The 121,556-nt window shown below is 48.9% G+C and overlaps 28 protein-coding genes across 29 annotated transcripts; 13 read left to right on the top strand and 15 right to left on the bottom strand.

Annotated features, from left to right (window-relative positions):
• Nucleotides 1-5,951: 5,951 nt before the first annotated feature.
• Nucleotides 5,952-7,396, bottom strand: L3040_003616 (uncharacterized protein; the record flags this gene model as incomplete). The annotated part of the gene is made up of 3 exons (XM_007297233.1): nt 5,952-6,607; nt 6,655-7,273; nt 7,355-7,396. 3 exons carry the CDS (start codon nt 7,394-7,396, stop codon nt 5,952-5,954), a joined length of 1,317 nt encoding a protein of 438 aa, XP_007297295.1.
• Nucleotides 7,397-16,473: 9,077 nt separating this feature from the next.
• L3040_003615 (uncharacterized protein) lies at nt 16,474-16,800 on the bottom strand (the record flags this gene model as incomplete). Its single annotated transcript, XM_066156484.1, has 1 exon — nt 16,474-16,800. One exon carries the CDS (start codon nt 16,798-16,800, stop codon nt 16,474-16,476), a length of 327 nt encoding a protein of 108 aa, XP_066012068.1.
• Nucleotides 16,801-24,979: 8,179 nt separating this feature from the next.
• Nucleotides 24,980-27,158, bottom strand: L3040_003614 (uncharacterized protein; the record flags this gene model as incomplete). The annotated part of the gene is made up of 2 exons (XM_066156483.1): nt 24,980-26,524; nt 26,574-27,158. 2 exons carry the CDS (start codon nt 27,156-27,158, stop codon nt 24,980-24,982), a joined length of 2,130 nt encoding a protein of 709 aa, XP_066012067.1.
• A 1,323-nt stretch (nt 27,159-28,481) lies between these two features.
• L3040_003613 (uncharacterized protein) lies at nt 28,482-30,578 on the bottom strand (the record flags this gene model as incomplete). Its single annotated transcript, XM_066156482.1, has 6 exons — nt 28,482-29,264; nt 29,377-29,465; nt 29,519-29,589; nt 29,710-29,850; nt 29,902-29,941; nt 30,020-30,578. 6 exons carry the CDS (start codon nt 30,576-30,578, stop codon nt 28,482-28,484), a joined length of 1,683 nt encoding a protein of 560 aa, XP_066012066.1.
• A 1,099-nt stretch (nt 30,579-31,677) lies between these two features.
• On the top strand, nt 31,678-33,593 carry L3040_003612 (uncharacterized protein; the record flags this gene model as incomplete). The annotated part of the gene is made up of 2 exons (XM_007297229.1): nt 31,678-31,736; nt 31,784-33,593. 2 exons carry the CDS (start codon nt 31,678-31,680, stop codon nt 33,591-33,593), a joined length of 1,869 nt encoding a protein of 622 aa, XP_007297291.1.
• Nucleotides 33,594-35,365: 1,772 nt separating this feature from the next.
• L3040_003611 (uncharacterized protein) lies at nt 35,366-37,266 on the bottom strand (the record flags this gene model as incomplete). 2 transcript variants are annotated; one of them, XM_007297228.2, is made up of 5 exons in its annotated part: nt 35,366-35,541; nt 35,594-35,691; nt 35,803-36,335; nt 36,412-37,115; nt 37,173-37,266. In XM_007297228.2, the coding sequence occupies 5 exons, from the start codon at nt 37,264-37,266 to the stop codon at nt 35,366-35,368; spliced, it is 1,605 nt and encodes a 534-aa protein (XP_007297290.2). The 2 variants fall into 2 exon arrangements, with proteins under 2 accessions (XP_007297290.2, XP_066012065.1); XM_066156481.1 differs by having other exon boundaries at nt 35,475-35,548.
• Nucleotides 37,267-38,754: 1,488 nt separating this feature from the next.
• Nucleotides 38,755-39,571, top strand: L3040_003610 (uncharacterized protein; the record flags this gene model as incomplete). Its single annotated transcript, XM_007297227.1, has 3 exons — nt 38,755-38,947; nt 39,023-39,186; nt 39,356-39,571. 3 exons carry the CDS (start codon nt 38,755-38,757, stop codon nt 39,569-39,571), a joined length of 573 nt encoding a protein of 190 aa, XP_007297289.1.
• Nucleotides 39,572-41,142: 1,571 nt separating this feature from the next.
• On the bottom strand, nt 41,143-44,652 carry L3040_003609 (uncharacterized protein; the record flags this gene model as incomplete). The annotated part of the gene is made up of 2 exons (XM_066156480.1): nt 41,143-41,460; nt 41,908-44,652. The coding sequence occupies 2 exons, from the start codon at nt 44,650-44,652 to the stop codon at nt 41,143-41,145; spliced, it is 3,063 nt and encodes a 1,020-aa protein (XP_066012064.1).
• A 1,416-nt stretch (nt 44,653-46,068) lies between these two features.
• L3040_003608 (uncharacterized protein) lies at nt 46,069-49,629 on the bottom strand (the record flags this gene model as incomplete). Its single annotated transcript, XM_007297225.1, has 6 exons — nt 46,069-46,276; nt 46,329-48,400; nt 48,449-48,880; nt 48,940-49,115; nt 49,170-49,389; nt 49,447-49,629. The coding sequence occupies 6 exons, from the start codon at nt 49,627-49,629 to the stop codon at nt 46,069-46,071; spliced, it is 3,291 nt and encodes a 1,096-aa protein (XP_007297287.1).
• A 1,172-nt stretch (nt 49,630-50,801) lies between these two features.
• On the top strand, nt 50,802-52,388 carry L3040_003607 (uncharacterized protein; the record flags this gene model as incomplete). Its single annotated transcript, XM_066156479.1, has 4 exons — nt 50,802-51,098; nt 51,162-51,631; nt 51,680-51,906; nt 51,958-52,388. The coding sequence occupies 4 exons, from the start codon at nt 50,802-50,804 to the stop codon at nt 52,386-52,388; spliced, it is 1,425 nt and encodes a 474-aa protein (XP_066012063.1).
• Nucleotides 52,389-59,414: 7,026 nt separating this feature from the next.
• L3040_003606 (uncharacterized protein) lies at nt 59,415-60,272 on the top strand (the record flags this gene model as incomplete). The annotated part of the gene is made up of 1 exon (XM_007297222.1): nt 59,415-60,272. The coding sequence occupies one exon, from the start codon at nt 59,415-59,417 to the stop codon at nt 60,270-60,272; it is 858 nt and encodes a 285-aa protein (XP_007297284.1).
• A 1,060-nt stretch (nt 60,273-61,332) lies between these two features.
• Nucleotides 61,333-62,253, bottom strand: L3040_003605 (uncharacterized protein; the record flags this gene model as incomplete). Its single annotated transcript, XM_007297221.1, has 1 exon — nt 61,333-62,253. One exon carries the CDS (start codon nt 62,251-62,253, stop codon nt 61,333-61,335), a length of 921 nt encoding a protein of 306 aa, XP_007297283.1.
• Nucleotides 62,254-63,541: 1,288 nt separating this feature from the next.
• On the top strand, nt 63,542-63,918 carry L3040_003604 (uncharacterized protein; the record flags this gene model as incomplete). Its single annotated transcript, XM_066156478.1, has 3 exons — nt 63,542-63,623; nt 63,685-63,829; nt 63,897-63,918. The coding sequence occupies 3 exons, from the start codon at nt 63,542-63,544 to the stop codon at nt 63,916-63,918; spliced, it is 249 nt and encodes an 82-aa protein (XP_066012062.1).
• A 2,212-nt stretch (nt 63,919-66,130) lies between these two features.
• Nucleotides 66,131-67,892, bottom strand: L3040_003603 (uncharacterized protein; the record flags this gene model as incomplete). Its single annotated transcript, XM_007297219.2, has 4 exons — nt 66,131-67,252; nt 67,299-67,343; nt 67,402-67,689; nt 67,791-67,892. 4 exons carry the CDS (start codon nt 67,890-67,892, stop codon nt 66,131-66,133), a joined length of 1,557 nt encoding a protein of 518 aa, XP_007297281.2.
• Nucleotides 67,893-68,243: 351 nt separating this feature from the next.
• Nucleotides 68,244-70,760, top strand: L3040_003602 (uncharacterized protein; the record flags this gene model as incomplete). The annotated part of the gene is made up of 1 exon (XM_007297218.1): nt 68,244-70,760. One exon carries the CDS (start codon nt 68,244-68,246, stop codon nt 70,758-70,760), a length of 2,517 nt encoding a protein of 838 aa, XP_007297280.1.
• A 1,580-nt stretch (nt 70,761-72,340) lies between these two features.
• On the bottom strand, nt 72,341-75,826 carry L3040_003601 (uncharacterized protein; the record flags this gene model as incomplete). Its single annotated transcript, XM_007297217.2, has 12 exons — nt 72,341-72,606; nt 72,655-72,958; nt 73,008-73,336; nt 73,386-73,526; nt 73,589-74,015; nt 74,068-74,208; nt 74,257-74,540; nt 74,599-74,869; nt 74,924-75,072; nt 75,121-75,326; nt 75,380-75,504; nt 75,632-75,826. 12 exons carry the CDS (start codon nt 75,824-75,826, stop codon nt 72,341-72,343), a joined length of 2,838 nt encoding a protein of 945 aa, XP_007297279.2.
• Nucleotides 75,827-76,255: 429 nt separating this feature from the next.
• L3040_003600 (uncharacterized protein) lies at nt 76,256-76,897 on the bottom strand (the record flags this gene model as incomplete). Its single annotated transcript, XM_066156477.1, has 1 exon — nt 76,256-76,897. One exon carries the CDS (start codon nt 76,895-76,897, stop codon nt 76,256-76,258), a length of 642 nt encoding a protein of 213 aa, XP_066012061.1.
• Nucleotides 76,898-78,416: 1,519 nt separating this feature from the next.
• L3040_003599 (uncharacterized protein) lies at nt 78,417-82,484 on the bottom strand (the record flags this gene model as incomplete). The annotated part of the gene is made up of 8 exons (XM_007297216.2): nt 78,417-78,433; nt 78,833-79,564; nt 79,613-80,639; nt 80,692-81,123; nt 81,172-81,921; nt 82,051-82,058; nt 82,110-82,208; nt 82,463-82,484. 8 exons carry the CDS (start codon nt 82,482-82,484, stop codon nt 78,417-78,419), a joined length of 3,087 nt encoding a protein of 1,028 aa, XP_007297278.2.
• Nucleotides 82,485-82,598: 114 nt separating this feature from the next.
• L3040_003598 (uncharacterized protein) lies at nt 82,599-83,607 on the top strand (the record flags this gene model as incomplete). Its single annotated transcript, XM_007297215.1, has 4 exons — nt 82,599-82,707; nt 82,771-82,810; nt 82,862-83,170; nt 83,223-83,607. 4 exons carry the CDS (start codon nt 82,599-82,601, stop codon nt 83,605-83,607), a joined length of 843 nt encoding a protein of 280 aa, XP_007297277.1.
• A 3,887-nt stretch (nt 83,608-87,494) lies between these two features.
• On the bottom strand, nt 87,495-88,662 carry L3040_003597 (uncharacterized protein; the record flags this gene model as incomplete). Its single annotated transcript, XM_007297214.2, has 5 exons — nt 87,495-87,549; nt 87,605-87,625; nt 87,810-87,925; nt 87,973-88,541; nt 88,593-88,662. The coding sequence occupies 5 exons, from the start codon at nt 88,660-88,662 to the stop codon at nt 87,495-87,497; spliced, it is 831 nt and encodes a 276-aa protein (XP_007297276.2).
• Nucleotides 88,663-89,574: 912 nt separating this feature from the next.
• On the top strand, nt 89,575-90,225 carry L3040_003596 (uncharacterized protein; the record flags this gene model as incomplete). The annotated part of the gene is made up of 1 exon (XM_007297213.1): nt 89,575-90,225. The coding sequence occupies one exon, from the start codon at nt 89,575-89,577 to the stop codon at nt 90,223-90,225; it is 651 nt and encodes a 216-aa protein (XP_007297275.1).
• Nucleotides 90,226-90,529: 304 nt separating this feature from the next.
• Nucleotides 90,530-93,633, top strand: L3040_003595 (uncharacterized protein; the record flags this gene model as incomplete). Its single annotated transcript, XM_007297212.1, has 3 exons — nt 90,530-90,648; nt 90,717-92,845; nt 92,897-93,633. The coding sequence occupies 3 exons, from the start codon at nt 90,530-90,532 to the stop codon at nt 93,631-93,633; spliced, it is 2,985 nt and encodes a 994-aa protein (XP_007297274.1).
• A 1,364-nt stretch (nt 93,634-94,997) lies between these two features.
• L3040_003594 (uncharacterized protein) lies at nt 94,998-97,457 on the bottom strand (the record flags this gene model as incomplete). The annotated part of the gene is made up of 7 exons (XM_007297211.1): nt 94,998-95,190; nt 95,276-96,456; nt 96,504-96,599; nt 96,694-96,716; nt 96,767-97,121; nt 97,205-97,275; nt 97,358-97,457. The coding sequence occupies 7 exons, from the start codon at nt 97,455-97,457 to the stop codon at nt 94,998-95,000; spliced, it is 2,019 nt and encodes a 672-aa protein (XP_007297273.1).
• A 5,172-nt stretch (nt 97,458-102,629) lies between these two features.
• L3040_003593 (uncharacterized protein) lies at nt 102,630-103,491 on the top strand (the record flags this gene model as incomplete). Its single annotated transcript, XM_066156476.1, has 3 exons — nt 102,630-102,697; nt 102,754-102,764; nt 102,821-103,491. 3 exons carry the CDS (start codon nt 102,630-102,632, stop codon nt 103,489-103,491), a joined length of 750 nt encoding a protein of 249 aa, XP_066012060.1.
• A 2,460-nt stretch (nt 103,492-105,951) lies between these two features.
• L3040_003592 (uncharacterized protein) lies at nt 105,952-107,997 on the top strand (the record flags this gene model as incomplete). The annotated part of the gene is made up of 6 exons (XM_066156475.1): nt 105,952-106,130; nt 106,202-106,735; nt 106,784-107,018; nt 107,145-107,436; nt 107,523-107,676; nt 107,787-107,997. 6 exons carry the CDS (start codon nt 105,952-105,954, stop codon nt 107,995-107,997), a joined length of 1,605 nt encoding a protein of 534 aa, XP_066012059.1.
• Nucleotides 107,998-108,923: 926 nt separating this feature from the next.
• On the bottom strand, nt 108,924-110,752 carry L3040_003591 (uncharacterized protein; the record flags this gene model as incomplete). The annotated part of the gene is made up of 2 exons (XM_007293641.2): nt 108,924-110,378; nt 110,546-110,752. The coding sequence occupies 2 exons, from the start codon at nt 110,750-110,752 to the stop codon at nt 108,924-108,926; spliced, it is 1,662 nt and encodes a 553-aa protein (XP_007293703.2).
• A 2,135-nt stretch (nt 110,753-112,887) lies between these two features.
• Nucleotides 112,888-115,389, top strand: L3040_003590 (uncharacterized protein; the record flags this gene model as incomplete). Its single annotated transcript, XM_007293640.2, has 1 exon — nt 112,888-115,389. The coding sequence occupies one exon, from the start codon at nt 112,888-112,890 to the stop codon at nt 115,387-115,389; it is 2,502 nt and encodes an 833-aa protein (XP_007293702.2).
• A 4,755-nt stretch (nt 115,390-120,144) lies between these two features.
• L3040_003589 (uncharacterized protein) lies at nt 120,145-121,521 on the top strand (the record flags this gene model as incomplete). Its single annotated transcript, XM_007293638.1, has 5 exons — nt 120,145-120,275; nt 120,330-120,381; nt 120,482-121,208; nt 121,310-121,361; nt 121,413-121,521. 5 exons carry the CDS (start codon nt 120,145-120,147, stop codon nt 121,519-121,521), a joined length of 1,071 nt encoding a protein of 356 aa, XP_007293700.1.
• Nucleotides 121,522-121,556: the final 35 nt, after the last annotated feature.

Genomic DNA, 121,556 nt, shown 5'->3' with positions numbered 1-121,556 from the left:
AGAATATCGATTTCGGGATTGAGTTAGATGCGTTAGATGCGTGCGCGAAGAGTTGATAAAGAGGTGCTTTTAAAGCTCTCGGCCTTTTTTTTTTCTAGAAGCATATAGACTCGAAGACTATAATTAGATCGAGAATTTTGAATTAGTGATTATCAATTATCGATATCAAAAAGCTCTGGTTTCGGCGCTTATTTTAAAGGAACAAAACGAAAAGAACGTGCAGGGATAAGGACTGCATGCTACTGTACTAGGTACTACTAGTTGGAAGTTGACGGCATTCAACCTCGTCGCCTTCTTCGTTCGCGCCCCTTGCATTTCCCTTGCATGCAGCAGTACGTCAAAATTCCAAGCCAAACGGTTTGACAGCACCGTTGCTGATAATCGGAGATTAATAATCAAGTTCAACTGACTGCACCTGCTCCGTAGAAAATCGCTGATAAGATTATACTTTATACTTGATACTTAAAACAAAACGAAAACCTTAATCCTTAGCGAGGTGTCGCTACTGTACTGTACCGATACTAGCGCGAAAGCATAATCACCTTCCTTTTCTCCCCGGTCGATTGTTTCCAAATGCCTCGAACATACAGTACTGACCTACTCCGTAGTGGAACGTGTCACGCATGCTCTCCACGCCTTAACTTTGACTGCCGCCTCAACGTAAACAATCTTTCCATGATGCTTAGGTAGGTATCTAGCACATTTGAAAATGGGGAGGAGGCTCTGGAATACCGACTAGGTAATTCTGGCCGCCACTTAGTTTCACTAATTTTTCACAAAATGACGGGGGTTTAATTTTTTTAATTTTTTTTTTAATTTTTTTTTTTTTAATTTTTTTTTTTTAATTTTTTTTTTTTTTTTTTGGAAAACTGATGCTCGGCTAAATTGGACGCCCAAGCTGGTTGCAATTCCCAAACAATGGGTTTAGTTTACAGATGGACAAAGGGCGCCTTTCCTGCTTGCTCTTGCTCGATTGAGAGCAACTGAAACTGGCTCGAAAAGATTGAAAAGAAAAAGACAGGAAGAGATAAAAGCTACCTAACTAGTAGTGTGTTAAAAAAGCTAGCGAATACCTTGGCCAGCCAGATTAGCTAGGGACAATAAGAAGGAACAAGAAACAACTGTCCTGATGAGAGGAGGGCAAACTTGATTGATAGTAGGTATCAGATAAACTCTATTCTCGACTCGTTTGCCAACCCATACCTCACATCTACTACTACGTGTATGTCTGACTCAGCTAACAAATTAGCTGCGTGAATACCTAGCCTCACCTCTTCCCTTCGTACTCTACGGAGTATCCTCCGTACCTTCAAAACTGCCTCGGAGACACGGAGACAGGGGGCTTGCATACTGCAGAGCGGCAAGCAAGTTTAAGTGCTCAAGGCATGCGGGACGATGCAGTTCCACCTTTGCGGCAGTGGGAACCATCGGCCTTTTCTTTTTTTTCTTTCCCTCACTACCGGTATTCCGCCTAATCGCTTGGGCCGACCTTTGCCCAACAAACCCTTCATAAGGGCTTGTATCTTAAACTCTATTCTAAAGGTATCCGTTTTTTTTAAGGTTGTCCGACGCCACACGCACGTTTAGCCGAAGGCTGAATAAGTTCTCGCTTATCTACTACTAGTTTCAATACTACGGAAAGACTATCAAAAAAGATACCTAGCGCCATCCTCTTGCTCCGTAGTGAAGAACACAATATCCGAATATCCAAACATTATATTGGATTCATAATTTAAAAGTGACATAATTATCAGATTCGGATAGAATCGAAAAATCAGCGTCCAAAATCCAGCGCCTAGAGCTATTAGGCTCTTCTGGATCGATCACATAGCCCCTTGGCAAGAGGACTGGCTGGCTTGCGCAGGAAGATAGTAGTAGTTATTCGTCGGACAAGAAATCCTCGATGGAATCGATCACCTGGGAGGTAATCACCTAACAGGCACGCTATCAATCGTAAAGTTGAGATTTAAAATGTAGTTCCGACGTACGTAGTACTACTTGCTACCATATCAGCATCGAGAAACGTTAAAAGAACGCCCTGAATCAGCTTCGCCCCCCCCGCCTTCCGAGGCATCAGCGATATTGTGTATCCGTATTGTCGGACAACATAAAAGAAAAAAAATTAAAATTCAAGTCCCCGTGAAATGTTCAAAGGAAAAAGGGCGGCGCCCTAAGCGAAGCGATTACTTGGCACCATTCTGCCCATGCAGAAAAGAAAAAAAAAAGGGTTTCAAGCTACCGGTACCCAAGCACTACGTACTACTGTACGTACGTAGTACTACTGTACGTCCCTATCCTTTTTGAAATCCCAAACAACATATAAAAGTAAAAGTAAGAACACACTCCACACCCGCATATCAATTAATTCGAAACATTCGGAGACCAAGCCAGATGGCTAAGCGAGCGGTAGAGATTTAACCTAACCTAAAGAAAGCCGAAAGATACCTACATGATTGCTACTGTACGGCTGGAATACCGAGGTGCAGTGGTGAAATGTTGTAGGTAGCCCTTGCTACTCCACAGCCACTATTTTGTCCTTGTTGAGCAATAGCCTGACCTTAAGCACGGAACCTTATACAGTACAAGATCAGGTTATTGCTCAATTAGGTTAGGGTAGTGGCTGTGGAGTAGCAAGGGTTACAACACTTCACCCTTGTACTGTAAGTAGCTGTACCTCTGTAGAATAGTATCTAACCGTACGCTTGGTATCGAGAAAGTAAGACGAGGAGAGGAAGTACTAGAATCCGAGAGTATATGCATTCCGGGAGCGGGATATCATGTGACTTCGGCTGACTAGCTAACCTCAACCTTAACTCCTTACTGTAGAACGTTCCTTGCTCGGACCGTAACAATAATGCGATGTGATGATACCATGATACTGGATGTGGAACGATGCAACTATCCAAATCCGATCCATCCATTCCTTTCCCTCAAATTCATGAGATCTCCTCCCCTCCCTGCTACCCACCTCCCCCTCCATATCTCCCCCCTCATCCCACTCCCATCCCCATAACCCTCCCTCAAAAAAACCCAAGCCCCCCCAAAAATCTTAACTCCCAATCCTCAACTCTGAACTCTGAACCCTTAAACCTCAACCCTCAACTCTTGACTCTCTCCTCTCTCCCTCCCAAACTCTTCTCCCCTTTTCTTTACTTTCCGTACGGCTCCGTACGGCCTCACGGAGTACGGCCTCCCGAACTCTTGACTCTCTCCCCTTCTCCTCTTCCACTTCTTACCCTTCTTCTTCTTCTTCTCCTTCTTCTTCTTCTCAACGGAGCTTACGGAGCCTCTGAACTCTGAACTCTGAAACCCTGAAATCCTGAAACCCTCAAATCCTGACATCCCGAAACCCTCGATTTCCTGAATTCCTGCATTTCCGAGCGAGGCGAGCGGTGCGAAGCGAGAAGTACCCACGGTACAGGCGTAAGTACCGGTACGTAGTACGTAGTAAGTACTAGTATTGCACCGCGAGGGTGCCTCCTCGAAAGTCTAGTTCCCACTCACTCACTACTGTACGCATAAACCCCCTAGTTACCCTCCCCTCAAGGGGTAGTACCGTACTTACTCACGCCTGGGACGTACTACTGTACATAGGGAGAGGTGCATACTGTAGGGAGAAGTACATAGGGAGAAGTGGGGAAGACCATCCATCATAGGAAGAGAGAAAAGAAAACAAGATGCGAGTCAGAGACGAAAAAAAAAAAAAAAAAAAAAAGAAGCAGCGGGACGGATAGACGTCTGCCCGGAGATCCGGAAGGAAAGTTTACCCCAGGGCCTCGCTGCTCGCATAGGAAGTCAGATAGATAGATGTCCTACGTAGGTAGTGCAGTAGATGTGGATGTAGATGTAGATGTACTCCAACTTTTGAAAGCACAGAGGTGTGCGCACATGCACGGGCTACCCTAAAAAAAATATATATATATATATATATTGAAAAGTCGACTCGTAACCTGTGCCCAGCCGAACCTTCTCTTCCCGCGCGTACTGTACTGTACTGTACTGTACCTACGTAGCAAACCCCTCGCTCTTTTCCTTACCGTACGATAGAATAGATACCGGTATACTACTACTATCACCACTACACAGTAGTCATATTACACAGGAGCAGACGCAACCAAGAGAATCCCGCTACGAAAAGATCTCTCATACGTACCTACCTACCTACTATTTACCCCCCCCCCCCCCCCCCCCCCCCCACTTTTTTAAGAAAAATTAAAAATTAAAAAAATTAAAAAAAAATTTCGAACACGCGGAGCTCTCGCGCGAGTTCTTCCCAGAGTTTTTTTTTTTTTTTTTTTTTTTTGCAGACGAATAAGGATAACTAACTGCTTCAGATTACTGTACTGTGCTGTACCTACCTACCTACCCCGTCGACACAGTAGGTATACATATATCTATCTCGCTCTTTCTTTCTTTCTTTCTTTCTTCTCGCGGAAAGCATGCCTCTTTAAAAAAAGAAGAAGAAGAAGAAGCAGCAGAAGAAGAACCAGAGCGACGCCTCCTCGAGGTACCCGCAGCCGTCTCGAGTGGTGGCTCCGACGTACCGGTAGCTTTCTCGATCCGAATAACATCTGAGAGCTTGCGACGTCAGTAATAAGTAATAGTGTTCCTGGTGAGGGGGTTGCAAGGCAAGGCAAGGCAAGGCTGAAGCTGAAGCTGAAGTGTGGTAAGCGGGGTGGTGGGAAGAGTTGGTTTTCGTGCTGGTTGGCATTGCACTGCATTGCATTGCACTGCATGGCGCTGCTGTCGTTGGCGAGACGCGGATGGTGAGAGGAGAGAGGAAAGATGGCAGTTGCCGTGGTCGATGCCTCTCTTGCGCTTTCGCTTTCGCTTCGTTTCGCTTCGTTTCGTTTCGTTTCGTTGTGTGTGTGTGTGTGTGAGAGAGAGAGAGAGAGAGAGAGAGAAGCGCTATACGGTAAGCGCTGTAATGATGATAATAATAGTAATATACGCAGTACGTACGTCGTAGCTACGTAGCAGCGTTACGTAATAGAAAGGTGTCATGGCAAAGGATACATGTACCGGTAGAGTTGTGGTGGAGAAACGGTTGAGGAATAAAAGAGTCCGTGACCTCGAGACTTCTGTAGAAGTACCGTACCGAGACCTCTTCGTACTATGGTACTTTGGGTTCTGGTGCTCGTCACGTCAAGATGTTCGAGTTCGATAGGTAACAGATCGACTGACAAACGTCACAGGCGGAAGTGTTACGCCCTGAGGGTAGGGTGGCCAGGAGGTAGATAGTGGAGATTTTAGGATTTTGAGGCATCCTCAGGCTGTAACACTCAGGCCTGGACCGTGGTAAATCACAACTTTTCAAAAGTTTGCCAAAAGGGGTCGAACTCATTGCTTGATTTTCAAAAGTTGGCTTCGAGGATGTTATTTTTGGGTGGTATACTTTTGGTCGCACTTCCTATCCAAACAGGGCCTTACCTACTTACCTTTCTTTACCTTACTTTACCGCTTTTGTACAGACAGACAGACAAGAATCGTTCACATACGTGTAAACTTGGAACCAAATGTACAAACGGAATTATTATTCTTGGGGTATTATATAACAGAACATATGCAGCAGGCAAATAAACTTTGTACAGCTTTATACAGCTCCCCCGCTCCTCCAGGCAGGTTCCATCCCTCAATCGATCCATAGACACAGACAGAAACCCGTCTGGTTCCTCATATTATTACTCCCTGCCCTTCAAAGAGCGGATCCGCGAGACGCCCACACGCCCTGCGGGACCAGAGGGCCTTACCCTGTTCTTTTCACCGCCATCCCTCAATAGATATCTCGTCTATCAGGGGCCTTTGGTAAAAACATGCCTGGTCGTAGATGCCCACCTCTCACGTAGATATGGATCCACCGCCCTCCTGTCCGCTTGACTCCGCTTACACAACCTTCCCCCTCTTCCCCTGGCATGTTTTCGTCTGCCACGAAATCGGGGTTCACTCTCCGTTCACTGCGGCAGCACCCTCTTCTCGGAATCCGGGGCCGGCTGATCCTCAAAGACATAGTGCACCAGACCCTCCGTCATCTTCGCGAACAGGGGATCCACGTGTTTGGTCCAGAGGTGGGCCACCCAGTACATCAGGACGAACCAGATGGGCATCCAGAAGTACCAGCGCGCCCGTCCGCATATCTTCAAGTTGGGCCCGGGAACCATCTTCCCGTCTGCGCCCTTGACGTCCGGGGGGGTCTTGATGCCAAAGTACATCCACACCATGACGCTTCGCAGCAGGGACCCGTGGAGCAGGTAGACGGCGAACGAGTTCTTCCCGCACCAGAGCAGGTACTTGTTGGAGAGAACGTTCTTGACCGCGTTCGAAAAATGGATTCCGAGGACGATGAAGATGAGACCGATCCCCGAGTAGAATCGGGGCGTTTCGTTGTCCTTGGGGAAGATGTAGACGGAGGTTTGGCCCATAATTTTGGACCATTTCATCCACTGCGCCTTGTCTTCGGGGTAGGAGGCGAGGAGGAGGCCAATGAAGATGAGAACCGGCGAGAGCACGCGACCGGGCCAGGTGCGGGCTGCGACCCAGGCTTGGTGAGGGGGGTGTTGGGATAGATCTGCGAGGAAGACGCCAAAGAAAAACTGCATGCCGAATGCGGCTGTATGGGGTTAGCTTTGTCCGGTGGGGGGTTCCGTGTGGACTCACAATCGTTGCTGATGTAGTAGTACACGAACATGGCCAATTCCAAGATCATGCGGTATCTTGGTCTGCAGTATGCCGTGGCCACCAGGAACATATACACCAGCATGCTCCCCTTCAATAACGGCAGCAGCGTCCACTGGTTGTTGTCGTAGATATTCCACGATTTCGTCCACGTCGTGATCAAATTGAGGATCAAGCTCTTGACCGCATTTCCGAAATACGGCGTTATGCTCGGTGAGGTGTAGTTCAACCACCAGCCCGCGGCCCGGTTGCCGACCTCGAAGACGCCGAACTGGCAGAAGAACCATATCAACGTCGTGGCGAACGACGTGGGGAGGATGAGGCGGGGGACACGGCGGAAGGCACTCCTCGAGATGCCCTTGAAGGCGGCATCTTGCTGGCCGGCGCGTAACTGCCGCAGGGGCTTCAAGGCACACACGTATCCGGTAACGAGGGAGAAGATGGTGACTCCGATGCGGCCCTGGAAGAGGATCCGGATGATGGGATATTGGAGAATGCGAGGGGCTTGCCCTTCGGCACTCGTGGGCTTGAATAGCGGTTCGTCAAAGGCGCGGGCAATATGTGTGGAGACGACGAGGAGAGACGCCAATCCACGCATGCCCTGTTCACAGCGTCAGTCAGTTCTTGTATCATGGTGGCGGGGCCTGAAGGCTTGGAGAGAGGAGAGCGGATTCCCACGTACATCCACCCACTTGACATTCTCCGGCTTGGTCGTGAGGCTCATCTCGCTCTGGGAAGACTAGCCAGTACCACCAATTCCAGTGGTCGATGGTCGATGGTCGGTGGTCGGTGGTCAGGAGCAAGGCAGGACGAAAGAGAGGAAGACAACAAGAAAAAGTCGAAGATCGAGGCGTCGTCAAGCGGATTGATATGGGGGATAGAGGGAGAGGGAGAGTCGGGGGCAATATAAGCAAACGACAGTGCAGGTGGGATAGGGCTGAAGGGGATGGGCGGATCGGCACAGATGGGGGGGGGAGGGGGGGTGCAGCAGGTAAAAAGAATGAAGAGGAAGAAGAAGATGAGGAGGATGTGGATGTGGATGCGGATGCGGATGTGGATGTAATTGTGGTTGTGGTTGTGGCCGTGGAGGTGAAAGAAATAGAGAAGTGGAGGGTGGAAGGTGAATATGTGTGCAGTTGCAGTTCCAGATACAGTTAGTTTGCATTTACTCGTCGGACCCATCGGGGGTCAGATCCCCCCTTTTTTTTCTTTTTTCTTTTTTTTTTTCTTCTCAAGTATGGAAGAGGCTTCGCCTTCGGAGTAAAAGCCGCCAAGCCCAAGGTCAAGGTTCGAGTTCGATGGTCAAGGTCCAGACAGTCAGGCCTCAGACAGCGGGAACCAATGAGCAGCGGCATTCGGCGTCACAGGTAGAGTAGAGCTCGGGGTATTACTGGCAATGGCATAGCCTGGCTGGGGGGGGGGGGCAGATGGGTCACGGGCGGGTCACGAGGGGTCACGGGAGGGTCAATGGTCTACGGGGATCACGGGCCCGACACGGGATCCGGCGCAGGACTACCGTTTGAGAGTTTCCTTCTTTTGGGATTCTGCCAAGGGAAAGGGAAGGATGGAGAGCCCGGGCGGGGAAAGGGAAAGGGAAAGGGAAGGGAAAGGGGAAGGGGGGAAAAGAGAGAGAGAGAGAGAGAAAAGAAGAAAAAAAGGGATGATGTACGGTAGCAGGGGCATGGCACCGGGGGCGGCTACTAGTACAGTAGTACAGTAATAGTAGTAGTACCGGTAGTAGATGGAAAACGTAATCACCATCTGACTCAAACTCATCCGATGCGACTGCGAACGCCCAACACCGGACGAGTCAGTCAGTCAGTCAGTCTCACTCAGCCTTGGACTCCTTCCGTATACCGGTACTCCGTATGCCAGCCATGGCATGCTCTATTCTCTACTCTCTACTCTCTACTCTGTACTCTCTACGGTAAAGTATATTCTTATGCATTCATGCCAGCGTGTATAGGTGGATAACTTCAAATGGCAAGAGAAAGAGCAGGAGCAGGAGCAAGAATTGCGCCGACCAGCCATCCATCCGTCCATCCATCCGTCCATCCATCCATCCCTCCCGCCATCCGTCCGTCCATCCCTCCATCCATCCATGACGAAGCGAAGCGATCCGTCTTGCGTCTTTCCCTACCTCTGCATAACAATTCCGTCTACTTAAAACGACGACGATCACGACGACGACGACGATCACGACTACGACGACGACGATCACGACTACGACGACCACGACGACGACTACGACGATCACGACGACGACCACGACGACGACAACAATACCAACAAAGCAAACGCGCGCCTCTAGGAGAGGAGGGGCCGAGAGCTGGTTTCACCTTCTCCGTGCGTACTTGACGTTACAGATCGAGGTGCGATGACGCACGCCGCACCATGGCCGCGTGTAGTACGGAAATACTATAGTACAGCGGTTAAGTGTCGTAACCCTCGTCGACCCACAGCCACTTTTTCTAACTTAATCGGGCTCTGTTCAAACGAGGTTCTGGAAAATTTCGTGCCTAGCGATCACGTTATTGCCCAAGTGGGTTAGATATAGTAGCCATGGGTCGACGAGGGTTACGACACTTGGCCACTGTACTACGTACCTCCGTTGACAGGGTACGGTAGTGCGACGAACAGAATACCCGTGCATCGCATCCTAGTCCAGGTCTTTCTGTACCGGTACTACGTATGTTGAAGAAGACATCCATCTACTACTATCTGTTCATCTGAATTACATCTCATCTCGCCCGTTCCGTCCTAGTTTCAGCCTTAGTCTCAGTCTTGATTTAAATCACAATACTCTAAAAGATCTGCAACCCCTTCCTTGTAAATACTACTATATCTATATATCCATACGTGGAATTCTACTACTGCTATAAAAAGATCACAGAATAACAGTTCAGTCCGGCCCCAAGAAGCAATATGATGCTTATTTCAACAACCGTTACTTGGGAGTACCCTACCTTACGACTAATTACAGAGATACCCAAAAATATAACAATTCAAATCACAGCATATACGACGAGTTCCTAAAATAAATAAATACACGATTTTCGCCCCCCGAGATTACGCTGTACATATCCAAATCAAATGACAGAATATAGCTTATATATAGATTCACTCTACGGTTTCAGCAGTTTCGACGCTCATTTGATTTCGTATTCTATTTATAACGATATGTCATCTCATCATGCAGACTTGTCATTTTGGATGTACCTTTACGTACCAGTCTGGTCACATTATGATCATAATCATAATTACAATCTTCATCACAATCATCATCATCATCGTCGTCGTCGTCGTCATCATCCTCACAGTACTTGGTAACAGCTAACGCATTCAGCACCACCTTTTCTCGCACCAAAACTACGGGTCAACACTCCCCCCCCTCTCCAAAAAAAAAAAAAAAAAAAAAAAAAAAAAGGGCCGATATCTATCGATTCCATCTTCGAGGAAGTACACTTACAAAAAGATATACAGCCAAAATCCGGCCGCCCTTCTTCTCTTCTCCTTTCCTTCTCCTCCAAAAGACTTCCCTTCTCTTCTCCCTCCTCCTCTTAATCTCAAGCAGCGAACCCCCCCAACAAACAAACCAACTTCCTTCCTTCCTTCCTTGCTTCCTTCCTTTTTTTTTCTTTCTCTCTCTCTCTCTCTCTCTCTCTCTCTCTCTCTCTCTCTCTCTCTCTCTCCCCCCACCTCCTCCCCCAGGTCCCAGGTATTTCTCCTCCTCACCAACCCCATCCAAGAACAGCAACAACAACAACAACCAACAATAATACAAAACAAGACCCCCCCACGCATCATTACCCCACACGCCATTCCTCGTTACCGCATCGAAACCTCAATTTTTCTTCCTCTTTTTTTCTTCAAATTTTCTCTTTTCTTCTTAATTTTTCCCATCAAAAATTTCTTTCCTTCACCTCTTCACCTCTTCCAAAGCTCACCTACCTACCTACCTACCCCACCTCCTTATGATCAAGGTCAATATGATCACGAGAAAGTTGTAAAGCTTAGTCAAAAAGTATTGGTAGGGAGAGATCTGCTAAGGAAGAAAAAAAAAAAAAAAAAAAAAAAAAAAAAAAAAAAAAAGGTAGATGTTTATTGATTGATGCGTGAGCAGGTCGGAGAGAGAGAGGTGAGGTGAGGTGAGGTGAGGTGACTGACTGATTGACTGTACGTAACGAGAGAGAGAAAGAGAGAGAGATGAAAACAACACATCCTATTTCATACATACATATATACATAGTACTCGCAGCAGCAACGAAACTTAGGAAGAGGATGATTTTGCTCTTCCTCCTCTCTCTCCCCCTTCCCCCCCCCCTTTCTCCCCCTTCAGCGAAAACCAACAATAAAAACAATAATAATAAATAACCAAAAGCCCTCTCTCTCTCTACAACGAACCAAACCAAAACACCCAACTAATCCATCTAATCCAATCCAATCTAACCAAGCATATAAAACCCTAAACCACTCCTTATACAAATTAAGCTAAAAGATAAACAATTCGCGCTTTAAAATCCCTTTAACGCTTTGAAAGGAAGTCACGAAAGAAGTAGTTTAAGATATATTAAGCGAGAATAAGCGCGATTTAAAGAGAAGAAGAATATACATATTACTTTGAATATGTATAATAGTTGCAGCAGCAATAGAGATAAAGAAAAGATGATTTTGCTTTTCTTCTTCCTCCTTTTTCTCTCCTTCTTTAGCAAAAACTAACAATAACAATAACAATAAATAAACAAGAGCTTTTTTTTATAACGAACTAAATCAAAACACTTAACTAAACTAATCTATTTAATCCAATCAAATTTAACTAAGCATACAGAATCTTAAACTAGTCTTTATATAAATTAAGCTAAAACCAAACAATTCGCGCTCTAAAATCCCTCCAACGCTTTGAAAGGAAGTTACGAAAGAAGTAGTTTAAGATATATTAAGCGAAAATAAGCGCGACTCAAAAGGAAGAAGAAAATATATATATTATTTTGAATATATATAATAGTTGGAGCAGCAATTAAGATAAGGAGAAGATTACTTTGCTTTTCTTCCTTTCTCTTCCTTTCTCTTCCCCTTACTCTTCCTTCTTTCCTTCTTTAATAAAAACTAATAAAAAAATAAAAAAATAAAATCTTTTTTTTTATAACGAACTAAAACAAATTACTTAATTAAATTAAATTATTTAATCTAATCCAATCTAACTAAGCATGCAATATCTTAAACCACTCTTTATACAAATTAAGCTAAAAGCCAAACAATTCGCGCTTTAAAATCCCTTTAACGCTTTAAAAGGAAGTTACGAAAGAAGTACTTATAAATACATCAAGCGAGAATAAGCGCGATTCAATGGGACGAAGAAAATATATATTATTTTTAATATATATAATACTTAAAGCAGCAATAAAGATAAGGAGAAGATTATTTTGCTTTTCCTCTTCCCTTTCTCTCTCCCTTTTAGCAAAAACTAATAACAATAATAATAATAAATAAACAAAATCCCTTTTCTATAACGAACTAAAACAAATTACTTAATTAAACTAAATTATTTAATCTAATCCAATTTAACTAAGCATGCAAAATCCTAAACCACTCCTTATACAAATTGAGCTAAAAGCCAAACAATTCGCGCTTTTAAATCCCTTTAACCCTTTGAAAGGAAGTTACGAAAGAAGTAGTTTAAGATATATTAAGCGAAAATAAGCGCGATTTAAAGGAAAAAGAAAATATATATATTATTTTAAATATATATAATAGTTGGAGCAGCAATTAAATTAAAGGAGAAGATGATTTTGCTTTTCTTCTTCTTTTTCTCTTTCCTTTTTAGCAAAAACTAATAACAATAATAATAATAAATAAACAAAATCCCTTTTTTTATAACGAACTAAAACAAATTACTTAACTAAACTAAATTATCTAATCCAATCCAATCTAATTAAGCATGCAATATCCTAAACCACTCTTTATATAAATTAAGCTAAAAGCCAAACAATTCGCGCTCTAAAATCCCTTTAACGCTTTAAAGAGGAAGTCGCGAAAGAAGTAGTTTAAGATATATTAAGCGAAAATAAGCGCGATTCAAAAGGAAAAAGAAAATATATATATTATTTTGAATATATATAATAGTTGGAGCAGCAATAGAGATAAAGGAGAAGATGATTTTGCTTTTCTTCTTTTTCTTTTTCTTTTTCTTTAGCAAAAACTAATAAAAACAATAATAACCAGGGCAAAGGACCAAGTTCTCTGTAGTGTCACCAACGGGCTAATTACTCATTAGTATATTATTAAATTAGATTTTTGTACAATTAATAATTAGCCCGTTGATAATATTATATCGGACTTTATCTTTTGCTAAATATCAAACTTATTCAATAGATCGTAAAATAAAAGTAAATATATATAAAAGTATTATTATATTAAAAACTATCGAGTTTATAATTTATTATAAGGGGGAGACCCCCTTAAACCCCCTTTTATTACTCATCTTTTCATTTTTATACCGGGGAGACCCCGGACCCCCTTTATTACTCATAATTATATATTTACTTATATTACGAAAATATTAGAAGTTACAGAAGTTACAAAGGTTACAGAAGTTATAGAAGTTACAGAAGTTACAAAAATTACAAAAGTTATTATCGAGTTTATATTTTATTATAAGGGGGAGACCCTCTTAAACCCCCCTTTATTACTCATCTTTTCATTTTTATACCGGGGAGACCCCGGACCCCCTTTATTACTTATATTTATATATTTACTTATATTACGAAAATATTAGAAGTTACAAAAGTTACAGAAGTTACAGAAGTTACAGAAGTTACAGAAGTTACAGAAGTTACAAAAGTTACAAAAGTTACAAAAGTTACAAAAGTTACAAAGGTTACAAAGGTTACAGAGGTTACAAAAGTTACAGAAGTTACAAAGGCTATAAGATCATACAAGTCACAAAAGTTATAAGAGTTATTAAGTCCAAGAATATGCATTAAAGAAGGTCTAAACCCGAATCTCTAACCCAGCTGTAGAAGGTGCACCTGGAAAAGGGGGGGGGGGGGGGGGGGGGGGGTCTCGAGCAAGAGAAGGAGGTCCAGGTCCACGTTTCTTACGTAAGCTCTTCTTAAACGCAGTACACTTCCGAAGAGACCACCGACAGCGAGCACACGCATCCCTCGAATTAGATATTTGTGCCCTACCGGCCGAAGAATATACCCAGCACTCTTGGCGAGCAGCAGCGCACGCATCGCAAAGCGAGTCTACTAGCTCACCTTTATATATTTGTATTAGCCCAAGGTTGCTAGAAGATAAAAGAAGGTAATTCTTACAATTCGATCTCCATGATACGGCCGACGTGGCCGATGACAGCACGGCGAAAAGGGGAGAGCTTTAACAAGTCCGATTGCTTATACGACTACCATATGCTTATAACGGAAGGCGTGTATGGGTCCTTGTTCTTCTTTTAAGTAGTCCAGGCCCAAAGGAGCCGCGCAAACCCGGCAGTCGATTAAGCTTGTTTAAGCTAGGCCTTAGTAAAGAGGGTCCTCCCACCAACGGCCGGCGGGGACGCAAACATCTATTGATTTGATCAATAAGCATTAATAAAAGATATGAAAATATACTTACGCTTGTGCCTTATTGTAAAGGTAAGATCGGTCCAAAGCTTATAAAGCGAGGGGTAGCAGGTGGCGTAGCAAAAGGGGGCACGGCGGCGGCGAAGAATATAAGAACCGAGGCGAGGCTAAGAGCCGGGACGCTGATAAGAATCGATAGCGCGGAAAGGACGAAAAGAGAAAGGAAAGGAGAGCGAGAGATCATTAGCTCATTTATATCGTCGTCTTCGAATCTATATATATATATGTAATTAGCGTAAGTAACTCGAATGTATCACTTGATCTCAAGATGACTTATATTAAGGGCCCAAAATCTTTTATCACCTCATCCTCTTCTACCTCCTTCTCGACCTCTCTTACTGCTAAATCTATAGCAAGGAGAAGAAGAGAGAGAGGAAGAGGCAAGGCAGCAGCGGGGACGGCGGGGACGGCGGGGACGGCGGGGACGGCGGGGACGGTATGAAGAAGAGAGGAGGAAGGAGAGCGAAAGATTATTAGCTCATTTTCATCATCATCGTCGTCCTGATTAAATCTATATATAATAATATTAGCGTAAGTAGCTAGAGTGTATTACTTATCACTTATACCGCGGGCTCAACCAAGGCAACAAGCAAGGCAAGAGGCAAGGCTTGTTAAGGGGAAGAGAAAGGGTGTAAAAGCAGCCACTGCTGCCTGCGAAGTAGTTGTACCTGCCGCCTTTGGGCCGGATCCGGCCGACCCACCCGCCCTGTATAAGGTCCGTCTCGAAAGTTGCGCTAACGGAGTGAGATCATATTGCGAATGTAGTTGTAGTTGTAGTTGTAATTAAAGTTGAGGTTGAAAGTGAGGTTGGAGTTAAGGTTGATATTAATGTTAAGGTTGAGGTTGAGAAGAATATTTAAGTTATAGTAAATATTGAAAAGTGACAGACGAATTCACCTTTCAAAAAGGTCCGTGCTCAGCCAAATTCTCACACTTGTCGTATTCGTCGGTATAGCAGTATATCTATACAATATTTTATATAATAGCTTGTAGCTCTTGTAACTCTTATAACTCTTGTAACTCTTGTAACTCTTGTAACTTTTGTAACTTCTATAACTTTTGTAACACAAGTAAATTTTCGCTCTTGTTAAATCCATCGGCTTGGCATGCATAATCATACAAAATTATTAACGTTATAAAAGTTACAAAAGTTACAAAGGTTACAGTTGATTCGGCGCAATTAACCGTACAATCTAAATACATTATTTACCCTTGATTAATTGCCAATAGCTATACAACCACCTTTAACAATAAACCATTAGTGTACATCCTACAATTCGTTAAGCTTATACTCTTCTATGGCCATCAATCGGTGAGCCTTAAGCTCGATCTATGCGTGAGCTTTTAAGCTTTGAATAGCCCTTTTTATACGCCCATCTGAAACACATAAGCGCTAAAAGGTCCGCTTGTTACGGCAATGGTAACAAGTATATAAGCTATCTAGCTCTCTCTACGAGAATAGACTCAAACAGCCCCAGCAAGGTTCGTCCGCCAATTTCGCCGTATATTCCGACATCATCATATCTGCCAAATTGCCAACCAAAGCCTTCCGAGCTGTATCCCGAATAGAGTACTCTTTAGCCAGCTCGTAGCGTCGTTGATGACAGCAATCCAGGCAAGTAGTAAATCGCAAACTAGTGTTCAAGATAAGGAAGTATAGCAATAAGCGGAAGGTATAACACTTAGCGCACTCGATTTTGATAAGTCTTTTAAGTAGCTAAGCAAGTGCGAGAGGCGCAGGACGCGGTAGAGATTGATATATCGTATTTATACCTGGCCTAGAAGTTAGAAAGAATAGAAGAAAGGGCAAATCCAGCGCTAAATCCAATGCTTCTGCTTCGGCCTTGATCTTTTTAGATTAGTCGATCTATCCGAAAGCGCGGTATACATCGAGATCGTCGTATATTTTCTTATCTTTATACGTCGTGTATATGAATCTAAAAAAGTCCGTAAGTGTAAGACCTTAGCCTCTTTTGCTTACTTCGCTTTTTCGTTTGCCTTCCGCATCATCTTGTGTTTTATCTTTACTTTAGGCATTATCTTGTGTGTCATCCTTGCCTTAAGCATCAACTTTGATTTGTTAGCTGCTTAAAGCATCGATGAGCCCTTTAAGGTTGATCTCACTTATAATGCGGGTCATCTCGTCGTTACTACCGAAGAGATCGGGTGATTCATATCGCTAGCGTAGCAAGCTGGGTAATGATGCGATAAATGCGCGTTGTAAGGTTGCGTAATAAAGGTCATTTAGCAAAAGAGTTTTCGATAGTAGTGTAGTAATCTCCTTTTCCTTCTCTTCCTCAATCTCGGCCTCTTTAATCTCGCCCTCTTCCTCAATCTCGCTCTCCTCCTTAATCTCGCTCTCTTCTTCAATCTCGCTCTCTTCTTCAATCTCGCCTTCCTCCTTAATCTCGTTCTCCTCTTGAATCTCGCCTTCCTCCAGCTCCCCTTCTTCCTCAATATCCTTAATATAATTAGTGACACTTTCTTTCTCCTGCTTCGTATTCATGATCGCGATAAAAAAGGTGATTTGTTGCTATGTATTGTTTGATTTCGGTATATCGTAAATGCAAAGTATTTAAATATAAAGAAAATACTTTACTAAAGCTAAGTGCACGTGGAAATAGGCCTTTATTTGAATTAAGCGAGTAATAGTAGATTCTTATTAGATCTTGTAACTTTTATAACTTCTGTAACTTTTGTAACTTCTATAACTTCTGTAACTTCTGTAACTTCTGTAACTTTTGTAATTAGCGGTAACATCTATACCATTTGTATCTATTTATAAGTTTTACAATCGTTGTGCAAGCTGCTCTCTATACACATAATCTGTATCCCGATCAATACTAGTACTAATAGACTTCTTTTTAAAGCGGCAAAAATCAAACACATTCTTAAACATAACCCCCGCCAAAGTCTTTACCTTAGAAGCTGATACATAATATAGCCCATAGGCAAATTCAGCCCTAGCCTAGCTAATCACTGCTTTAATCAAGGAAATTCCTTGACTTTTGTATACCGTGATTGCGTAAGCCACGCGAAGAAAGAGCTGCCGACGATTGCAAAGCTTATTGTCGTAAAAAAAGTCTCGATCGACGGTAAATACTAAGAACTATCTAGTTTCTTCGAAAGTAGGACCAGTATAATCCTCGATCTTTATTATAATGCCTTATAGCAGTTCTTCGCGTAGTTTGACGCTTGCCTCCTAGAAGATATCCTTAATTATTTTTATAGACCTATTGATTACCTTTATTTTTGTCCAGAGATTTTGATTCAACATTACTTTAGCTCTAATACATATATCAATGCTTTGCTTTAAGCCTTCAGCTTTTTTCCAATCAGCGTTGTAAGCTTTCGCGCTGCTCGTATTCTTTAACTTGAGTCTTAAGATAAGCGCGTCCAGCTTTTTTAACTGCTCGTAATTGTATTTTTTCATTTCCGCGTTCGTAAAGTAAATACGAAAGGCATCTTTAAAAGATTTTCTATTAGCCGGCCGGATATTCATTTTGGCTCGAGAAATAAAGAGTTCTTAATTATCCACCGAAAGGTTATCTTTTCGGAGTTTTAAAAAGGCTTTGCGGAAATTGATAGCTTTTAAAGACTCGCCCTCTTAACGCATAATGACCTCAAATCGAATAGTTTTGTTGAATAATCGATAAAAAGACTGACCGATCTTTTGTTCCGGCGAAAAGTTGTAGGTTACAAATAAGGACTTCCTTTCAATTAGCGGTAACTAGTAAAAATCACTATAAAGGTAAATACTCAAACCTTTAAATAGCTCTTAAGATTCAAGGAAAATCTAAGCACAGCGCCGTTGAATTCGAGCGAAATCCTTTAGATCAATCATTGACTTTTCATTAATAATTAAATACTTGCAGTCCTTGAATTTCGCTTAGAAGGTCTAGAAGGTAGCAAGAGAATTGTCTATAGCATGGTATTTGATTAGTAGCGCTAATAAAGAATGTAATGTAGCTCTTGCGATGCCAAAAGCAGCAATACTTGTAAGCGCTGCTCGGATGACTAGATTTAGTTTGCCAGCTTTATCCGCCATATCTTGAAGCCGAACGCAAGTAGCTAAAATAAAGTAAGTTTTGCCCGTGCCAGCCTTGCCGTCGAGATGAATTAGCAGCTGTAGAAAAGGTTGATTTAGTAATACTATAGTATAATGGTCTATTATAGAATAGTAAAACCTTTTCTGCTCATCGGAAAGCTTTTTAAAGTCACAACTTCGAGTAGCGCTAACTCGCATGTCAGATACTCTTGCAGCAGCTCTTCAATTTCGAATATAAGTAGATAAGATGTTGTATTTGCCAACATGTGAATCTTAATTATAAGCAAGATCTTCGAAGCGATTCGATATATCGTCTTCGTCTACAAAGACAATATTAAGATTTCGAGGATTCCGTAAGTTTTATTCTTCTTTTGCGTTAATATCATTACGGTCTTGAAGCTCAAGGCTTTCCATGTCGTATTCATCGTCTAAACTAGCCTCATCTTCTTCGTCAGCTATAGAAAGAGGATCGTAGTAATCGGGCATATGCAAAGAATCGCTATAAGGATCTCGATAAAGGCGCTTGCAAGCGCTATAAGCTAAAGCGAATATCGGATGCTCCTCCTCGGTAACATCAGTAAGTAAGTCGTCCTTTTTTCGGTAAAGATAGTGCAGCATTAAATAAGTACGTGCGTTATGCTTATAATTATCATAGACCTTAATGTTTAAGTACTAAAAGAAGTAATTGATGATCCAAAGCTTGCCTTTTCGTAAGAAATTCTTCTTTTTGCAAGTGTATATATCGTAGACCTTAAGGAAGTCTAAAAGAGTAATATCCTCAACTCGCTCGAGGCGTTGTCGGTACCGTTAAAAGTTAAAGAGTTTGGGTTCCAATCCATACTCATTTAATTCCACTTAGTACTTCTTGTCTTTATCTGATCGGCAATCCAAATTGATAAAGTTCCGAATGGATTTAGTCAAATTGATCCTAAGGAGCAAGTGACATACTTCTTGAGCGCTATAATCCTTTTCCCTTAGCAATTTGTTAAGCATTTTAGATACCAAAGATAGCGCCGGAGCCTTAGTATTAATATGTTCTAGGATTATATTAATAATGTCTTTATAAGAGTCCGATTCTTTTTCATGCTTAAAGCAATACTTAGAAGCGTACTTTAAAAGACCCTTAAGGCTGGACACAAGCTGTATATCCGTATTAGCTAACTAGCCTAATACAAAAACAAGTGAAAAAAGGTTTTGCAAAAGATGATTGCGCTGAGCGGCGAATTGATACTTGCGAAGATTGATCTTTCGATTATAATCAGCTGTAAGCTGCATAAAGCGCTTATAGTAAAATCTGCAAGAAAGGACTCCTGTATCTTTGTTTTTGCGTAAACAGTATTTGGTTAAGCAAACGCGATGGATTTGCATTCGATTAATTAACGCAATAAGTTGATCGACGGTATTCTTGATCATACTGAAGGGTAGAGAGGTCGGGTTTTGCAGATCTGGTAAACGAGTAGCATCAGGGTTATATGCGGTGATATAATCCTTTCAAAAGCTAACGAAGTCTAAGATACGAAAGTAATCGTCTTTCTTGAAGTTTATACCAGGTTCAAGCTCGCCCGCATCGTTCGGTCTGCTTTCTAACTAAAATATACCGTGAATATAGCCCGAGCCACGGTCTTGCCACTCTTATCGTACTCAAAAATCAGTATACGGCAAATAATGACCTAAGATGTCCTGTAAAAAAGCTTGCTAACGGATGTAGATGTAATAAGCAATGATAGCCGGGTTCTCTTAGATATTGACTTATACTATTTTAGCTCGCTCAGCTTAATTAGCGGCCTTGTATTCATTATACCGAGGAAAATAGCGCTAAAGGTCTTCTTATTGCATGTCCGCAACACTTTATATAAGAAAAGCTGCTGTAGCGTTTGGCTAGGACTTAGCTAATGCTTCTAGCTGATAGCCTTGCTTTTTCTAAAAAGGACGAGTGCTATCGATAGCTTGCTCACAGCGCACGATCTGATTGAAGAGGGCTGGCTGCTCTTTCAATTGATCTCGCAAACTATTAATACTTAAGTCTTTGATATCTTTTCGAGACTTGACAAAGTAAAAAGATACTTTTGCGACTTTAAAGCGCATTAGAATATTAAAAAGGTAGAACCGGAAACGAAAGTGGGTCGCAAAACGCTTATCGCGGTACCTTATTAAGTGTTCAGCATAATCCTTTATACTAACCTTTCGGAATCGTTAAGTATGGAAATCGCTTGCGCCGGTAAGGAAAAGTGTAAGAAAGGCTAAACTAAAGAGCTTTTAATTAGGTTTTAGCTCAGAGATTAAGGTGGACCGCTAGCTTGGAGCAAAGGCAAAAACATGCTGCTTCGATGCGAGTTTATTGACTTGGGCAAAGAGCTGATTGGATTCCGTAGTATCTGGATTTAAATCGAGAACAGTGGTCTTTAAAAGAGGACGCTTTTAATCATCAAGTAAGTCATCGTCAAGATCCAAGTGATCCTTTACATCAAGTAAAGCATTCTTATCGTCTGCAAGAGCTTCATCTTCGCTCGAATTTTCTTTAAGATTACCGCGAGCTTCTCGGCGCAAGCGGCGGCGTTTTTATGCCGATGACTCTATAGCTAGAGCCGCTGTCCTTAGTAAAGGCTGTTCAAGTGTTTCGTCTTCAATAATTGTGACCCGCCCTTTTATATCTTTATCCACGAGCAAGGAATCCACTAAGTCCTAGTCTATATTAATATTAATATACTTAGGATTATTTGCCTTCAAGAAAGTAAGCCAGATATAAATCGCAAAGCGCCGAACTCGGCATTCCTTCTTGAACTGCTTGCTGATCCGGGGGTCTTCATTAAAACCCTTAGGCTTGAGAATAATCACGTTAACCTCTTTAAAGAGCAAAGGAAGGTTTTCAAAGAACTTAGCGTTATTAGAAGCAAAGGTTACTACGTGGCCCGAGTACTTATATTAGTGGCCGCGGTAGCGCCAAAGCGATATGTTAACATGTAACGGTGAGATCAACGCTTCTTTTAATGCCGAAAGCTTCGGCAAGTAATCCGGCACTTTACTTGGGTCTATGTTATTGCTAGCTGTCATGAGATAAAGCTGTCTAAGGAGATCCGGCTCTTTGATAGATTTATTACGGCGGTCACACTCGTGACAAATGATATCGCCGCGGACTTTTTTAAGTCGTATTTCGAACCATCTTTCATTGCAGCGAAAGCAAAGGTCCATTTAGATAGCTCTTATAGTCGAGTGAAAATCTTGAATCATTTTCCATTCTTTTTTACTAACCGCCGGCTTGTACTCGGCTGGAGTAGCATATAGTTGTGACATATCCGAGAGAAAGATAGACCTTTAGAACTAGAAGTTTCGGCGGCGTTCTTGCTCGGCCTAAGCAGCCTCTTTAGCAGCCTTTCGTTCATCCTTCCGCTATAAGCGGTTCTCTCGTTCGATATTAGCTTGGATCTTTCGAGCCTTACGTGTCTCACGACCTTGCTTTAAGTCGTTTAAGCGAAAGCCGGTAACCTTTAGTTCGGATCCGGAATCAAAAAAGAACATTTGGCGGTTAAAAGAAGAGTTCCGTAAGACGCTAGACGATTATAGAAGAGATGAGCTAGAAATTTGTTTTCTAAGACGGCTACGACGCAATTGCGACTCTAATAAGATACGAAAAGCAAGCTTTCTTAAGCGACCTCTTCGCCCTTTTATTAAAAGGGATGAAGACGAGAGTAAGAGTTCATTATCCTTAGAATCCTCTTCTTAGTTATTGTCTCGCTATGGTTGATAAGACGGTAGCAAAGTACTAGGAACCTCTTCAAAAGAAGACGTGTTATCCGTATTAAGTATATTAAGTGGTGGCAAAGTGTATAAGATCAAAACGGTAAGCTTGGATCGCAGATTAGAAGAACCTAAGTAATATTAATAACTCTAGTAACTCTAATAACTCTAGTAACTCTAGTAACTCTAGTAACTTAAGTAACATACTTAAACCGCTTAAGCTTCTTTGGAAAGCTTCAGACTCTGCTGCAAATCTAATACGCCGATTCGGAAGAAGTGAGCTTTAGCAAATTAATAACTTTGGTAACTTGGTTAAAAGGACTTACTTATGCTACTTTGCGGCGGCTTACGTATAGAACCATATGAACCTTTAACAAAACCTGAATCTTGCACGCGCTAGGCCGTAAAATCGAAACCTCGATAACTTTAATAACTCTAGTAACTCTAATAACTTGGCTAGAAGTACTTACCTATGCTACCACTTGTGCCACTTTAAGCAAGCTTACGTATAGAACCGTATGTATCTTCGCCGAAACTTGAATCTTAAACGCGCTAAGCCGTAGAATCGAAACCTTAATAACATTAGTAACTTTGGTAACTTTAATAACTTTAATAACTTAGCTAGAAGGACCTACTCATGCCACTTAGCGCTAGCCTACGCATAGAACTACCGTGTGTATCCCCGCCAAATCCAGCCATGTTACTACTTCGAGCAGGCCCACGTATAAAACCATCATATGTACCTCTATATAAACCTTTAACAAAACCTGAAACCTAGGTGCGCTAGGCCGTAGAATCGAAACCTTAATAACATTAGTAACTTTAGTAACTCTAGTAACTTGGCTGAAATGACTTACTTATGCTACTACTTGTGCCACTTTAAGCAATCCCGCGTATAGAACCGTATGTATCTTCGCCGAAACCTGAATCTTGAACGCGCTAAGCCGTAGAATCGAAACTTTAGTAACATTAATAACTCTAGTAACTTTAGTAACTTTAGTAACTTAGCTAAAAAGACTTACTCATGCCACCTAGCGCTGGCCTACGCATAAAACTACTATGTGTATCTCCGCCAAAACCACTTATGCCACTACTTCGGGCAGGCCTACGCGTATGTCGTAATAGAGAAGGCGAAGGCGGGCTAAGCCGAACTGCAAGATCGCGTAAGAAAGGTGGTTTGTTTAAGGTACGCCGCAATAAAAGGGATGATCCATAAGAGTATTTGCGAAGGGTACGCTGCGTAAGGTAAGGGTGACCAAGCTTTAGTAGTGAATATCGTAAGGAGCGTGGTTTTCGTAGAGAGGCTCGTAAGAAAGAGGCTGCAATTGGAGCGCGCCGAGGTCGGCCGCGAGGCTTTTTTGCTAATAGATCGTGATCGTCACTAGACGGAGGTAAAGAATGTTTTGCCCTGTATGCAGATTTAGAAGCTCTGTTTTTAGCTCTACAATCATTGCAAAAGGCGAATATTTTACCTTAACTATAGTCTTGAAATGATGTAATAAGCTAAAAGGTGTTCTTAAGTACATATCGCGTGTGAGTATAGATACGAAGGTCCATATTATGAATTAGTAGAGGTTGCAACAATACTTAAGCAGATGATAAAGGACGAAAAAGTTGGGTACGTACTTAATACGTGCAGATGCTATAAGGTACTGCGCGTGCTGCTAAGCCACTTATCTCGATTAGGTTTAGCTGTTGTACATGAATTAAACAGGCCGACCCGTTCCGAAAAAAGTTCAATAGATTAACATAGAATAAAAGTCTTAGCACGCTCACAAATCTTGCTAGATCCGTATAGAATAGTCTCACGTAACTGGATAACTAACCACCACCACAACTACTAGATGACTAACCACCACCACAACTACTGGATGACTAATCACCACCACAACTACTAGATGACCAACCACTACCACAACTACTGGATGACTCATCACCACCACAACTACTAGAATTTATCTTAAGTCACCGTTGGTGACAATAAATAAACAAGAGCTTTTTTTTATAACGAATTACATCAAAACACTTAACTAATCTATCTAATCTAATCTAATTAAATTTAACTAAGCATACAGAATCTTAAACTATTCTTTATACAAATTAATCTAAAAGCCAAACAATTCGCGCTCTAAAATCCCTTTAACGCCTTAAAAGGAAGTCACGAAAGAAGTACTTCAGGATATATTAAGCGAAAATAAGCGCGATTTAAAAGGAAAAAGAAAATATATATATTATTTTGAATATATATAGTACTTGTAGCAGCAATGGAGATAGGGGAGAGGATGATTTTGCGCTTCTTGCTTTCTTGCTTTCTTTTTTTCTTTCTCTCTCTCTCTCTCTCCCTCTTCAGCGGAAGCTAATAATAAATAAGGGCGTTCGCTCTATATCGAATTGAATCAAAACACTTAACTGTCCAATCTAATCGAGCTTGCAAAATCTCAAATCACTCGTTATGCAAGTTGAGTTGGATAGTTCGAGCTTCAAATCCTTTTAATGCCTTAAAAGGAAGTCACGAAAGAAGTACTTCAAGATATATTAAGCGAAAATAAGCGCGACTAAAAGGGAAGAAAAAAAAAAGGTATCGACAGACAATGATGTCGTTAATATCTTCGCTTACTTTCATGGAGCTTATACATCCATCCAGACCAGCTTCACTCCAGTCTGGGTTGGTACGCCAGAATAGAAGCAGAGCCGTCCATCAGGCAACTCGTCTTGATCCACCGGCATTTTCATACCCGCTCAAATTCCATGAGTGCATACGCATACCCATTCATTCATCCATCAACCCACCCACCCATCAATCCATCCAATGGAATCCAAAGAAAACAAGGAAGCCTCGCTTCACTACTTCGAGACCAGCGCAATTCACTATCGCCTCTCATGGCCCTCGGTATCGCACAAATCACTCGTTTCCGAGAGCATCCAGCTCCGCTTGCACGGCGGACTTGGTGCCGATCTTCTTCATTTGCGTGTCCTCTAACTTTTCACCACCAGCATGGCGCATCTCAAGATCCTCAATGGCGCGAATCTTCTTCTGCAGAGCTCTCAGTTTCTTGGCATTGGGGCTGCCTCCGCTAGGCGACGTGATGGAGAGCTCTGGTGCATCCTGAATACGGGACGCGGCGAGATTCAAGCTCAAGTTGTTGACATTGGTGTTGGGGATCGCACCGCCGCCGAAGCCGCTACCATTTTGGACTCTGACGTCGCCCGACTGCCGTCTACCTTGGTTGGATTGGTAGTTGGTAGTGCGGAGTCGCTGCTGAGATGGGGTTCGGGAGTGGTTCCTGGAGTGGCTGCGCTCATGTCCGTCTCGGCGTTCTGTGCTCCTGCCGTCGCCGCTCGCTGGTGTTACCTCCTGGCTAGGAACAAGCCCAGCTGCCTTGGCCTCCGCGTCCTTGGCTTTCTTCGCCTCTCTCTTCTTCTTATTCTTCAATGCCGCCTTGGACAAATTCTCATCGCCCTCAGCAGCTCCAGGTGCGGCTCCGTTGGCAGGAGCGGCTCCGGGAGGCAGGGTCGGCTCCATGGGCTCGGCACCTGGGACCTGCCGTCTCTGCTTTCCGAATCCGTTGGATCCTACCAATGAAGTGCCATTGCTGACCACGTGAGCAGCTCCTCCCTCATCCTCACGTTTGAAGTGCAAGGGGGTCGAGGTTCCACGTGCTCCAGGTGGTCGGTACGCACCGGCTGGCTTCGAGGGTGTCTTGACGGTGCCAAGATACGCCAAGGCCGAGCTATGAGGGGTGGGCATCGGGTGCAGGGGGTCTCCAGACGGGAGACTCTCGAACTTTTGTGGTCTCATCGCAACGCTGTAAAGCTCCACCATATCCTGGTTGTACATCATCGCACCTCCAACGTGCCACAGACGAATGCCGTTATCGACACGCAGTCTGGGACTCGTGGTAGCAGTCAGAATGTACTTGCTGTCCGGGCTCCACTCGCAGACACTGGGGGATCCACCATCGATAGTGACGATCTTCTTGTAGTCTTTTTCAAGATCATAGATGTCCATCTGCCCAGCCAGATTTCCAAAACCGGCAATCAAAACAAACCGACCGGTTGGCGAAAACAGGATGGTATTTCGCGGGCCAAGTGGGAATGTATGCGTGGCCACAGCTCGTGAATTGAAGATTGTGGTCTTGGCTGGCATATATCCGTAGATCACACCAAATTCTTTCGAGTTTGGTGACCACGACACATCGTGGATTGGGCCCTCCTTGTCCAGAGTGATTCTTGAATCGAATCCACCGTTTGCGCTCAGCACATACAGTGTAGTCTCTCCATAGTAACTCTTGCCCGTCTTATCAACCTCGGTCTGGGCTAGAACAATCAAAGTAGTACCAAGCTGATTCCACTTCAGTTGCACCTTATCCCCCTTGAAGAACGTCTTTTGTGAAACCGGGTTGGTGAATTGAGGTACGTTGAAGACTTTGACGGCGGATGGTTGGCCCTGAGGAGTCTGTTAGATGCAATCTTCGGAAAATTGAATTGATGCTTACCTTGCGCTCTGGAACGAAGACAGCGACCGAATAGTTGTTGCCAGGAGAGACAGCAAAGTCGGCAACGCCCTCAGCACGCAGCTTGTTCCAGACGGTACCCAGGTCGCCACTCTCGTAGAACTGGACCTCGTTGGTGACAACGCGGGCACAGTAACGCTCATCGAAAGTGTACTGCAAGTTCCAGCCCGACTGATTCTTCTGCACAAATCTCCCCACGACCTGCTTCTCCCCACCCTCGGGTACGCTCTCGACCGTGTGCCAAATCTTGAGGTTCTTCACCGCATCGCCGTTCTCGTCCTTGGAGGGGCGTTCCCAGGTGATGATGTAGGACCCTCGAGGAGAGAAACCCAACTCGAAGACGTTGGGCGTAGGTAGGGTGGTAATGATGCTTCCGACCGAAGCATCAATGACCGTCACGCCTGTAGGGGAGGCCCAGGCAAAGTAGCGGCCACAGGGCGAGTAGACAGCGCAGCGGGAGGAGCCTTCGGGCTTCTGGAAACCAGGCAAAGGCTCGTAGACCGGGTCAGCATCGTAGACGCCAATCTCCTTCAGTGTTCGGTAGGCAAATTGCGTAGGAACCGCCATGACTACTGAAAGTCACAGATGAATCTAGTGATATTTGCTGTAGGGTGTCTTCTTCTCGTGTTAACAGGTGCGAATCGTGTCTGCGACGTCGTCGAGGGGCCTTATTGTTTCGGACGATGGAGGCGGTCGACTTCGAGATGGCTCTTGCGTTGTTTTGTTTTGCGGTGTCTCTGGGAAGAGGGGGGAAATGCTTGATGGTTACTTATAGTGATGCTGTCGATGTGGCTGCGCGGTGAGGCGGGAGCAGAGTAGAGCAGAGCAGAGCAGAGCAGATCCGGATTGGAGGATCCCAGAATGAACACAATGAAGAAGATATTTGGGAGGATTGACTACACCGGTAGGAATTGATTGACGAGTACCGTACCGTGGGATTAGGTGGAGGTGCGTGAGTGAGTGAGAAAGACGAGATGGCGTTTCGAACTTTTCTATGCTGAGCCTGGGGCCGATCCGGGGCTCAGACTCGCTTAGGTAAGTGAATGCTAAGTACAGTCGCGCCGGCAGACCAAACTGGTGGGGTCGATATCACGATTGACGATGTCAACAAGAAAGCAAAGGGTAAATGAAGTGAGGAAAGTGACGAGGTGGGTAGGTGTTACCAGCTCTACGTATTTGTCAGATTCAATAGAAAAATCAAGTTGAATTGCAATAAGGTGAGGTTATCATTGAGGAGAAAAATCAAGCCAACACCCGTAGCCTATCTATCCATTCGTTCGAATCTCCTTTATGTCCCAGCCAAACAAAGAACAGTTGGATCGTCGGCTATTATTACGCTGTATTTATTGATTGCATCAGCGTTGGCCGCCAGATATCAGTCGCCCAAGACTGAGAAGGATTGGCTGATATGGTCATCTCCCCTGCCAGATCAGCACTCAGGAGCATTTACTTCCTGTAAAGTACGTACTCTAGTTACACATCTACGCTTGCTATAAATTGCCTGTGATACACCGACAAACAATTGCAGTTGTCAGACCCCGAGATGCGAGCAATTACTCAATCTAGCATGCAAACCATGCGGCTCTTCCACTCCAATGAACCCTCTCGCGTTGCGGAACTTTATTAGAGTTCCGACACCTCAAGGCTCAATGCTTGAAGAGAAGCAAGCAAGCGAGCAATCTGCGCCGCAATTGATTAATTGCCTTGCCTTGTCATGTGATGTCTTGTATTGTCATGTGATCTCACTCGTGACACGAGACGACTGCACGTTCGGGTTACCGACGAGGTGCCGGTAGATCATCCGGGCCGACAATATATTCATATTATTCTTCTGAGATATCCATCCTCCAGGTTATCCCACACGTATTTTCAACCAATTCCAACCAGAATTCAGTTCTTTTCTGCGCCTATCACCCCAGCGCAACTAACACCACCCCCCTCTTCCTCATCATTAACCTGCCTCTCCTCTTCAACCACCCAGACCTGTCCCGTCGTGGGAGCAACATTCTTCTTCCTACCCTTTGTCGCAGCCACCTCAACCTTTCTCGCAATCCTCTCCTGGTCCTCCCGCATCTGCTTGATCAGCGGACTCCGGGCACGGATCCGATCTCCCCACTTGTAAAATACAAACGGGATAGGTATCATCACCACTTGCACAAGTCCCAAGAGGGTACCGGCCCACTGCGGCGTCAGCGCCGCAAACATTTTCGGGCCCGCAAGAGGCAGCGTCGCACCGACCATCGCCCTAGTAATGCTATTGCCAGAGAGGGCCGACGCAGCATATATCCCGTACGAGCCAATGATGTAGTTCGAGGCATAGATGAAGACCAGAGTGTTGCCGGCTCCGAATGGGATTCCTGCCAGGATAGGCCAGATCCAATGGATGGTGATAGGGACGGAAGTCCAGGAGAACCACAGTTGGCCGATCGGGCAGAGGATGGAGGCGAAGCAGACGATGCTGATTGAAGCTTCTGGGTAGACGCGCCCGGTTTCGGGGTCCTTCGGGTGGGAGTTCACGATCCGGCGGGCCAGAGGCTCGGTGCAAATTGCGAACATGGTCCCGATTCCGATGCCCACGAATCCCAAGCCGGTCATGCCTAGTGACCAGCCACGGAGGTCGGTGTAGACTATTGGGTACGCTACAAAGCACATGTATAACACACCGTAAATGAACTGGTGATTTTTTCAGCGAGGGTTCCAGATTGGGAAGGGGGCCTTTGCAGTTCCTAATTGGTCGCGAGCAGGTTTGGGAATTCTACAAACACAAGACACCGACTTTACTTACGCCAATATAGGCGTTCCAAAACCATAATATAGGCTCGGTAACTGCCAGCACAAAGGGCCTCGAGAGGTTGGTCTTCAAAACTTCGAAGACTAGTCAAACATTCAGCTGTGTTCCAAAATTCACGGCTCTCTTTGCAACTTACCACTCAATTTTTGGTCATAGCGAGACCACCATCTTTCATCTCCAGTCTCTTTCCTCATCTTCGCTGCTTTCCTTTGCAATATTAAGGGAGCGTACGTTTCTCGCATCAATGAGCACCAAATCCATCCTGCCCCAGCCAAAATTAACACAAGCCAATTCGTCCATCGCCAACCTAGGTATTGCGCTACAAACCCACCGATGAGGGGTCCCGTGACGGGTCCATTCATCGGGGCAATACTCCATATACTGAAAGCAAGAGCACGATGGTCCTCGGTCACAACATCGTTCACTGTTCCAGGCGAATTTGCTGTCATAGCAGAGCCAGCAAAGGCGCTATACGCAAGTCAGCTTACAAATAACTCTTTGTGACGAACACAATCCTACCTCATAAAGCGAACAACCGTAATTACAGAGAGCGAGCGCGCTAGAGCGCATGGTAACACAAGCAAAGAGAAAAAAGCCAGACTGAGATTATACACGATCCTTCTCCCGTACATCTCACTCATCGGTGCCAAAACCAATCCTCCCACACCCATTCCGAGAAGGTAGGTTGTGAAGCCCATTGTCGCTACTAACCTGCTTTCCACCTCAAATTCCTCCATCATGCCAGGTATACTGGATGTGTAACTCGTGCTGAACAGAACCACAGTCCATGTCCCGTAACTGACGGCCGTGATCACCATACTGCGGTACCACAAGGGCCAGGTCAATGGGTTATCGGGATCATTCTCAGCGAAATCGACCTCGAAAGCTGGGATTTGGGATCCAGTGGTGGCGAGCGAAGCTCCGGTCCGGGTGTAAGTTAGAGGTTGGCAGATTTCTTGCTCGGGTTCAGTAGCGAGATCTGTAGCTGTCAAGGCGCGTTCGAGGGGTGATGGCGGATCCGTGTCTATCGACTCGTGAGATGAGTTTGAATGTGAGGTGTGTGCTGGGAAGGATGCTAATGTGTGAACATTTTTCTCTAGATCCTCCATCAGATCGTTTGAGCGCTGCTGGGTGAGATGCGATCCCGAAGACGGTTCGGGAACTTGGTCTTTCTCTGGACCTCCGAAGTCTGCCATCCCCGTGATGCCGATAGGATGTTCGTATAGTACCCATACGCTGACTGCGGAACCTCGAAATTTGTAGGTAGATGCAGAGACACCGAAAATATTCACCGAAAGAGTGGTGTATGTACCCCACCCCAGCTTTTGGTGTATGCGGGAAGTAACCCCACACAAGAATGTACAGTAGGGTTGAAGTGCGTAACCCCACACAAGAATGTAGGGGTGAGGGATTCCCGAGCGCAAGAGTGCAAGAGTCAAGAGTCAAGAGTCAAGAGTCAAGAGGCAGAGATGCTTAGAGCTGGGGCATGGCAAGGGACAGTGAGGATTAAGAACCAAAGAGAAAAGTCATAACAAATTCTGCCAACCCGCATCACGAGAAAGAGTTCCTGGGCAAAGTTGGCTGGCTATACCGGTACATAAGCTTTTGATAAAGCGGTCTGTACTGTATTACTAATGCTGCTCTTGTCAGTGTTGAAGCTGACTTCGAGACATTCGACCAGGGCCAAGAGTGAGATTAAAGTGTTCGAGATACTGGGCTGTCAGAAGAATACTACGTATGTCTGGCAATGGGCGTCTGGCGAAGATTTAAAAATCTCCTAGGGCGAAAGCGGTGGCTGAATGAAGAGGCGCAGACAACAGTGGTGCCGCTATATCCGCACTAGACTCGCTTGACTGCTTGTCTTGACCCCGGAATTATAGGTCAGTACCGATATCAATGAGTACGCTCTCACGTGAGTATTGCTTTCTTTGCTTTCTTTTCTTTCTTAGGAAGAGACCACAAGAGGGAGAGAGGGAGAGGGACAGCTTTATAGGTCCCCTTTCTTACGGGCCGACTAGTAGGAGTTCAACGTGAAGAATACCTCTGCAACTAGGCACTCGCTTGTACTGTTTTGTTTCCATTTTCCAACGGCGGATGACAAGGAGACGAGCAATGTTGCCGGCGAGTCGCCGAACAGGGGTCGGAACGGCGGAACTTAAGTCCGATTTTGGCAAATCGCGCCTTCAAAGTCACAACGCGCTCACCACACCCCGGCATACAACAAATCTGCTTCCACGACCCAAACTACGATAGCTGGGTGACCTGCACAGCATTCGCCGTCCATTTGAAAATACTATGGCAGGAGTTTATTCCCAGCCTAGAATGGCGAATACTCCTCAAGGGGTTCATTTGACGTGAGATCATCCCCCAGGACAAATAGCAAACGGACTAACAATAATAGCTACGAATTACCTCATCGAGTTCACACCGCAAAAGCGTATCCTCTCCTTTCTGCGAACGGGTCTACAGTAATTCTGTATGGGCACGAAAATGGCGTGAAGATAATTTGGAGAGGTGGCAGAAAATTCAAACCGCAGCAGACCGCGTTGCCCGATCATCAGAAGACCAACGGTGCTAGTAATTCTGGTGTCATATCTCTTGATTCCGATGATGACGAGACCCCCGAAAAGAAAGCTTTCGATGATAAGCCAGAATTCGAAGACCACGAGGAGGAACTGGACCCATCGAGGCCATACCCCGGCGTGCTGCAAGAGCTCGACTTATGGTTCGGGACCGATGTCTTCCACCTCGCGATATTGCCTCCTACAGTTTTGAAAGCAGATGGGCCATCATGGCAAGGCTTAGAGCCTTTGAAGCAGAAGATAGTGTTCGCTGCATCTTGCGCCGATAATTATGTTCGTCTGGTCAACCTACCTCTTACTCCACCCTCGCCGGCTAGCAAAGCCCGATCTGAACTATGGAGCGACTTCACACTTGCATACGCTGGGAGCGGCACATGGGGAGAGACTGTGACACTGCTCAGTGGCCATCGCAAACCCTCAGATGGCGTCTCAATGACGGCAGACTTTGGTCCGGCTACTGTAGAATCTAGACGCTTCGATCCACAAATAGTCGTTGCTTCTCACTCGAGAGAGCTGACCGGACTTTTGCTTCTGTGGCGGGTTCCCGTCAAGGCTTTCCCCAAAAGCGTAGAGCCGTTCCAGTCGGTCAGCTTGTCTTCTCCAGCCAAATCCATTACATTCAACTCATCTATCTCCAAACAATATGCGAGCCACCTGCTAGTCGCAGAATCTGTTGGGATCTGTCGTATCTATGATTTCAAGCTCCTCGTCAGACCCAACGAAGATCCCTCGGAGGTTGGAGTGGCGGAGCAGGGAACCTGGCTCCTATCTCTCTACGCCGGTTTCCAAAATATCAAAAATGACCCGGAAGCACTTCAACACAATGGATTGCACGCGGGTTTTGGAAGAAAGACTATAGTTGATGCAAAGTGGGTATCGAGTGGAAGAGCCATCATCGTACTACTCAATGATGGAGAATGGGCTATCTGGGATATCGAAGGAGTCGGTCCAGGTGCACCACAAGGTCTGATTGGTCGTCAGGGTATTAAGGGAGGATCAAAGTCGCAATATAGCCTCACAGGATATATCGACGGAGCAGTTACGCCTCGGGCCTCTGGACAACCACAAATTCCTAGTTCGAAATTTGTTCCTATGACACCAGGCACGCGAAAGTCGGCGGACCCATTCAGTGGGCGATCCAACGGGGCAGTTCGAGGGGAAATATCGGTTTCCGAAGTACGGTCATCTTCACCTAGTTCTGTGGCCGATGAATCAGTCCTTTTCTGGCTTGGAGAAACTTACACCATTATTCCCAACCTCGCCAAATACTGGGCTGCCAATGCGCAAAAGACTGGTGGAGGGGGAAGCCTGTTCAATGGCCCTGCAGGCGCTCGCATGACCAAGATCGAGAACATCAGTCTCCTAGGCGAACGCTGTTCAGGGATCGAGCAAATTGCCAAGACTCCCAACTCTACCGGCTTCTCGACCGACATCCTCGTGTTGGGCGAGCATCGATATATGCTGCTGTTATCAGGAAAGCCTGCGCGCGAGTCATCCTTTGAGAAGTCAATTGGTCGACTTGCTTTGGCTGAGACGCGCACCAATGGAGGTGAGTTGGACGTCATGGGCATCGAGCAGGCACTGGCAAACATGGAGAATAGAGAAAGTGCGCGGAAGATGATTTTCTAGGCGACAGGCCTTGATCATGGGATTTCAGATGAGATGTTTTCTAGTGTATGAATGATACCCGGGGCGAAGACGATAAGTACCACCTACACATGCCAATTTGCTGCGGCACGGTAAGCTGATTCTTCCCCTCTTCTTTCTTGCCCTCTATCCTCCTCTTCCCTGTCTTTCTTCACTTTTCTTTTTCGTTTCGTTATTGGAATATCCGAGCAACACAATATTCGCGAGGCCAGGTGGAGTACAAGGCGAGAACATTCCTTGAAACTCTGTATTCCATGCGAGACATCAAACTCCTCAGCGAGACGACACGCTGTACCTGCGTATCTTGCCAAAGGCTGGAACGTGTGGAGGCTGTCTGGGGCAGACTTCTATTACCGCTTCTCTTCAGAATGCGGATTTTCTCGAGAGATCTCCGTATTTTTGGGATTCGCGGCTGTGAAGATCTGCTACATCCGAATCCGACAGCGAATTCGATCTTATTTTTATCTTTTATTTGAAATGTTTTTCAAAGGATTTGGTATTCTATGCCCCTTCTCTTGACTCAGCAAGTCTTTCTTGTAGCGGGCGCGCTGAGTAATGAGCAATATGCGACGTGCAACAAAAAAAGGTGCAGGGTGCTTTAGATTAGCTCATCGCCGGCATGGACCTTTCGTAGCCAAGTGGAGTTCGCGTTACACACTCATCTCGTCATAAGATTTGTTTCCGTTGTGGAAGGAAGTTGAAAATAGAATCTGTATATCTCTCTGCCCTCGCTCTGACGTGAAATGTTATTTAGATGGTTGATTTTTTTCTTAGCAGAAGATAGCGAGGCTGATCTGCTACAGCTCTTTTTTCAATCGATCCATTTCCAGGCTGTAAAAGCTCAAGAGGTCGCTTTTATTCTTAACTGAGGGAATGTACGCAGTAGCTGGTTAGCTTCTGCTACCAGAACTGCATTTCTGGAAACTGCCGCTATTGCCAGGGTTTGTTGACATTTCCAAAGCTATTTTTCAGTTATTCGCGGACACAACATCATGCATGGCAGGTATTATCACTGCATCCCCCCCCCCTCCAGTTCTTCAGCGTTGAAGCGCGCTACATATGTGTGAAGCTAGACTAGCCTGAACACCCTGTTTTTCCAACCAAGCCCTCTCTCTTGTCTTTGCACCCGCTCCTGCCTGTTGACATCGAACATTCTTTGCGAGCTGGAGCACTACCAGACTCGTTTTCAGTACGAATCAGTTTCTCTATTTATTGCAGCGGACTCAGGATGGACGCCTTATGCGGCAATCTTCGACAAGCGATGGGCACGTGAGAGAGCTTCGCAATTCGCATACACGCTACCTGTCTTGACAGACAGTACACGTCTTTCTGCAGGTTGAAGGGTCTTCTCTTCCCTGGCAGATCAGGATGACTCCACAACTGCCAACGACGATACGCAACACTTTCGTTCCAACGTTGCTGATCCGGGACGGGGGTAGTTCTGCGGTATATTGATCTTTGCTGTGATTACTTAGTACTAACGATGTGAAAGGTAAGTGCCAAGCCCCCATCGCCCTCTCGCTAAACATCGTAAACAAACTGATGTGAAGGATCTTTATGCCCGGATCGCTCCGTCGCAATAGATCGACTAACAGGTCGAGAGTCTGTATGAGTCTGAATTGCTTATCTTAATTACATATATGAGCCTTCGCACCTCGTATGTATGACTCTTGATGGTCGCCAGTTAGGTGATGTTGCCCTCGCTTATGCAGGCATCTGCCGCTCTCGCTCACAGTGGCCAATAAACTGCGGTGCTAGATATCAGCCTCACGATTCGAGCCTTTGAGAGTAAGCTTGCGCCACGGTAAGCCACGATAATCTATTCTAGAGACTATCTCGAGACTTGCACAGCGACACTCCAAATCATATGTAGGCAGGGCTTTCCTCCTGAACAGACGTATCGACGCACTGCGGTGGCCGCAGTTCCGGGCTTTCAACTCTTTCTTGTCAGCATTTATTGGGTTTGTGGTGAACGGCCTCACCTGTGGTTGGCTCATTACGTTTATTGCGGGATGGATCACATAGCTCGCCTTCTTCCGCGTGGTCATCGGTGGAGCATATATGTTGTACCGCGGCGTCACTGGTTCTTGGCCACCCGACGGCAATGAACAGTATTAAATGCTAAATCCCACCCCCCTCGCCCCCCCTCGCGTCTTACCCCAGAACCAAACAACCCACTCCCCCGACTAACCCCGCGAGAACAGCCGCCGTCAAGATAGCCGCCCCGGCCTTATCGGCCGTCGTCGCCGGCGTGATGACAACAATTTCCGAAGCATCATCTCCAGTGCCGGCATTCACATCTCCCTGACTCGTGCCGCCCGTCGTGTTGGTGAGCAGCTGCGGCGCCTCGTCGATCAGCATCGCCTGGATAACACTCAGCGCGCTCATCTGCTGTCCCAAGCCATAGTTCCCGTCGTAATCGAGGTACCAGTGCCCGCCACACGTGACGCCGTCGGTGCCGCCGCTGCACTGGGCCGCGGCGGCCGCGGCGGAGGTCTTGAGAAGGGGCATGATGGTATCGTGGTAGGCTGGGATGAGCTTGGCCGTTGCGGCCAGCCAGCGCGAAAAGTAGGCTTTGAAGGACAGCTGGTCCGTGTTGCAGGCTCCGGCGTTGTTGTTGACGGTCTCGCATGCTGCCTCGAACATCACACCGTTTTTGAAGAAGATGTCTATGTTTTTGATAAGGCTTTCGAGGCGACCCTGCCAGACAGACGATTGGTTCTTCTGTGTTTGCGTCAGCTTCTCAATCTCCCTTCTTTTCGGCGACCGAAACTCAAACGGCGAAGACCGGGCAACGTACGAATTCATACATCACCGCAGCACCAAAGAGGAAGATGCCGTGGTTGTACGAAAACTGCAAGTGGTCGATCGACGTGCAGTTTTCGGTATCGCTGGACCCATCGTAGACTTTCCCATCATCGCTGATTAAGCCCATCGTCTCCATCCAGTCCCACGTCTTCTCCGCCCAGTCCGCATACGTCTGGTTTCCCGTATACCTTGCCAACCTCGCCGCGATATTGAACAAACATCCATTCGCAATGGAGTTCTTGTACGTATATCCAGAGTTGAAAGTAAAGATCTGCCACCTCATTCCTCCCCCGCACGTACTGGTATCCCATCTCGCGACCATCTCGTTGAACACAGCCTGTGCGAGTGCCAGCCATTGCGGTTCCGTGTCAGGCGGGTTCGGATAATTCATTTCTGCTGCAGACATAGCGGTCATGCCCCAAAAACCTTGATCGTCGTTTCCTTCCGATTTGGTCTGATTCTTGGGCATGAAATCCTTGTCATCGCCGACTTGGGAGAGGATCGCAGCGGTTACGGTTGGGTTGTAGGAGGTGTCGTTGGTATAGTACCAGTACTCGACCATCGTTCCAAAAGTAGCGCCAGCTTCCCACCAGTAGTAAGGCGCAGGGAGGTTACCTGGGTTATCGCCAGTATTGTTTCCAGTGTAGTATTTCATCATGCCGTAGGCTATTGTCGAAGCTGCCGACTTTATCGAGTCTGCAGTTTTTTGCTGTTAGACGGATGTCGAGGTGGCGTCTTCAAATGGGAGCGAACCTGTTGATGTGATGTCTAACGTCACCCCAGCTGCCACGAGTTGCGTCCACGAAGCAGAGGCCACTCCAGCAGCCAAGATCCGAGTCCCCTTCATCTTCAATCCTCGCCAGGACACTCGAGCCTTACACCAAGGGAAGAATCTATTGGATCCGATAATCAATCAAAGCAGGGCCGAAAAGCAATTTGTACATAGTATATGAATTGGCATCCGAGAACAAGCAAGCAAGCGAGCGAGCGATAAGCCCTATAAAGGGGTCAATAGAATTTGACGATGGTCAAGAACAGCAAATGCAATCGGCCAAGCCAAAGAAGCTTTTCTCCAAGAAAAACAAGAGAAACAAGAGATGAAAGCAGCAACGTGGTCTCACCGTCTCACGCAAGACTAGTCTTTCCTTTCTTTTCCTTTTCTTTAGGGATCAATTCGTGCCCTGCGCTCCGTAAACTCGGGGCACCCACCCCGACGCCCCATCTTTAATCTCCAGTGATCCGAACAGCAAGCCTATCTCTCTCTTCTGAATGGCTAGAGAAGGGAAAAGATCCAGAAATATGAGCCATGGCGGGTCTGCGTGGCGAGCCTGCCGTCGCTGGCTTACGCAGCCAGCTGCTGTGTGAGAGCTTGCACTTGCGACCTCATCTCAGGATCTGAGATCTCATCTCAAGATCTCACTCAGATAATCGCCTCAATCTGGAGATAAGAAGGCTGTAGATACAGTAGTTGCCAACGTAAAGATGTTCCATGGCGGCTTGGAAAATGCTTAGATGCAGGTGGACCCTTCAATCTGGAAATACGGAGAACAAAAACTGTCACTGGGTACCGGCGGGTGCAGCTAGCCGAGACGGCGCCGATTTACAAGATCACGTGGATAGAATATGGGTAGCTGTGAAGCGAGCTTCAAAAGGAGATGAAAGTCAAGTTCTGTTATGGTTTTCCAGAGTTTTTGAGGCCTGATAAGGTATATTTTTTTTCATTGTAAGATATTAGAATCGCGCAGCACACGAGAGCGATGAACGCCAGCAGTAAAGTCGCCCACTAGTATCCGAGACGATCCTATATCTCCTTAGTGAACAGGACGACGGCAGTACCCCAGAAGGAACGGATGAATATTTCTGCTGCCGGACTGGATTATGAAATCTTTCAAGCTTACTTAGCAAAATCAGCTATGTTTGGTAGTAAAATAGATCTTGACCACATCTAGCGACGTCACACTGCACTACGCGCTGCTTGCTCCAATATCAACTGGACGTTTGTATGCAGAATATAAACGTCCAGAGAGAACCTGCGCACCTGACTTCTTACCTCGGAGATCGGAGAGAGTGCCTTCTACCTGTGTTAAGAATGGCCTGGCAGAATACGAAGGGATGCGCACCGAATCGGTTGTGCAGCTTATAGATCATAACAACAATCATAACAAGATCGACTAGCGAGGTGCGACATGACAATGTCTATTGTGTATTCAAGTCTCACCCTACGAGAAAGATAAAGACCTACAGCCCTCTGCATACACCCATCCCCGTGTCATCATCGTCCAGAAACACAATCCCAAATTCGTCCCATATCAAAACTTTCAATATCAACGACATCATGGTTTCCCTCCGCCCCTTCGTTCTCGCTTACGCAGCTGCAGCTGGTCTCGCCTCCGCAGCTCCATCGATATCCAGTCTTGCTAAGAGGCCCGCATCATTCGTTTCCGGCACCGTGAACAACACACGCGAGTTCTACGTCACGATGGTAGTAACCGAAGGCACTCTCCTCACAAAGTATGACGGCCAGCAAAGTACATATACTCCCCCACTCCGCCCCCCCTTTTGCCTCCCCAAACCACATCAATTCTAAATCCATCATCATTCAGTTGAAGCCTACCACACCGGAGCTGGAATCGCAGACCCTGTCTTCAAAGTTGCCGGGACGCCTGCCTATCTGAACAATACCCAGCTGCAATTCGACGCCAACGCATACCCATTCTCGCTGGTCGCGAGTGCGGGCGATAGCAACTACGCAAGATGGGAACCGACTGTATGTGAAAACTAAAGACTGATACTGTTCCCGCTACCGCTCTGCCCTTGCCCCTTCCCTTTCCTAAACAAAAACATCTCCAAAGTCTGGAGCCATACATAACCTTGATACCCGCCCTCTCCGCCAAAAAACCCTCCAAGGAGCCCGCTAAGAAGCTAACATGCCAAAGTCCATCGGCATCAGCTACGGTAGCACAGGCTTTGCAAACCCAGGCTCGAAGGGCATCATCATTAACAGCACCGAGTTCGGCGGCTGGCTCGCGTGCGAGTGGTTCCACGGCGCGAATCTGCCGCAGCTGTTCCAGCTCATCAAGGGCTTCAACGCACCTGATGATGTCTACCCGGCGAGTTGCGCGAGGGTGAAGCTGGTTCCGAAATGGATCTGAGTCCGAGTCCGAAGATCAGGTGATGAAATAGGCCTTTGGGGGAAGAGGAAGGGAAGGATATAAATGAGCTTGAGCGGTTTGGGGATTGATGTAACACAAAGATCGAAAATCTACCTTAAAGAAGGATGAGACTGGTGGCTGTGGCTTGTGCATTATCAAGTGAGCCTCGCACACGCTGGACTGCTCTGCTCTTCTTTGCTTTGCCATGAGCCCAGGGGCTCGCTTAGCTCTTTAAACCTGCCGAGCCTCGCTTCCCCTTTTCAATCCCAATCCCAATCCCAACGTTCGTCCGTCCGCCGCCTGCATCAACTCTTCTCCTGCCCATAAATCTTCCCTACACAGCACCAAACACTCAAAACAGATAATCGGAACCCACCACCATGAAAGTAACCAGGTCCGGGCACCCCCGATCCTGGAAAACCAGCCAACCTTAATACACACCGCAAGCCGCAATACCTAGCCACGACACCATCACCACCCCGACGAAATAAAATACCGAACACCCGTCCCGAGCCGCGAACCTCCTTCCTTCTCCGCGCCAGCTCAGACAAATTCGCATCCTTCTCTTCTCCTCTCTTTCCCTCTCCACCATCCATCTCATCCTTATAGAGAGATACACGGATACAGAAGATGATACCAGCAACCTTCCTTCATCCTGCATAACTCAATTTAACTATTCCAAAGCGATGACATGATACAAGTCTCCACCGAAAAGCCAGAAGGCAAAAAAAAGAGAGAGAGAGAGAGAGAATGAGAAAAGCCAGGGAAGAGATCCACCGCTACCACCACGACCGCTGCTATAGTAACACCGCCCGCACCCTTGAATTCATTTTCGGTTCAGAACCGTCAGTGTTTATTTTCATCCGATATAGATCATGCAAGACGGGGTGCCATCCATCCCTACCAGTCCGTCGGCCAATTCCAGAATCAAAAAATAGCGCAACAGATTTTCACGAAATAGTCTGTATCGTGAATAAGTAGTAGGGAGGTCTATAGATAAGCAAGCAGGTATCCATCCATCTTTATAGACGACGGGGGGGAACTTCAGTAGATAAAATATTGAAATAGGTAGCCTTCCCTTCATCCCTTCCCCCTCTCCAGCTCACCTTATCCCCATCTCCCATCCTCAGTAGCGCCCGCTGGACTTATCCCCGTGCATGCCGGAACCCGAATCCGGCCGAGCTATAATAGACTAGATACAGCTCGAAAATTCATACGCCAGCTGGCTAAATAGCTACACAAGCAAAAAGTTTCTTCACTGGATACTATGCATGTATACATGTATGTACCTACCTATCCATTCCTACTTCGCCCCCGTCCGACACTAGCTCGGTCCAGAACCCCTTTGTCCCAAATTCCAAAACCCAGCCTCAACTCGAGCTCCCGCAATCTCACTAATCTTCTCTTTCTGTTCATATCCCACTCGACTCCATCCCTCTGTTCTTGCCATCTCTTCTTCTCTCTCTGAAATCCCACGAGCGTAGCTGCCAAAAGCCTACACCTCAAGATAATTGGCCTCGTAGATCCAGATCCTGTTAGGATGGAATACCACAAAACGCCCTACTTTCGCCTCACGTAACCCCCTCATCTCTCTCGTCAATATTGGTAATCATCCTCTGCCCGCCCTCCCGGAACCCCTGGCTCGTGGCGTGGATCGGCATACTGTTCATAGTGCTCCGACCACCCAGCGCCTCCGGCACCGCTGCCCCGCTGCCCTTCACATCACCCACCGTCGACTGGTCGACGTTGAGGTTCGGCTTCGAGGGACCAGACTGCGGGACCTCCTTCTGTAGCGGCGAGGAGTGGATCGGCGACGACGAGTTCTGCGAGTGCTTAGAGCCGTCACCGCCGCCTCGGGCTGCCGAGTTGCGCGGGGAAACTCGCCCGGTCTGTGAGGGGTGGAGGTGTTAGCGAAGTGCACAGGGGTAATATGAGATCTGCTTTGGTGGTATGAAATTTTGACCGGGATACAAAGGTGTCGCAGCTAACATTTAAGCGGTGGGGTAACAGATAGGGCAGAGAAAAGCGGCGGTGATTGTTGGCAGGGCGCTTGTTGACACCAATACAGACGCGGCGAAGCAGATGATGGCCAATAACCCTTTGAAAGCAATACGGCATCTCGCCTCGTATTTTCAAACCTTACAAGCCCTGTCGGCTGTCGAAAAATCTGAAGTGCGAAGTTCGAAGGTTGAGCATCCAAAAGCAAGCGAAAGACAATAAGGGCAAGGGCGTGTGTATCGTCAAATACATCAACTTTGCGACGTGGATGAGTCTGACTGGGAACAGCTCATTCCACGTCGGATAGGGTCACTAGCTTCAGAATTACTGCGACTCACCTGCTTGGCCCATCTCAATCCACAACTGTTGCATAGATCCCTCTGACCGCTAGGTCCACGCCGCCATTCAGGGGTGACACGGGTATGGCAATTAACGCAGTCGCGTTGAGGGTGACTCCCCTTCCGCCTCTTGCGTTTCTTCTTGCTTGATAGAAGAGATGCCAGCTCTTCGGCCAAGAGTCTGTTGCTCTTCTCCATTTGGCGAAGTTCGAACTGCCAACTCGTACAGCGAGTCGTCTTCAGCTCGTCAAAGATGTTTTCTTTCGATGCCAAGGCAAGATCCTGTGAGCCGATCGGTAGTCCCGGTCCTCCAGCCTGTGAGATGAGGCCTGGCACGGGAGGCCCCAGCCTGGACGAGGGTGCGGTGGACGACGATTCACCAAGCGTCGCTGACGCGGAGCGGACGACGAGGGTGCTCGCATCATCAGACTGATGATCCATCCTTTGTATCGGACTGATCGCCTTCGAGCTATGAGAGCCAAGCGCGGGAGCCACAGCGCGTGTCGACGATTTCAATAATCGCGTTTGAGCAACGAGAAATGTTGGTTTCTGGCCCTCGGCCGCATCACCTGGGTACAGTGTCGTCTGCGCCTGCAAAACGATGCCTCTCTTGTTGAAAATCTCATGCTTGTGCGTCGTGCGCTTGCCAGTTCTTGCCCTCTCAAGCGAACGGCCAAATTCTACGCGTGACTCGGCACGCATCAGCGCTTGGATACTGGTGCCCACAAGATCATCGGGAGAACGGTCTAGCAGAGTCCGCACGTTTGACGCGACGAACAAGAACATGCCCGAAGTAGACAGTTTGGTCCAAATCTCATTCTCGCCGATGCCTCCGGCTGCTTCAATATCAATTCGATGGAGAGCGTACACGGGCCGCTCTCTTCCAACAAGAATTATACACTTTCGACCCTTGCCTTGTTCTACGCATAGTGATCCGTGGCTCTCGAACCACGTGTAGCCGCTCTTCTTGCGCCGAATGCGGAAAACAACGTTGACTGGCATTCCTGCCGATGTGTCCTTCAGCTCTCGAGTAACAGGCACAATGTCACTAGGATGGCACACAGACGACAAGGCAGTCCCAACAAGCTCCGATGCATCGTACTCCAAAACATTGCGGCATGATGGCGACAAGTAAAGGAAGAGACCCTTGAGAGAGAGAACGTGGACAACATCATCTGTGTTCTCCAGCAAGACCTTGTCCCACATGCGCTTCGTCAAGTCCGACTCCGTGCTGCTATTGACCGAACCCAAAACAGTACTAACATCATCCCGACTAATCGTCTGCCCACCATCCAGGTATCGACCTTGTCGATTGTTTTCAGGTGGAATCCATATGAATTTCTCCAGTAGGCCTTGGGAGTAGTCGACAGTATACATGCCTTTCGCGTTCTTTGCCTCTATGGAAGCAGGCTTGTCGACCAGGTCAACCTGAAATCCCACAATATATCTAATTTCCTTGTCATCCTCGCCAGTGATGGGTATCATGGTTAGAAGATTCGTGAAAGGCTGCCCTCCTTTGCGATAGTTGATCAAGCTACGCTGTGCTTCCTTTTTCTCGGCTATCCTGTTCTTTAGATAATAGACAGAACTGTTGTCCACGAATCCTCTTCGTGCTCCAGCCACCACCTTGCCCTCTGGTGATTGCAGAAAGCGGCAATTTTGACCCATGACTTCGTGCTTGGAGTAGCCAGTCAACCGCTCAAAAATGTCGGAGACGTATATAATAGGGCAATCGTATGTCATGATATCACAGACCACGAATGCACATGACATGTCAACCTTGCCAATATCAATTTCCGGATTCTTCCTGGTCGCAACTTTCATCAGAGCTCCCAACATGTCAAAACCACTCGAGGAGTATATGCCTGGATATTGAATAGGTGTTTCGGGTGGCTCCGGCTTGACGTCGATCTTGGGCGAAGCACCCGGCGCTGATGCAGGGGTGGGAGGTGCCGGTACACTAAAAGATGAAGTTTGATTTGATCTCTCCAGATCTGGAGGGATGTTTTTTACGGGCGAACCATACTGCTCCAGATTTTGGTCCACGCTCAAGTTCCTCGTCGGGCTCAAGGTCGCGTTTTCAGTCACGACGACTTCTTGTCCAGACGGGGTCATGTTCTCCGGGCCATCGAGAGCATTCCCACTGGGACCGCGAGCTGATAAACCGTCAGGCATATTCGGGGAGGCCATAAAATTCCCCTGAATGGTATCCATGTTCCCTGTTCCGAAAGGCTGCCCGTAGTTCTGCGGAGAGAACATGTTCATCGCGTTCGAGTCTTCATCAGAGAATCCATTCATGCCCATAGGTGAGTATGCTATCAGATTCTGCATCATTTCCCCATTCATGCCGGCAAATGAATTATTGTTCATCGTCAGAGAGTCTTGCATGTGCATAGAAGATGTGAACCCCATTTCTTGACCTGGCATGTTCATCCCAGAGTTCATGTTGACGTACCCGCCTCCCATGCCCATTTCGTTCCCAGGTGTGTCCCGCAAGTTGCCTCGCGAATCTTCTTGGAATGTGGCTTGGGGTTCGAATTGGAATCCATTCAAGGGGCCATCCCCAGCACCGAATTCCATCATTGACGCTCTACGATCCATGTCCTGATTCTGGTACCCCTGTGGCATGCTCTGCCCCTGTTGAAACTCGTTGCTATTTTGCATCATCATGTCGGGCAGCGAGTCGTTCGGCATCATTCCTGCCATCTCCTCATTACCGTTTGGTGAGCCTACTTGTGGCACCATAGTTGTGCTTGTCGTTCGTGAGGGGCCATTCCGTCTCCGCTGGGTAAGCCGGTGTTGCAAATCTTCTTGGGAATACTGCGAGCTGAAGAAGTTGTCCATCGTCCCAGCCAGCATCTGTACTGTCAATCTGCCTGAGCCGTGGATGGTTTATAATGACAGAGTGGAATCATGAGGGTGGTGGCAGTGGCAGAGCAAGGCTGGCGGAATTATCATGGATAGATGGAATGGACCAAAATGCCCTGTCGTTCGTATTTGCGCCTCTTATTTTCTTTCGCCTTGCGACTCCGTGCCGGTAATTCGATTTAGATGTGTCCGTGACCGTCGAGGCTCTGCTTAGTCTCCGTCCCCGTCCCCGTCCCCGTTCCGGTTCCCGTCCTTAGCAATGAGGCTATCGGGAAGTTTAGGCCGAAGCGGGTATCGCAGATCGTCGTAGCTGCACCAAGTCGCGCTGTTCGATCCAGCGGTTTGATCCGCAGACGGGAGGCCAGGCCAAGCCGGACCTGGGGATGGGTCGGGTCGGGTCGACACGATGCTCTTTTAGCGGAGATACAGAGGGAGGAGATCAGCGTCGGAGGGAGGTTTTCATGTGTTGAAGATGTGCGACGGCGGCGATATTTGTCGTGGGCCAGCTTCTGCGGGCATGGGCGTCGAGGGAGAGGGAGCTTTGCTCTGTCTGCTCTGGGCCTTGGGCGGGTTGGGGCTGGGGTCGTGACTATTTACTGGTCATAAAATGAAGTTGAGAAGTGATGTGATGATGCTCCGTAAATGTTGAATGTGGGGTGATCTGATGAGATCGACACAGGATAGGTAGGTTGAGGCTCTCTGGTCTCAAGACTCGTCTCGAGGTTGGCCTGCCAGATGGCATTGCTGTTTATTCGCCGGACGGGGCAAACCTTATCTCGTTCTCCTTACTGCGTACACCGTCCGGCCACCAACCCCGCCATTGCATTCAAGACACACCGGGCCAGGCTGGACAGCAAGTAAATAAAAAAACATCGTATCCACAGATTACCATACCGATCCTCTCCACAAGATGAACTACGTATAGCGATAGAGACAAACGCTGTGGCATTGAGCTTCTACAAGCCACTCGGGTAATACAGCAAGCACGCACTGGCCTTTCTGCACTCCACCCGCTCAGGCCTAGCTGCCCAAATATTCGAAGACCCCAAAGAACAGAAAGTCCCCCGACGAACCATACAATGAACACAAACTTCTCCCTCAAAGTCTCGCTATGCTAAATGGTGACACGGCCGACCGGCCATCCCCCAAGGACAAAAAGAAAGACTAGTAGCCCGTGCGAGTGTGGTATCAAATCGTTCTATCGTCGTCGCTTTTTCAATATCCTCCCTCCCTTGTCTATCCTTGCCTATCCATGAGGTGTGCTGCAACTCCGTCCCGACCCAGAAAATGCAATCAACCAAAGTGTGCGCGAACCGTTTGCTGGGCCTCGGGTGAGAGCTGTAGCAGGATCTGATTTGGTTCCAGACCCGCGTTCTGCAGGAGCATTTTGCCAGCTGTGACTGCCATACGTGCATTTTGTCCCTGGAGAGTCTCGGCCTCCAGAGCTAGAGCGATGTAGATGAAGACCTTTCCGGCTTGAGTAACAACGGCAGGGTTTTGTCTACAAAGGTATGGTTAGAAAGAAAACAAATTCGGTTGAGAGAGTGTCTTACTGTTCGATCAACTCGCCGAGGTAGCGGTACGCAAACGGCGCGGCCTCCTCGTCATTTACGATTGGCAATGTCTCGATCCACTGCACAATTACCTGCTGCAGGTTCGGCAAACTCCTGGGGTGGAAGTGCAAAACCTTAGCTATGGCTGCACATGCATTCTCCGTCGCATATACGTCGTCGTCGCCACGAGCGTTTGGGAACTGGGTCACTTGAAAGAGAAGCTCAACCGCGCCCACAAGGAACTGGGACCACTGAGGGCCTCCCTTGTGCGCAGCGACACCGATACCATACGCAGCTGCTTGGCGGTTCGCTGGGGCGAGGTCTTTACACCCGGCGATGAGTGGGTTGATGATAGCCTGAGAGTAATTCCAGCTCTGCTCGCCACAAAACTCGAGAACATCGTCCATAATACATAGACCCCATTGTCTTTGGGTAGGATCTTCGCTGCGCAGAAACTGATCGTAGGTAGGGTTAAGCCGCTGCCAAGCGTTGAGGAATGCAACTCCGTGGTTCTTGAAGATGCAGTGGTAAGCCTTGTTCATATCAGAAAGGAGAGTTTGGTCATCCTCGATGGCAAACATCATATCCTCGGATTCTTCTTCGCCTTCTTCCTGTTGACCCTCCTCTCTCTCTTCAGCTCTGGCGGCAACACGATCCTTGTAATCCTCCAGAGCGGAATGTGCGGAGTCAATAAATGTTTGCATGTGGCTTTCGGTCAGACAGCCCTTACCCATTACTTCGACAGACTCGTAAAAGCATTGGTACATCTCTGCGAGGGTATCGACAGCCGGCTCGGCGCTAAGGACCTCCAAAAGCTTCGTAATTGTGCCTTCCCAAAGACCCGTCAACTCATTCGATGGGCTTCCGAAATGCTTCTTGAACGAATTCAGGAGCTGTGGGACACACTTGGCGGAGTTTACACGGACAGGGTCGTGGAAGAAGAAAGCCAGCCCAGGCAATGCAATCTTCTCCATAACCTCAGGGACATAAGGAGCAAATGCACCGTCAAGAACTTGAGCATATACAACCAACAGTTCGATGGCCATATTCTTATCGTCGAGAGTGCTTGTCTTAATGCCGATAACCTTGCCTTTAAGCGGGACGAGCTCCCAACCGTCCTCGTTTTGGATATTCTCTACCTGCTCTTCATCATCCAGAAGCTGAATGTCAGCTTTCGCGCTAGCCAGCTCCAGAAGTGGTGGCATAACACTTGGCAAAAATGGCAAGAATTCCGCACCCAGAACTCTACACATACGTCCCCAGCAGTGCATAAGATACTGCGCTTGAGGATCATCAGTGTCTGTGATTCCTTGCTGGATCGCTGCCAAGGTTTGTACAAGATTCATAGCATCATTCCCAAGTCTTTCCTTGCCAACAGCGAGGGCGATAAGGGTGGCGCACTCCATTGCCTTCGCTCTAAGAAGACGGAGTTCCTTAGTATTCTCCTGTTGCAAGACCTGGAATAGAAGTGGCATGAGGGTGTCGTAGTATTTAGAGAATGTTGCTTCAGCCGAGTCGGCAATTGTGGCAATAGTTGAGAGTGCCTGCTCCTGGAGGTAGCGTGTCGGGCTTTGGAGTAGCGCGAAAAGATGGGTGAGCAGGTCATCGAGATATGGCTCCAGGATGCTCTTCTCAGCCTCTTCGCAGAAATTGACCAATGCAGCAGCGGCATGGGATTGGACGCGGGGCTCCGGAGAATCCATGGCAAGAGCAATGGCTGGTAATACAATTTGATGATATTTCTCCTGCATGGTGCTAGCGAAATCGGTACTCATCTGGCCCAGAGCATTGCAGCCAGCCCATCGTACTCGTGGATGTGGGTCTCTCAAGGCAGGAACCACAAGCTCCAAAACTTGGTTGAGTTCACCAATCATCAAGTCTCTGCAGCCCTCAGAGATAGCTGAAATGGCCATGAGTGCTGCATGTCGGTCTCTCCAGGCATCAGAGTTCGTCATTCTCGGGAGCCAGCTGAAGGTGGGTGCGAGGATAGTCTGGCCGCCAAGCTTGTTCGCCAACCTATCCAAGCATTGTTCTCCAGCGACATGGTTGAGGTCACTTTCCTCAGGGTCCATCTATGCCAAGTTAGTAAACCGACCGTTGAAATATGCGTCACGACTTACATCGTCAGAAGCGCACCACTCCGCTGCATCATCATCATCCGCACCAATATCTGTCATCAAGCTCAAACATTGGGTGATCATATCGTTGACGTAAGTCTCATCTTTCTTGACCATTCCTGGAGCATAATCCGCGAATGTGGCCATCAGCTCGAGCGCATTCTGACGTGCCTGGTCTGTGAGCTCCTTGTCCTGGATCACTGAGATGCTGAAAGCGACCACGTTGCGGAATTGGAGTCGGAACATCTTGGGTGCAACTTCCGCAAGTTCAATAAGTGAAACCAGGGCTCTGGTCAAATCCTCCGACTCTTGCTTTTCCTTTAGAGGGGGGAGGATGTTCAAGACGTCGGGGATAAGGGCGTAGTACTTTTGCTGAGATTTTTTGTTGATACTTCTGAAGAACGAGGAGAAAGCCTCCATTGCTGGCAGACGGACCTGCTCGTTATCAGATATGAAACTTGTGCTAAAAGAAAAATAAGCCAGAAATGACCCACCTGGATATCTTCGTCCTTGAAGCCCTTCGTAAAAGCAGAGAGTACCGTATCCTCGTGCTGTTTCTCGATAATGCCAGGGGTTGCTGAGAAGATTCTGTACGCGATCTCCCTCTGTCCAACTTGGCTTGACATGCTTAGAGTAAAGAGCACGCCTAAGATTTCCGGCCATTGTTGCCCTGCGCCTCGTTAGCTTTCATCTTACAGGTAGTAGAATGGCTTTGACGGCATACTAGCATCAGAATATTCTCGAGCTACCTCCGCAACCGCGTCTCCAATCTTATTTCTCACGGGGTTTGTGGTTTCCGTGCCCAGTGCCTCGAGGAGTTTCTGTCGAATCACATAGCCCTGCGATTGATCTAAGGAAAGGAAGGTTTCCACGGTGGAGCCATCATCCTGCTTGCGGGCTTTTGAGGCTATCCTCCGGAAAATCACAGCTGCGAAGGAACGCGTCTACGGAAGCATTAAACGTTAGCAATACTGATACTGAGGGAGAGGGAAGTTCCGCACCGTTGGGTCGTTGGAGCCTTGAATTTGCTCAACTAAGCCCATCAACAGAATTTCGGGCTTCGTGGCGGTCCAGTTGTTGGCCAAGTGCTCTTCCGCTTGAGATCGAACGCTGTTGTCGGACGACTGCAGCGCGTCAAGCAGCTGAGCTAGCTCGTTATGCACGTCGGCGGGGAGGACGGACATCTTTACGGGTAGTGCGTATCTCTGTAGGTCGGTAGGTATGTACGTTCAAGGAAATGAAGTCGTAGAGTTAGGGCGCGACGCGTAAGAATTGATCTCGTGCGATATTGAGCGATAAGGCCGGTGTGGAATGAGGATGTCCCGCAGCGCCGCAGTGAGCAGGTGGTGGCAGCTCAGCTCGTTCCTAGATAGTAGTTCATCAGCGGCAGCACAAATGCAAAATTTTCATCTCCGTCTGCCAGGGAAGGGGCTGAATCATAGCTAGCATGATCAATCATACATGTCAACGCACCGTTCACCAGTCAGTCGGCGCGCTGTAGCGTAGCAGTTGTATGCTCTGCTTTATTGTAGCCGGTTACAGCCTATTCGTTGGTATGGACTGGACAACGGTTACTGGCCTCTTTGATTTTCAGCAACGGTCGTCAGATGTGAAAGTCAAAGTCGATATTAATGTCGACGTTGACGTTGAGGTTGTTATTAATTATGAAGATGCATCGAGGGGTCGGTCAAGTCGAGTGCGGGACTGAAGCGGAGTCTTGGCTTTGGGCCGAATCTACAAAAAAAAATGCCCCGCCGCACTAGGCTCGCTGGCCAATCACAGCGTCGCAACATCGTCATCTGCTACCTTAGATAAGGTAGCTGGTTAGCAATGAGCAGCACAGGGTACCTTCATACCTTCATTTTATATATTCTTTCTGTGCTACCAGGTATTGATAATGATTTATAATAAATATCCAAAGATAATTATTTGCTCTACTAACTAACTGATGCGCCAACAATATTTCAGCCTCAATGCATAAAAGGGTGTGATTGCACTGTTTTCTTCCGCTTTGAGTGCATACGGTATCTATCACTATCTTGATAACATGGGTGGGTACCAAGACTTTCTTTTAGTAATTCGTTGATCAACCTCAATCGAGATTGAATTCCAGCCGCTTCAAATCCCACCACTGCTTTGATAGTCACGTGGTAGCTACCCCGCCAATAGCTCGTCGACGCGCCTCTCGTGCTCTACCAAATTCCAGTTTCCAGATTCCCATGCTTACTACCTACTCATTACAAGCCAGCACCCAATCTTCTCTTCTCTTAGACAAACCTCACATCTGGTCTACGTCTACGCAACTCATAAAGTACACGACCACAACGAAAACGACAGCGCCGACCAACTTCCAAGAATGGTAGACCCCGTGCAGCCGCTCGTTGAACGCGGAGCAAGCCCCTCGCACAGCAGCCAAACCATCAGTCAGCGATCAAGCTTCGCAGACAATCTTCGTCACTCCCCCCGGTCACAGAGACGCCCGTCATTCCCCCAGTCCGCAGTGCAAGAACTTCTCAACCACCCGCCGCTGGCGAGGGCCGCGGACCCGAGATTTGCGGGCAGGGAATGGCGACAGATTCGTGTCGGAGAGCTCGTGGACAAGGAAGAAGTTAGATGGGCTCGGCTGGATACTGGGGTCGAGCAAGCTACAAAGGTAGAGAGGGCCCCATTTCCGTACTCCGTATGACGTTTGATGCATTGCCTAACACTAGAATAGCTTTTGATCGAGCAGGGACCTCCAAACGTTATCCTGCTGCGCGAATCACCGAGCAGCGTAAACGCATGCGGCACCTTCGATTATAGCGACCTCAATGCCTATCTACTAGTTGTAGTAGGCCTAGCCAACCCTGAAGGTGAACAAGTAGCTGTGTTCGATGCTCTGGCCAAGAAAGCTCGGGAGGGTGTCGAAATACCATTGCAGGAGATACAAGGTCTGGCCAAGAAAGGCCCGTTGGTGACTTTGTCTGAATCGGAAGACCTTTCCAAGGCCATCGAGCATTTCGCCTGTGGAACACACCGTATACTTATTACCAAAGATGACTCTACGGAGGTGGTAGGGATTCTGAGCCAGTTGAAGCTGGTGAAATTTCTCTGGGATAATGGCACCAGCTTCCCTGCCATCAACGCTCTCTACCCGAAGATTCTGAGAGACTTGGAGGTCGGAACACCTCAGACTATTGCTATCAAGTAGGTCCCTTACGATGTCGTTTTTTTGCAGTACTAAATCTTTTGCAGTGGCGACCGAGTTCTGACGGATGCACTTCAGTTGATGAATGAAGAAGGTCTTACAAGTATCGCAGTAGTGGACAGTGCATTCAATGTTGTTGGAAACATCTCCGCAGTAGATGTCAAGCTTCTGACCAACAGCTCAAGCTTGCCCCTATTGAAGTCTAGTTGTATCCACTTCATTTCGGTCATTCTCAGCGAAAGAGGAATTGGTGACGGAAAAGATTCATTCCCAGGTAAGCAGGCATATCCAATATGCCACAATACACACTGATTTACATCTACAGTCTTCCACGTCACCCCTTTTTCAACCCTGGCACACACAGTCGCCAAGCTCGTCGCAACTCGTTCGCACCGAATGTGGATCGTCGAGGCAGCCTCCCCGTCTCCTGGCGCTACACCTCTGCCAAACCCTTCAAATTCAACCTCCCCTATGTCCAGCGCAATTCTCTCATCCCCTGCGGTGTCCGGCCCGGCATCCCCAAATCTTTCAACCTCATTCCCGGCAGTCTCAGCCGCTGCTTTACCTAGCGCCCGTATATCAGGTCGTCTCACTGGCGTCATCTCTCTAACCGATATCCTAAACCTGTTCGCTCGTCAATCTGGTCTGAATCCACTAAGTCCCAACGAGCAGAGAGCACACAGAAGACGAAGCTCAAGCAGCGTTCGGCCAAGTATGGACTCGGCACGCAATTCCAGCATTGATCTCCGCAGATGATAAAGGACGACGGGAGTCATGTTTTCAATGGATATTTTGCTTCGACGGCTATTTCGGCAGGCTGGATGGAATTATGGGGAATGATCGGAGTTGCGGATGAAGAGAGCAGGGCTAAGATGACTAGCAGACTTACAACGGTTACTATAACGGCATGACAGGACGAAGCACAAGCGATAGGAGATTTGCAATACTTAGGTAGGTAGGGATACAGTGGATGAATGATATGATAAAGCATGAAGTACGAAATGCGCTATCAGATCTAGGAGGGCGGGTTAATGAGCGCTAAATAAGCTCGGCTTCCCTTTCTAGCTAGACACAATCAACATCTACCCGTCATCAATTTCTGTCCGACCTCTTCTCTTCTGTAGGAAGTATTTATAAATTGCTGATGCAACACTCATAGGTGGGGGCCAGGACAGGGAAGAAAGGGTTTAGCTACCGGCTTTGCTACACGTAAAAATATAAACGTCGTGAATCACATATCGCGTACTCAATAACGTCTACCGCTTCACCTACATTAGCGAAAAATTACTCTAGATATTGAGATTACATTCTCCCAGGTTGCAGAGAGAACAAAAGCAATACGTTGGAAGCCAGGCAAGCTTGCTAATATGAGATTCGTGACTTTCAATCTTCTGTCATATGGCTGTATCTTTGGCGGCAGTCATTTAGCTGCGTTGGATAATTTGTCTATATCAATCGGCGACGTACGCGATGGAAAGTACACTGTGAGTATAGTACTTGAGGAGGCATAAGTATAATGAGATGAGTTAAAGAATGCTCGTTCTTACACACTTTCAAAAAGGTATAGAGGGAGAAGAGGCTTCTTTCAGTGTGTGAATAAGTGAGTGGGACAGGCTAGTGGAACCTGAGTCAAGTAAGTTGGTAAGTAAGTAGTACTTCGAGCGAACGAACGAGATATGACATCGCTCTTTCCTATTGTGGAATACCATTCAAGTACCAGTCACTTCAAGTCTAACTTTGATCTTAACTGTAGGCAATGCTGTCTCGCCCGAATTCCGGGCTTCTGAGCTATGTAATTCACTTATAGATATTTAGATAGATGAATGGCGCAATCTAGAGCTTCACAAAGCTCTCGGTACAAAACAAAAAACCACTCAAACATTCTCGCAGGTAACTTCCACTCGACCTCTCTCTTGGAACATCACCTCGCAATAGTCCAAGAATATTCGATACCGCGATCAAAATACTGGCTTGGGGGGGGTGGGGGGGGGGGAGGAGGGGGAGGGGAAGGTTGGGTAAACAACGGTTCCGTCTCTGTAAGATGCTACCAGGCGTGGATCGACCTACCTCCCTGCTCCCGCGTGGTTAACTGCGGAAAGTTTTGTTAATTTTTTAGGGCGAAGACTTTCATCCGCTATTTTGTTGGCTGTTTATTGTTATTTGCATGTCTAGCGCCTAATTGCCGTTGTTGGTGGCGGTGATGGGTGATAAGCATATCTTGTCATCATCCGACTGATTTCCATTCAGGAGAATGAAAATAAAAAATTATAAAAAATCATTCAACAAATTAAAAAAAAAAAGGATCAAAATCAAAAAAAGGATCAAAAAGTTCGGCCCGGTGTCGAATGCCTACATCTTTTGTCGTATCATATTCCGCCGTGATTTGTCGTGTGTGGTTCGGTGCGTCTATACCACTCGGCCCCAAATCGTTACAAGTTGTTGATCCTCCTGCCAGATTGACCTGACAAGTACACCATTGTACCTGCGCCACTGGTTGAAATATCTTAATGATATTTTGGATCATAAAGGTGCCTCAATTTTTCTACCGGCGTCAATTCGGGTAAAGGAAAGCTGAACTACTGCGAAGCGATACTACGCCCGAGGACCGACGTATTCTAGTGCTGAAGTCGGCGTCGCTTATAAGCTGAGCGAGAGTGGTTGATGGAACGGGCTGTGACTTCTTTAGGGGGGTTATGGAGGATACGTAGGAATCTCATGGCTAAGCTGGCTAGTACTTTCGCTGCTGCTACTTCCTTCTTCATTCTTGGATTCAGTTTTAGTATCTACGACGAATGAGCAATTACACAACAAGTACCCGCTGTGGGGTCTGCTTCGATGCTGATAGACATCGTCTTTCAGATATGCCTGCTGCTTGAGGACAAGAGGAGATGGGTAAAGCTGTAGTATTTATCTAACTGAATTTATCATAGCTCGTTTATATACTGACCCGTACGCTGCAAGCCGCAGATCGTCAGACATGAAAATGCGCCTTCTCCGGGAGTAGTCAAGCGCACAACTCTTGCCGCTACGCCAACCGCCTAAGGGAACCCATAACTTCAGTACCCATCGAAATATCATCTCAGAGTATTGATTTATTATAAGATACCTTTTTAATCATATCGTCCCAATAGCGTAATGTGTGTCCCTTTCTCAACCACTCAACCAATCTCTACACCAGCCCCTCCACCTCTAACGATTTGAAGAGTCTACCAAGCTTCCTTCTCACCGTAACCGAAGCGAATCAGAGTGCCCCATTACCAAAAGTCATACAGATCAACTCTGTCAACTCTTACATACTACGGCGCAACCTCTATCTCGAGAACCAGTATACTCTCCAAGCCTCTACCATCCCTCTTCCTCGCAGCCGTATCCAGCTCCAGCGCTCCCCTTTCCAACAACCTCACAATGCCCCGCCACCTCTCTGTTCCTCCATAAAAATCCATCCCCTTCTCTACGGACTCAAGCCCAAACGGTTCCACAACCGCTGACAGGCTAAGCACGAAAACCTCGAAGTGGATTTGCTCGTTGATGCTGGCTGTGACGTAAACCGGGAGTAGAGAACGCCGGGGTATGAGACTGAGGTCTGTGGAAAGCAGTGCTTCGGACACGTCAGAAAGGAGAAGAAGGAGGGAAGCTGATAATGGCTGGCAAGTTCCTGAGGACATGAAGAAGTTAATGTGCAGAGGTGGGGTGAGCATTGGGGCGAAAGAGGGTGCGTGGATGGTGCCGAAGTAGGCGAGGTGCTCATCGAACGACGACAACTGTTTGTTCTCAAAGAGAGGATTTTGAGAGGGCGGAGACGGTATAGGAACGGAGTTTGGCGTTTTTGTTATGGTAGTGCTGTATTTTTGTTGTTGTTGTATTTATTTACGTCGGGCGGGTAGCAGGCGAAGCCTGCCGCCCTGGGACCTCCCATGGGGTACCGCGACGTGCTAAGCTAAGGAGTTACATACAAGAAGGCCCCAGAAAGCAATTCAAAGTGCTGTAGCGAGGGCTACTGTCGCATGCGCCCTTCCCCTACAGATAGGATGGAATGGTAGTGCTGTAGCGAGGTGGAAAGGCGCCAGTGGCAGTAGCACTGACAGGACCAGGCGTAAATAAGACTTAAGCATGTTGAGGTTTGGGCGGTATACGATAAGATCCTATTCGCAACAAGCGGTACAAAACAAAAGACTAAGCAACAGATTATCGATTTAAGAGGTAGCAGAGTTGATTATGGCCAAAACAAAATGATTAGTTCAAGTTCAACGGCACTTGGCTGCTATTTGAGTTATCAACTTGACAAACCTCATTTTTGTTATTTTTTGAAAAAAAGCAGATACTCAGGCATGTAGCTCGGGGCTCATTCTACAATCTCAAACCAACAATGCAGTGTGAGATGGATAGAGATGCGGCCCAGGTAAGCAAAACAGGGCGGTGGATCAGGTGCGGGCGCCCAAGTGGGGGAAACGCGGAGAGAAAGTCTGCGAGCTGGCCAGCGCTTAAGCAATGTTCGGGATTATGTTAGAATTCGACCCTCGATCACCTTGATAGTATATAAATTAGATAGATATCAAGTTTGAAAGAGATGGGAGGATCGTCTGCTGGGGAACTGCGTATTTCTAGAATGTTCGTTGTTGGGTTTTAGCTTTGTTGGCTTCGCTTAGCGTGTATGCCAGCCATGCACACTCTTTCACTTGACACTTCGGCCTTGTAGGGCGACGAGCAGATCTTTGCCCGGCGGATACGAATTAAAATTATCAAGACTTCCGTACTATTGGGGAAAGCTGTTTAGGCGACAATGACGATGGGCAGGGTCAGTGTAGTGAGGTTGAAAGGGAACATTTGGTTCCGTAGGTAACGTAACCTTTGGATCTCTGGAAATTATGCCGAATGCATACGCGAGAGATAAGATGGAGCACAGAAACATGGTGAGACTCAAATGATAGTCACTTCTCGCACATGTCTCTCCTATAAGAAAGGGGCCCAATCCATGATCAGCCTCGGCTTTCGAGTATCCTCCCCGTTCCGTGCGACATGGCTGCAATGATCAGTAATGAAAACAACTTCGTTTCTTCCTCAACTTCAATTTCAGGCAAAATTTCAGCACTAAATCAGTTAGGTGCAAGCCTGGCTCAAATTTCCGAGCGTGAAGGTGGATAAATTGACATGGTTGCAAGACACCACAGTCGGTCATACCTAGATCTACGCTCCCCAATGCGAACTCACTCTTTGCCTTGCTGAGTTCGGCGCCAATTACCTCTTCACAAATTATTAGCTTAAATCCGAGAACCCCAAAATGACAGTCGCCACCGCTGAATTCTTGAGAGGAAATTTCCTGAACCGTACCCGCTCTCTTGTTTACTTTATAGCCTCGTAGCAAGCATTCTCACCTAACACCCAGAAATTCCGCGTGTGAATAATAGGTAGCCCAAAACAGATCCTGGGCGCTCTCGAAATCTGATACGGCTCTCTACCTACACAGTACGTTGCCATTCCCGGATGGCCAAGAACCATCTCCGCGCGCTACAGTACGTCTCGATACTTGCTTTGACGCGGGCGACTTTTGAAGTACTACCAGAAGAGCTGCTTTCCTAGATGCCTGCACCAGAGTCCGCACATGGCAGATTGATCATATCTAGGGAAGATGCCATCTCCCTTGTAATGCCAGATATTGAGTTCAGATTCTTGTATTCAGGAAATCGACCAATCTTGTTAAAGACCAGGACAAAGTTCGGGCTGGAATTGTACCGATCATCGGCAGAAAGGTCTCCCTGACGAGAGTACAGGGCTGTGGGACGGGGGATTGCAACGATTCTCCAGTCTCTGTCGTGGCTGCTTTTAAGCATGGGATTATACTACTTTCTGCTTGCGGTTTGCGTTGCCGTCCTCTTTCGCTTTTTCGCAGCTCGCTTATTTCATGAAATATTGCGATGCGGATAGTGAACAGGTAGAATAGTACCTATGCTTGTTAATTTAAACGGTTTGAGTTGCTTAACGCGTGTATGTAAGACAGCTTCTGCACTGCAGCAAGTGGACATTTTATAATATATAGTTATAAGTCAAGCGAACTTGCGTTCCTTATGTAGCTGAAGAGGGATTATTGTTACTCGCATGAACAGCCACCTGCAGTCCCCAATCGATACAATTAGTTTCTTTAAATAGCAAAATTCTAACACCCTCAAGTACGTTGCAAGCTCTATATTCTGCAGAATAGTAAGCTGATCTATCGTCAGAGCTTAAAGCGACCCTGGCCGCCTATGTGCGATAGACCCAACTGCAATTGTACGCATGCTGTGATACAAACGAGCATTTTGAACCTGGAAAATTTTCGGAGGACTAACGCCCAAATGCAAGATGAAAGTTCCAGAGGATATGAGAGCCGGTTTCATCTATACCTGCCTATGATTTCCAGGATTTAGTACCGAGGCAAGCGAGTCCTGACCGAGGCAGGAGGCCCAAGAGAGCGGTGAGATTGAGGATATACTTTCTAAGCATACATCAAAAATAGTAACTTGGGTTAAGAGTTTCTCTTGACGTCGAATCGAATCTTGACTCACCTTAAAAAATTAGCTTTTGAGACCGCCGCTTGTCAAAAAAAAATTGTGAGAATAATAGGGAATCAGATTATCGATGTCCAGACCAGACCATACAGTCTCGACCAGCACGCCGCGATACGAGTCGTGTTCCTCTTCCGCTGATACATGATGGAGGCTCCCAGAGTGAAGCTATTCCCAACGAAGCCGGATCCGCAGCGGAGAGAAAAGGTTTTAGTAACCAGATTGAAGGCGACCAATGAGGGCCGGGGGTGCGCGTTGACGGCCTCAAAAGCAAGCAACCCATGTCTTCGTAATCGAATATATCCTGTCGTTTCACGATGCCTTTTTATAGACTCAAATCGCACGCACAAACATATAGCCGGTCCTTCCTCTCTGATATATCCTATCCTCTCATCTCTTTTTTATTTTTTCTATCCCGTTGTTGTTGTAAATATAAACATATATATTTATATATATGTTTTTCGCTCGCCCTATATATACCTTTATATCTATACCCGGGTCTTGTCTCTCAAAGCATAAACAGCAATCAGAACTACATCCAAACTTTATATTCCACTCAATCCCCCCTTTTCTCCCCCTTCTCCTCCTTCTCATCTCTTGTCCCTGCCTTCTTTCCATGAGACTTCTTGGAATACCCACAGGACCAGATTGACGTTCCAACAAGCATCGCTAGATCGACGCCGACATCCCCAAGGACCATCGGCCTCGCACTTTCCTCGAAAGAGAGCCAACCTCCGAGCCCCCCGGAGTTCCTTCCAGTTTAAGCATCCTGGTCGCGGTATATCAACACCGACACCGACATCGTCTTTCATCAGAACAAACACGACAACGACAATTTGAGCCACGAATTAACGCAAAAACAACAAGTACCCTTCGGTCCGGCGTTTTCCCGCGCCTAATTGAATTGTGCCGGAGATAGGAGGCGGATTCTGCTCCGTAATCAGGCATGCGATAGGGGCACGGATCGCAAGGCCTCACAGAAATTAAAAAACACAGGTGCCAGGAGTGTCAAATAGGATAGGAGAGCAGTGAATCGGGTCGGCGACGAAGGCGAAGGGTCGAGAAACGCTCAGAAGGCCATACAGGTCTCCCAGCAGTCGAGAAGATTAGGAGACAAAGCTCAAGAGTGACCACAGTTCGATAAACCACTTCGGCACCTTCCCCCTTTTTTCCAAAAATTATCTGCTTACAACACTACACCGGGAGCCGTTCAAAAACCTTTCTACGAGACACATTCCTCGCCATGTCGACCTCCGCCGACTTACCTCACCGCATCACAATCACCATCTGCGGCGACGGCGGCTGCGGCAAGTCCTCCATAACGCTGCGGCTCGTCCGCTCGCAATGGACACACGAGTACGACCCCACAATCGAGGACTCCTACAGCATAACGCGCAAGGTTGACGGGCAGACGTACCACCTGGCACTCACCGATACGGCCGGCCAGGAGGAGTACCGCGGGATGTGGGCGTCGGCGAACCTGCGCTCCGACGCCTTCCTGATGGTCTACGACATCACGAACCTGAGCAGCCTGGCCGCGCTGCAGGAGTTCAACGACCTGATCGACATCGAGGCGGAGACGCGCATGGATGCCTGGGAGCGGGATCACCATTCCTCCGGGACGCTGGGCAGGAAGAAGAGGAAGCCGGGTTTGGGTACAGGTGTCAATGCAGCGGGGCCAGTGAGGCCGATCAAGATCGTGGCGGGCAACAAATGCGACTTGCAGGAGTCGCGACAGGTGTCCGCGCAGATGGGGCTGGAGTGGGCACGGAAACACAAATGCGGCTTTATGGAGACGAGCGCGCGGAATACGGTTAATATCGAAGAGACCTTTGCGCTGATCGTACGGAGGGTGGTAGAGGCGAGAAGGCAGGCACTTATCGGGCAATATGGGGATCTGAGTGTAGATGGCGGTTCCGAGGCGGGAAGCAGGCAGGAGAGGGCGAGCGGGGAGAGCGCGTTTGGGACTCGGCGGGCAGTCACGGCGCCGTTGAGTCCGCTTCCTGTGGCGGAGAAGGTGATGAGTTTGGAGGTGCCGAAAGAGGGCTTGGGGCGCAGGTGGAAGGCTCTTCTGAGGAATTTGGCGTGTTGGAAGCAATAACATGACATCCTCACCCATACCCATACACACAGACACACACATACGCGCGCACACACACACACACACACACACATACACACACACGTACACACACACACGCACATCCACGACTGGAACAGCCTTGTTTCTCCACCCTCAGATTTTCGAAGCGAGACGAAAACGCAGACGGGGCAGATCTCAAGGACCTATCTGACGGGGAAGAAAATAAGAGGGAAAACACTGCACTGTACCCTTACAGATGGGAAGGAAAGGATGTTTTTCTTCTTCTTGTTGTCACAATGTTTCTAATCACGGCCGTTCGCTTTGCACTTTTTTCTTTTGTTCTGGTTAACCTCGGTGGCTCGCGAGCCACTTTGGAATGAAGGGAGTACGGGGTTTGGGACATCTTTGGGAAAGGGAATGGGGGAGGAGGCTCGGGTTAGGGCAAAACACGATATCCAAATGATGCGAACAGGGAATCCGGGTGGGGAAGAAGAAGAGGAAGATGATGGAGGAGAGGAAAGGCGAGGAAGTATCTCTGTGGGTGTAGGTGTGAGGCACAGAAGGGGGAGAAGAAGAGAAGGTATCTGTTTATAAAGATATTGGGTGGCATGGATTTTATTGCTGGGTGAATGAGGAGTCGCTGAGGAGCTTTTGAAAGGAAAGGGGGCTAGGGGAGGAGGGCGATGTTGGAGAAACGGAGCACTCGCTTAAGCTGGATGGATGGATGAATGAGAGGGAGACGAGGGCGGTGGGGGAGAGAGAGAGAAAGAGAGAGAAAGAGAGAGAAAGAGAGAGAAAGAGAGAGAAAGAGAGAGAAAGAGAGAGAAAGAGATATTCTGTGCTGAACACATATGGTAGTCTGCTCTGTCGTGCTACTTCCACGAGCCCTGCGCGGTCTAAATGTCTGCCACATTCGACTCAACCATGCCCCGAATCTAAAAGCAAATCAAGTCAGCGCATACACCCCATACCCGGTCCCAGGCCTGATCCGAATTCTCCCATAGCCCAGCCCCAAGAACGCCTCATCAGCAGCCTATCACGCCTCCCAGGATCCTAGTCTTTGATACTCCCCTCTCGTCTACTGCTTCGCCTCCCCCTCCCCCTTCCTCACCCACTCCCTCCACCGCCTGAACTCCGCGAACCCCAAACTCTCCGCCTTCCCCTGAAACCGCACCGTGTTGAAGTCACTGACATCCTTCCACTTCTCCGCTCGCCCATTCCACCCAGCCTTCCGCATCAGACTCACAACCGTCTCCTCCTTATCCCAGCCCTGCTCGACCGGCACGTCGGGCAGATAGCAGCCCCCAAACCTCTTATTCCTCGCGTAGAAGGAGATTCTCAGCCCATGCACGCCGAGCTCCCAGTCCAGGGCATCGGTGGCTTGCTCAAAATCCGTCAGCAGGGTCACGCAGACCTCGAGTTTCGGGAGCTCGGCCAGCGTGATGGGGCGGAAGCGGTGGTCCTGAAGCGAGGAGATGAGGGCGTAGGAGCTGAGGCCGCTCGACAGCGGCTGCGACTCGAAGGTACCGATGCAGCCGCGCAGCGAGCGGGACGAGGACGAGTCGATCGTGTTCCAAGTCACGAAAAGCGGGGAGGAGGATATGGTGTTGGAGCGCTGGGAGGTGCGTCGCGGGTGGAGTCCCACCGGCGAGAATGCCCTGGTGGAGCTCTCGGGTGTGGTGGCTGCTGTGTCTGCTGCTAGGGAGGATGACGAGGTTGAGGTTGAGGGCGTGTAATGTGAGGAAGAGCTTCTTCCGAGGCGTTGGAGGACGGGGATTCGGAGTTTGGATTTTGAGGACCCAGACGGGGGAGATGGAGAGGGTGAGACGGTGGCGATGGTGTCGTCGGGTTCGGGGAGGGTTGTGTCGTCGTCGTCTTCGAGGCCTTTGTGGTAGGAGGCCCAGGAGGCTTGGACTTGGTAGAGGGTCATGGGTTGACGCTTTTCGAGATTTGCGGAGAGTACTTCGAAGCAGTAGAGGCAGTGCTCTACGGAAGCCATGATGCCGGTGGTGTTGTGGTTGTGGTTGAGATTGAGGTTGAGGTTGAGGAGAGGAGGGGAGAGGAAAAGCTGTGATATGATATGATAGGATGACTATCAAGGGGAACGAGGTCGGCGTTCATAAGAAGCTTTAAATTGAAATTATTCTCAAAGACTCGGGTGAAGTTAATAGAGTGAGATCTAGACTTGGGGAATCCCGAGTGAGCTCGTAGAAAAGACAATAGTTGAGATGTGACGCTTGGGTTGTCCATATGGAATCGCGGGGTTGACATCAAGGCGGGGGTACAAGTGCAGGAGCGTAATGCACGTGATACTATATCCCGATTATTAAGAAACGTTTTCTTGATACTCCTTGATGATTCGTAAGTATGCATCTATGTAATTCAACGAGTCTTCTCTTGCTTCCGATATATTATTTTGTCGTCGTTTGGCTTGAGAATACCACTGCAACGTGATTCGTCTACTACCCCTGATCTCTTACGGCTCAACACCTCGTCTCAGACCCTCCTGTCCGTCAACATCAAACTGTCGAAAGATGACAGCTCTCAGAATTATCAACGCCGATCTCAGTGTACAGTTTGGAGATTTTAAATTGCAGCGTGTAAATGATCTGTCTATCGGATCCTGCTCTTCCCATCCTCAAAACCGGCGCTTCCAACCCAAAGGAGCCTCGTACCCTCTCGCTTCCATCATATGCATCTTACTCCCCTTCTCAGATTCGTCTCAACTTCTCAGAACTCGTTCAGACTCCTCCCGCTCCAGTATCCTCCTTTTTGCAGGAACACAGCCAGTCGTTAACAAGGATTTGAGCCTTCAACCTCAAGCCGCGAGACAAGCCTCGTCCCAAATACAAAAGCGTATCGCACTACCCAGCTGATCAGCCAGTTCCAAATTGAATATGGACTTGCAGGCCTGAACCTGGAATTGCTACGCAGACAGCTCCATCATGAGATGGCAGCTGTGGTCGGCGCTGTCTAGGCTCAGCCCGGCGAATATCCCATAACCGAGCTCGCCTTCAAGATAAACAGGGGGAAGCGTAACCTCCCTGGCACTACACCTACATATCACCCTCCCACTCCTGCTGTCTGTTTTTCTTTTTCTTCATTCTCTATATTCATTTTATTTCCCCTTATCTCAATATATATATATATATATATATATTGGCTCTCGACTTTCTACTTCCTACTTTCTATCTTCCTGCTAGCCAGTCGATCTCCGTTGCCGGACGGCCTAACCCTCGCTCTTCTTCAGCCAGCTTTCAGGTTCCTCGACATAAACTACCTTTAATATGTATTTCACTGTTGCTGCTCTTCTGTCCCTTGTTGCTATTACCTTTGCTGGTCTTATTGATATGCCTCAACGTCCTAGTGGTACGTCTCTCTTAGTTCTCCGTTTTGGATGAGTCAAGATCAATCTCCAATTCTACCGTAGACCTCAGTCTGAACCCGCCATCCCGAAAGACCACGCAGCTAGATTTTTCCCAGTTATCACCACTCTCAAGTCGAGGCCGAAGCCGCACCGATTTCCGGCCCCGACGGAAATGTCGAAGCATTCGACGCTGCCGCAGTAATCAAGTGTATGTCTCACCCCTCGGCTCCAGATGAGGAGATCATTCTGAAAATACCCACTAACATTTTATCAAGCGTCTACCGACGCTGGCTCTAAATTACCTCTAAAATATGTACACAGACACACAATCAGCGAAATGAGACATTGTAATACGCAAGTCAAAGATGCGATCAATCCGAACGGAAGGATAAGATCGGATGGGGAAACATCTTTCGCGAACAGCTACTTCGGCAAGCTATGATGAGTAATGAATATCTATTCGCTACCACTTCATTGATTTTCTCTTACTGTACCGGTGACAATTTCTCCGGGGGGTTTTTTTTCCATTCCCGACTATTTGGCTGTCAATATCGGTGCCAAAGATTAGAAGACGGATGGTACATTAATTGCTGCATATAATTTATAATTCGCGTACCAGCGAGGTCCGACGACGTACTCTGTGATATCGAAGCTGCTTTTCTAATCGTCGAGTTTGTCTTATGCGGTCTTCCATCAGGCCTGTCTTACGAGCCTGCCGAGTTTTTTATCGTTGACAAAGCGAGACTCCGCTATAATCTAAGCTCTTTGGATCTCTGGGGTACGTGAACAAAATTGCAGACGCTCATTAAGTATGGGCGGCGATTTACATCACGTGTGCTATGATCTCCTGACTTATCCGACTTGGACACGCCAACAGCCTGTGTACAGTTTTGGATCGGGGAAATCCCGGAAGGTATTTTCTCCGAGCGATGATATCCAACGGGCCAAGATAAAATAATATTGGGGTAACAATGCTTAGATGCCCGACGATTTTGTCGATTTAGAGCAGATGTTGTTACATTACCGACATCATATCCTCCAACCGAGCCTTGGCATCCACTTCTCGACATCCCAGATATATTCCATGCACCTGCTCGAGAATTGAGTTGACAGTAGGTAGTCTACAAGGTAATCAGATCTGATAGGTAGGCTAGATCTCTCTCGTACATACAATTTATCATCACTCAATCAGCCGAGCTACGTCACGATATACGGCGTTTGATTTGGAACCATGCAAAACACGATATTTTTCTGCACAAGATACGTACGGTGGTATTACAGACCGCGAAGTTGCCCCACCAGATGGGAATATTGACGCCCGGAAGTGTGATCGCGAAGAACTTGACAATGGTGGAGATGACGAGACCGGCGTCGAGAGGTGGCGGCGGTGATGTAGTTTCAGCTGTGCCACCATCCCGCGTAGCGCCTCCGGAGCATGTACTTCGTAGTTGGAGAGGAGGCCTGAGAAGACCAAACTGCTAAAGGAGCGTGAGTGGGTTTGCACTTTTTGATTTCGTTTTGCATTTCCTCCCCCATCGGTAGTTGATAGAATCAAGAGTGTAGAAGGTATCGAATCTAGTGTGAGAGTGCTGAGGGCTATATACGTGAGAGTAGCCAAGAGGCTAATCTAGACAAGGGAATAGGTGCGAAACCCTATATTCCAACAGTAGTCCTATGTAACAGCAGCTCAGACTTCCTCGTAAGGCGAGTCATCCGAGAATGCGACTTCGACTGGGTAGACGACCATCGAATAAGATGCCAATCGAGATGTCAAGAGCTCTAACGAAGAAGAAGCGAAATGTTGAGGAAAACTTTTCAAGACTTCTTGGAGGTTTTAATATCGGGCATTAGCTAGCTCGGCATGTTGACTGCTCTGCTCACGCCGCTTCCGCTTAGCCAGCGCTTACCTTATTTATTTCTATACGATATCTTCACCGCAATCCGGAATCCGGAATTCATCCTTCTTGGAAATGAAAATACTTCACAAAAGAAAAGAGGTGGAACTGCTTCATTCTGTATTTTCCCGCACAATAATTGCTTTCCATATCTTCAGGTGGTTGCCAGGTTGCATGTAAGCGGGTGACTGGCCAGTCGCAAAAATGACCCTCGGGTTCATACTTGTCGATTAGATACAGGCGATGCGCCTTTCTGGCAGACTAAAATAGGTCCATGCTAGTATGTACTCTAGTATTGCGTATTAGTATTGCAGGAAGTCCACTTTCGGCACATCGCCTCTGTTTCCTTGCGGTGTGTATTCCGTAAGTGTCCACGGAAGCAAGGAGTTCATGTGTGTTTGAAGCTATGACGTTGACGGATAGGGAAAGTGGTCACGAGATATATACGCTCTCGCTATGTCCGTGTTTTAATTTCGTATCCTAGACGATGCAATTGAATGTGTTGACAAGCTTGTGGAATATCTCGCATTAAAGTAGCACATATCACGATATTTTGATTTCAACAATAAACGGAAAGGCAGAATTTTCTCTATCTCAAGTCTACCTCCCCGGTCTCACAAACTCCCCCCAACCTCCTGAATCGCCAACACCAATCCATCCACCGTCTCCCGCCTTGTTTCCCTGTTGACCACAACCCTAAAAAATGCACCCTTATCTCCAGGCGCATAATCGACCATGAAACCCCTCGGAATCAGCTTCTGCACAATCGCGCTCGTCGTCCTCGTATTCTCCTCCTTGCTCTCCGGCAACTTCCCATCCTTAGCATAGTAGAAACATACCTGCAGACAAGGAGGCGGGTTGTCCGAGACTAGCGCGAAGTCCGCATTCTTCTCAACCTTGCTAGCGAAGTACGAAGCGATGGAAAAGGCGTCGTCGATCTGTGACTCGAAGCCAGAAGCCCCGTAGTAGATCCAGCTCAACGCAAGCTTCAAACTGTCGCCACGCCGTCCACATTGCAGCGTTAGATCCGCCATATCCCAGACCTCGCCGCTAGAGGAGTCTTCGTGGAAGAGATAGCCTGCGGGGAGGGTATTCGCTTTATGGAACTTTGTCAGATCGGGCCCGAGTAGGAATGAGCATGTGACAGGCACTCCCATCATCTTGTGCGGGTTCACGGCTAGACTATCGGCTAGATGCGAGCCGGACATTTTGTATTTGTGTTCAGAGGAGAAGATGACAGGACCGCCCCAGCTGGCGTCGATGTGCAGCCACAGGTTGTGTTTCTTGCATATGGCTGAGATTTCTGTGAATGGGTCGTAGGATCCGAGGACGGTGGTGCCAGCTGTGGCGTTGACGTAGAGTGGCGTTCTGCCTTCAGTCTCGGCTCTCTCAACTAATTTCTCCAACTCGGAGGGGATCATGCGGCCCTGAGCATCGATTGGAACAGACCAGACGTTATCGGTGCCCATACCACACAACTGAGCTGCTTTTTCGACGGAGTAGTGTCCGTGAGCGGAAGTGAAAAGGACGAATTTAAAGTTGGCGTTGCCCTCGGTTTTGCTGGCTGGGTAGAGGTTGTTGCGGGCGATGATGATAGACGTTGTGTTGGAGGCGCTGCCTCCTTGCGTGCTTATACCACCTGCGTGAGGCCCGTTGAAGCCGAAGAGATTTGCGAAGTTTCTTGCTGTAGTTTTCTCGATTACCGTGAGGGCTGGAGAGACTTGGAAGACGTGGACCTAGGCTGTCAGGACCTGAGGATCTACAAGAGAGTAAGAACCTTACATTGGTATTCAAGACTGCGAGCAGCAGCTCAGAAATGACACCAACCTGGCTCTTTGGGTTAGAAAAATAGCATGGCCGAATTCCATGGAAGTGGAAAACATACGGCATTGGTGCTTGCATACAGCTTGTCCAAGAAGCCTTGATCCCAAGTATTGACACTGTACTGGAGCAATTGCTCAACAGTAGCTAGCAATCCTTCTTTTCCCTTCCCATCTCCAGGGAGGTCAAAGTTCATGATACTAGCAAGCTTCTGAGGCTTGTGGTGCTCGACCAGAGCAGTGCGAGGACCGCCACCAGGAATAGCGAGTCCATGACCCGCACGTTTGGTATCAGCATCTTCGTCTGCTGATCTGATGAAAGGGATGATCAGAGATTGAACAGCATTCAACAACTGTGATTATTTCAGTCAGTCAGATATCAATCTCAATTTCCAAGATGGTAGTAGGTAAATGTGAATAAAGGAAGCCGTCATGAGGGAGATTCAATCCTCACATCATCCACTTCATCAGCTCGATTAAGCGATTTCTGTGCAAGCCCATCTCTTAAAGGTAGCGAGGTGCCATTTGAAGCCATAATGGAAGAATCAAGGTACATATTGAAGAATGAAATCTAGAGGAAGAAAAATTTGCAAAATTTATGAAATGAAAAATCACATATTAAGGGGGGCAAATATAGCGTAATCCGATCCTCCCCACGGTCTAAGGGCTTTGGTAACAAAAGAACCAAAGCGGCCAGAATGATGCGAGATATTCGGCATTGGGTTGGTCGGGTCGGGTGGGGCGGGATTGGCAGAATCGCTCAGAAGGGCTCACCGCCTAGGATGCGGCCGCAAAATTGTTCAAAATTTCGGCGGTTTTGAGACCCAACAGCTCAATATCCCGCGGCGACGACGGCGACGACGACGACGGCAGAATACACAGGATATTTAATACAGAACAATCAACCATGCCCAAAGAGAACAAACACAGTAGAGGGAGGAGAGAAGAGAAGAAACTCAAGCGCAAGAGGGATAACGGCGAGGAGCAGCCTACCAAGTCCAAGAGACAGAAATCGCAAGAGCCCGCGGAGGATGTCGAGGTCGGCTTCATTGGCCTCGATGACCCCATCATGAGGTCGCACTATCCTAATGGCGACGATGAGGAGGAGGGTGAGGATACCGAGAGACCTTTTTATGGAATGCTCGAGGACCAAGAGCAGGAATACTTTCGGCGCGCAGATGAACTGCTCGAGAATAACGATTTCCCATCTGACGAAGAACGCTCCCTGTTCCTGGCGAATGTATACCGAGAGGCAGAAGGCAAGGAGCTGAAGATTGCATGCAGTCAGTCATGCTCGCGGTTGATGGAGAGGTTGATACTGCTGAGTACGGTGGAGCAGAAAAAGAGGATTTTTGAGAAATTCAAGGACAATTATCCACATTTGATCCAGCATCGGTTTGCCAGTCATTGCTGCGAGACTCTCTTCATTCAGTCTGCGCCGATTGTTACGGAAGAGCTCACGGCGGATTCGAAGAAGGGGAAGAAGAAAGGTGTGGAGGTGGAAGTGGATGCCGAGATGAAGGAGGGGAAGGAATTGCCGTCAATGGAGGACCTCTTTTTGGCGACACTGGACGAGCTGGAGGGCAAGATGACTTTTCTGCTCACTGATAGATTCGCATCCCACACTCTCCGGGTTCTACTTGTTATTCTCTCGGGCCAAGCTCTCGAAAAGGCGTCTACAAGAACCCTTATGCAAAGCAAGAAGAAAGAGAAGATCTCCATTACAGGCCTGGACACTGCACCCACAGAACTCTCGCTCAATAAACGAGCCGTCCCATCCTCATTTCAATTCGCCGTCGAGAAGATCATCTCAGATACGATTGCTACGATGGATACATCCTTTATCCGAGTCCTGGCCACCCACCCAACAGGAAACCCAACACTTCAACTACTTCTCGAGCTGGAGCTTACGAATCCAAATTCCAAAAAGGGAATAAATACGTCCGAGAAGACCATCATATCAGCTCTACTCCCAGACGACATCACGGCCGAAGGTAGCGAGTCCCAAACATTTGTGAACGGTATCCTATACGATGCTATAGGATCTCGTCTACTAGAAACAATCTGCACGTTTGCACCCGGAAAGCTGTTCAAGCAAATCTACAAGACAGTTTTCAAGGATCGCATCGCTGCCATATCTAGAAATGAGATATCTTCATATGTAGCCATCAAGGTTTTGACTCGTCTCAGCAAAGAGGATCTCGAGGAAGCGGTCACAGCCATCCTCCCCCAAATAGAGGGCCTGGTACAGCGCAACAGGACAGTCATTCTCAAAACAATTCTGGAAAGATGCCATGCTCGAGGTGCAGACACGGAAGAACTCTGCAAATCAATCGCCGAGGCGTACGGCTCTGATCCCAAGACACTCATCCTAAAAATGGCTTGCATTGACAACATCGAAGACATCATGTCACCCGCACCCCCTAAGGGAGGCGAAGAAGCATCCGCGCCACCAGCAGCCATGAAACCCAGCGCCTATCAACTACACGGCTCGCTGCTCGCCCAATGTATGCTTTCCATTCCGGGTAATCTCGCCCGCAAAGATGCCGAAGGGAAGCCTTCCCCTCAAACTCTCTCCCCAGAATCTCTTATCCAAGACGCGCTCCTCGCATTATCCGCAGACGAGCTCCTCGCCCTCTCAAACTATACCACAACATCGCACATCATCCAATCCGCACTTTTGCCTACCTCATCCTCCCTCACCGCGTGGGACTCCAAGACAAAGTCCAAGGAAACGAAAACTACCAACAACGTTCTCTTCCGCCGAAAACTAATCAACAATCTCCTTTTTTCCTCCGCCCCCACGGACGACGCACAACTCCCACCGGCCATAACCCTCGCCCTATCATCCACGGGCTCCCACGTCCTCGACGCCCTGCTCTTCTCCACTGCTGCCCCACCAACCCTTACATCCCCGAGCACCCCTCTATTCTCCCTAACAGACCGCATTGGCGCCCTTCTCCTCAGCCACGAGCACCAGCTCCGCGACAGCTACCCAGGCCGCATCGTGTTGCGAAACTGGTCTCTCGACCTCTTCAAACGCCGCCGCAGCGACTGGGTCAAGAAAGTCAAGGAGTCTGCGCTCCTCAAACTCCAATCCCAACCATCATCCTTACCTCCGCCACCTACTGCGGCGCCGGCCGCAGATGAAGAAGAAGAAGGAAAGAAGCAGCCGACAATCTCTGAACCCGGCGAAGGGAAGAAGAATCGCAAGATCAAGCGGGATCAAAAATGGGCGGAGAAGAAGAAGGTGATGAAGAGTGCGCCGGATGTAGCGCCGAGGAAATCGGCTATTCAACTTGCGAGGGAGAAGTTTGCTGCTGGAAAGATGGAGAGGGGTGGAGGTGGGCATAGGGGGAAGGGACGGGATTTCAGGACGGGGGCGAATTCTGTTCAGGCTGTTGAGAAAGAGGGAGAGGAGTGAGTGCATGGATGAAAGATGGAGCATGTTCAGTGCTATAGGACCATGCTGGTAAATTATGCTGTGCCGGGGGTGTTCTTGTTGTATTTATTTACGTCGGGCGGGTGGCAGGCAGAGCCTGCCACAGTAGGACCTCGAATGGGGTACGGCGACGTTCTTAGCTATAGGGTTATATACCAGAAGGCCCTAGAAAGCATTTCAGGATAGTGCTGCGGAGCTGTTCCGGGTGTGGAAAGTGCGAATCATGTGTTTAATTGGATGCGGATACCAAAAAGTCACGCTGTAGCCAAATGCAGAACTTCCACCGCATTCAAAAGTCAGATTACAATCCCCAGCATCTCTCCATTGACATTTACGCCGTCGTATCAAGGGCTTCATGAAACGTCAAGGAAGGACATGTATCACTTATTTACTTACAAAATAATAATTCTATACCCATCCATTTTTCTTTAAAAGTCTACAAATTCACCCCATATACTTTGTAAGAGATGTACAACATAGCACAAGTAAGTAAATAAGTAAGTAAGTAAGTAAGTAGGTAGGTAAGTAGTATTAATAATAACGAATGGATGATTAACCACATCATCCCCATCATCCCCCTCTCCCTTTTCCCCCCTCCCCCCCAAAAAAGCCATCCTCTCTCCTTTTCTCCTACAATTAGACGTCTCCTAGATCAGATCCCTATCCCATGCCATCTCATCTCATCTCATCCCAACCTACCCCATCCCATCTCAACGGCCCTCAAAAAACTACCAATCTTCCCCTAAGGCCTCCCCCCCCCCCCCCCTTTACTCACCCACAACCACACAACATTTCTTTCTCCCTATCTCTACATCTCTACATCTCAATAGCCAATTCCGTCAAACCTCTCCCCCCCCTCCCCCTAAAAGAATATATAAAGTACGTACCGTACATCGTTCGATAGCATGTCCGTTATATCATACCCGTCACATCCGTCTTACTCATCATGATATTATCACGAGAGAGAAGATGGGAGAAAAGAGAAATGAGGAGAAGGTGAAAAACCCCATCTTCAAACATCTCGAAAACTCAAAGTCAAGCACGCACCCGGACTGTCTCTCAGCCCCCAGACTCCCCCCACCTTTAACCATCATTTGCAAATTGAAATACCGTAAGTTATATACCATTTTAAAAATATTTAGGAAACCTAGGAATCGAAGTCACTCAAATCACAGACACAATCACACTCAATCAGGGGCCGGGGGAAAGGCAGAGTTATTGTAAAGGATTGCATTCCTATCTAACCATTGCTGAATAAATCCTCAGTCTCAGGTCTCCCATCATCCATAAAGTTTTCCGTACCTAGGCATCCGTCTATCCCTATGCCTCTATCAAAGCCCTATGCATCGAAGTGAAGTTGTGATTGCAAGTCTGGAGGGAGCCACCCAACACCGCCATACGCAGTCATAAGAAAGCAGGCAAAGGATGAGCGCTGAAACCCCAGCAGCCAGGGATCCGCAGATCAAAAAAAGTATGTAAATCTTCGTAGAAAGAAGTGAAAGTTTTGGAAAAGAGCAGAAGCAAAGGGCTAAAGCTCACGCACATACCACACCAGACTTGACTTAGATGTACCACATGGAAGTGCGGATCTTTGTCATGATCTCAACGCTCTCGGGGTTACCCAAAGGCATGAGAGGAGCAGCCTCGGTTCGGACCGAGGTGCCGGTCTGGGAGGAACCATGAGCGGCAGTATTAACACGACGTAGGGCCACATCGTCTTGGATCTTCTCCTCGAATTTCTGACCACCGCGAGGGCCGTCAGAAGCGGGATTGGACTCATGGGCACGAGCACGGTTAGATGCCAAGTGTGCATAATAGACGGCGGGGACTAGAAACTATTAGCTGGATCTATATCAGGGAGCAAGGGAGGACTTACAGAGCGAAACCGGAGTGGTGGAGCGCATGTACTGGTAGGATGACTGGTACACCATCTTCTGGAACTCATTGATGGGCATCTTGATCTCATCGGCAATCACATGGTAGTGAACCGGACGAGCGGTGCCTTGGATAGCGGCATGGGCACACAGGTAGAAGTCATACTCAAATGGATGGGTGATGTCTCTCTCAACGAGAGTACCCGGAAGGGAATTGGCGTTGCGGTCACCAGCCTGAGTGTCATGCTCCTTGGGGAAGAAGCGGATGTGGTGACGCTTAGTGCAGACAACGACGGTCCACTTGATCTATCTAAATGTCAGAAAAGCCATAAAAAGTAGCGGAGGATATACTAACATGTTCACCCTTGCCCGGATACATGTACGCGAAAGCATTCTTCATGTCGGCTACCTCCTGGTCCAAGACATGGGTGTATTGGCCCTCAGAGACACCATCACGGAAGTAGAAGATATGCTTAGGAGGATTACCACCACCGACCTTGTTGACCCAGTTCTTTACCATTGGCATGACCACAGTCTCGATGTTATGTCTGGTTATCATCTCGACGCGGTGACCGTTGGTCTGAACACCAGCTGCATAGCGACAGCAATCCTTGTCAAAAGACATAGTGACTGCAGCCATGGAGGCCTGAGGACTACCCGGAGAAGGGTGAGAGACATCGGCACCTTGGATTCATGAGCAGAAGCACTTGTGAGCAGGAGACAAGGTACATACCAATGATCATAGTAGGGATGCTGAAGAAGCCCTTGGGAGCGGCAATCTTCGAAGTGGTACCACCGAGCTTGGCATTTACCTTCATGGCGACATTAGAGCAGTATTGAGGCTGGGCCTTCACGACGTGGACAACGTTGACGCCTGCATATGGTTAGCAAAGTTCAGAGATGAAAAACGGGAAAATGAAAAACGGGAAAACTTACACTGGGAGACCAGAGCGAATCGACACTCAGAGTTCTTCTTTATGCGCTCATACAAGAATGAGTCGCGAGCAGGGAGAACGTAGAAGAGAATCTGAGGCATAGCCTTGACTTGGTTACCAATGGCAATGCGCGCAGCAGCAATGGTTTCTGCAATATTCGTACGATGCGCCTGGGCGTAGATGACAGGGTTCTTATTCTGGACTTTGCCACCATGTCCAATGTAGGTTTGGATGAAGACATTAGCGAAGTTGCGAACGACACTCTCTTGGCATGCACCCTCAACAATGATAAAGCCCCAAGAGTTGAGAGGCTCAGGGTTGGACAAGAGGAACTTCTTGCCACGAAGATCCCAGCGGCCCTGAGTACCAGGGTTGACCTTAGCACCAGCGAACTGGATCTCAGGGTTTTGGAGTAGACGAGCAGCGGTCTGAGATGTTAGCGCATTGGAATACTTGTCATTGCCGGGAATGGATACATACCAGGGACATATTGGGGTCAATCTTGACACCGAAGGCCTTGAGGTACTTATCCTCAGCCCACTTCAACATACCAACACCATGATGGATAGATTGGAGTCGCTCTCTGGGACGGGTGACGGCAAACTTGATCATGGCGGCAGTCTTGGGGAAGTTAGATTACAATGTCTGCGAGGGAATATAATTGCTTACTTGTTCAGGGCTCAACTTATAGTTGTAACGCTGGTTAGGGACAAGGGTGCAGAGCTCCATGGGGAACAAGCCAGCCTTGGCAGTCTCAACCAATGGAAGCCACCAGTACTGGAGGTCGATGTTGTAAACACGCTTGAAGAACTCATCAACGGTGATGTCAACTAGAGCGTAGTTGTTTTTGGGATCCTTGTACTTGAATCTAGTATTTCTGGCATGAGCACCAGTCTTGGCATAAGCATCACCCTTCTCAAAAGTAAATCTCTTGATGGTGTATTGCTTATGGTCTGGATCATCATGTTAGCAAAGAGTTTGAATAAAGGTTTAAAATTAGAGAGGGCTTACCGTCACCCTTGCCACGATGCTTCACGATGAACTTCAACTTGGTCATCTTGCGAAGAGTCTTGAAATCCTCAGACATGGTTGGCTGACCATTTGGACCACGGACAGGAAGCAAATTGTCACGGAAGACTTGGTAGGAGAGTGCTCTATTGCGGGGGAGACTGGTGTAGTTACGAGCGGCCTGGTGGATCTCCTGCGCAGCCCAGAAAGTGCCATTGGCAACATCAACGTTCAAAGCTAAACCAGTGCTTGGAGTACCCATAGAAGCCTTGGGCTGTGGGGAAGTTAGCGATGAAATACAGAGGTGGAGGATGGCGGCAAAACTCACGTCACAAAGGCGGATAGAGGTGTAGACACCCTTCATAGCGACAACGACATTGTCCAGCTGAGTGCTGACATTTCCTCTGCTGAAGAATGAGCGCTTGATCATAGTATAGGTCTCCGATGGGCCTTGGCGCATGGCATGATCCAAGAAGTCTAGAGAAGTTAGAAGTGGACATCAATAAATGCAAAGGAGGGACTCACTGATAGCAGCCAAGATGCTCTTGTCAAAAGTAGGAAGAGTGCCATCCAAATAAGCCTGAACGACGCTCATGTTGACTTTAACGGTTGGGCGGATGATGACAAAGACTTTATCCTCGGGGGGTGGGGGGGCTCCTGGGCGAACACGCTTGTTCTTCTCCTCATTAAAATCAACAAGAATGCGCTGCTCAGGGATATCTCCGAGGCACCTGTAAGGGGACTTAGCAAAGCTACCTGTAAAAAATGTGGACATGAAACTTACCATGCAATCTTGTTACCGTCCCAGAGCCAGTTAGGTGACAACTTCTGAAGCTGATCTTGAACTTTTCTGGAGTTCCAGGCGGCATAGACCTTGCCACGCGTCTCAGCACCATCACCGATATGGATCTGGATGATGTCAGTGAAACCCTCAAAGGTGAAGTCCGTGTTGAGAATGGGAATGGACAGGGCGAGTTGAAGTTGAGCTCGATGATGATTTTACTGAAGGTGAAGGGGCACGAGGGGTGAAACTTACATCATATTGTTGAATATGTCCTTGAGGCCATTGAAGAACCTTGAACTGGTTGACACGAATGATGATTGCTTTGCCGGTGGTGTTGAAGTTACCCTTTCTCAGTGGGAACTTGCTCTCGAAGTTGTACTTGGGCTCAATGTTAGTTTCTCTATCCATGCCGGCTGGGCGGCGCAGTTGGTAGTTGAAAGGCTCCATGATGAGCACGAAGACGGGAAATGTGGGTTGAGAGAAGGCGATGAAAAGAAGAGGATAGATATGTGAAAGGTGTTTGTTTGTCTTGGTAGACTGTGTGTACGGGGAAGAAGTTTGAAGAAGGAGGAGTTGTTGTTTGTTTCTAGGAAGTTGGTGAGGAAGGCGGGTTCAAGTAAGAATTTGAGAAGTGTTTGAGGCGAGAATTGAATTCCTGCCTGAAGAACTCGGTTCTCTAGGTTACCCCACTTTTGGTTGTTGTGAAGCGTGAACGGGCAATGAATGGGGAAGGAACGCCCAGAGAGCCTTCTAAAACCGGCAAGTGAAGTGAAGATTGACCATTTAGATTGAATCTGAGAAGGAACAACCTCACTCCCCAAGAGGCAAGAGCTTCTATATGCATAGTTCTATTTTGAGTGAAGGCAATCAACTAAGTCACTCCACTGGAGCAATCTGTAGGCCATTCTTCTCAAAACAGCATAACACACACGGATTCAAGTATACAAAGAGAAGTTGGAAACATACATCTCCATTGTCGCGTACACGATAAGCCTCCTCGGGCAGCTCCATACGAGTGTTGGTGATCACCTTTGTCTTCTCTTGTACGGGACCGGAAGGACGTGCGGGATCATATCCAAGAGCCTTGCCGGCGTAGGGGTTCTGGCGCTCTTGAGCGACTTGAGGAGGTGGACCCTGTTGGGATTGCGATTGCATGGGAACACCTCGCTGGGAGCTTGGAGTTCCTGTGCCACCTGCATTGGCCGACATACCAGGGAATGGAGAGGGAGCAAAAGCTCGCTGTCCACCACCAGGAGTGAAGGCTGAAGGGGTATTGGCACCGGGAGTAGAGGGGCCAGTCATGTTGGAGAGGTTACCAGAGCGATCTCCAGGACCATCAAAACCTCCCGATCGAGGCTTGGAAGGAAGAGGACCTCCGTTCTGGGACATCTGTTGGTTTTGATAGAGTGGGTGGCCGCCGTGATATTGTCCGTTGTGACCGCCGTTTCCGCCATTGTTGTCGCTGCTGCCGTTGTTGTCACCATTGCGGTGACGACCAGCTCCGACCCCACCAGGCATGGTTGCTAGGCTTGGTTTGCTAGGCTTGCTAGACTTCCTGCGCGCGATGTAGAATCAGCAATTGAACAGACCCATTCCAAATAGCGGCGGTGGCATCAATCGCTGCAAGCGACGACGGCGAGCACACACGCAGCGATGTTTAAGCGTATGCGAGCGAGCGAGCACGGCATGGGGAAGGGGCAAAGTAAACAGGGGGGAAACTCACTGCTTGGGCCGGTACTTGCTATTACTGCTGCACGAAGACGGCAGACGATTTGCCACACGAAGTGCTGCGCGCAACCTAGTCAGCGAGCTGTATGAATCCGATTGGCCCCGACAAGTTAAATAGATGGAAGCGGAGGGGCGCAGCGGCAAGTTCGAGATCGAAACCAATCGATCTCAACTCGTTGCCCACGCAAACGGGCCAACAAACAAACAAACAAACAAACAAACACAAGAGAGCCGCAAACAGGGAGCGTACTTACCAGAGAACCGCGCGCTGAGTACCGACCGGTAGACCCCAGTACGTAAAAGGTGGAAGACAAGAATTTGAGGGAGGAAAGAGGTTGAGGATGAGGAGGGGGGAGAGGAGGATAGCAGAGATAGATGGAGGAAGAAGGGAAATCTCAGGTAGGTGGTCGCTGCGCTGCGCTAAGCCCAAAAGAAGATATGGGTCGCTTGAGGACTAGTGCGTGGACCCGCTTTTCGGGACCTGTGATGGGGATAGGGAAGGTGCAAGGAGCCGGACGGCATGGAGGACTGGAGGACTGGAAGACTGGAGGACTGGAGGACTGGAGGTTGACACCATGCATTTATCTCGGGGGTTCAAGCACAACGAGACGAGACAGACCTCCCCGCAAGCAACCGCTGGAGTCTCTCTTGTCTTTTTTCTTCCTACTCTTCTTTTCGATGAACATGTACAGGGCTGAGTCCACAAGCTCAAACCAATTCCAATGGCTGGAGGGGGCGTGAGTGATTGCGCAGAAGCAAATCAATAACAACAACAATGGTAACAACAACAGGCAAGCAAGCATAGAGCACATAACCGCAATTCCGCAAAGCAAGAGTAAGGACAGAAGCCAAATGTCCAGATCAAGAAAATCCAATAGATGCAGTTCAAACAAACAAACGAAAATGTCAAGAAAAGCCTTCCTGGCCTAGCATTATTTCATTGGTACATTTTGGAAAGCACTCCGCTCCTGCTTTCCACGGAGAGACCACCTGAACGCCGTGCCTGTGGTATGAATATTCGAGGAGGTCGGGCAGAGCCCCCTCAACTTTAAAAAAAAAATGTCCATGACCCAGCCCATCTGAGTTGTGGAATAGCATGCATTTACGCATGCAGAGACGACACCACGGGCAAAAGGAAACACTCCACGCTAAAATACAAACGTTTGCCCATCCAACCCCAGGGAACCCACCATCCCATCCGTTTCCCATCAACTATTCTTTCCTCGTTCATATATGTCGTTCATTTGAGACCGCAAATAGGATCCGTTTCAGTCTGACAGGAGACAGAAACTAGGTTTGACGCATCAACCTATCGACCATAATATCCTGACGGAGAACCCAAAAATTAGCGATTCGATCCATACCAATCTGCAGCAGACCACAAGCGCGGGGGGACAGCAGGCTTTCTATTACCAGATTGCTCATCACCGTAGCCGTAGCCAGATCTACTTGTATCTGCTACATACGGATATGGCATCTGAAATCCTGGCGACAGGGGGGTAGGGGGAGGTAGAAACGCAGGCATGCCACTGGCTCCCAGAAGAGGACGAGGAAATTGGTCACCACGGAAAGAAGGTGGAGCCTGAGAGCCATGGTAGTTTTGCTGTTTATGGATATAACCTCCCCAGCTGGACATCTCGACAGGACCACTTCTTGCCAGTGTACGCTGCTGGGGTAAGAATAGGGTATTTCCGGAATATTTTGTAGCATAATGAGATTCAGTACCGTATTGTCTTTGCTGCGGAGCCTGAGACTCCTCCTTTGCTTGCTTCCAGGTGGTGTAGTCGGGGACGATAGTCTCTCTCAGAAGACGGACGAGGGCATCAGGCTTGAACTTTGTGGCGGCGTAAAGATCAGCTCGGGGGATAATGCTAAGTAGAAATGTAATATCACGGGGAACCACAAATGGAGGAGCGTTCCACGAGGGAGTGCCCTGTTGAAGTCGCTTCTGTTGGTCCAAGCGTCGACCGGCGGCTCCCTTTAAAGGAGACTCGCCACGAGCTAGTTTTCGAGGTCTATTGAGCTCACTCTCCACATCTTCAACAGGAAATGGGCGCTTCGGGGAGTTGGTAGTGACTGCTGTCTGGGCGTATTGAGGTCTGGGACTGCGGCTAGGTTCTGGCGCATACTGGGGACGAGGGCTGATTTGCATAGCAGGCGGTGGGTGTTCGATAGACTGCATTACACCCTTAGGCCGAGTCTGGGTGGCAGGAGAGACGATAAGACGAATGCCCGTCGGCTCAAAGCCTACGCCGCTGTACCGTGAGGCAAATTGGGACAACTTCGGGTCCTCGGGGAACAGCTCCGCCATACGTGCCTCCAACTTGCTAATCTGGGATAACTCGCCGTATTGGGATTCATATTTGTGGAAGTACGCGTAAAGCGGCTTCGCCTTGTGTACGCTTTCTGGCTTCGATGTCAACTTGCTGACCACCATCTCAAACGTAACACGGGCGTCTGTGTGGCAATTAGCACGGAATTTGCGGTAAGTTCCGGAATTCTTACTCGTCGTATCGTTAATGGACAACAAATGCTTCAAATATTCTAGTGTGAAAGCAGCATCTTCGGGAAACAGCTTTGCTCCTCGCTCGAAGATCTTCGTGCCAGCCGGGTCCTTATAGACGTGATGTTCAATAAGAGCAGCTGCCACATACACATCACTCGTTATCTTGCCACGACCTCTAGCATCAGCAAAGACCTTTCTTGACCCACCCACTGCCTCTTTGGGATTGCCCTTGCCCTGAATTCGGCGCATGGCTCTCATGAGAGCAATCCATGTGAACGAGATGGTCTTTGAGAGCAGTTCAGTCTGTGCTGCGTAACTGTCCTTGATCTCCTTCTTTTTGGCGGCCTTGGCTATTTCCCTGTACTCTCTCTCTGCATCGTTTTCCTCTTCGTCTTCGTCCGCGTTAGTGATGGCTCTGATGGAGGCATCGACTGGATCAACGTAGGGGGTCTCATCGACCTTGTCTGCTTCAAGCTTCTCCTTAACCTTCATAACCTTGTGCATCTCGTACAGAGTTTCGAGCAGCTGGTCAAAAGGTGCTCGAACGATTGCACCGCGCTCGGCAAGGCCTTTGTCAGATTCGCCCGTTGCTAGTGTAGATTCCAGACGATCAGCTTTCTTGAATGCAACCAAGCAGCTTTCCGGGTTGGCAAGAAATCCATCATTGAGGAATTGATCTCCTTCCTTCTCCAAACCATTATTCAAGCACCAATCAGCAGCATCGACCCAGATTTCGGGCCAGAATCGAAGGGCCATGACTGCTTGCTTGTAAACATACAAAACTCGCTGCCTATAAACCTCGGGCTCCTCCGACTTTAAAACCAGCGGGTCTTCTTGCTCCCACGAGATCCATCCCTTCCAGAGTTGCACCTGCTGCTGGTATTCTTGGTACCCTTCGAATCCGGGAGCGGGAGGTAATCTAGGTAGAGTTGCTCGCACTAGTCCGCGGGTGATGTTCTCCAAAGCTGTGTTGGCACTTCTGGCAGACATGTACGAGGGAGACTTTTCTTGGAGGAATTTGCGACCCTATGTGACATTAGTATTCCGGTTCTAGTGAAAGCTAGGAGGTGCAACCAACAGTGATCTTGTTGAGACTCATCTCAAACTGGTCGTATTCCTTCCACAGACCGTTCAACGAAGACATGGGGACATTGATAGCACGCTGGTATGCCTTTCGGAGTAGGTCCATCTTCTGCTGGTCTTGCCAGCTGCTTCCACCAATTTGGCCGGGCGCACTACGAACGAACTGGATATATTCCTGCCATAGTTTGCCTGAGTCCTTGTCAATGCCTATGCTACCCAAGACAAAATCGTAAGACTGATTGACAGTAGTTCGTGCCGTTCCAGTTACATCGTTTGTAAGGTCGTTTCTTCGGCGAATGTAGTTCAGGTAGACGAGCCAAAGTTGGACGTTGGCGACCGTCAAGAGGGACTTGCCAAAGAGACCTTCGGCATAGCTGAAGTTGTCGTTCTCCAACTCCATCTCTATGTAAGCAACCCATAATTCCGCCTGTGATGCATTAGTACATGGCACTAGGAATTGTTTCAAAATGCTTACAGATTGGGGAAAAACTTTGAGGCATCGCTCATACACGGCTCGAGCATCATCGATCTTGTTGCGCTTTCGATGTTCCGTGATGAGAGACAACCAGGCGTCAATATCACCACGAGGGTCCTCCTTGATTCGATCCTCAAGAATGCCGATTCGGTCATGCGGAAGACGAGCCTTTGGAAGAGACACAACTTGTGCGGGAGCTGCAGAAGTAAGTACCTGTGCTGCTTGAACTGGTACAGAAGCACGTCCAGTATGGTTTGAGTTCACGGGAAGAGTAGTGGGAGATTGTGCAGCCGTTGAATCACCTTGATTCTCGGGGTTGGTTGGCAGATCTTGCGAATTGACAGAGTTCTGGAGTGGAGAAGGGGAAATTGCTCGATTATGAGGGTTAGCTGCTGACTGAAGAGCTCCAACCTGCACTGCTGTTGCTGCATCGCACTCCTCATCCGAGTCGTCGGCGATGAATCCTCCCACGGTCTTTGGCTTCCGCGTCGATCCTCGCGAACTGGATCTGGATCCCCCTTCTGTAGCAATGGAAATTGCAGGAAGAATAGAAATAGAAGCCGGATCATAATCGCCCCCATCGGAAGCCACACCAGATGCCGAAGGAGATAAAGCACGAAGAACTTGGTCATCTGCAACATTTTCTCTTTTGACTTCTTGATCGTTTGTATGCTCAGTATTTGATGGAAGATCGCCTGTGGCGGCCCCAATTGCAACCTCATCATCCCATGCTACACTGTCTTGCCCTGCCTGCATTTGATGTAAGAGAGCGATCTCTGCATCTTCCTCCGCCATAGTAAAGAGTAGGTTTGGGGAATCCGGGAAGGTCGTAGTTGGGACTTAGCAGTCGGACTTGAGGGGGCTGGGAAGCACGCCTACTGCACTGTCTTGTCGCAAGTCAGTTTGGTGTACCTTAGAAGCAGGGAGAGTTGATGGACCTGTCAATCTTTGAAGGAAGGCGGCACTTTTTGCACTAGAGAGCTGTCGTGTTTGACAGAAGATGATACGGAAGACGGTGACTGGGTTGGAGTCGTTCACTGCCGCGTTCAAGTATCAAAGACTCTGCCAGGTCGGAGCTAAGCCAAGACCAGGTTAGCGTTGAGGATACATACCACGTGACTAATATATCTTGGCAGGGTTGAAAAACGCGGTGTGGGACCAAATGCCAAAAACGCGCCTCCTAACCGTCCAACGGGCCTTTCTCGCGTTCTATTTGGAGCACCGTGCACTCGCTCTTTCATTACAAACAGACCCCCTCCCTTCGCCAACGACGACGACAACAACAACAAACAAACAAACAACAAGAACAACATAGCTCGAAGCAATTTTGGTCTCAATAGAAATTATAATCTACAACTTCCAAGATCCAACCGCCAACTTCCATTGCACGAACATCGCAACACACATCAAACTCTACTGCCTCCAATATGTCGGTCGTATCTCTCCTCGGCGTCAACGTTCTCAAGAACCCAGCCAAGTTCGGCGACCCGTACGAGTTCGAGATCACCTTCGAGTGTCTTGAGCCCCTCCAGAAGGGTATGTGACACCGCAGATGGAGCAAAAGATACAAACAAATACTAATCAATTCGCATCTGGCAGATCTCGAGTGGAAGTTGACCTACGTTGGCTCTGCTACCTCGTATGCCCTCTTCCTCTATTCGTCTGACAGAATCGCAGCTAACAACAGCAGCGATGAGCATGACCAAGAGCTTGACTCTCTCCTCGTCGGCCCCATCCCAGTCGGCGTCAACAAGTTTATCTTCCAGGCTGACCCACCCAACACCACCCGCATTCCAGATGCTGAGATCCTCGGCGTCACCGTCATCCTCCTTACCTGCGCCTACGACGGCCGCGAATTCGTCCGAGTCGGATACTATGTCAACAACGAGTATGACTCTGAGGAGCTCAATGCGGATCCCCCAGCCAAACCCATCCTTGAGAAGGTCCGCCGCAACGTTCTCGCTGAGAAGCCCAGAGTCACCCGTTTTGCCATAAAGTGGTACGTTAGGCAGCCACCTGGTCATTGCTCATCTGCTAATCTGGATCTGCAGGGATTCTGAGGCCTCTGCCCCAGCCGAGTTCCCCCCCGAGCAACCCGAGGCCGACCTAGTTGCTGATGGAGATCAATATGGAGCTGAGGAGGCCGAAGAGGAAGAAGATGAGGCTATTGAGGGCGAGGCCGCTGCTGCTGACCCTGATGCCATGGAGCAAGATGCCGAGATGGCTGGAGCCGATGGTGATGCTGCCGATGAGTCCGATGAGGGTAGTGAGGACCTCGAGGCTGAGAGCAGTGGAAGCGAGGATGAGGAGCTTGAGGAGGAAGAGGGTGCTGGCGAGGGAGAGGGTGACGCTGATATGGATATGGATGGTGTTGAGAAACCAGCTACTGCTAAAGGTGCTGTTCCCCACCAAGTCGACGCTGTCATGGCCCACTGAAGCAGTGGTATTCACCCACATATACCCCGCCATAAGCAAGCAGCACACTTTTCTCTAAACCATGTTCGGAGGGCATTTCAATGCTTTGGAGCGAAAGGACCTCACCTCTACGGAGATATGGAATAACGATTAATAACTGTCAGTACACTTTCGTTTTCAACGCAAGATACAACGTGATATTTGGTATGCCCGGCCCTTGAAACGGATGTCAGACCCATCTGCCAAAGACTGGGCCGAAAGTCAACCTTATCATCCCAGCTTCGGTAGATTCCTCCATGTTTATGGTATCTTGAATAGCATCCAACCTACCATCCTATCCCATTCCTAAGAACGACAAGCAAGGCATCCGCCCACTTTCAATCAACGTCAAGTTCAATATACGGAGACAAGGTTGAAGTTGGAAAGAGGAGAGACGGTGATTTCCTAGGTTGTCCTTGCTGTATGATAACCCGGTATAAGAACTAGTATATGGTTCCATTAGTCAGATACAACACACTTACTATCCTTACGAGAAAATCCGGTCTCGTCCGAGTCTTATAGGACCAGGTAGAAGAAAGCTCTCCCTATTTTTCTAGGCATAACGTCAGCTTTTTGTGGTATTACAATGAGCTCGCACGATTGGGGGTTGACGTGATTGGAAAAATGGTCACCAAGGAGATTCTCAAAGCAGGCCATAGAAGATATTCGCGATATTTCGCCTGGATGATTATCGCCAAAGATGGCGCTTACATATCTTCTATGGGCATGGAGAATACTCAGCTATGTTAGTTGACGTAACAAGCGTAATCGGATTTTTCGTCCATGACAGCAAAGCGAGCGGATTATAGGTGCACGGAAACAGTGAGCGCTCTACCTACAGGAGTCTTCTTGTATACCAGCTGCTCATCGAACTCCCCCTCCTCCTCCTCCTCCTCGAGGTCAGGAAGTTCCAAGTCATCGCACAGCCGCGCTCGTAGAGCGGAATTTTATCACGGCAAGGGATAAGTACCTCCATTAGTTCTTCTTGGTTGTATTTAAGAAAGAAAGAAACATTGACGTGGAAAGACCTTGGGGTTTACACACGTAAATGACAGGTTTCCCTTCCGGGAAGGAGCACTAGTGTTCGTGACTTCAATCCAGTAAAAGAGAAACACAACTCGACGACGACAGGAGATAGCGTGTGTATCAAAGCTGAAGTTCCTCCAAGGTAGATAGTAATATTCTATCCTTGATTGAATTTTCATACTATTCTGCATCTCGATTGATGTTTTTAATTGCCTGTTACCCAACGCTCGGAATTTCAGGTCAAAGATGGCCCACTTCGTCAACTGACAGATAGAAAACTCACGACGCTGTAGAGCGAAATATATTGATAGAATAAGTGGACAAGGAGGAGGAATTCAGATATAGGGCAGTAAATACGTATATATATATACCAATGCACATATGATAACATGTCAGCAAAGGACTAGAAGCAGCGAGCTCCATGAACATCCCATTCCTGGCGCCTGACTGGCCCCTTGTTTGCGAGTTCTCACCTTGCCTCTTGATTTTCATGGAACAAAGCTCAGCCCCCCAAAATTCGGTGACAGTCTGAAACCTCCATTGAAGATGACCCTTTCAAGTCCCTGCTGGGCCGCGGATAGCCAAGCTGCAAAGTCTCCACATGAAGTATGTAGCTCTGCACCTCGCTCGCAAGATCCAGAGCGGTATTCGTGAACGGTGAAAGCTGCAACAGCCATTTCTCTGATAGAAAAAGTAATACCTAGATGATCCAGATGTCAATCAACTTCAGTTCTGCGCTGCAGCAAATGCATTATCTGGCCCGGTGGAAAGTTTCTGTATCAGAGCCGATCATTAAGGCGTAGCAAAAATGTGAGGCCCTGAGGCTGAATATCTCATTTGGAAGACGAGGCTCCGGTGGTGGCACTAGCATTCACCTTCATTCACCTCGAAGCGGACCGAACTCAAGCGCCGAGCCCCGTCCATTCGGAAGGGAAAAAATCGCCCCAAAAAATTGTTACTGGGTCCAAAAAATACCAAAACGTTTGCAAAACGAAAAAAGGGCCAAAAAAAATCAAATCAACTAAATAACTACGAATATACAAACTAGAGATACGACGACATCGCATAAGGGGTGCCTCGGCATACGATCGAACCGACGTGGATGTTAAGCACGCCGTGGTATCGTACCGTCATCGGACAAGTTAGGAAACCCTTATTACATCTCATTACACACCCCCTGGGCTGAGTTAAAGTACCAACTTTGGTGTTGGGGTACAAGTAGTCGATATTGAATTATTGGATTGTTTGTTTGTTTTGTTTGGGTGGGGGCTAGTTTAAGCGAGTTTTTAGCCCTCCTGATTGGTCTGAGCGGATGGAATTGTGTTTGGCTCTTGATCCCCAGGGCTGTCGCCCAGACTATATGTGAAAAGCGAAGGGCGAGAGACTCACGCTGGGGGAGGAGCAATATGTTGTGGCTGTTTGATTGGTATATGTCTCCTCGATGGGTCGATGTAATACCAGTGCCCAGAATCCTTCGACCACTATATCTGCTCTCTATTGAACACAATTCATGACATCGTCCGGAAGGAGACTACGATCGTCAAATTCACAACACCGTATTCCCAAGCTCATCCATCCTGAAGTGAAGGTTTCTACGATTCTCGCAAAACGAAAAGGACATGCAAGTAACTCCTCTCAAGGGCTAGAGCAGCGAGACATAGTCAGAAGCACCACATCATTTCGGTCCAGTCAGCAAGTTCTTGGACAGCTCCAGCGAGGAGTTGTTTCACACCGTCCGGCTTCCTCAATATCGGAATATAACTACTCGCCGCCTCTCTGTCCGTACCTCCCGTTTCAGCATCACTCGCCATGTTATCGAGTATCAATAGCCACAGCAACTACTCCGCCAACTCACCAGCCCATTCATACCCTCTCTCTTTCCGGAGGTCCTGATAATCATCGATCAGGCTCAGAAAGAAATTGTCACTTGCGTAAAGCCAGCATCTCGGTATCAGGAACCATCAGCACGGTGGAAGTGCGCCGTCGAGAGTCGAGACCGGAGCGGAGAGAAAAAGGAGAGGAGGAGGTCAAGAGGGACGAGGTGGGGGGGGGGGGGGGGGGGGGGGGTACGCAGCCTTGAGCGGGATCTGTAGTGGAGGTAGACGGAGATGGAGTTGGCGGTACCGGTTAGGAAGGTACCGGTAGCGATATGATCATAAGAAGCGGAGTTTGAGGATGAGTTGGCTTTATATTTGGATCTAAAGACGTCCCTGATAGCGCCGTGGCCGGTCGTGCTGCCCTTCATACGAATGATGGACAACTACATACGATTAGGTATATCTTGCGCTGGGGTCGTTTTTGAGAGAAGAGGTGTCTCGGAACGCTTTTATATCACCTGAGCGAGTTGGCGGAGGGGGCAGGGCAGGTAATCGGGCCAGGCGAGACCGCTTCTGCACTCAGGAGACGTGTATGTATAACAACGAGCCAATCCAATCTCCACAACCCCAGAGCACGATTTCCCAGAATCCGAGAGCAGAGCTACTAAACACACGCATGACATCTCTGGCTCTAGCGGAGAGAGAGCGTGAATTTATCCTCGTAGGCGGGTTCTTGGCATGGTTTTCTAGGAGATCCTTTGACAACGATTGAGAATACTCGCTGTTGTGTTGGTTGATGGGACAGCAAGCGGTGATTCTGCGAGCTAATTTGTATTTTGAAATGTTCGAGGAGGAGATGCTTGAGTCGCTGCAAAATCTGCTTACGGGGTTGGGTATATAGCTAGAAGGGGCATGGAGGTAAGGATGTTTCTTGCTGACTGTGACGCATCGAGGTTTTGGCGACAGGAATACGGTGAGAGAGGTGGCTGGCTCAGTGTGCACAGCATCGGCTGGCTCTTGGAGCAATCAGGTGGAGATTTGTACGGCGTTTGTATGTATGTACGGCACCGGGGTTTCAAGGCTGATGCCCACGGATCAGTAATCGAAGCTGTTAAGAAGTCTGCAGGAAGATTCACTTATTTGCAGACCTCATCATTCTATTACGGCAGCATTAGTTTGATGTGAAAAGATAAAACAGTGTAGAATATATGCGCTGCGTTGAACACGCATTGCGGGGTATTCTTCTATTTCATCACTCACGATATGCATCCGCACCCAACAAAATACAAATGAAAACAGCCCTGGTAAACAAACCATGTTACGCAGTTGATAGCAAGTTACTTTTTCTTGCCCTTGCCTTTCGCTGGACCCATAGCAGCCTCTCTTCGCTTCGCCTCACGAGCTTCGATCTCTGCCTTCTTGCTCTTCTCAGCCTCCTCTCGTTCCTCTTTCTCGGCCTGGCGCTGTTAGCATGGTAGCAAGTGAGAGAATGGATTGTACATACCTGTTTCCGAGCGGCCTCAGCTTCTCTCTTCTCCCGAATCAGCCTAAGCCTAGCCATGTCCGCCTTTGCCTCATCCGTCTTGCCCGCCTCGTGCATCTTCTGGTATCTCTCCTTAGCCTGCTGTGCCTGCACCGCCTCCCGCTCTCTACGGCTCAACTCTGCAACTGGCTTGCCCTTGCCCTTGCCACCCACGCTCATCTCCTTGACGCCCTCAGCTGCCTCTTCTACGCTGACTGGTGCAGCACTGGCCTGCTTTCTCGAAGCCTTGGAGTGATTGGGGTTGGCAGGCATATCCTCGTCCTCGCTTTCCTCCTCAGAGCTGGTTGGCATGTCGCCCGGCTCCACGGTTTGACCCTTCTTCTTACGGATGGCAGCCTCTTTCTTGGCCTTTGCGGCTTGACGACGCTCCTCGCGAGTCATAGTTGGCTTCTCGGCATCTTCCTCCTCTGATGAAGACTCCTCCTCTGAGCTGGACTCTTCCTCGGATGACGATGCGTTGGGGTCTTTCTCTGCGATTTCGTTTCCGTCAGAGTCGAGGGGACGGAGGTTCTTGGAGAAGTGCTTGCCACCTAGAGATGTTCAGTAATTTGTATGTGTATATCAAGTGTTAGTAGAAGTACCTCCTCGTGTGAACTTCTTGAATTTGCCGCCTCGGCCACGGGCACCACCTGGGGGTCCTCCTGGCGCCATGATTGATGCGACGGAGGTTGAGTGGGATGTGTGTGAGGTACAGATCTTTGGCAAATTCTGTGAGGTTTCCCTTCCTCGTGGTATGATGTCGTGAATTGTGTTTGGGCCAGCGATGGTCGAGTCCAATCGAATGGGGGGTAATCTCTTCGTGCCAGTTTACCCCTCCAAGACGCACCCATTCTGGGTCAGGTCCCGCTAAGCTTCTTGCAAGCAAGCGTGGTCAGCTGACACTGGCGCTAAAAATTTGGTTTATTAACATTTCCGATCTCATACTCTTCTTCTCTCCTTACATAAAACACGATCCTTCATATTCACTCTGGCTTACGCCCACACCATGGCATGTCTTGGAGGGGAAAGTGGAGGAAAGAAGAGAATCTACCGTCATCATTATACACGGGCCTGTGGCATGCAAATGCGTTGGGTACGGAGATACAGATTAGACGGGACAGATCATTCATCCTGAGGATTCGGATTGGAGTTGGATTGAGGTAACACTCTGGGCAAGGGCAAGCTTTGGCTTTGCATTTCCCACAGGTAATTGGTCTGCCTGCTTGTCGCCATTCATGAAGTGATTGATTGATTGGCTTCGGCACTGCCAGCCTCCTGCCAGCCCTGCTTTGGGCCGGGAGATAAAGGAACGGTTCCAGTCAAAGAAATTCTGGTTCGATTCTTTGGTATCCAGTCCGCATTTCATGATGTCCGCTGCTCTGCATGAGCAACTTGATCTCTTTATCCGTACTGGTTCTTTCTGAGCGACATATCTTAAAAGAAGGGCGATAAGTTTCTATCCTAGAATTTTATATCTGACCAGCAATTCCAATCATTGCATCTACTATCATTCTACCATTCGACCGTTAAAGCATTACACATACACACATACACAGTTATACAGATTCACGACGCGCTGAAACCATGTCTTCTTGTGCTCATGGGTCCGGTTACATGTTCCTACCGCCAACACTTGAGTTTCTTGCAGAGAATTTCTGCTATATCGCTTCGGACCTAGACATCGACCGCAACCTTCTTAGATGTCGATTCTGCGATCTTGTCGAAACTTGGGCTCAGTGCGACATCGCTGATAATGAAGGCAAAGCCGCTATTACGGACCTTGAAGCAAAGATCATAGAGACCAAAAAATTGCTCACTTCAGGCAAAACCAAGGAGGATCTGACCAATATTCTCCCCACGTTGAAGAAGAAGCTCAGTGCGGTTGTCTGGGACACGGATATGAAGATTATAGATGCGTGGAGGCCATATTGGGCAGTCTGGGGACCTGGAGATGGCCCGGAACCACGGAACGAGATTGTCGAGGAGCCAGTTAAAGAGGATCTCGAGATCCACGATGATGAGGAAGATGAGGAGCACGAGGAGCACGACGATCATAATGATCCAGACTTTGAGATGGACTTCCTGTCAGAGAAGCAAGAGGAGGAATTTGAGGCCAAGCCTAAGAAGGTTGGCAAGAAAGGCAAAGGCAAGAAGCTCACTGCTCCTGGACCGAAACCGAGTGTCCCAAATGGTACGAAGAAGAGGTCGAGAGTTCCGGAGTCGAAGCCGAAGTAGTCTGGTCGGTAACTCTGGACCTCGGAGTGGGCTCTATGCTGCGGTAGTCTGCGTTTTTCCCTCCCAAATGTTTTTGTTTTTTCATCTCCAACTTGAGACTATAATATGCACTGCAAATGCCAGCACTCAAATGCTTTACCAATCTACCAAAGAGCAAACATCCAAGCTTGTGTGAGATAAATGCCCAGCATTTCCAAGAAATGTATCGCAATCACATGACTCTCCCCTTTAACAGCGAAATGAAGGATGAAGCCCAAGACTTCTTTCTCTACAACCTTCCAACTCTGCAACCCACATAAACACCATGGCGGGCTTTATACGAGGAAAGCAAGCCGGTATCCAGAATGATCTTTCTGTTGGCATTCTGCCAGAACTATTCGCTCCAGACGACCAGGCGCGATACGGAATAAACTCTCAGATCGGGTGAGCTGCTCCCTTCAGCCTTACGGACCCCGCGGAGATGAGACTCTACTAACAACCCCCACTCCCAGCTCCCTAGCTTACGACCCCGTACAATCTCTCCTAGCAATAGGCACGAACGAGTCAAAATTTGGCAGCGGTCAAATTTATATCTTCGGCCAAAAGCGCGTCCAAATTGTCTTCACGTTATCTCGCCGAGCCTCAGTCAAAACCTTGCAATTCTGCTCCGACCGTCTCATATCTCTAGACTCCAAGAACGAAGTCACAATATGGGACCTGGTACAACAGAAGAAGCTGGCGGGATATGCGCCGCCTGGAATCGTCACAGCGATGGTAACCGACCCTATGCTTGACTGGGCTTTGATCGGGCTGCAGAACGGGGAGATCATTGCGTACGATTTGGATAGGGAAAAGCTGGCGCCCTTCCGATTGCCGAACTTCTGGAGGGAGAGGAGTCCGAGGGCGAGACTGCTGAGTCTGGTGTCTATGCAGCTGCATCCGAGGGACATTGGACAGCTGTTGATTGGGTATACGGAAGGGGCGGTGATATACTCGTTCAAGCAGATGAAACCCATCAAGTACTTTCACTACGAGGTGCCTGTCGGAGCGCCAGGTGGAAATCCAGACCCTTTATCGCATGGCAAAGTACGGACACCGCAGCTGAACCAGGTCTTTTGGCATCCTACGGGCACCTTCATTGGCACTGCATACAATGATGAGAGTCTAGTGTTTTGGGACCCAAAAGATGGCCGTGTCTTGATGGCTAGAACTTTGACAGACTCTCATGTTAATGAGCCCGGTCAGCAGTCCAAGAGTTTTGGAAATACACCGGGCACATACGCCATCAAGGAGCCATTCGCGAAAATCGCTTGGTGCTGCAAAGCCAACCCAGATGATACTGGTCTTCTGATTGCTGGCGGCTTCCCCAATACTGTCCCAGAGAAGGGCATGTCATTCCTCGAACTAGGTCCTACTCCAATATACGCTACTTCGCCATGGTCAGTATTATCTGCTCACTTTGAAGCGAAGAAGACGCATCTACTGCCCACTCCCCCAGGAGCTGAGGTCATTGACTTCTGTCTGATTCCTCGGACATCACCTCATTTTGCCGGGGCTCAGGATCCTATCGCCGTTATCGCATTGTTGTCTTCGGGAGAGCTTGTCACGTTGACATTCCCAAGTGGATACCCCATATCACCTACCAATCAATTACATCCTTCCGTTTCCTTTGTCCATCCTTTCGTTACGACTATGGCTATGGCGCCGGTTGATCGCACACGCTGGTTGGGCATGATCGAGAATCGCCAGCAAGGCCCTCTCTTAGTACGTGGTGGTGCAGAAGGTACAAAGAACCTGCGAAGATATGAGTCTCGAAATATCCTGCAAATGGCACACGGCGACGGCACTGTCCGAATCTGGGACGCTGGTCACAACGATGAATTGGAAAACAGTGCTGTGCTACAAGTAGATATTGCCAGAGCCCTTGGTCCATGCGACGATGTCAATATCACTTCGCTGAGCATGGGAGCTAGTACTGGGGAGCTGGCTGTTGGTGTTGCGACTGGGGAGGTGGTTATCTATCGATGGGGAACCAACACATACTTTGGAAGGGAGGCACCACAATCTCCTCCGAATGTGCCTGGTGGTATCACAGATATTAGTTCTCGAGCAGAGTCTTCGCTGAAAGAAGGTTTGCAACCACTCGTGCTATACGACCTGGGCAAGGGCCCTATCTCAGTTGTAAAGATATCAGAGGTTGGCTTCGTAGCTATCGGCTCCGAGGGGGGATATCTGTCAATCATCGATCTCCGAGGACCAGCCGTTATCTTCAGCGCTGACATGGCCGAGTTCATCAAGTCGGACAAGCGTAGCAGTTTCTTGAAGAAAGGTAGTAGCCAAACATCATCCCAACCTGACCGGGCAGTGGTTATTGAATTCGGCGTCATGACCCTCGAAGGGGACAACTATTCTAGCATTGCGTGCTTTGTTGGCACAAATCTTGGAAAGGTCATCACACTCAAGATTCTACCGCAGTCTAATGGAAGTTACACTGCTCAATTTGCTGGACTTTCAAACCTGGCCGACAAAATCATTTCGCTCTCTGCCATCGTGGCCGAAACTGGAAAGCCCGCACCGGCCACTGGAGCTGCCGTCGGAGCATTGAGATCCGGTCAACAAACCCACGGCACACTTGTAGCTGGTAAGCTTGACATGACTTGCTCAAACTGTAAAATGATTAACACATCTTCAGTATCCCAAACAGAAGTCCGCATCTTCAAGCCAGCAACCGCCAAGGGCGCTCATAAAAGTTTTGACAACACCCTCTGCGACGCAGCCAATGTCGTCGACTTCGATGGCCGTGGCCACGCCCTCGTCGGTGTCTTCGGTGATGGTACCACAAAAGCATATTCCCTCCCAGCTCTCAAGGAAATCAACGCCGCCTCACTCCCCATGCTGGACAAGACCCGCACCACAAACTCTATCGTGTCCTCCTCTGGCGACATCTTCGGGTGGACAGGCCCATCAGAGATAGCCCTGCTCAGCGTCTGGGGCACCGGACATCCACTCCCAAGCTCCAATGACAAGATCTTCAACCCTGAAGCGTTGATCCCTGCGCGCCCCACCATCTCCAACATGCAATGGATCTCAGGAACGCAATACGTATCGCCCACAGACCTAGATCTCCTCATCGGAGGCCCCGAAAGGCCGCCGAGTAAGCGGATGATGGCTGCTGCTGCAGCGGAGGATAGAGCAGCCCGCCTGGGGAGCCCAGGGTCGAGCCGAGCGCCAGGAACTACTAGTACGGAGGGCTGGGGCGACTACATGACAAGACAACTGAATGAGAGGACGGAGAAGCTGAATATTCTCGGTGACACGACGGATAAAATGACGGAGAATAGTCAGGGGTGGGCGAACGATGTGAATAAGATGGTCTCGAAGCAGAAGCGGAATATGCTTCTGGGCGGGATCACTGGGAAGTGGTTCTAACTTCTCGAGATCGATTTAGGGTTGGGTACAGGCGCAATTTGGATTAGGGATGGGGGGCGATGGGGTTTGGCAGGGTTTGTTGCGATTATGAGAGATGACTTCGAGTACTGAAGCGAGCGCCCGAGCTCTTTCGGATATCAATGAAACATGGCGGATTCTTTGATATTCTTCATTATCCACATCTGTAGGAACGTTCATCCTTACCATTAATTACATTGACGGCCCCTACCTAAGGAAGTATGGAGCGTCGTGTCGCGTCGCGTCGCGTCATGGGAGATCAGATCAGGTAAAGTCAGGTCAGCAGCAAGCAGCAAAGCAGATTTTTCCAATGCAAATTTTTGTTTTCTTCCTTCCTTCCTTCCTTCCGTAAGTAAATGAAATTCCTTCCCTCTCCCCCCTTCCATTTCCCTTAACAGAACGGAAGATGAAAAGTATGAATCGAATGCGTGAATCGAGAGCTAAGAAGTAGGTAGTAGTAGTAGTGCGATCGATAATGCGGAAGATGAACTCACTCACTCAAGCACTTGAGCACTCACTCAAGTGTGCTGCGCTCTCCGTCGGGATCCTGCTGCATGCAGCTAGCTGCACGTGTTTGTTTGGTTTGTTTGGTTTGTTTGCTGCTTGAGGTGAAAATGAAAGTTTTGATCAAAAAAGAAGGGGAAAGGAAAGAACGGAAAGAAAAGAAAATGGAAAGAAAAGAAAGAAGGAAAGAAAAGAAAGAAGGAAAGAAAAAGATAAGCGTAATTGTTGGCTTGCTTAGCCGTCCACCCACCTGAGTACTGATCTAATCTGCTAATCTGCTAGCCAATCTGCCCACCTAAAGCTTCTCTCTCTTTCTCTATATATGCTATGCTATGCTGTTCATTCCGTTACGGATTGAGAAGGCTGGGCTGAGCTATGCTGGGCCGAGCTGGGCCGAGCTGACTTGATTTAAGCCGCTGAGAGGTCTACCTCCTTCCAACTTTCCGACGAGGGAATGGGGGGGTATATGATAGGTGCGAGGTACTGAAGAGATGATGTTGCGCATATACCGTCACGCCCCGATTCCGTTCTCTTTCCCCTCTCTTTCTCACGGCATGGAAAATCCAAAATCGAGGTCAAGCTTCAGCTCCAGCTCCAGCTTCAGGTTCAAAATTAATCAATGTAATCAATCCCTCTGATTCTGAATATCTACACAATGGTATTTTTTTTTTGTATTTCTTCTTCGACCCTACCCTAGCCTACGTTACCTACCTACCTACCTGCCCTATCCTACCCTACCCTACACGCCCAGCGCGAAAGCGAGCTAGAAGAAGAATATCGCCGCCACCTAGAAAGACCCAGCAGGGCTCAAGCATGCAGAGCCCGATTCTGCGGCCCGCATGTTACGTAGGGAGGGGCTTGTATTGGTAGTACCCGGTACCAGGGCTTTCAGCGCTTCCGCGGGCCAGACCCAGGCAGGAGGCCATGTTGAAGAAGATGTCGATGTTGCCGTACACGCCGCCGAAGAGCTCTTGGCAGGGGCCCATGGCGAATACGGGGACGTCGGTCAGGGAGTGGACGCCCTGCTCTTCGATTCTGTGGGGGGAATTTTGTTAGCATATATGCGATTAATTGTTTTCATTTTTCATTTTTCCTCTCCGGGGAGGGATGGCAAACGTACGTGCTGATGGTCCCGTTAACGACAAATCCGTCGGGGTTGTCAGTCGGGTTGACGTAGTAGTCATCGGGCATTCCGTCGAGGGTGGAGGCTGCCTGTCGAGGCCCGTCCTTGTGGACCTTGTAGTTCTCCCGGATATCGGGGTGAGCGGCAGGGCCGTGAGCCAGCGTGTATCGCGGTTCCCAGTTGACGGGGAAGTTGACGCCGGAGTTGTAGGAGACGCTGGCGTTCGTGACGGTGTACTGGGAGAGTCCCGAGCGTTGGTAGGTACCAATAGCTTTGCGCTTCTCGCGGTCGCTCTCCTTGGAGCTGAGGTACGTCGTATCGGCGGAGCCGAAAACGTCGAAGCCGTGGCCGTGGTCGGCAGTGACAATTACCAAGGTATTCTCGAGTTCGCCGAGAGCTTTCAGCTTCTCGATCGTGGCCTTGACGGTGTCATCCAGCTCCAAGAGATCGCCGAGGGCACGATCGTAGTCCAGAGCGTGCATCTGCTTGTCGATCGAGGCCGCCTCGGACATCATGAAGAACCCCTTGTCGCCACCTCGCTTGTGGAGGATGTCGATAGCCTTGAGCGTCATGTCTTTGAGCCCGGGTAGATCAAGAGCTGGCTCCTTGTTGCCAGATGGGTCGTTGGTGTTCTTCTTCAAGTTGGCAGTGTAGACGTTTCGATCCAACCAGACTGGCAGATTGTTAGTGCTGAAGACGCCCAGAGCTTTGGTGTCGTTTCCCAGGGCTTCGAGGCTAGTCTTGTTCATGGAAACTGCATATCCCTCGCTCTTGAACTCCTCATAGTAGTCTTTGCCCTGGTAAGAACCGCTTCCAGCAATAAATTGACCGGCACCGGCACCAAAGAACACATCAGCTCCAGTGTATTTGGTCCAAGTGTAGTTCCGCACTCCGCGAAGAGATTGTTCGATCAAAGAACCGTACTCGGAACGCGTCCTGCTATGTCCCGTGAGGGCAGTTGGGGTAGCATCAGCAAGGAAAGCTGTGCTGACAACGCCAATGGCACTTCCCCAAATGCGACTGAGCAGCTCAACAATTGTCTCGACCTTGGGGTCATCGAACGGATCAGCGCTGGAGTCCCCGTAGACTCCCAGGGCGTTCACACTAGACTTGTGGCCAGAGTAGAGAGCCGAGGCAGAGTTGGCGGAATCGGTTATGTAGCTGTCCAAGGAATGGGTCTATGCAAATTAGGCGAATTGCTCCCACGCCAAGGTTCAAGTCTCACCATCTGATGTCCCAGCACGGGGAACTTGTCCATCTGCATAGTGGACTGGTATTTTCCGTTGATACTCTTGTGGCCGATCAATCGAGCAGCAGTGATCTAGAAGGACACGAAGGAGTCAGTATTTGCCTGTGTAGGAAGTTTTGAGGAGAAGGATAGGCGAGGGTTGAGAGGCATTGTCGCCGCTACCTACCATGTTCGTAGTCATCCCGTCACCTGGACGGCGTTAGCTAATGATCACCTTCCCAGAATCCCATTGAACTTACCAATGAAGAGAATGACATTCTTGGCCCGCTTCTGCTCCTGGAGAGGGCGGACGAGCCAATTGGCGATAGTCTGGGTGCCATTGTAGTAGTCGAGAGTTACCACATATTCTCCAGGCTCGTAGAGAGCAACTCGTCGGTAAGCCTTGGAGGTAACGCGAACCAAAGAGGGAGTCTTGGCGTCTAGAGCAAACAAGTCCTCATACCAGGTGAAGTTCCACCGCTCCAGAGCCGGCTCGGCGATGTCGAAGAAGCTGGTCACAGCTTTTGCTGGTCCGCCAGCTTTGGCAATCGTCAAGCTGAAGTCTGGGTCTGGGATGCCTCCGTTCGCTTCTGATCCATTGACAGGCGCGTGAACCTAGCCAAGCGTCAGAAACAGAAAGTTCTCCACGTATAAGTATAGATGAGCCAGTTGGTGTCGACTGCCCACTGCACACCAACCTCGACACGGATATCAAAGTACTGCCCAGCCAGGAAATCAGTCTGATCGGGGGGAAGAACGCAACCTAGAGCTGTGGTGGGAGTCAGCAAGGGGAGATGGGAGTAGAATTTGCTTGCTCAGTTATGTGCAGTAAGTAAGTAGGTAGTACTTACTGGGACATGCTCCGAGGCGTTGGAACGTTTGTGCAGATGTCCAAGCGACCGACGATGCTGCCAGCGCGCACCTGAATACCGAGACGGAGAACGAAACCATGATGAGATGAACGAGTGTGGATGGGAGAGACTCCTGCAGACATAATGGATAGTCAAGATCACCCAGGTTCTATATGCATGAGGCCGTTGGGCCTCGGCCGCTATCGCCATGAAGCCGATAGATAGGAAACCGATAGATAGGAAGCCCGATAGATAGTGGGATGTGCTGCAGCCAGTATCATGGATGTTAAGAAATTAATGAGGGTCCCGGCGAAATGTCAATTGACTTGTCTAACGTCTTGCAGACGGTGGACAGGAGTCCCCGTTCCTGTTTGTTTCTACAAATAGAGGCGGCATGAGATGAATAGGATGAACCGGATGAAGAAGAAGGATGAAAAACTGAGAAGGATGGAAGCTGGGAAGGATGAAAAACTGAGAAGGATGAAAAGCTGAGAAGGATGAATCAACGGGCAGGGATCGTGGCGCGTTTTCCACCAAAACGACTTGGCGGCTTCTCCGCCATTGCAGCCCTACATAAACATCCATACCGATTTGTATAGTTGTACTGCTACCTATACGGATTAAGTTGTAACGGTACTATCCGTACGGATTCTCCCTGCATGCCAATACCTGGTCTGTACGTAGAGCAAAGTGAAAGCTTCTGCAAGCGAAGGCGAGCCCGGGTCCTGGCTCACTGCGTCCGAGCGTGGTAAGGAAGTCTGGGCTCTGCCCTGATACCATTCACTACAATGCTGGCAGCACGTACTACGTATGAATGATGTGATTTACGTACCGGTATGTTCAGTTGACGCAAATGGCCAGCAGCTTACGTATTTCAAGCAAGCTTGGAAATGCTCTTATTTGCAGGCGTATAATACAAATTACTTGTATTTCTTTTCTCTTCTGCGTGGCTACTAACTATCTTTGTAGCTACCTCCTTCCTTTCTCCTTTCTCCTTCCTCCTCCCTCTCTCTCTTTTCTTCCTTCTCCTCCCTCTTCTCCCTCCTCTTTCTTCTTCTCTCGTCTCTCCCTCCCTTTTCTCCCTCTTGTTCCTCTTTTCTCCTTCTTCTCTCTTCTCCGTAGCTACTAGCTACTTTTGTAGCTATCTCCTTCCTTCCTCCTTCCTCCTTCCTCCCTACTCCTTCCTCCTTCCTCTCTCTCTTTTCTTCCTTCTCCTCTCTTCCTCCTCTCCTTTGTCTTTTTCTTCTCCCCCTCCCTTTTCTCCCTCTTCTTCCTCGTTTCTTTGATTTCTAGCAATGCTACAAATATCACATACGAAATAGTTTAAGGTACGGGAACCTGGAGTGGCGATATTTGGAAAGCCCTGAGCGAGAACGTCAGAAATAATAAGCGTTTAAAAGCGCTAGCCATTAGTGCGATCGATCGATCGATCGATTTACTACGTAGTAGTAGTATGTCCCCTTTATTTACTATAGCTTGGGTCTCTCGACGCGCCGCAATCTCTTGTGTAGTCTCTTGGCTCATTCTTAGCGGAGCGTCTGAGTTGAAAGGAAGGGCGGGAGCCAAAGATCTCCGACGAGGATAGCATGCATAGACCCCGTTACGCGTATTCAATCTCTTATAAGGACATGTAACCTATGAATGCTAGCTTAAAGGCCTTTGCAGTATCACTACAACTTTGCTGGAGCGAAATGATCCTATTGCTGGCTTTGGACGTGAAGGGCGCGGCCTAGCCTTACAAAGGTGGCATTTAGTACATTCTTACTCGATCGTTCCATCCAAGGCTTCTGGGGTTTTCGAAAGCATGGCGTCCACTACTGGTACTTAAGAGGAGCAAAAATACGCTGATAAAAGGGGAAGGTCTTTCAAGGTGGTGAAAAGTCAATTCGTATTTAATTTATCAATTAGTAGTAAACGAATACCTAGAAGTATAATAGTCGACGCGATTAATAGATAAGGTTACGATGCGTAATTGTGATCCGAGGGCAATAAGCGGGGTAGTACTTGGTACATGCCCGAAATACTGTAATGTACAAACGCTGTCTGAGCCCAATTCTAGAGGTTTCCGTTGATAGGGCTCTTGTGCAAGGGGTACTACCAATGATATAACGATAACAATTCAAGCAGCATTGTTAAGTATCTAGTGTGCACAGACTAGAATTGTACGTAGTACGTAGTACATTATTTACCCCAAGTACTACGTCGCAGGCGTAAGTATTACCCCTCGAGGGTAGGGAAAACAGGGGGTTTAAAGTGGAAACTAAACTTTTAAGGCACCCTCGAGGGGTAATACTTAGGCCTGTACCGTGGTACGAAGTAAATACTCCGTTCGTAGTCACGGGCCAGAGTCTGCTGTACGGAGAATTAGGATTCTGCCTCTAGTCACCACGAGCACTTTTTTTTGGGCTAATCAATTGCTTTCGATTGAAAAGGTTAAATGCGATATTCATTTCAACTTGCATTCACCTTAAGAGAGGAAGGGACATCCTTACGGTAAACCAAAGCTCCTAAGCTCGCTTGGAGGTAAACCAAAGTTCCTAAGCTCGCTTGGAGAAATAAAGTCATCAAAGAGAATTTGGGAGATGCTGTCGAGGAGATACTACGTAGTAGTAATTGTAACAACTACTACGTCAACTACTACGTAGTTATAAAATCCATTTCATTACTCACCGAGCCAGCAATGGTTGGCGAACTGCAGAAGCCCTGGTAGAAATTAGGTTCTGGCTTAATCGTCGGCTCGCTTAAGTGGGCCTCTTTTCATCCTTTCCTTTCAGTCTTAGTCGGTAAAAGCGATTGCGGCTTTCTGCATTACTACTAGTACTTTATCGACTGTACTCCCAACACAGAGTTCTAGTAAACTCTCCTTGTATTGAGCGTGTACTACCCACAGCAAGTTCAGCACAAGGGCTCCGGCTGCCTCTTATCACGGCTCACCGCTACTCGACATTTCGATCGCGGGGTTACCATGCTCGGTTATATAGTTTTTTACATGTGTGCACAGTCCAAAGATCTTCTGTAATCCTTCGAACTATTTCGAAACTTAAATTCCTTATCAAAATACTAGTATAAAAATTTCAAATACGCCTTGGGCCATCTACGGAGGTACAGCGGTTATACGTAGTAGTAGTATAATCCCCCATGTTCTAATCCTCTATGGAAACTAGCTTAATCGGACTATACTCTCAAGGTCTCGGCTTCGTATCGCTCAGCTCGACGATAGGTAAGATCGTAAAGGTATAGCCCGGTTAAGCTAGTCGCTATAGTGGATCAGAACATGGGGGATTATATTAAGTACGTACGTAGTAGTACTACTACGTACTTGCGTAGTATAACCGCTGTACCTCCTTAAGCTCCGTGCAATTTTATTAGCTTCGATTAAAGCAATCATTGCAGAGCATTAAATTGCATGCAAGGCAAATTTTTCGCAATTTACTAGTACGTATTCACCTCTCTTTTTGGCTTCCCTTGAACTTGTACCAATAACAACTTTCGGTATGCCTTTTACTAGCAAAGTTTACCAGAAGAAGAAGATGCACTACTAAGTACTGTAGTACGTACTACGTAAAGCTTTGCGGCGATAATATCAGTTCGTGGCTGAAGAAGGATATATAGCCTTTGATTATTAGGACTCTCCTACGGCGATAAGTACTACAGTACTGAGCAAAATGTAGTCAATTACAGCTTGCACAAATAGCATTTGCTTATTCTTCCAGATAGTGATTCCTTATGCTTCTCTATGCCATCGCTATACAGCACCAAGTAAGCGTTAATAAGAGACTGGTCGAGAAAGAAGAAAGCTTATGGCTGCCAAGACTTTAAACCAATAAGCTGAGTGACGAGGTCATCGCGGGATTGATCAGCTGTATCGCAAGAATTCATTACAAGCTATCTCCTTCTCCATTCGAAGTATAAAGTGATTCTGTAAAGCAGTGGTTGTGATTCTATTATAGTCATATGCTACGGATTCTACGCGTAAGGACGCGTTGGATTGACGTTGGGTAACTCACGCTTTAGTGGCTTTGCGCACGGACGTGGTAGGAATACAGCCGACCGGATATTAGAAATAAGTAAACAATGAATGGAGCTATAATATTTAATTTCAATACTCAAAGAGAGCATATTTACGTCGATTGATGCATCCAAATTTTAATATCATAGCTCTTTTCGTTATTAACTTATTCAATTGATACGTAGTGAAAAAAACAATACAGTTTTCGATTTTAGAAAGAAAAGTCTATGTTTTTGAATATCAATCGTGTTTTTTTAAAATAAAAAATTGACATTTCAAAAGAGCTTAACTACGCGGACTCGTGCATCTAATTTTCATTACAATAGCTCCATTCATTCTTGACGTATTCTTAAAACAATTCGCGATCTTCGATAGAAATTCAATAACATTGATTTTCTTTCACAATTTGCGATTCAAATAACTTCATAACGAAGAGAGCCATACTATCAAAACTTAGATGCATCACTCGACGTAATTAAGCTCTTTCCAGGTATCAAAGAACTAATATTACAGCTCTATCCGTTACTTTATTATTCCTAATGTAATACAGAAATCCGCATTTGCTTCCGATCCGTAATCGCTTCTACCGACGGAAAGGATGAAAGGAGGCCCATCTAAGCGAGCCGACGATTACAGTTCTTTCATCTAAACTAGTGACTCTCATCCCATATTCCGGTAAGTACTACTAGGTATCAATCTGTTACTATCTCTTGTCTACTTTTATAGATAATCCATAAGTTCATATCTCTTCAGTCTTCAGTCCTGCTGCAGTTAGCCGACGGATTAAACTTATCGATCCTCTCAATCATTGCTTCATCTACGGAGAGTCAAGCATTGCCAACACACATGCACGTTCTTTCCAGCTATCCTCTAACATAGCTCAGCAGACATTCTCACCGAGCACCGCCCGAAGAGAAGGGATACCTACTACTTCCCACATCGATCCTCCCCTTTTTGCCATCTCGCTTAATTAGTCCATGCGCTAAGATATCGCCGGCCCGGCTGCTGGCTGCCCGGGATATTCTCCAAGCTCAAGCTCTTGCACACAAACTTGAGAGCTCTGCGGGAGTATCTCAACCTCTCAAAGCCACCTGTTTCGAACAGGTTAAGCTAGGATTTGCAACAAGTGCATAGTTCCTCATCTCGATTTACCTCAAGACTGGATCTCCCCACAAAAAGATTTATTGCTGGTTTAATAAAGATGTGAGTAGTCTGTTGCAAATACTGTCTGAATCGACATCGAAAGGCGATCCCTCTCTCGATATGGTCCTAAATGGAAGATCCAAACGCAAGTTCAATCAGGCGCCAGTGCTGATGGCTGGCTGTGCTGCGTGCGGTAGGTTGTAGCTGTCCAGTAGTCGGCCGCAGCTTGATTGACTAAGTGCAGACGACGCCCATGTATGTATGAATTTCGAAGATGCATTTGCTTCTTTCTCGCTGAGCATGCTACGCAGCGTCTTACGAGTACATGATGGATCCGCCAAGTGGCACGGACTATTTTGAAGGCCAGCCACCGACCCTTCCCAGGATGCTACAGCCCGGGTCAGAGAGCGACGACGATATAACTTCAGCGCGTAGCTCCGACGCTCTGTCCGATTCTGGATCTGCATCCGAGTCTGATGCCGGATCGGAGGACGAGGAGCAAGACCTGATCGAAAAGCTGGTTGAAAGCGCCGGAAGCGAAATCTTCGAACTCGTCAACGAGATCGACTCCGCCATCTGCCCACCCTGCATCAACATCATCAGCGCATTCTCTAATGGTTCCGTGCCGATTATGACCCGCGAGAAGCGATCCGAGTCTTCGCTTCTCCATCACAAGACCGTAAAAGGGCTGGTCGAGTGCAGCACGACTTGCGGGATATGCGCGTTGATCCTGCATGTGTTGGACCTCAGCGGCGCGCAGTTTGACACGCTGAGAAAGCCTTTGACCGCTGCTGAGCGAGAATTGTCTCGACTCCGATGGAGGGATCGCGATATTGTTACAGAGTCCTTGGCGAAATCGGAGAAGTTCTATTGGAAGCGGGAGCTGTGGAGAGTGCTTACGAATTCCATCAAGCCGTGTTTGAGAAAACACGAGGGGGAACTGGTATCATCGACGACTATGGCTTCGGGAAAGATGCTATAATCAATGCATCCGGCGCCCGAGAGAATATGCTGGCAAAATGGGCAGCCGGGCTGTATGCGCAGAAACCAGCTACGCAGCGGAGGGTTTGAGGGATCGAGTGACCTTGGGGAAATACGCTTACAGGCTGAAGGAAGTCTACGGATATAGAGACTAGGCCGTGGATTTACAGGTCATCTGGCACAAAGAGATGCTCTGCTCGTGTATTTGCTCCCAAAGGTCGGAAAATATTCCTCCTCACTTGATAGTGCCTAGCTGATTGTATATATGCTAGCCAATTTCCAGCCAGAACTTGGGCAGGCCTGTTCAATCTAGTGCCAACTCGACGGACACACTGTCACTCATGAGCCGTTTTCCGATTGTGTTCGCAACCATCCTGAGTGTGCAGGCTCTTCTATATCGCCTAGTATGAATTACGTTCTTCCAACAAGGGTCGTTGGTGTTGGTCTGACCACCGATTCTACCCCCAAATTTTTTACGACGGTCCCCAAGCGCGGTAGGACCTTGAACTACAAGTGGGGCCAGGTCGATTTAGTTAGGACCGTAGTGGATAATTTTGCAGAATTACAGCATGGAATCGAGTTTTCGGCCTTACCAGCAACATTCCCAGATGCCATCACTATAAATCAGCACCTTGGCCTGCGTTATCTCTGGATCGACTCATTATGCATCATACAGAACTCACCTGAAGACTGGCTGAAGGGCGCGGCCAGCATGCCGAACATATATCGAAACTCTTATATCACCATCGCTGCAGCGACTACCGAAAATTGCAACGGGGGTATATTTGTCGAGAGGGCATGTGTTCCCAATTCCAGGCCCGCGATACTACCTGTACAAGTCGCATCACAGGAGAGCCATTTTCCGATTCGTTTCGATGTTCCATTTGGTAAAGACATGACGAGCAAAGAGACGGATTCTCTCCAGTCCCGGGCTTGGTGCATCCAAGAATCGCTGCTCAGTCACTGTCTTTTGCAATTTGACGCACTTCAAATGTCACACACTTGCCTGCGACATGGCTTGGTGGAATTAGAGAGATGCAACCGGTTCTTGCTCGGGAGGAAAGAAACACTTTCTTGGCACATTCTGAATATCGCAAGCACGGTCTCTCTATCGGAGACTCTGCGATGGTCCATAGGATGATAATCAGTTGGTATGATATCTTGTATAACTACACGCGTCGAGATCTCACCTTCCCAAGCGAAAAACTTGTCGCGATCGCCGGTATCGCGAATATCGTTGGAAGACGTATCCACGGTAGCTACTTTGCTGGACTGTGGGAAAACGACATGCCTCGTGCCCTTCTCTGGTCTCCATACGAAGAAGAGACTCTCCCTCATAGATGTGAGCTTGACGGATCCAGCTGTCGACCCACAATCCCTCAGCCTTACAGCTCTCTATCGGCTCTGGGTCTTGGCTTAGACCAAGATGGGAGGAGCAAGCAGTGGCGCTACTGCACGCAAACTGACGAGAATTTAAGGCAATGAGACGCAAAGCGACGGTCTAGATCGTGGCCTTGCATGCAAGATAATCTCGCGGTGAATTCGCTTTGGCATGTGGAGGATTGCTTGCCTTTCCAATCTTGCTTGGAGTTCGAAACCCATCCTAAAGATCAGGTCAGGTCATGACATTGCAATAATATTCAGCCTCAAGCCAGCTGTTACAAGCTCAATTGACCTCTGCTGGTAGATCACTATTTCCATATGATTATAGAGAAAACCAGCTCCAGCCTCTAAGTGTGTTTAAAATTCCGGGGGAAAGCCTAGCCGAGACTATCTATTGTGTACCACCTGCCTCTACGGACAGACATACTTGCATCGCTCCTGGGACTCATCGGAAAAAGAACAAAAGACGATTTTGAATTCCAGATCAAGGGAACGAGCCCTGCCCGTCGCGATGTTCCCTCGTGGGTCTCGAAGGTCGTATCAGTCCACTTTTGCCAGTGGACCGTCCGGCTCCCAGTGAGAACCCTGTGTAGCGAGCGGCGAGCCACATATGATATGTTTCTCCCACGGGACAAAAACCTTTATTTAGGATCCCCCGAGTCACACAGCATTATCATTATGTGTCTGTCTGTCCGGACTCTGGACCGCCTAGCTGCTACTTGCTTCACTTGGGGAAGTGGTTCCCGTATCTGCATCCAATCCGGCATGAGTATTTTCTCGGTACTCGGACCTATATAGGTACCCAGGTGCGTCGAGAGATCTGCAGATCAGACTCATATCTAGTACCACGCCGATACGGTCCAGTCACCTGGGTATCTGTTCCGATGTGGTGTGATAGGCCGCGGCGAGACAGACGTACATACCGCGCGCTGATACTGCTGCAAATCATCCTTGGCAAATATCAGTATCGGGACTCCCCAGGAAAACTGAAAAGCCCGTAGCGCCCAGATCAAAGCTTGTCTGTGTGGAGCTCATCGAGATTTTAGCTATCACGTAACTCATTTCTGCCTTTTTCATTATGGACACGGCAACAGACATCGCGCGCATGGGCAAAGTCTCGGATAAGACTGTCGACAAGTCGGCTACGACGAGCTCCGTCGAATCGGCCGAAGCCCAGGGCTTCGACCTGAAAGCCACGAAGAAACTGGTGCGAAAGATAGACTGGCACCTCATCCCCTTCTTGTCCTTGATCTACCTGTACGTCGGGCCACGATAGTGACATCTGGGGGCTTCAAAGAAAAAGACTAATACGAGAACTTCTAACCAAGACTCTGCTTCCTGGACCGCACCAACATCGGGAATGCGAGACTCGACCACCTGGAACAGGACCTCCATCTGCAGGGGATCCAGTACAATGACTGCCTCGCCATCCTGTTCCCCTTCTACATCGCCGCGGAGATCCCCAGCAATATCATGATGAAGAAGCTGCGGCCCAGCATCTGGCTGACCTTTATCATGCTTTTCTGGTCCGTCGCAATGATCTGCCAGGGCTTCGTGAAGGACTATTCCGGTCTGATGGCGACGAGAGTGTTCCTGGGCATATTCGAGGGCGGGCTCTTCCCCGGCGTCAACTACTACATCACGAACTGGTACCCGCGGCACGAGTGCGGCTTCCGCATGGCTCTGTTCTTCTCGGCCGCGACACTGGCGGGCGCCTTCGGAGGGATCCTGGCCAGAGGCATCTCGGAGATGGACGGTGTCGGTGGAGTTGCTGCATGGGCATGGATCTTCATCCTCGAAGGCCTTCTCAGTATCCTCGTCTCGTTCTCGGCCTACTGGGCGATCAACGACTATCCGGCTACGTGCGATTCCGGTATTCCCGTCGCTTGGACATGGCTAACGCGACCCAGAGCTAAGTTCCTCAGCACCGAGGAGCGTGCAGAGGTTGAACGTCGCATCGCCGCCGACCATGGGAACCTCTCGAATCACTTCGCGTACAAATATGTGTTTCAAGCCATCAAAGATTGGAAGATATATAGTGAGTACGGCTCCATGGCTGTCTCTTATCCGAGAGGGAGACCTCCGGCTCAACCCCGCTATCCTCTGGAAGAACCGTTGAGACTCATTCTAACTTCTCGCACAGTTGTAAGGACACTCGGCGCAGCCGCCCGTTTCCCTCTACCCAGTGTTTCAGGAGTAGAGACTTTCTCCTGAGGCTACTCTGGAGACACTCAAAGGGAACGAAAATTTGCTGACCACAGGAGCATCCAGCACATGCTCATCTGCATGTCGGGCTTCTGTCCCATCTACTCCTTCGCCCTGTTCCTGCCGACCATCATCAAGCACATGGGATACACCAACAACCAAGCCCAGCTGATGAGCGTACCCCCCTACGTGATCGCCTGCTTCTTCACCATCGTGGCGAGCTGGCTCGCCGACCGCGTCAAGCAGCGCGGCGTGTTCATGCTGGGCTTCCAGCTCGTCGCCATCAGCGGGTTCGCGCTGCTGGCGGGATCCGTCCAGCCCCGGATCCAGTACGCGGGGACCGTCCTGGCCGCCATCGGTAAGTCCACCGTCCACACCCCACCGGCAAGCTAGCATATTCCGTGGTCTCCTGTCCCGCGGGCGGCTCACAGCGTCCCCCTCCAGGCATCTACCCCCAGATCCCCCTCGGCCTGGCCTGGAACGGGAACAACATCGGTGGCAGCCTGAAGCGAGGCACGGGCATCGCCATGCAGGTCATGGGCGGCAACTGCGGAGGCATCATCGCCTCTTACGTCTACCTCACGCGCGATTCACCACGGCACGTATCGACGAACCGCTCATCTCTTTTCTCTCCTCCCCTCTCTCTCCCCCCCCCCCCCCCTCTCTCTCCCTCCCGCCGCAGCGCTAACCCCCCCCACCGCGACCCAGCTTCATCAAAGGCCACTCCCTCCTCATCGCCATCATCAGCACAGCCTTCTTCCTCACCCTCTTCCTCACCCTGCACCTCCGACGCGAGAACGCGCGCCGGGACCGCCGCGCGCGGGAGATCACCCCCCCCTCCCGGGGGTACTCGGCCGCGGAGCAGCAGGCGCACGCCGAGGTCGCGGACGACGCGCCCTGGTTCAGATATACGGTCTGAGACGAGGACAAGGACAAGTCGGTGCGCGTTTGGCTTTCAGTGGGGCGGGGAGCGGACGAGGAGAGATCGAAAGAGAGAGATCAAATAAGCAAGAGAGATCAAAAAAAAGAACACGGCTTTTCCATGCGCGCGCGACATCCGCCGACGGACAACCTACTACCTACCTACCTACCGTATCAGATCTCACGATCGCGTTTGGGCCTCGCGTCTTGGATCGAGACGAAGAGGGGGCTTGAGGTTTGGGTTTTCTCGTGCTGTGTGTGTGTGCTAGGTGGTGGATGAGAGATGCGACGAAAGCTTTTTTTTTGGGGGGGGGGGGGGGGGGGGGATCGGTAGCAGGTCATATATACAATACAATACAATACGTACAAACCACTCACTACATCTCTCTTCGTTTGATTCTTCAGAATGGTATTTCATGTTGGGTATGAGGTTATGTGATGGGGATTGGTGGTGGAGGCTTTGAGTCGAGACGGGATTTTTTGAGTTGGAGAAGAGAGGGGTTGAGGGGGGGGGAGAGTTGGAAAAGGGGATTGGGGATGTGGTTGGTGGTGGTATGTGTAGGGAGGTAGGGAGGGGTTGTTGGGGGTTGTTAGGGGTTTTTGTGTGTTTGTTTGTTTGTGTGTATGTGTGTGTGTGTGTGTGTGTGTGTGTGTGTGTGTGTGTGTGTGTGTGAGGAAGGGGAGTTTGGGTAATGGGGGGAAGAGGCTGGCGCTTTAGATGAGAAGAAGGTATCGCTTGGAGAAGTTGATACGGATGAGATGGAGGCCCATTTAAGCGAGCCGACGATGACATGGCTTGTGAATGAATGGATGGTACGGGTAATGGGCGCTCGGGCGCATGGGCCGCTGGGTAGGGGCTATATGTTACCTCGCATTGGAGAGAGCTTCTATAGAGACAACGGTCCTTCCGACAAGCTATTCTAGCTATTCAGCTAGACGCCGACCCTTCGTCGGCTTCAGGCGCCATTCGCCGTCCTCGATCCTCCTCTCAGGCCATCTCAGCTCATCGCCAGATCCGATGATGACGTCCACCTTGTGTATCCGCTTCCCCATCTCCACGGCCACCTTCACGGACGCCGAGACGGAGAGCCCACTGCGCAGCCATCGAGAGATCCGGTCCGCTTTCCTGCCAATCCCAATCTCCCGCGCGCCGGGGAATTCCGCGCCCGACAAGCGCTGAGAGGGATTGAGCGGTAAGACGATGTCGACCCACAGCCGGTGATCCGTCATCCCGATGGCGAGATCGAAGACGCCAAAGTCCTCGTTCGTGAAGAACAGCTCGGTGATCTCGCCGTTGCGCACGCTTCGGCGCACGAGAGGTGCGGCGACGTCCTCCTGCGTCCAGCGCACGACGTCCTCGGGCGTCGATCGCTGCGACGGATGGAAGCCGCACTCGAGCAGCGCGAGGGTGGGAACGGAAATCTGCTCTAGCGGCCACGGGTCCCGCTCCGCAGGAGACGGCTGTCGCGGCTGGAGACTCGGCTGCTGCGGGAAGAAGATGATCGTCCGGTGGCCAAAGAGGGGCTTCCGCGCCTTGTAACTGAACATCTGGTTCGATCGCCGGCCTTCCCACTCGGGAGTCTGAAAGAGCCCCTCGCTCGCCAGCCCCGATCCGGATTTCGTGACCTGGAGGGTGATGAAGTGGTCATCTTTGCCCGCCCCCTTCGCACAGTTCAGAGGCGCCAATTGCACGTCGTAATCCGCATCTGGCCCCTGCAAGAGGATCAGCTCCATCCGCAGCCCTCTGCTGGTCATGGCATGGGGCGGCCGCGCAGCATCGAACACAGCTCTGCGCACGTCACCTGACCGTGCGAAATAAGCCGGAGCGTCGGCCAGCAGGCCTCCGCCGCCCATATGATGGCTCCATGCGAAAATGGACTCGTCGTCCGTCTTGCCGATGATCTCCTGCTGCAGGCGGAGGAAAGCGTTCGCTGCGCCCTCTCCGTACAGTATCGGCATGTTGACGTCGAAAAGGCCCATCAAGCAATAGGCCTCGTCTTCCGCCCGCGTCGTCGCCCGGCCCGCGGCCCAGGACATCTTCTGCGCCACGCACGCGTCTTGGAAATCAAACAGGTGGGTGATGCTGGTGATCACCACGATCAGGTCCTCGAGGCTCGACTTGGTCCCGATCTCCGTCCAGTCCCGGGCGTAGAACTCCACCCGTGGCGGCGCGAGCAGCTCCTGCAGCGTCCAGCCCCGACGGAACCACCTGCTCTGCCGAAAGCCGGAGCCGGGCTCGAAGGGGTCCTCAAGCGCCGACGGGACATCAGACAGGAAGACGTAGCACACCTGCGCGTCCCGGTACCAGGCGAACATGGCATTGATCGCCTCCGACACTTCGGCGCCGCAGCTCCGGTCGATGCAGCAGGTGTCTATCCACTGCCCGAAATAGTCAACATCTCACTTTCAAGGTTTCTTTCTTTTCATTCTTTCCTCTTCGCACATCAGTGATCTTTCTTCCTTTTTTTCTTTTTTTTTTTCTGCGTGCTCAGTAGTCGCGTGATTGAAGAGGGAAGGCGGGACATATGTGTGTAAAAGGAACGTACTATATATTCCCAGCCGTCGCGCGCGGCTTGCGAGCAACAGCCGATTATCTTTATCCAGCCCGCCCTCTCCGGCCCCAGTCCGCTCTGCATGTCGTGGAAAGTCACCTCGCCGTCCTCCCACCGATGAGAAAGGATTGCATACAGCGGGACATCCCGGCCCGGAAAGTCGTGCAGAAGCAATGTCGAGGTGTTGATTAATCGCATCATGCTGTATGTATGTATGTATACATGTATATATTTGTATATACATACATGTATATATATATATATATATATATATATATATATTCACGCGGCTCGGCTCGGACCGGTGCTGAGCGAGAGAGAAAAAAAAGGGGTGAGGGGGAGAGGGGGAGAGAACTCGCTCAGCAAGTAACAAGCGAGGTCTCTCTCTTTTCTTTTTTCCCTTTGGAATCAAACAGACGAGAAGAGATTCGCGGCCGGGAAATGCATCGCCAGTGGGAAGCAGCGGACGAGAAGGACAGATTCCAAAGAGTATCGGTAGGTAGGTATGCCCAAAGGTTGAAGGAAGGCAGGAGGCAGAGGAGGAGGAGGAGGAGGAGGAGGAAGGAAGGAAGTGGAGATGCTGCACGCTGCAGGAAGACGTGGTGCGAGCGAGCCAGGGGCCCTGCCGGATCCCATTTCAAGCGAGCTGCGAGCCATCCGTATAGGTACCGCTACACATAGTAGTACTACCTACCGGTATACCCCTTTTCGGCGGTGACTGGGTGAGTTGTACCGGTAGTATATCCCGTTCGCCCACCGCACGATCATCCACGGGGGCTGGGAAAGGACAGACCTCGTCGGCCGGGCGCGTGCAGTAGGAAATAGGAAATAGGAAATAGGAAATACGTAGCGCGTAGGTGCGGTGCCACTTGGTGTATCCCAAGTCCTCGGAATCGGAAACTCGACAGGCGGAAGGAAGGTTTGCGGGTGCGAGTCGCGGGCGGGCGTAGCGAGCACGTGTGTGCTTTGGAAAGTGGTCTTTTCTTTGGATGCATACGGAGTAGGTTGTGCGTATGGGAAAGTTACGTATATATATATATATATATATATATATATATATAAAATATATAGATTCATGTAAATCGAAGAATAACAACTGGAGTTGGATTGGAATATATATTGATACAGTACCTAGGTAGGTACAGTAGGTACCGGTACAGCAGTAGGAAAGCGTGCCGCTCTTATCTCTCTCTCTCTCTCTCTCTTGTCGCGGGGCAGTCAGTTACCGGTACTACCGTACCTACCGTATATCAAGCACTACAAAAGTATCAATCAATCAACCAAGCACCTAAGTACCGTAACCCCTAAACACCACCCATCATCCACCCCCCCTCAAACCCACCCACCAAACCAACCCACCGCCCCCATCCCGCAAATACCGCCCACCCGTCTGCAAAAAACAAACAAGCAAACCAACCCACCTTACAACACAACACCATACCTTCTACCTTCTACCTTCTACCTTCTACCTTCTACCTTCTACCTTCTACACAACAGCACATACCACTACAGCATATACATCCAGGCTGAAAAAAGCAAAGCCAAAGCAAAAGCAAAAGCAAAACCAAAACCAAGAAAGGGTTCGCGACTACTACCTACCGGTACCTAGCTTCACTCACTCACTACTTACTGTACTACTAGCTTCAGAACACGACGCGGCTTGGCAGAGGCCCCCCGCTTTTTCCTGCCCTGGCAACGCGCGCGCCGTTCATGTGGCGTAGGTATCTATCTACCTAGGTATATAGGTACCGTTATCGTTTCTAGGTATCGTATCTAGGTGTCGTACCTACGTACCTACGTATCAGGATAGACAGACAGACGGATGGGTGGATGGATGGATGGATGGATGGATGGATTCGAGAGGCGTTTGATAGGTATGTATGTAGGTACGGTATCTATCTAACATCATCACGCCCTGCGGGGGCGCGGCTCTGAGTGAGTGAGTGAGTGAGTTGAGTCAATGAGCGCGTCTCCTTAGGGAAATACTACTAAGGCGCGTCTCGTCTGGTCCAACTATGCTAGCCGGATCAGGCTAGGGAAGGAAACAACAGATGGCTGATCTACCTAATGCAGTTCATGCATGCATGCATGCATGCAAGCATTTGTTTGTTTGTTTATTTATTTATTTATTTACTCTGGTCTCTGCGATGGCCTGCTGCGAGTACCGACGGCGCGTCTCTTCATTCTCTTTGACTATTGATCCAGTGTAAACACTGGAACTTCGTCCTTGCTCGCTCACTTCTTGCTTCTCTTTCACCAACAAGTGTTGGAGAGTCACGGATCAGTTGATTCATTGTTGACATTTGACGCGGATTACCCACCGACCCCTCCCTACCATGGCTGACCTCGACCACCCGACGATAGTCGTCGACAATAATAACAAGAACAACGACGACGATGACCGCCCTCTCTCAGTCCGGCGCCAACGCCGCAGCAGCGCAGGACTGAAGGCCTCTTCTTCAAGCCCACGACGGTTACCAAGGGTCTACGGCATCGCCACACCACCACAGACACCCAAACGCAGCAAGAAAAAGGTCCGCTTCTCAGACTCCGACTTGGATCCTGGAGTAGCAGCCATCGCATCATCATCATCCGACTACTCCCCGTCGGGTCTGACACCGTTCATCAGGCGCACCACCCTCTCGATCTCCTCGCGCAAACCCAAACAACCGCGAGGATCCCAGTCGAGAAGACGCCTATCAACCTCATCGTCATTATCATCTACGCCTGGCCGGCGGCTGTGGCAGGGCGATGGTGGCACGCCTGCTGCATCTGGCACGCTGCAGTTCGCGCCTCTGCGTCAGGTGCTCGCGGGTCGTGTCCAGCGACGGCTGCGGCGGAATGGGCTGAGCGAGGAGGTCAATATCATCGAGTGGGATCGTCGCCGCGAGGCGAAGAAGCGGCGCGAAGAAGTAGAGAGGTTGACGGAGGAGCTGGCGCTGAAGGATGTGGAAGTCCGGTCTCTCCGCCACGACAACGCCGATATGATGGCGTCGCAACTCGGGAGCGGATCTGGCGTTCGGGGCCTTGCGGGTCCTGATACCACGGCAGCTAAAGTCCTTGTGCTCGAGCGGGAGATTCGTTTTCTGAAGGAGGAGCTGCGGCGGAGGGAGCAGGATGGGGATACGGTGGTGGTAGTTGCGGAGGAGGGAGAAGCTGAGGAGACGGAAGTGGATTGGACGGTGGCGGCACGGGATCCGTATGCTGTCGATGATTTTGACGACGTTGATGATGTTGATGTTGATGACGGTGATGATGGCGACGAGATGATGATTACGAATTACGACCAGGACGATGGGTTTCAGGATATGTCTGGCCAGGATGAGATCATGACGACGCCGACGCGGCTCAATACTTCGTTCCTATCGCCGCCCTCCACGATGCCGAACACACCGTGCAATTTGGCCGCCGGCACTCAACACTCCCTGCCGCCCATCCCGGACCCCGAGAATGCAAGCTTGGAAGGCCAGTTGCTGAACCTGCAGGAGGAGATCCAGAAGCTGAACCGAGCGATTGCGTTGCAGGAGGACCACCACGATCGCCTCGCGCAGAAACTCTCCCCCTTTCTGACCAGCGACGAGAGCCCCGACCACACAGCTCTCGACTCAGCGCTCGACACCGTCTTGACCTCCCTCGCCCTGTCCGAGTCCCGCTCCCTGGAACACGAGACCGCCTTCTCCGCCCTGGCAACCGAGATCTCCGCCCTCGGCTTCTCCCGCCCGGGATGCAGCCCCGACGCCGCCCTCGAGAGCATTGCGTCCCGGTTCCGCCAAGCGCGGCTCGAGCTCGAGTACCTCAGCCCAGGAGAGACGCCGACGGGCTTCGCGAACGACCAGCTGCTGGGCCTGCTGGTGAGCCGCGTCCGGGTGCTGATGGAGAAGGTGAAGGCCAGGGACGCGAGCATCGATCAGTACCACGCACAGGAGGTCCTGCTGCGGCAGCAGTTGAATGACCGCGTGAGCGTGCTGGACACGGTCAAGGCCGAGCTCAGCCTCGCCACCCGCGTCGTTGGCGACCTCCGCGCCGAACTCGACGAGCAGGCCGTCGACGGCGAACGGCTGCGTGCTGCGCTGGACGGGTACCGCGACGAGGTCGCTGGGCTGGAGCGCCTGATCGAGCGGATCGCGAACGAAGACGGGCTGCGCGGCGAGATCCGCGCGCTGCAGCGGAGGATGATGGAGAATGACGAGACGCAACCGCAGCAGCAGCAGCAGCAGCAGCACGAGGAAGCTACTCATGCCTGCAACGCAGGCACCGATACCGAGATGCTGCTGCTGGCGGAATTCGAGCAAAGGTTCACGGGCGCGCAGCACGCGGCGGCGGGACTGAGGGCGGAACTTGCAGCGCTGGCTGCGAGCCAGGCGGCGACGGTTGCGGAGAAGGATGCCGCGATCGAGCAAGTCTCGACACTCCGCGGTGAGCTGGAGCGCGTCAACGGGTCGCTCCAGACGGCCCACGCGACCATCCTGTCGCTGCGCAGCGAGAATCGGGAGCTGGCGGGCACGGTGTCACGGGGACGGTTCGTCGTCACGGACATGCTGAAGCAACTTGGTCGTGCGCAGGAGATGGGCGCGGGTTTTCTCGATGCTGATCTTGGTGTTGGTGGTGATTTCGATGGCGAGGGTGCTGCTGGGGAGACGGGCTTGGTTCGGGGTGACAGAGCGCAGAGTGAAAGCCCTGCCGTTGCTGCTGTAGTTGGAGCGAACGGGGGCCTGTTTGATGCTGGGTTGGCGAGACGCGGTAGTAGAGGGGAGGGGGTGGATGGGGGGAAGAGGAAGAAGAGGAGGTATGATAGTGGTCTGGGTTTTCTAGCCGAGGAGGATGAAGAAGGGGAGTGAGTGATGTGAGTGATGTGAGTGATATGGGTGATGTGGTGGAGTAGGGGATTTGAGCCCTGTTCTGTTCCTGAATCCTTACTGTATGTATTCAGTCATACTTCAGAGGAGGAAAAGTATGTGAGGTGAGGTTACATTCTTCGAAGCTCCTCTCTCTGAGAGAGTCTATGTAGCCCCGAAGGTGGGACATGCCCTCTATCTCAGCCTGATGGCCTCAGGCTGTCACAAGGGTCTAGGTATAGATGCTGAACTCTTTCCGTTTGTATAGAATTTGATATCCTTCACACTTTAGGCCAACTTCATAATAGAATTGTGCAGGTGGTCTCTTCTTGTATGTATGAAAGACCTGTTGAGTGAAGAGTAGATCGTCTGGATGCCGTCTCTATACTCTCATAACAGCTTGCTTCTTCAACGCGACGTCGAGTCGAGTCACGACAATGAATCAATCAATCATATCATGTCGTATCTGAAAAAATCAAATGAAGCGGGCTAAGAAAACTAATTAACTAGCAACGGAGTATACGTTTATTAAGCGAGATTTTCATCAAGGACCATATCCAAAGAAGAAAGTGCTCCCCCCCTCTTTAACAAAGTATAACCTTCCGTCACTAACAACAGCTTTTGAATCTGGATTGACTAAGCGATAAATACGTATGAAGCAGAATTCACAAAATCGAATTTCTTGTGAGTGACGCTAGTTTTCGTAGTTGGGGTGGTGGTTCTATCCAGTCTGCCGCGCGGGGAGATCGATCGATTGCTTACGGTGTCAGTACATCCATACGAAGTAGATACACCAACATGGATAGATCAATCAAACCAACCCTTCCCCCCTCCCTTTTGAAAAAAAGGAAAAAAAAAAAAAAAAACACCTTCTTTAGCTTCTTTCTGGGTGCCAATCAATCAATTGATTGCTCTCTCACGGAGTAAAGCTTGATTTGACTGATCACAGTACGCGGCATAGCACAGCTTAGAAACGCTTGAGGAAAAAAGAAAAAAAAAAAGACCGAGAGAGAGAGAAAACTAAAGATGGAAGATGACGAAGTGCTGCCTGTCTGTCACGTTATGAGGAGTTTGTACTCCGTAAGAAGGCGCTGGTTGTCTGCTAGTCGTACTGTGTATTGTATAGCATTCACCGATTCCAAGCTTTCCGGATGGGTATCGATGGAGCTCATCGGTAAAGCGGGCGCGGTAGGTGTCGGGGTCCATCTTGATAGATGGGTGTGTATGTGTGTGAGAAAGAAAGAAAAAAAACATGTGTATATGCTTGCAGAAGTCGTTGGTATGTACGGTGCGTAGAAATATCGCTATCAATCAAATCAATCAAATCAATCGGTCCCCATCCCCATCCCTATCCTCCTCCTCACCCTCATCTTGTGATAACATAACCAAGTAAAAATACCCGCCCGCTCCCCTCCTTACCCCCATAACATCTACCGGTACGCCCTTACCCCCTCATCAAAGATCGCCCACTAAAAACACCACACACACCCCGTCAGCCAATCAATCACAAAGAACCACCCAAGCCCCCACGGTTGTCATAGTTGCCCAGCGCGTGTGTTGCCAAACAAAGAAAACAATGAATACATCTCACTCACATCCCTTCCGACTGATCCTCAATCTTCACCCGGTTGAACCTCTCGAAGTAAGGGCGTCGCAGCTTCCGCCCCGCGACTCTCGGTTGCTGTTGTTGTGAGGTACTGCTGGTCTTGATCTTGCCGACGACTTTCTCGGTCCAGACCTTCCAGGCTAGGAGCGGGTTGTTCATGGCTTTGTTTTGGCTGATCTGGGCTTCGGTTGACTCGTTGCGGTAGGAGGTATTTGGCGGAGATAGATCGATCGGTGGTAGGATATATAATGTAACGCAATGTGGATGGATGGAAGGATGGATGGATGGATGAATGGATGGGTGGATTCTGTATGTAGACTGAAGCGCCGCTGCTGATGAGGGGATGATAGATGGAGAGTGGGGTTTTGGGAAAATGATAATGGATGGTCTTGGGTATCTTATTCATGTATCCATTGATTCATTCCTTCATTCATTCATTCATTCGAGGTCTAGACCCCCCCCTTCAGCCCACTCAGCCCACTCAGCCCCCCATAGTGAGCGTGACACGAATAGCGTTGCGGAAATCACTGGGACTTGATTCCTGCCCTGGCATGGTAGACAGACAGACAGACGGATAGATGGGTAGACAGCAGGCGAAGAGGGCACGATAGTGATCCGCGTTGCCGGTCTTGAGATGATGCTTATGCGTGGCATAGCATGGCATAGCATGGCATGGCATGGCAAGGCATGGCAAGGCATGGGCATGGGCATGGCCACGGGCATTGTGAAACCAAACCATCTATTGCTTATGAGAGATCAAACGAGAGAAGCCTTTTTTTTTCCCTTTTTTGTTTTTGCTCAGCATTTAGTTACCTTTTCGATCCACTCTCGGTAAGAGAGAAGGGAGCTCGACGGGGTTAAAAGGGGTAAGAAACCCGTACTTTACCGCCAGAGAAGTCTTCCCTCACAGATATCTATCTACCCTCCACGAGGGAGAGAGGTGAAGAGGGTATGGGCTGTCTGTCCCAAAACGTCCCGACTCCCGAGTCCCGAGTCACTCACTGGCTGCCGCGCGCGCGTCACAAATCCCGTCTGATATTTTACAAGATGGCAGTGCAGGTTTCGATCAACGCGTACCCGTTTCACAACCCTCCCCCCAAAAAACCGGTCGAAATGAATATCCGGGGAGAGAAGAAGCACGGTCAAGCTGTCGTTGCCGTTGGGATAGGTAGGTAAGGTAGGACTTACTGCAAGGCGGTTGGTCGGAGGAGGTTTCCTCCGGGACGAGATCGACCCGGTGTTTAGAGAGCTTGGACTGTACGAAGCATACCTATCCATGGCAGGCAAGATGTCGATGTCTTCTGGCTCCGTCCGGATCTACAACTATCTACCTAGGACCGCTTCGCGGGGTTCGATCGACGTAACGATAGTTCTGTTTTTTCTTTTCCATCGATTTGTTAACGTACCGCCGCAATTCTTCTTTCGCTGGACCGAGACCGAATACTCTTCGCCGGGTCCTCTGAGGTCCAGACGAAGCTTCTCCTCATACTCACGCTATGCATACAGCACGAGTTCTTCAACATTTCCAAATCGTCGACGGAGAGGAATTTCGGAGAGGTAAAAGTGGGCTTGATGCTATTAAGCCTCGATGCAAGAGTGCTTTGGCGCCGCTGTACAGGAGACTGTTGGTGAACTTTTTGTCCGGACCACTTACCCCGCTGCTTTAAGAAAACTCGCTTATTATATTATCAAAGATAGCCTTAACGCGGCTTTAGCAGCTCTATTAAGAATAAACACCTTTTTCGTACATCTCCCCCCCTCATTTTCTTAAACCCTTTTGACTAGCTAGCTAGCTCAAAGCCATCTTCATAACCAACTGGCTACCCAGATTCCCCCAAAGAAGATTCAATTTCCGCCCCCGAAATTCCCAATTACTTATCTCTCACGAAAGGCTTGATAGCTACCATAAATAAAAAAAAATCACTCACCAGGTCAGACAAAATCCGTTACGGAGAATTAGAACACCGATCGATCTTTTACTACCGCTGCTCGTCGCGTTATTAAGAAGAAAAAAAAAAAAAAAGCCCCCTCAACGCCCTCCCCCCCCCCCCCCCCGATAGTAGAGCTTCTCGAAGCAAAAAGTTTCGCCGAGAAAAGCCGATTTCAATACCGATGAGAACCGGAAAAGCGCGGTATGGGGGGGGGGGGGAGGGGGCAGCAGCTGTCTTTTCTTTTCTACGCAAGCAGTTTATTTTGAAATGATAGCCAGCCTCTGCGAGTGTAATACAAGCAAGCAAGCAAGCACCAAGTAACCGGTACCCCTCTCTAACATTCCCTCCCCCTCCTCCCCCCCAAATTTTTTTTTCTTTATAAAAACATCAATAATGTATTATTGATCCATTCAAATCAACAGCGATACAAGCTACGGTACCTTCCTTATCTTATCTGAGGTACCAACGTCGCATCGCATCGCATCGCACCGCACCTCACCGTTCTATATCCTCCTCCTCTGAACCCCGCAACCAACCCTCCCCCGCAACCCCCCAACCAAAAAAGTCCCGCAGTAATCAATCAGCCAGCGCAAGAGCAAACCTACCGAGAAACAATCCACCCCTCCCTCGAAGTCAAATCAAAAAAAAAAAAAAAAAAAAAAAAAAAAAAAAAAAAAAAAATTAGTCGCTTGCTCATCGTACCCATCTTACTTATCCCGCCTGACGGTTTCGTTTGCGGGCTCCACTACCTCCCTCCCCTACGGACTTACAGAATCGTCCCCGACCATCGGCGCGCGGCGGCGGCGCCAAGTGGGTGAGTACGGATGTACAAACAGGTAACCCCGCATTCTACAGTAACTAAGGTAACTACCCCTCACCTCGGCTGCGAAGCGAATCGAATCCTGCGATACCGGTACGTACTGATCGTTTAGACTTTTTTCGTACAGACGGGTGGAATGACAGGCTACTACGGTACCATACTACCATCAGTACTTGCGGCGTAGACTTTCGTAGCCTTTCCGTTGACCGGACTTCGAAAAATCAATCCTACACACCTATCGAAACTCGAAATTTTATACACATATACACTCCGGACAGTCATGCTTGTGTAAATTTTTCTCTTCTCTTTTTTCGGGGGGCTTATCTGTGCGGCAACCTCAACAGTTTCTCCTCCCCAGAGAGAAGTAACATTTGCTCTACCTTCAGAGCCTCGCAGCGACCATGTCGAAGACCATGAAAGCAGTCGTCTTCGATGGCCCCTTGAAGATCTCTGTGCAGGACCGGCCGGTCCCTAAGATTCAGGATCCGACGGACGTTATCATCAAAGTGAAGTACACTGCACTATGCGGAAGGTAAATTCGGTTTCTGTACTCGTCGGTGCCGAGGTGCCATACTGATGATGCCAGTGAACTTCATGTTTTCCGCGGCCATCAACCCAGTGAGACGGATTTCATCATGGTAAGTACTTACCGTTAGAACCCCCCCCCCCCCCGCGAGACAGCCAGAATGGTGGACAGGAAGAAGGGAAGGAGACGTCTGGGCTGATACTCATGGATAGGGCCACGAAGCGACCGGCCAAATCATTGAAATCGGGTCGGCCGTCAAGAACCACAAGGTCGGCGACACGGTCGTCATGCCCTTCACCGTCTCCTGCGGCGATTGTTTCTACTGCCAGCGCGGCTTCTCTTCCCGGTGCGCCAAAAGCCTCCTGTTCGGCTGCCCCGTGCTTGACGGCGGCCAGGCGGAATACATGCGGGTTCCGCTCGCCGATGCCACGGCCGTCACGGCTCCGCCGGGCATCGACGAGAAGAAGCTGGTGCTGATGGCAGACATCTTCCCCACGGGCTACTTCGGCGCGCAGAACGCCTTCAAGGGCTTGGACGCCGAAACTATAAGTCAGAGCGTCGTCGTGCTGATCGGCTGTGGTCCGGTGGGCTTGTGCGCCCTCATCAATGCGCTGGAGTACAAACCCAAGATCGTGCTCGCGGTCGACCGCGTCGAGTCGCGGCTCGCGCTTGCGAAGAAGCTGGGCGCGGAACCGTGGAATGATCAGCAGGATCGGGAAGGGTTGGAGAGGCGCGTGAAGGAGCTGACGGATGGGAGGGGGGCGGATATGGTGATTGAGGGCGTGGGACACGCTGATGCGCTGAAGATGGGCTTCCAGCTGCTGAGGCCGTGGGGCGTGATCAGTAGTTTTGGGGTGCATCATGAACCGATTCCCTGGACGGGCGATGAGGCGTACGGGAAGAATCTGAGGGTGCAGATGGGGAGGTGTCCCGTTCGGAGTAAGCACCACACACCCGTCCCCCTTCGTTCCCCTTTCTTGAGGATTTGAGGATGGGGAGGGAAGCATCTCACACCTACCATGCTGATAATGATGATGTAGGCCTCTTCCCGGAAGCGCTGGCGATGTTGCAGAAGCACCAGGATAAGCTAGAGTAAGTCCCCCATGGAAAAATGCCGGAGGAACGTCCGTTGACCAAAAATAGTTTCATGACAGACAAGTTCATGCCGTTAAGCCAGGCGGCCGAAGGATACGACATCTTTAATAAGATGCAAGTGCAGAAAGTGGTGTTCGTGCCGGAGCATTCGAGCTGAGAAACCCGTACTGTAATTAATGTATGAAGTCCAAC

The sequence above is a fragment of the Drepanopeziza brunnea genome (genome assembly GCF_022702325.1).
Source record: "Drepanopeziza brunnea f. sp. 'multigermtubi' strain 214-2 chromosome Unknown ctg5, whole genome shotgun sequence".
NCBI classification, from domain to species: domain Eukaryota; kingdom Fungi; phylum Ascomycota; class Leotiomycetes; order Helotiales; family Drepanopezizaceae; genus Drepanopeziza; species Drepanopeziza brunnea.
The sequence above is the reverse complement of the archived record's forward strand: the minus strand, read 5'-3'. Positions and strand labels throughout refer to the sequence as shown.